Source organism: Rhododendron vialii, chromosome 6a (assembly GCF_030253575.1).
Source record: "Rhododendron vialii isolate Sample 1 chromosome 6a, ASM3025357v1".
NCBI lineage: Eukaryota > Viridiplantae > Streptophyta > Magnoliopsida > Ericales > Ericaceae > Rhododendron > Rhododendron vialii.
In genome coordinates this window covers 32,132,959-32,277,137 of record NC_080562.1, presented here as the reverse complement: position 1 = coordinate 32,277,137, position 144,179 = coordinate 32,132,959, and the positions used below count along the sequence as shown (strand labels likewise).

Here is a 144,179-nt window from a genome sequence, read left to right as displayed (position 1 = left end):
GGGGAATCTGGTCAACTTACACTTATCCTAAGAAGCACGGACACAGATATGAATACAGACACAGAAACAGAAATTTTAAATAATAGGGATATAGACGCGGCAGAAGACATGACCAAAAATATGTACAGTAGATATTTAATTATTATTGATATGAACATTCAGGCCATCGGATACAAACAAAAACCAATTAAAGGTAGCTAGGGTTATAATTTTATTGTTTCCTTTTCAAATATTACAAGTCAAAAAACGATTTTATTTGGTCAAAACTAGTTTGTCCATACTCCTACTACTTTTTCCTTACATTTTTGGAATATCGTAACCTCAAAAGAAAGCTTGCAATATTATGGATCTGTGCTTACCGTGTTTCCATCCGTGTAAATTTGAGAAACAAGTTCTTAAACTGACCCCAGCTTAAAAATACTCCAATTTAATTTATTGGACATGTCACATGGTGTGCTCCATACTTGCCCCATGCGTCCCCTCATTGCGTGTCTTCGGAGTGTCCGACACGGATACGGCAAGAAGGTAGGAATGTCGGTGCTTTTCTAGGCCGGTTGATATTGCAGTGGCCAGGACAAGGAATGGCCAACTATGCATGTACTCATCATTTTTTTCCCTATTCGTCAATGTCATTCAGTCGTTTTGGCATAGTCTCTAACACTACTAAACAACTGACATTATTATAATGTCTTTGTCCTAGTTATCATTAATTCGATTGGGTCATTGAAGGGGACCAATGGAGTTGACACAACTGAAGTGTTCTTGGGGTGCTACTATCGATATTCGATAAACACATTTCATTGTGGGGCAAGGACATGGATGAATGGGCACCGTCAAGGTGAAACTATCCTTCGAGCTTTCTTGTGGAAAGGAACTGTCTAAATACATCAAGGGCAAAAGAATGCTGGATTTCTGTTTCAACCATAGAAAAAGAACGGGGGGTTGGATTTAAGGAAGTTGCAGAATGAGGCTTCAATGTTGAGACATCTTTGGACTATATGTAAGAAATCTGATTCTTCGTGAGTAAAAATGGATCCGAAACTGTGTGGTTAAACATAAGTGTCTTTGGTCTAAGAAGCTGCCACCTGATTCTTCTTGGAATTTAATTTGAGAAGCACTGGCCCGGAGTTTTTTAAGTACATTGTTTGAATGGGCAGGGGACTCAATTATTTACCTGAAAGTAAGGAGATTCCTCCCATTCCAGAATCGCAACTATACTATAATGCAACCATTCAATGTTTCTGTATCAGGATTTCTGGGCTCCACACTATGAATTTTCTTCTTTCTCCCACGGGATCTTCATTGAGATTCAATGTTTTCCTTCATTGTTTGAGTGTTTCACAGAGTTTATAGACCATCCACAATTCATGGAAGCATATGGAAAACCATTTCATCATCGAGATTCGTTCAAAGAAAGGCTTAAACGTTTACATACAATTTTGGTCATGTCTTTTGAATTATAAACAATTTTCGACCAAATATCATTTGATTAGAAAGTAAATTTAACAAGCTTTTTAACAATTCTAACCACGCCCAAATCAAATTTCATGAGTATCCGTAGCATGCGCGTGAAGTTTGGCTTGTTCAGCAATTTTGAGGACTGCGCCCGGGGCAAACAAAATTGCTCCTGAGGCACATCAAAGGTGTAGAACAAGTCATTCTTTTTGGGCTTGCCCGAGATACTCCTGAACTCCGTTTCACAGATGGTTTGAACTGTTACAAAGCTTGTTTAATTTACTTTCTAACCCAAGTGATAATTACTCTTGGCCACAAAAAATTTCTCATGACCGCATATAATTACTCATGGCTGCAAAGAATTACTCATGGCCGCATAGAATTACTCTTAGCCACGAAAATGCTCATGGCCGCAAAGAATTACTCTAGACCACATAGAATTACTCTTGGCCGCGAAAATGTTTCGCAGCCAAAAATAATTATTTGTGACCAAGAGTAATTCTTCGCGGCTAGGAGCAATTTTTCGCGGCCATGAGTAGTTTTTCGCGGCCATGAGTAATTTTTTGCAATTAGGAATTTTTTTTTTTTTGGCCAAGAGTAATTATTGAAGGGTTTGATCATCCGAATTGATTCCAGCATTTGAAATATTTATAAGTGATTCAAATGTAATTTTCCACACAATGATTGTCTACATGTGATAAGCACCCGTTAATGCAATGCAGGGTGCGCTAGTATCTAGTTTTAGTTAATTTCATCGCTTAATTAGTTGCTTCTTAATTGCATTTACTCATAAGGTATGTTTTTAGTGCTTTCAGGTAAATCGTGTGAATAAGGCATATTTTGACATCATCCATGGCCCGAGTGCGTCCAAGTACCCGAGGAACCAATGAAGACCCTGTCGGCCCCTGAAAATCTGTCTAAGTATGGAAAAATCTCTTTTCGAAAAAATATCGATTTTCAAGATAAAAAATGGCGGTAATTGATCATTGAATTTTTCTAAGAGCAACTTCAAAATTGCAAGGTTTTATTCAAAGATTAAGGTCATGTTTTGAGCCATTTATTCGATAGAAAAGTGTGTTGTTTTCTGTTTTACACTAAAAGCTGGGGGTCAACATTTTGATTGGATTGAAATCTCAAAATTCTGGTAATGCCATTGTTTCCAAATGGGGGGTACTTCCTTATTTTCATTAAATAAATTAAAGTAAAGAAAAGGTAAAAGAAAGGTTTAAAATGCAATCTTTACTTAAGTTTAGAGAATGAAAATAAGATGCTGTAGAGATTTGCCCGAGCAGAAGCAGAATTGCCCGAGCAGAAGAAGATTTGCCCGAGCAGAACCTGTCATTGCCCGAGCAAGAGGAAGGCAGCCAAGGCAAAATTCTAAGCTATTGAGCTCGGCATCGATGGGATGCAATTTGTTACATCGATGCCGAGCCCCTTAGTGGTCCAATCTCTTATCCATATCGGCATCGATGGAAGGAAATGCCTTACATCGATGTCGAACCCCTTAGCAGAGCACTCTAAGGCCGTTGCCATCGATGCCGAGGGGCTTAGCACGGGATTTTCGGAGCATCTAGGGAATATTCCAGGCGCGGAGCTTAGAAGTATAAAAGCTTATTTCATTGTTTTGTACAAACAGGTAGATAGAAAAGTAGACTTAGATTTGCTTACCTAATTTTAGATCTAGATCTAGATTCAAATTGTTCTTGTTGTTCTTGAGTGTTCTTCATTTTTCAGTTTTGAATATTTCAATTTCTGCCCTTAATTGCTACTTTTTGTTATTGTTGCCTTTATTAAAGTTGTTTATCTTCTCCCGATTTATCTTAATCTCTAATTTTCTTCTAGTGTTGCTTTTCAATTATGTTGAGTAGGTCATGGGATGATTAGCATCTCATGACTCGGGCGAAAATTGCATTTTGCACCCAATAAAGCTTTAAACTTTGATTTGAAAATTGATGTGGGGTTCGGGTTTGTTTGTCAAATCACCGAGGTGTTAACCTCTTTGATCATGTGTAGGTGGGAGCTTCGCCTACCCACCACACATGATGCTTAGAGCTCTTTCGCACGAAGTATTTGCCAAATGAACTCTAGAGCTAGCTTGGTTCTCAAATCATTTTATCTTCCGATTTGAGAACTTTAACCAAGTATCTTAAATTGTGTAGTTGGGTGAAAAGTGTAATTTAGCTTGAGTCTTGGATGTTAATAATTCCTAGACCTAGCCTATCTTTTCTCTAGTTAATTCCTCTTTAATTTAGCCCTTTTATTTCCACCTTTTAAAGTAAAACAAAGTTGGCTGTCTAAAAGCCGAAAGCCCCTACTTGCATCTACAAATCCGAGCAAGCCATATAATTATTCCCTTGGGTACGATCCCGGATTTCCGGTTTATTATGCTTCAATCAACAAGTTAAACCCTACGCTTGGGGTATTATTCCACATTATTATTATCATCGGAGCAAACGAAGCATTTTTGGCGCCGTTGTCGGGGATTTCTTATTATGGCTTTCTTGGAGGTTCGACAAACCACTATAAGTATCCCACTTTCGTCTAGTAGTAATAGTAGCAGTTTAGTAGTTTAGTAGTTTATGGTTTGGTAGTTCGTATTTAGTTTGGTGGATACCTCTAACCTAGTTCATCTAAACTTGAGGTGTAACGAAGCCAGGCTAAATATCGAATTTGTTTCTTAGTTAGTTTAGCGTAATTAATTGAGTTAGTTAGCTTAAATTTGATTGCATTGCTTAGCCGAGGTGGTGGCATAACCCCTCGCATATTCTGTTTGCTGAGTTGAGGTGGCGGGACGGCCCCTTCTGTCTGATAGTTGTTGGTAGTTAGTTAGTATTTTTGCCTGTGTATGCGTGTTTACCGAAGCCCAATTTCAAATCGGCTTCATCGTTCTTCTTCACCGCCAAGAATCCGTAGCATTGCCAGGGCGTATCCTGCCTATTCTCCGCCTCACAAATTAAATCGCAATTGCAAAGGCCCAATGGCCGAAGAAGTTCCAGTTCGTACTCTGCGTGATTATCTAAATCCAGAACGGGCTCCTCAAGTATCTCCTATCGTTATTTCGACTCCGACCGCTGGGAATACATTTGAATTCAAGGCTGAGTATCTTCGAATAATTCCAGAGTTTCGGGGGCGAGAATTGGAGGATCCGTATTTACATATTCGGGAGTTCGAGAATATTCTACACTCTTTTGTTATAGTTCCGGGGCAACTTGATCAAGCTCGTTTGAAGTTATTCCCGTTCACTCTCAAAGACAAGGCGAAACAATGGTTCAATTCTTTGAAGGCACAATCTTTGCGCAATTGGGGAGAAGTTCAGGATTCTTTCACTACCAAGTTCTTTCCAGCAAGCAGGATGAAGTTACTTATCGATCAGATTCAATGTTTCAAGCAAAGAGATGGAGAGACTTACCACAAGTATTGGGAGCGCTATAAAGACTTGCTTATGTCGGTTCCTCATCACAACCTTCCGTTGTATCTCAGAGTCAACTATTTCTACACAGGGTGTTCTCAAGAGAGTAAACAGCTTCTGGATACTATGGGTGGAGGTGATTTTATGGGAAAGACACCGGAGGATGCATGGGATTACTATGAGTCACTAGCTGAGAAGACTCAGTCTTGGCAGTTTGCAGATCCGGGAGATAGAGCAATGTTCAATCAAGGTCCTACAGGTTCAGGGAAGTTCTCTATTACGGAGCATACAGCTGTTGAAACCCAATTGGAAGAGATAGCCCGAAAACTTGACAAGTTAGAGCTTAAAAGTGCTCAGTCTCAAGAAGCGAAAGCAGGAGGAAGTTTGTGTCATTTGCGAGATGGTGGGCCATTCTACCGATGCTTGTCCAAACATTCCTGCTTTGAAGAATGTGATGAATGGGATTGCTCCGGTGGAAGTTCATGCAGTTCAATGTTTTGATCCTTATTCTCAATCTTATAATCCGGGGATAAGGCAACATCCAGCTTTCCGTTGGAATCAATCTAATGAAGGGAGTTCTTCTCAAGCTCCACCGCAAGCTCCTCAAATGCCTTGGAAGCAACCTCAAAATGCTTTTCGTTTCCCTCAAGCTCAAGGTCCGCCTGGTTTTGCTCCTTCTGCTCCGTTCCCACATGCAAACCAATTTCAACAACAACCTGCTCAGTTCCACCAACAACCACCAAAGCGTTCTTGGGAAGATCAATTCAGTGCTCTCTTGCAAGGCCAAACTGCTATCAATGAGCAACAAACTCAGATGATGAATGACATCAGAAATCAGTTGGGAAAGTTGACAACTACGGTGGGTTTGTTACAACAAGAGAAGGGGAAGTTTTCTACTCAACCTCAACCTAATCCGCAACCGAATTCTAATCCGACTTCTCAAGGTCTTCACATTGCTAGCTCTTCGGTGACTTTCCCCGAGCAAGCAAAGGCTATTATTTCTCTTCGGAGTGGGAAGATAGTTGATAACCAAGTGGTGATGCCTCCGGAACCATCTTATTCGCCTCCGCCTATCGAACGTTCAATTCCAATCCTTGGGGAATCTCCCAAGGAAGCAAGCAAGGAGACTCTTATAGAAGAAGAAGGAAAGGATAAAGGCAAGAGCAAGCAAAGTGTACCGGAACCTCAAGTGATTCCAACACCGGCACCATTTCCCAACCGTTTGAGGGCTTTGGCGAAACCAAATTTGAATGTGGAGTTGCATGAGTTGTTCAATCAAGTGAAGATCAACATTCCTCTTATGGATGCAATCAAGCAAATTCCCTCATATGCCAAGTTTCTTAAGGATTTGTGTACTCGGAAGCGCAAGCTTAATGTTCAAAAGAAGATATTCCTTACTGAGCAAGTAAGTTCTATCATTCAAACGAATATCGCGCCTAAGTACAAAGATCCGGGGAGCCCTACTATTGCTGTCACAATTGGAGGAAAGCGTATCGAACAAGCTTTACTCGATCTTGGTGCTAGCGTTAATCTACTTCCGTACTCTGTTTATCAAGAGCTTGGTTTGGGAGAGATGAAGCCTACTCGTGTCACTCTACAGTTGGCCGATCGGAGTGTTCGTACACCGAGGGGAGTAATAGAAGATGTTTTAGTGCAAGTTGGCCAATTCGTTTATCTAGTGGATTTTGTCATTCTTGACACCAATCCGACTGACTCTTTAGCTACTTCTACTCCGGTTATTCTTGGGAGACCTTTTCTAGCCACGGCTGATGCAGTTATCAACTGTCGAAACGGACTCCTCAATATGACCTTCGGTAACATGAAGATGGAGGTCAATGTTTTTAATGTGGGTAGTCAAATGGGGGATGACGAGAACGTGAATGAAGTGAGTTTTATCAATACTCTTGTAGAAGAACACGTGGACGAGTTGCTCTATAGTGATCCTTTGGAAGTTGCTCTTACAGTCGAAGAGGCTGAATTTCTCGAATCTTCTGATGTCAGTTATTTGTATTCCTTGCTCAAAGACGGGGATGAAGCTTATGCCATGGCCTCTTGGACCCCAAAATTTGAAGAGTTTGAAGAACTATCCCCAATAAAGAAGAAGGATCTTCCCTCTCTTGTGGATGCCCCTTTATATGATGATCCGGGGGGAAAATGCCTCAACGCTAAAGTTGTCTCTTCTGATCTCCCGTATCTTGATTCTTCCCCGGAGGACTTACTCCTTACTCACGAGATGAACATGCTTGAAACGTCGGGCGGCTACTATGAAGATCCGTTGAAAAAACCTCTCACCGCTAAGGAAATGGATGCCGAAGTGGATTACTTGTATTCGTTGTTGGCTAAATAGGATGTTTATGGACCAATCTTTGAAGAGTTAGAGCCCATGGAAGCTACAATTGTCCCTTCAAATTCTCCATGCCTTGATTCTCTCACCACTAAAGAAATGAATAGCGAGGTAGATTTCTCACACTCTTTGTTAGAAAAGCAAGATGCATGTGAGCCTATTCTTGAGAAGTTACCAATCATAGAATCAATTGATTTTATTGGTGTTGACAATTTTCTTGTAGTTTATCATCCTTATATTGTAGATTTTGTCAACAAATTGAAAATTGATTTGATTTGGGCTATGCACTTGGTGAAACTTAAGTTTTTAAAACGAATTCGGCAATTGCTTTACTCAAAATACCTTATCTTGTGGCATGGTCGAGTTCAATTTTTGGCAAAGTGTGTAGCTTAGAGTGCTCTGTTTCTTCTAATAGTTATTAATGGCATGCTAAATGTTCATAGTTCTCGTGTGGCTGAACACTCTTTTTCTCTCTCTCATTTCTTTTTCATGTTCAACGGTCTAGTATAGCCACCCATTTCTTACCCCACCGGTAGGGAATGGGAAGAAAAGTATGACTCATGTGATCGCGTGATGATCGGGTGGTGCATTTCATTCTGTTTTGCATATTTTCATTTGTTCTTTGCATTGTCTTTATGTTCTGTCTTTTTAGTTTTTGTTTGGTTTGAAGCCGGATAACATGGGCCGGTGGTTCTAATGTCATTTGTTTTGTGGAAAGTCGTCCTCTTAAGTCTTCTGCAGGGTTTATATGCTACCACACCAGCCTTGGTGGTTTGGGTCTACAGCCGGAGTGAGTGAGGCGTTCAGGGGCCCTAAGCATGGGTGTGGCTACGAGCCGCGGTTGTTAGTCCGATAAAGCTTTGGATATGGCCCAGTGTGACTAGCTATGGTTCCGAGTTGGTAGAACCGAAGGAGTGAACCCTGGAAGCATCTAATCTGGCTGGAGCAAAACAATGACATAAAATCCTCCAACTTGGTCGAGGTATTTAGGGGTTGACATTCCCCTTGGACGGTACATTCGCGCACTCTTCCTTTCTTCGCTCTTGTTCCTAATGCTATGAGGGCATAGCATCGCTTTAAGTTGGGGGGAGGGGTTAGCTTATGTACTATTGCTATTTATTTCATTTTGTAGAAAATTTGAAAATTGAAAAACCAAAAAAATTGAGAAAATTGAAAATTTTTAAAAATAAATAAAGCTTTTTACTTGCAATTTCTTCCTTTTGTCATAGTTTTTAGTTTTGTTCATGACTTGTTGCATGCTCAATAATTGTTAGTTGGCAAGAGTTCGTAATAATCCTAAGAATTTTGTGCTTCTCACTTTACATGCTTAGTTGAAGATTGAATGGTTTAAGTTTTGAGTTAAGTTTTTGAGCAAGCTTTGGCCCATATCCCCATCTTTCAATAAATATTCTTGTAGTTAGGAGAATAATCACATGTCCATCTCTAATTGTGTTTAAATGTCGATTTTCAATCATTTTGGAATCCAAAGCGCACTTAGGAAAGGATACAAGGCATTCTTTGCATGATCATACCACATATGTGTCACCTAGTCCTATTTTGCATCTTGGTCCTTTTTCCCATTCTTTGTTTTAACCTAGGCAACCGGATGTTTGGAGGGTTGTGTGAAAGTGGTTTTCAATGATTCAAGGAGATTTGGGGGTGGTGTGAATGTGATAAAAGTGATTGGAATGCAAAAATGCAAAGAATTGATACATGATTCTCTATCTTTCCTCTCTCACTACAAAAGCAAAAGCCCAAATTTTCATCTCCCTCTCCAAAAAGCCCCAAAATTGGCTCCAATATCTCTCTTGCTACAAATTTCACCTCAAATGACATTATTCCTCAAAGAAATGTTATGAAAGAGCAAAAGTTAATTCGAAAGAGGGTTGAATACTTTGATAAGAGAATTGGTTGACTTATGGGCTAGCATACATTCTAGATGAGAAAGAAACCGATGGAAATGGGGAGCTCGAGGCACAATATCATGAGAAGCCGGATGAGGATGGCGACTATGTGTGATGGAGTCGGTGGTAGTAGTTTTAGTAGGCCTTTTCTCATAGTAGTTTTCTTTATTTTTTCTTCGTAACTTTGTTTGGTGTTTGGCCGGCGTGTGGTCATTTCTTGGGTAGTTTAGGGTTGGTAGTGGCCAAGGGTAGATGAACCATGCTAGCATATGGCCACTACACTTTTTGTAGTTCCTTTTCTTTTATATCCAAGGTCATTACAAGCTAATGAAGTCCTTAGTTGATCCTTAGAGCGCATGAATTCCTTTGTGATTGACTGTCTGATAGTTGCATAATTAGTTGCATGGCATGCTTTCCTTTCGTTATCCAAATATCATCTGCTAGTTTTCAATTCTGTTGAATAAGTGCTTTCGTTGTTTGAGGCATAGTATTTCTTGTTCACTGTTGCCTGTTTGTCAAGCACTTCTTTGGTGGATATGGTTTAGTCTGAATTCACAAGTTTTGTGTCCCGTATCCTCCTATTGTTCGAGGACACAAATCATTTTTAGCTTGCTCTTAACTTGCTTGATACTTAGCCTATTTAGTTGGATGCTGAAAATGTGAGTTGTAGAAATGAAATAAAAAGCCGGATTGTTGAACTCTTGTTAGTTTACAATGTTGAGCATGTTCTAAGTTATGATAGCGGAATGAATTGCAAGGTTGCTAGTTTTCAAATTTTTTCGTATTTTATTTGCTAGGGACTAGCAAACCTCAAGTTGGGGGGTGTGATAAGCACCCGTTAATGCAATGCAGGGTGCGCTAGTATCTAGTTTTAGTTAATTTCATCGCTTAATTAGTTGCTTCTTAATTGCATTTACTCATAAGGTATGTTTTTAGTGCTTTCAGGTAAATCGTGTGAATAAGGCATATTTTGACATCATCCATGGCCCGAGTGCGTCCAAGTACCCGAGGAACCAATGAAGACCCTGTCGGCCCCTGAAAATCTGTCTAAGTATGGAAAAATCTCTTTTCGAAAAAATATCGATTTTCAAGATAAAAAATGGCGGTAATTGATCATTGAATTTTTCTAAGAGCAACTTCAAAATTGCAAGGTTTTATTCAAAGATTAAGGTCATGTTTTGAGCCATTTATTCGATAGAAAAGTGTGTTGTTTTCTGTTTTACACTAAAAGCTGGGGGTCAACATTTTGATTGGATTGAAATCTCAAAATTCTGGTAATGCCATTGTTTCCAAATGGGGGGTACTTAAACATTAGTGTTTGCCTGTGCTTATGGCACTACACACCCCGGTTGAAATTGGCCTACGACACTTGCTAGCTAGTGGCTCAAACACTAAATCGATTCATTAGTATGTAGTATGTGATCCTCTTCTTAGTGGCACGAAAGAGAATTACCAGAAAGCGGGGTGTCATAATCTACCCTCCCTTAAGAATGCAACGTCCTCGTTGCACAGGACCAGCAACCTCCCCTGGGGTCCACGGGAGTAGAGCGCATCCTTCCCACCACTTTGCCCAGGGCGGGACTCTGATACCATTTGTAACGACCCGCTCCATCTTTGTACAATATTGTTCGCTTTGGACGCCTAAAGCCCATAGACTTTCTAGTAGGTCACCCATCTTGGACTACCCCAGGATGAACATGCTTAACTGTGAAGTTCCTATGCGTTTTGGCCCGCCCTCACGGCTTTAAAAGGCCTTGTACAAGTAGGAGGGGTGATTTGGATGACTGGGTTGTGATGTATAGAGTCAATTTACTCGAAGGGTCGTCGAAGACGATGACTGGGTTACTTCGTTGAAGGTCATCGAAGACTGGGTTGCTATAGAGAGAGCATATGGGGGGAGAGAGATAATCTGAAGAGAGAAACGTGTGGGTTGTGGTGTGTAGAGTCAATTTACTAGGAGGGTCGTCCAAGACGATGACTAGGTTGCTTCGTTGAAGGTCGTCGGAGACTAGGTTGCTAGAAAGAGAGCAGATGGGGGGAGATCGAGAGATAATTTGGAGGGAGAAAGAGGAGAGAAACGTGTGGGGTGTGGGGATGAGAGCTCAAAATTAATTCTCTATTTCAAATTTTGAACCCAAATCAATGCTGACCTTGGATTTGTTTCAATCTCAACCCTCAAATCCCATTTATTTACTAAAGTGCCATTGGTTTGTATACAAAAGGTGAAGAAATCTGGACCATTGAATTTATTTGTATGGGTAGATAAAATTTGTGTCAGGAAGAAATTTGAACCATTGAAAAGGAATATTCCTAAACACCCTTGTGTTTTATTAGATAGATAGCGGTTTTTGTCTACACATACAAACATGAGCACCTCTACAACCGTTGATTGCCTTCAAGCTAAGATCATAGCCATCCAATTAGGAGAATGTTTTCTTAAGTTATACTTTGACCTGCTTTGTTAATATATACACTTTCCTTTCCAATTTATGACCTTTTGATTTTTTTCATTTTAAGTTGATATTATTTCAAGTGGGTTGGTAACTAACCTATAAATTATTGCATTTTTTTTTATTCTCTCTACTTTGGCATGAGCTTTTTAAAGTGAGGCAGAAAGTGAGTAGGTTATATTAGACTGATAGAGCAAACAAGTTGGGATTGTATTTTGTTTGGATGTGCCTTTAAGCATGGACATCCGCTAGTGATTATATATGCTTGAAGGCATTTCAATGAGACATTTCGGTTTGGGATTTGTAAAGTATTTTCTCATCTAGCTTTGTTTTCGATGTAAGTGGACCAACGTCTAGCTCCAGTAATCATTTTAGCAAGTGATAGTTACACGGAACAGCAAAAGTATTTGATTACATAAGGTCATTGACAGTGCAAGCAAGGTAAATTTTTATGGAGGGCAATGAATATCTTGATCATGTTACACTTATTTTAGAACTGTAATAATTTTGATTCTTTGTGTTGCTTCCCTCACATGTACTCCAATTGAAATAGTCCGACAGTCGTGAGAGTTGGTTATTGTGTCCAAGGAAGCTGGGCTTGTTACAATAATGGCTGCACACAACTGCCAGTTGATATCTGAGTTTGATCTGAATGCCCCTTGGCACTTGTACTTTGTGTGGTTCGATAAAACTAACCAAACAAAAAAGAAAACATTTTGTTAATTCTGACGAACTACAATGTACATCAGGCATACAGTTTTTAGCCGTACTCTTAAAACCATCTCAATACCAGCTTCCAAGTTGGAAAGTGTTTTCTACTTCACCGAGCTCTGTTGGAAGAGAATCAACCACAGCCAAAGATTCACCATATAAGGTTTTTTGATAACTTAGGTGTCGGGCTAGCTAACGCGCACCTCAATTAATCATGGGACCTAATTCCATCGCTCACTCGTGAGGAGCCTTATGAAAGCCCTTAGGACTAGCAGAGAAGAAATGACTTCGTCACTACTTGGACTTCATTCGTTGGTTGGAGAAAATCTCCGTATGGATTGGCCCCAAAAAAAATGATAGCACCTGAGAAGTTTCGAATCTGAGACCTTAGGTGGGACCAAACCCTAAGCCCCAAGTCCCAGGTCTTGACCAGCAAGCTAACCCCTCGAGGTATCCACCATATAAATTAGGTAACATGAAACAAAGAAATCGAAAGCTTGATTTGAATCATATATAATTCGTATAAAAATTGAGCTTTTGTCGGAATCAGTTACCAGATAAATGTGGACAAAGACCGATGATCTTCCTCACTTTGGGGGCGTCGGGCTGGCACACATTACAAACTTGCATTTAACAGAGGCGAGGTTCAGCAAAATGACGTCGAGCGGGTTTCCTCAATATTTTGCATTTTGAGCATGTAAGGTTTTTTCTATAATCGAAATTGTTCAAGTTGTAGAACTTGTATAGATAATAAACCGTCTTCTTCCTCTTTCTCGAAGAAGTATATTACACCTTCCTCATCAACGGTTAGAAGCCCGTTGACACACGGAATAGGGACACCCCATTTCCTTTTGAAACAACCTAAAATTCATGCCATAGAATTTGAAGTTCACTTGTACAATGTTGAGAGCTCAATGCCTAACACATCATTTCGATAATTGCCCATCCTTCTCTTTCAAATCCTCTGTGTTTTTTCCCTACTGAACAATTCCGGACAATCCACTACTCAATGAACCCTCATTTAATTAAAAGAAGAAGATTATTAACTTGTTATAATCAAGCATAGTAATCATGCTCTTACCCAGGTCCCTGAAGCTGGACCGGAAGTGGTGCAAAATATTCTTAGTTAAAATCCCACAAAATCATTTTCATCCACAGAGTAAAATGAGGGAAATAGTTGAAGGAAATCGAATGATGAAGAAGTTGAAATGTGGAAAATGCTTTGGATCATGAGGAATTATTGTGTTCTTCTACTGCCCTGATTAGATGATTGAGAATTTCTACGCAAGTTTCATTGGAAGCCCCACGTATTCGTGTGAGAAGAAGATGCGTGGATCATGAACACGTTCACTAGTATTATAGAGTGTGGCTTGTGGCGACATTATTCGGAAAGCATGAAATGGAACCACGCTTCTATTTTAAACAATGGCCGCGCGCTTTTACTCTTGGCCGCGGAATTTGACACCTGGCCGCGGAATTTGACTCCTGGCCCCTTAATTTTACAACGGTGCCATTTGGATTAATGAGAACTCGCATTTTGGGAATACGAGTTCTATGCCCGCATGGGCGCCAGTTATTTCACTTCCTAGAGGGTAGCAATGACGCCGTGTTCGACGCACGACCTCGAACTACTTCAGCAGATCAGGAACAAATTATAAGGAACGTACATATCCATGAAGCTTTAGGAAGTCTTTTGATCTACAAACAATTTTGGACCGAAACCACTTCGATTAGAAAGTAGATTTAACAATCTTTTTAACGGTTCTTACCACATGCAAATCGGATTTCGGGAGTATCCATAGCATGCGCGCGAAGTTTGGCTTGTTCGGCAATTTTGAGGACTGCTCCCGGGGCGCACAGACATGCGCCTTGGGCGCATGAAATTGAGCCTGAGGCGCATCAAAGATGTAGAACAAGTCAATCTATGCGGACTTGCCCCGGACACTCCCGAACTCCGTTTTACAGGTGATTTGAACTGTTACAAAGCTTGATGAATTTACTTTCTAACCGAAGTGGCTTCGATTCAAAATTATTTATACATCAAAAGAAGTGACCATTTTACCCTTAGTGGATCAAAAAATAGTTCATTTCGGTTAAACATTCGCATCTCTCTCATTTTAAATCGGATCAAGACCTAATTTATATCGATAAATAGGGTTTTAAAAGAATTAAAAGATTGTGGAATCCAAATATAAAAATATTTAGGTTTCATTCCTGAAAAATGGGTAGAAAGCATACCACTATAGAAATCGTCAGAACCACAAAGCCAAAAACACATTTTAAGTTTCATTCAATGCTCCTTATTCTTAAGTTTTTCTTCATTGCTTAAGTGTTTCGCAGAGTTTATAGACCATCCACATTTCATGGAAGCGTACGGGAAGCTATTTCATTATCCAGATTCGTTCAAAGCAAGGCTTAAACGTTTACAAACAATTTTGGTCATGTGTTTTGAATTACAAACAATTTTGGACCAAAACCACTTCGATTATAAAGTAGATTTAACAAGCTTTTTGATTGTTCTAACCACATGCAAATCAGATTGCGGGAGTGTCCGTAGCATACGTGCGAAGTTTGGCTAGTTCGGCAATTTTGAGGATTGCGCCCGGGGCGTACAGACATGCGCCTGGAGCGCATGAAATTGCGCCTGAGGCGCATCAAAGTTGTAGAACAAGTCAATCTTTGCGGGCTTGTCCCAGACACTCCATGGTCATTGACAGTGCAAGCAAGTTAAATTTTTATGGGGGTCGGGGCAATTAATATCTTAATCCTATTCACTGATTTCAAAACTGTAATAGTAATTTTGATTCTTTGTGTTGCTTCCCTCACATGTACTCCAATTGAAATAGTCCGACAATCACGAGAGTTTGCCCATACTCCTACTACTTTTAACTTCCATTTTTGGAATATCGTAACCCCAAAAGAAGTTTGCAATACTATGGATCTATCCTTACTGTATTTTCATCCGTGTACAAATTTGAGAAATGAGTTCTTAAAGTGTCCCCCGCTTAAAAATTATTAAATTTATAGGACATGTCACATGGCGTGTTCCATACATGCCCGTGTGTCCCCTGAGTGTCATTGCGTGTCTTCGAAGTGTCCGACACGGATACGGCAGGAAGGTAGGAATGTCGGTGCTTATCTAAAACTGAGGCCGGTTGATCTTGCAGTTGCCAGGACAAGGAATGGCCAATTATGCATGTACTCGTCATTTTTTTTTTCCTATTCGTCAATCTCATTCAATCGTTTTGGCATAGTCTCTAAGACTACTAGACAGCTGACATTGTTATAATGTCTTTGTCATAGTGTTTACCAATTTTTTCCTCAATCGAAATCGACAGAAATTTCGGAAAACAAAGCCAACAACAAAAATAAGGGCGAATGCGGCCATGTCTCCACAAGACGGATCCGTGGTTCCACGCCGTATTTCAGGACTTCACCGGAAGAGAAATGGCAGTCGAGTCAAATGTGAGATTAAGAACGAAATTGAAGACAAATGGAAGAGACTTCCATTAATCTTCAACGATTGATTTATCGCCGTGAGCGACACATCGAAGATCCTAAGTTAAGCTTAGAATATGAAATTCTACTCCTACTCCTAATTATAACCCGAATGGGTTAGTAGTAGTGCCAAAAATTAAGACAAATAAAGATAGACTTTGATTTGTTGGAGAGGAATTACAATGAAGTCTTAAAAGACTATTTATAGAAAACAACAAACGTAGGAAATAACTTCCTAACTTCTCCACTAGTCTTCATTCAACCTTTTGCTTCCACTTGTCAAAATAACTTCCCACTTCCCTTCAAATGTGTAGGAGCATGACAAGTGTCATTTTAACTTCCACATGTGTAGGAGCAAGCCAAGTGTCCTGCATGCAAATAATAATAAAAGGAATACTAATATTAGTTCTAATATTAATACGAATACTTACTAATAATAAAATAGGAAGCATTCTCATAATTGCCACCTTTCGGTCGATCATCGACAGGCGGTGAAATATGGTGTAAACACATAGTTATCATTAATTCGATTGGAGTTGACACAACTGAAGTGTTCTTGGGGTGCTACGATCGATATTCCATAAACACATTTCATTGTGGGGCAAGGACATGGATGAATGGGCACCGTCAAGGTGAAACTATCCTTCGAGCTTTCTTGTGGAAAGGAACTATCTAAATATTCAAGGGCAAAAGAATGCTGGATCAATGTTTCAACCCAAGAACCGAGCAGTTCATGAACTGTTCGAGGCTCGATTCGGTGAAGGCCCGTTCGAGTTTGACTTAAACCTAGGAAAGCTCAGCTCAAGCTTAGCGCGTCAAATAGCTCGAGTTTGCTTAAAAATTAACTTAACGAACGAAGCTGAACATCCTAAAGCTCAACTCGGTTCATCTCGTTTGCAGCCCTAAGCCACACTTTAACTCTCTTTTTCTGACCTTTCACATGTTACTGCCCAAGACTCTCACTAGACGGTCACATTCCACATTAATTGATTCATTGTTCAAGGGAGTTAAGAACCTGATGGATTCATATGCCTAGCTAATAAAATTTGGTGTTTGTGTTCTTTCAAAAGATATAACTCTACTACAAATGCACATTAATAAACACAGCCTAGCAATTAAGCTACTAAAGTTGATGAGCCATGCATAAAGGTACATGGTGCACGAATAGACCAAAATGGGAACTGACCAAATAATAGACCAGCCCTATAAGCTTGACCTCCACAAATATTACTACTTACTGCTCACCCTAGTATGAGTATATAGTTTATCATCTTTAGAGGGGGAAAGCAAATTGTGTTTGGGTATTAGTGTACTATGGTGTAATTATTCAGCAGTCCGGAGGCACCGCCACATGATACTCTGTATCGCTTTAGAACCATCATGCATTCTTGTGGGACCCAAGACTAAGTGTATGGCTCCCACGTAAATGTTCGGTGAGTTCTAGTGTCACGCCCTGAATTTTCAACATAAATAAATATTCCGCTTTTAATGAAAGGGTCCTCGCACATCATTAATAATATCCCAAAAGAGTCCCCACCTGTTTAATTTTACAAACAAATCCCAAATTTAAGGAAAATACAACATTGGCACTCCGGCCCAAATAAACTTAAAACAAGTACGAACAAGTTGTTAAGTTACAAACTGTTTAGTCGAAAGGAAATACTTGAATGAATAGTTACAAACCCCTCTTTATCAAAAGAAATTCAATTACAAAGATGATTAAGTAACTCAATACGAATAGCTTCCAAAAGGTCCTTTACTTCCAAGAAAACAATGCATGCGAGCTATTAACCAGTATTTGAACCTGAAAAGAAAGATTAGGTTGAGCTACAAGCCCAGTAGGAAAATCTTTTCCAATTCTATGTGCAAACGTGAAGACAAGTGCAGAAAGATGAAAACATACAGGTATAACTCAATCGATAGATAGGAATCATTTCAAAGGGATGCCAATCATTCATAACAACCATTTTAAGACTTGCCACTATCACCAATCAACCACACTGTTCATAAGACTCGAGCAACTCCACGGTTCGACACGACTCTTTATCACTAATCTCCACCATCGGTATTTCCACCCCTCGCGTTACCGTATAGCACTACAAGAGTCACCGTATTACCACCCCTAGCGTTACGATATGCACCAACATCTAGGATCTCCGTATTATCACCCCTAGCATTACGAGACCATCTTAGTCTTCGTATTACCACCCCTTGTGTTACGAGACTTTCTAAATCGACCACTGACTCAAACAACCATTTCCTCACTCAACATACAAGTTAATATTTTCTCAGAACCTCATTCATTCATGAAACATGTCACGATCGACATGCCAACAATATCACAAATATGCCACAAACGTGCACAAGCAATCATTCATTCGCAAGTTGCATCTTATTGGCATTTCAACCAAGTAATCTATTATTCATTCCTTACTAACGGAAGGCCAACAAGTCAAAAATAACATCTACTAATCATAGAAAGTCATAATGACAAAACAAGGATCATAGGAGTAGCCAATGGACGTTGGGAGACAGACACACCCTCGCTCTAACAGTCATAACTTTTTGTGTACTTAGAATATTTAGATGATTTTGGTGATGATAAAAAGCTAACTTCAAGACCTTCGAATCGATATAAAATTTGCATGAATCCGACATCGGGCGAGAAAGTTATGGCCGTTTGAAATTGGGCTGAAACCTGAAAGACGAGCAAAAAATTCCAGAGAGTGGAGGGATCGATCCCCCCATCACCAGGGATCGATCCCTGGGCTTGCTGGACCAGAAATGAAATGGGGGATCGATCCCCCAAGTTTAGGGATCGATCCCTACACGATTTTGGGCGATTTCTGCAGATTTCAACAGCTTTCGAAACGAACGAAGGGAGATGATCAAGGCTCGATTCTCACATCATATCAACATATAAACACATAAAAGAGGTAAAAAAGTCCCTACCTCGCGGCGATAGCCAAGATCTACAAGATTTGAACGAGCCCTAGCCTTTTTGAACTTCAAAACTTCGATCCAAGCTTGACCCAAGTATTTCCGAGCTTAAGAACGCGAATGGAAGGCTGGAGGGTTGTTGATTCTTGAAGTTCTTGAGAGATTGAGTGGAGTTTGGAGTGAGAGGAGGAGAGAGAGAGAATCCGGTAGAGAGAGAGAGAGAACGGATGAGAGAGGGAGATTGGAGATATTTTTTTATCTCCTACACACACACCCCATATATATACTCCCACATCTTTTTATCACACACACACTCCCTCATGTTTCCATTCTATTACTTCAATCCCCAATCTAATTAGCCACCAAATAAATCACATTTTTCCCAATTAGACATTTAATAAACATTCCAATAATTAATAATTTTTTTTCGGGTCTCTACATCTAGAGTGATCTAGAGCATCACGCGACAGTGCTTCTGGACTAGTACTATACTATGCGGTTCGACTTAAGTTAGAAACAAGTTGACATCCGAGCATATATTTTATTTTTTTCTTCCTTGTGAATGTGAGGTGTGACAAACTCCAGAAAAATATAATAGAAAACCTAATTCCAAACTTCATGTACATCTTTCGTGGTTGGAAAACTCTTTAGAAAGTTTCTTTAAATCGAACTGCTTTCATAGTGGCTCTGATCATTTTTAAAACGGTCTGCTTCCGCGCGACTAACTTTTCATAAATGAAACTTTATTATTTTCATTATTCATTTTCATCATGCTTTAGGACTTTGAAAATCATATTCATCAACATAGAATTGGTCTTGATCCGATCAATTAAGAATGAGGGGAATACAAGCCTTTTATCCCAATGACGTGTTTTTCGACTCATTAAGGGTAAAATGGTCATGTCTTTTGAATTACAAATAATGTTAGACCGAAACCACTTCAATTAGAAGGTAGATTAAACAAGCTTTTCAACGGTTCTAACCACGCGCAAATCGGATTTTGGGAGTGTCCGTAGCATGCGCGCAAAGTTTGGCTTGTTCGGAAATTTTGAGGACTGCGCCAGGGGCGCACAGACATGCGCCTGGGGCGCATGAAGCTGCGCCTGAGGCGCATCAAAGCTGTCGAACAAGTCAACCTTTGCGGGCTTGTCCCGGACACTCCCGAACTCCGTTTTAAGAGTGGTTTGTACCGTTACAAAGCTTGTTAAATTTATTTTCTAACCCAAGTGGTTTCGATTGAAAATTATTTATACATCAGAAGAAGTGACCATTTTACCCTTAGTGGATCAAAAAATAGTTCATTTCGGTAAAACACTCTCATTTTAAATCGGATCAAGACCTATTTTATATAGATAAATAGGGTTTTAAAAGTATTAAAATATGGTGGGATCCGAATATAAAAATATTTTGGTTTCATTCATGGAAAAAGGGTTGAAAGCATACCACTGTAGAAATCGTCAGAGCCACTAAGTCAATAACACAGTTTTAAGTTTCATCCAATGCTTAAATCCCTTATTCTTAAGTTTTTTTTTCATTGGTTAAGTGTTCCACAGAGTTTATAGACCATCCACCTTTCATGGAAGCGTACGGAAAGTCATTTCATCATCGAGATTCGTTCAAAGCAAGGCTTAAAAGTTTACGAACAATTTTGTTCATGTCTTTTGAATTACAAACAATTTTGGACCAAAACCACTTCGATTAGAAAATAGATTTAACAAGCTTTTTAACGGTTCTAATCACGCACAAATCAAATTTCGGGAGTGTCCGTAGCATGCGCGCGAAATTTGGTTTGTTTGGCAATTTTGAGGACTCCGCCCGGGGCACAAAGGCATGGGCTTGGGGCGCATGAAATTGCGCCTAAGGCGCATCAAAGCTGTAGAACATCTTGATCCTGTTCACTGATTTTAGAACTGCAATAATTTTGATTCTTTGTGTTGCTTTCCACACATGTACTCCAGTTGAAACACTCCGACAGTCGCAAGAGTTGGTTATTATGTCCAAGGAAGCTAGCTAGGCTTGTTACAATATGCATCAAGGACCACAAATGCTTATGGCTGCACGCAACCGGCAGTTGATATCTTAGTTTGATTTGAAATCTTTGCTGCAATAACAGCTGCAAAGCTATAAGCGTTCAACTGGCGATCCGGGTTGTTTCTGCTTCCACAGAGAAGCTTATGTCTCCATTGTTTCACTCTCTGCCCTTGATTAAAGTTAAATAAATACTGGGTTGTACTCAAGGTACAAGACTACTCAAAACTTCACTATTGAATTCCAATTACTGGGAAATTCGCGATGATATTTGGAATTTCAATTCACTGTTTCATTCTTCATACTTTTGCTGCTATTGCCCATCCAGTCACTCTTGCCAATGAAAGTTTTCAGATTAGGATTGCAAATGTTGCAGGGTAGTCACTGGGGTTGCAAAGTTGAGCACAATCTATGCATCTACTTCCTAACCCGAGAATCTAACCTTGTGTATCCGTGTCCCACACACGACTTGTTTTGGATATTTAGCTCAGAATCTTGGCATATAGGGTTAAGTGTTCATCAAGACCGGCTATTGTAAATTACTCTTGTTGGATACCTTAGGATTGACAAGCACCATTATCTTACTATGGCAAAGAAGCATACAAACATCAGAAATCATTGAAGGTTACCAGTTGAGAATTTCATAAATCAAACACCTACCTAACAGCAAGATTTCATAAAATTAAAAAAAAAATAAACTAGCAGAATACCCACTATAAGATTGTTTTCCCTACTGAACAATTCCAGTGGAAGAACAATTCACTACTCAATGAACCCTCATTCAATTAAAAGAAGAAGACAATTAACTTGTATGAGTTAGTAAATAATCAAGCATAGTAATCAGGCTCTTACCCAGATAACGTCCCTGAAGCTGGACTAGAAGTGGTGCAAGAAATTCTTAGTTAAAATCCCACAAAATCATCTTCATCCACCGAGCAAAATGAGGGAAATAGTTGAAGGAATTATGCTGCAAAAGAGGGAAATAGAATGATGAAGAAGCTGAAATGAGGGAAATTCTTTGGATCACGAGGAATTATGGTGTTCTGCTGCTGCCCTGATCAGATGATCGAGAATTTCTACGCAAGTTTTGTTGGAAGCCCTGCGTATTCGTGTGAGAAGAAGATGCGTGGATCACGAACACGTTTACAAGTATTACAGAGTGTAGCTTGTGGCGACATTATTCGGAAAGCGTGAAACGGAACCACGCTTCTATTGTAAACAATGGCCGCGCGCTTTTACTTTTGGCCGCACTATTTTACTCTTGGCTGCTCTTACTCTTGGCCACGTTATTCGGAAAGCGTGAAACGGAACCACGCTTCTATTTTAAACAGTGGTCACACGCTTTTACTATTGGCCGCACTCTGATACTCTTGGCCGCGGAATTGGACTCCTGGTTGCTTACTTTTGCAATAGCACCATTTGGATTAATGAGAACTCGCATTTCGGGAATACGAGTTATGTGCGCACATGGGCACCGCGCAAATCCAGGAAGCAAACTCGCATCGTTGGAATGCGATTTACGTGCGAGCTCGAATTACTTCATCAGTGCCCTCCCCTCTCCAACTCACCATCTGTCAAGTTTTCCATGCTTTTGTTTTTTTTGGAATTTTAACTATTGGGGGCTGATCTGAAGTAGGCTATGTTTGGAATATGTTTGTTATCTTGACTGAATATTAGGATTTGACTATAGTAACGAATGATATAGATATACCTCCTGTATGAATTAGTTTCAAAAATCAAGATCAGGAACATATTCATGAAGTTTTGGGAAGTCTTTAAAGTTCAACATTCCTTCTTGAGCGGGCTTATTTTCGTGCTACCAAATTTGTAAGGTAAGAAGCCGTTAGATGTTACTGACAAATAGAACTCGACCGATGGATGGTGTCAACAAGGGGAATCTGGTCAACTTAAACTTATCCTAAGAAGCACGGACACAGATATGAATACAGACACGGATACAGAAATTTTAAATAATAGGGATATAGACACGGCGGAAGACATGACCAAAAATATGTACTGTATGTATATTAGGATAGATATTTAATTATTATTGATATGAACATTCAGGCCATCGGATACAAACAAAACCAATTAAAGGTAGCTAGGGTTATAATTGTATTGTTTCCTTTTCAAATATTACAAGTCAAACGACGATTTTATTTGGTCAAAACTAGTTTGTCCATACTCCTACTACTTTTTCCTTATATTTTTGGAATATCGTAACCTCAAAAGAAAGCTTGCAATATTATGGATCTGTGCTTACCGTGTTTCTATCCGTGTAAATTTGAGAAACGAGTTTGTAGGGGGTTAATCCCGTACAAGCTTGAACACGTGGTACGTAGGACCATGGTATAAGTACAATAGAGACAGTCGCCGTGCAAGACGGTGGTCGGCAATATGGACCAATGACATGAGAAGCCATTGGTCCAGAAAGACTGTACAGAGTCAAGATCCAGTAAAACATGAGAAGTTATTGGACCAGGAGATTGTTAAAGGAGCAGTAACACACGGAGTTACTGGTCCAAGTATTCTGTTCGGCAATATGGACCAGTGATATGTGAAGTCATTGGTCCAAGTGATTGAGAGAGACCAGTGACATGTGAAGTCCCTGGTCCAGGTAGTCTGTTCGGCAATGATGCCTAACAGGTGTGTTGGAAGGCGGCACCATGTGAAGGTGCTAAGTGATAATGCCTAACAGGTGCGCTGGTAGGCGGCCCCATGTGAAGGTGCTTGGTAATAATGCCTAACACGTGCGCTAGTAGGCAGAGGGTGTTCGCCAATGATGCCTAACAGGTGCGCTGGTAGGCAGAGGGTGTTCGGCAATGATGCCTAACAGGTGTGCTGGTAGGCGGCACCATGTGAAAGTGCTAGGTGATAATGCCTAATAGGTGCGCTGGTAGGCAGCCCCATGTGAAGGTGCTTAGTAATAATGCCCAACAGGTGCGCTGGTAGGCAGAGGGTGTTCGGCAATGATGCCTAACAGGTGTGCTAGTAGGCAGAGGGTGCTAGGACATGATGCCGAACAGGTGCGCAACACCTGAGGTTGCTAGGCAGTGACGCTGAATAGTGTCGGCTGCACCACATAAAGGTGCTCGTTGGTATGGCCGAACACATGATATTGTTCAATGAGCTAGCCTAACACGTGGTACAGGTGCACCGTAGTAATTGTACACCGCCGATGTACATTGGACCAACTCTATCTGGATCGCTGTTCCAGAAGGTTCTAGAAAGGAAATCCAACGTGATAGGCAAGTGTCCCATGAATAAAGGAATTATAATTGAGTTACCATATGGGAGGGAATTCCATATGGGCCAGGGTTCCTAATGATGTTGGAATCTTAGGCAGAAAAGGAGACTTGGAGGACAAGTAAGTCTACATCTATAAATAAGAAGTAACACCCACGAAACGAGGTACGCAATACGTTGCATTATTCGATATTTCCTACTAATAATTAGGGTTTCTCTGCTAGTACGTGATACTAACTTAAGTATCGGAGGGCCTTTGCCACGAGAGGCATAGGTGCACTCACCCCTTGTCTGTTTTGTAGATTAGGGTTCCGACGACGAACTAGGGTTCCAGCAAGAAGGCATGCACGTTGATCTCAGGAGATGTTGAAAGAATAATAAGCGGATTTTTTCCTCTTACAGAGTTCTTAAACTGACCACAGCTTAAAAATACTCCAATTTAATTTATTGGTCATGCCACATGGTGTGCTCCATACTTGCCCCATGCTTGTAAGACTTACTAACTAGGGTATAATTACCTAGGATTTTCTTTTAAGCATTAGGATCCTTCATAATCACATAGTCTTACACCTAAAAATAAAAATGACAAGTGAGGGAAGGCTATGGCATAATTAAAGCCAAGATTTGACAACACAATGGAGCAAAAAAATGAGAGAGAGAGAGAGAGAGAGAGAGAGAGAGAGAGAGAGCGAGCCCGGCCAAGAGAGGAGAGAGGGAGCCCAAATTTTTGCTATAAATAGCACCTCGCTCTTGCCTTGAACTCACACCTTCAAACCCTCCAACTTCTCTCTAGAAAATCTTAGTGTTTGGGTAGTGTTCTTGAAGGAGTTCTTGAAGTTCTTCCTTTGTTCTTGAGTTCTTCAAGAAACTCAAACCAAAGCCGCCACCAAACCACCACTCGACCACCCTCTTGATCCAAAAAGTTTAGTAGTTTAGTCAAGATTTAGTTTCAAGAGAAAAAAAAGAAAGCATTTACTTTTCTCTTTCAAAGCTACCGTAAGCTTACCGTAAGAAGTTACTAAGTTCGATAGCCAAGTCCACCTTCCATAAGCCGACACACTTACTTTTTCCGTAGCCGTACGAACCGCCAAGAAGAACGGTAGAATACTCTACTCACTATCTCTAAGTATAAAAGTAAAATTATTTATTACTTGTATGTTTGGAAATGCATGAAAGAAAAATAGCTAGTAAACTTGTTTTACTAAAATCTCGAAAAGAAATATGGTCATGTTGAATATATCGACTTTTATCCCGAAAAGCATATGTTATTTTGAACTTCTTGAAAAGGAAGAAGGAACGGATTTTGAAATATAAGGAATAATAGTTTGATTGGTAGTATAATTACTTGATTTTTGGGATGGTTATGAGCATGTATACAAGATTATTAGGATTACTTACCTTGATGCGTGCTAAAGCACAAGTGGTTTCCACTCCAAAGGTGTCCGTCCATGTGACACTATGCTTTATGTTGTGTGACAAATGTTTTGAATATGATCTCATGAACTTAAGGATAATATAAGCATGACAAAGTAATATAGAGTTGATGATATTGCTATTTTAAATCATTCTTGTTTAATTTCAAGATTCCAATGAATGATGCATGATTACGAGATACCGTTTATAGTGTACTTATGTGAAAAGTCCAGCCGCGGAGTCTTTGCATGAAAATGAGACACAGAAATCGAGAAAATTAGAAACCTAACACGTAGGGTGTTGATAATGAAAAGGCGTGTTTTGAAAAGGAAATGTTTTTGAAACCGCAATGTGGCCGGACTTAGTAGCCCATTGTGTGTGTGTGTGTGCGCGCGCGAGCCAATGGGAACCCGGGACGGCGGAATCATTGTGAGGATACTCGGGAACCCGGAACAGCGGAACTGAGGTTGAGTGTGTGGCTTGGTGATCCGCGGAAAGGAGCCAATACAAATTTGTGTGCCAATGGGAACCTGGGACGGCAGAACCATTGTGAGGATACTCGAGAGACCGGAACGGCAGAACCGAGGTTGGGTGTGTAAAAACGATTTTCAAAATATTAGTGGAAAATGAAATCGATATTGAAATGGTGACACGGTCTATGAAATGTCGCGTAGGAGAAACTCAGATTTCACTGACACAGACGCTAGTTGAATAGTGAATGTGGATGTGTCATTGCTAACTGCTTATCTGAAAGCTGTAGAACATGCATGCACTATTTGGAAATTTCTAAATTTACATGAGCTAGTATACCACTTCTATGCCCTGTTGTTTGTAATTTATGGGTTAGCGGGTATGGGATTATTCTCCTGAGCTTTTGTAGCTCATGGTGTTACTGTTGTAACCTTGACATATTATACTGGGGGCGACGCCGGTATAATGTGTCAGACCTTGTAGATGAACAGGGTGAACTCTACACCTTGGAGGCTTTTGGAGCCAAGAAGCTGGCTAGGATAGAGGAGCAGGCGGAGCAGTAGATAGGAACTCTAGTTTCCCCTCCTTTGTTAAATAAATGTACTCTTGTGAGAATTATGTTGTGATAATAAGCCAGACTCTATTAGGTTTTCAATAAAAATGTTTATTTAACGTTCTCAAAATTTGGGGCGTTACAAGTTTTCTTCAAGATCTCAACATTATACCGGCGTCGCCCCCAGTATAATATGTCAGGGTTACAACAGTAACACCATGAGCTACAAAAGCTCAGGAGAATGTGTCAGACCTTGTAGATGAACAAGGTGAACTCTACACCTTGGAGGCTTTTGGAGCCAAGGAGCTGGTTAGGATGGAGGAGCAGGCGGAGCAGTAGATAGGAACCCTAGTTTCCCCTCCTTTGTTAAATAAATGTACTCTTGTGAGAATTATGTTGTGATAATAAGCCAGACTCTATTAGGTTTTCAATAAAAATGTTTATTTAACGTTCCCAAAATTCGGGGCGTTACAAGTTTTCTTCAAGATCTCAACAAATCGACGGACATTTGGAGTTCCCTCCTCTCCATCTCCTCGATCTCCGGTTCAGTGCCTCCTACTACAACTCCTAAGGCACCTTCGTCCTCCTCTGTAGTCTGCCACTACCCGGGTTACCCATTGCAATGGGGGTTTGATTGAGTCCATGAGGGAGTGGATCGGTGGTGATGATGGCAATGAAATATGGTTTGAAATTTTGAGGGACATTAGGGTAAGGCTTGAGGCAGTAGCAGTCATTGTAGGCGATGATGGGCCTTCAGTTGAGGGATTCAATTAGGAGAGTTTTCGGGTGGGGTTTGTAGTGGTGGTGGTGGGCCGCCATAGTGGCGAGATTGGACCACTGGGAGTAGAGCTCCGGTCTAGGAGATGTGAAATGGAATCACCAATTGAGAGAGAGAGAGAGAGAGAGATAGATAAGTTGCCAACTGAAGCAGCAACTCTATTGTTAAGAGAAGTGAAAGAATAGTGATGTGTGAGAAGGAAGAGGGTGATCGTGTACCACTCCAGGGGTATTCTTGTCTCAAAATACAATTTTGTTGGTCATGTGCTGATCAGCTGACCATTTTTCATCCAAGGCCCTAACGAATTCTGGATGGAAGGTGCTAATTGCTATAACTCACATACTTTGAGGGGGTTAAGTGTCTGAGTTTATACTTTAAGGGGGCAACTTAGAAATGGGTGCTAGTTGAAGGGGGTTTAATGTAATTTACCCAAATATTTATTATGTTTAAGTGGAAACCTAATAAATAATTGTACTTGGTTGGTTAAAATGATATAGTTTAATTTAATCAGGAAACCTAAGGTTGATCTCGTATGTCCATTTTAAGATAAAATGCGGCATGGAATGAAGATATTCATTTCTCGAATGCAAAACCAACTTCAAAGTACATGTCGTACTCATAGGTGCAACACTCCATTTAACAAGAATTTTGCCTTGATGTTTGCCGTTTGGGCAAAACTTTATTGCCCTTTGAGTCCCAGACAGGGCAAATTTTCTTATTTTAATCCCAAAATTGCACTAGTGATAGAAAAGTTCAAGCGCGGTAAATTGCATTTTGTGAGTTTGAAGATCGTTCTGCTTTTGATTTTTTTGGACGGCAGTGTTTGTGCAAAGTATATTGTGACCTCTTTTTTTTTATTGGAAAAGGTTTTCGCAAAATGGAGTGTCTTAACACCAGAGATACTCAATTCATTCGAACTTGCAGGTTGGCCTTCAAAACATTCTTCTTTACTGGGAACCACCCAAGGCAGGACCCAAACATTTACAGAAGCCAGAACGAGATCTACAGTCAGTTGATCCGCGTTGACAGAGCTCATTTAACAGCACGTTAGTTGAGCACACAATAAAGCCATAGCCCTCACTATCTTGACATAGCCAAAACTTTTCAAGCTAACTACATACCCTTTAAGGCAAGGGATCAAACCAAAGGTAATTTGGCACATCAATCAGTTCAGACTTTCAAGAGCCTTGGTTGCAAATAAATTAACTCTGGGCTTTTAAGGCACATGCAGCCATGGTATTAAAACCTTGTGCTTACCAAGCCCTCAGTGTACCAATAGTTAACTATGGGATTACCAAGCTATGTACACCCTTAATCTGCCTCCGCACATGTATAGGAGTAAATGTACTCCTGCATCATTCTATGGAAAACCACTTTTGGTACTTGTGGAAATCCCCAAATACTACATTTCAACAGAACAAAAAAAGTTCACAACGGTGCACATTCAATAAGAAAATTTGGACACACACACAGAGAAGTTTCTTGACTATATGTCCTCTTCTTCCTGAGGATTCTCAGCAAGCTACTAGCAAAAGAGACTGCCGCTGAACATCATCTCATCTATCATGCTACCAACCCATAACATTAGGTTTCCTCATCTTAGTCAATAATTTCTCCCTCTTCCTCCTCAAGCTCCTCAGGTTCACCTCCTTTTGAGCTAACAAAAAGGGCTGCTTCTTTAGCGAGCGCATCATGTTCACGTTCATAGTCCGCACCCCCCTCATCATCGGGATAATCGCCGTACTCAGTTTCTCCACTAGCAGTCTTGTCACAGGCTTCAGAAACACCATTTCCTGGACTCGGAAGTTTTCCTTCAACCACCTCTCCCTCTGATGTATTGTTGGTAACTCTTACCAAAGGAAACCTTAGCGGCTTCTCAGGCAAATCTTTGAAGAAAGAATTCATCACCATGAACCTAAAAACCTGTAACAAACGATGTTTATCTCTTCTAATATCTGCACTCAGTAGCCTTTGCAAAAGGGTTGGCTGCTTTTTGTTCAAATAAGGCATGGTGCGTGAATCATTGTCTCTCAACTTCTGCTTCTTGGAGAACTGTTCATCTGGATTGGTCAAGTGTGATGAATCATGGTCTGCTAGTAGTTGCTTCTTTGAAAACCTTTCCTTTCGATGGAATCTTCCCCATTTATTATACTTGTTCTGGAAGTTCTTCTTCGTCAATGCTTTGTTACCTACTTCCTTTCTGCACCCTTGTTTCTCCGAATCTGAAAGATAACATGGTGGGATTTCGGCTACTTCACAACCTAACTCAGCCTGTTTTGCTAAAATTTCTTTGAGTCGCTGTAAACAAGATTGTTGGTTGTTATCACCCCAAAACAGATTCTAGAAAACAATAGTAACAAATCAAATGGCGACATCAAACCAGTCTGCTACCCAAGAAATTAATATTGACAGCAGCAAATCCCAACACAAGTGAAGGTTGGTTAATATTTTCAGGTGAAAAGTTAAAATAGGTATGAAATGCTGACTTCATTTTTCTTTCTTTAACTAAAATGAAGTCTATCAGAAAAATGATGTGGTAGAAATATCGAACATAACTTTTAAAACAAAAGGACAAAAGATAATTGATGTTACACTGATCCATTTTATTGGAAAGAGCTTTTTGTGGACCAATAAAAGTTACACAAAATTTCTCTCTTCCTCAATGTCAGTTTTTTCCTTCTGCACGGTAAAAATGATGGGATAAGCATATATTTAGCAGGCCCTCGGAAACCGGAAAAAAATATATATATATTTAGGGTTGAATTGGGGAAGATGAAGCAACCATGGGAAAACTTTGAAGGAACAGAGGAGAAATCCACAACTTTTATCACAACCCATTCAGTGATGATGCTTTTCTCAACCCAGAACATGAAAAACAAAAGAATGTCAAAATAGACAATGGAATCATGGACACTAGCTTTTTATCTTCTTTTTTTCTTTACTAACTGAGAACTTGCTCGCAGAAAAAGTCGACTGGTCAATGAAGCCGTATAGTATGAATGATACAATATTCTTTTGTTTTGCTTTTAGTTTTTGTTTTGATCAAATGTTCTGTCTGCAATTGGTTTCGCCATTTCGGTTCTCATAGCATTCTATTTACGTCGTTATACTTATAGGTGTAAATCAGCATACCTGGCGCCTTAACATGGCATCTTGGACTATAACGTCAGTTTCTGCCAGCTTCTGCAACAAAACAAAGTCCACTATCAGATAGATGCTTTCCCTGAGTGAAAACATGGACAAGGTGTTGCAGATGAAAAAACCTTATTTGCGTTGCATTTTGATGGGTAGTTGTTCCTGCGTTCTTCACGCCACTGTTTTATTTCTTGTTCCGTGTAATTCACAGATAGAGATCTTCATTTAAAGGAGATGAAAAAAAGAGAGATACGTAAACAGGACAGACTGTAAACAGATACCATGTAATCAAAAAAGTAAAAGAAATAGACCACAAGCACTCACATATTTGAGACTGCAAAAATAAAAGTCATCTTCTAGCATTAAATGGGAAAAAGGGTGCACTTAGGCCCATAATCCAAATTCTAGACTTGTAAAAAATTTCCAAGTTCTTTGATTTTGTGGTCATGAGGACATCAAAATATGCCAAAAAAATTAAACTCATAAGGACATCGAGTCATCGACTGTGATAAAACTCAGCCTCCTCTACTTTCAACGGCACCACCACAACCACCACCTCCTCTTTCTCAGATACTGCTGCTAACATGCTAAATATAGGCCGCCACAGCCGCAGTCCAATACCCATTCCTGACAATATTCGTTTCCTAGGGCCTAACAGGCATGTGCACAATCTGAGCACTTCAAACTGGGCAGTCAAGCTCGCAAATATACTGTTCCTTGTGGTGCTCAATTGAACGTACAACTTCACATTCTTTGACTGCAGAATTTTTCTAAGATGCCCCATAGTGGTATTGGGGCATGATGCTCCCATAAATATGAACCTTTAGATTAAAAATTGGATAAATCTAAGCCATTAGATCAAAACCACTCACAAAAATAAGGTGGTTTTATGATTTTTCCCCAGGCCACACTTACCACAATGTCTAGCTATACTTACCATAATGTACAATCACACTTGCCACAATTTATAACCATACTTACCACAATGTATGGCCCAATCTATACTCACACTTACCACAATGTATGGTAAACATTGAGAATGGGAGACAGGTTATCTGCTTCACAGTGGGAAGAAAATATTTTCTTGTGGAGGTTAGTTATTTTAGGGAATCTTTGTTAGGATATCTTAAATCAGGTGTGGATTTGTTGGATTCAATAAGTTTGGAAAGTGTTTGGGCCTAATTCAGTCGCTCGGAAGATCAAAATTTATACATATTGAAGAATCGGGCAACGTGTAAAATATATCAGCTCTGAGTATCAGAAGGGGCATTCCTGCAAAATTGGTTTCACCAAGGATATAAAAGTCCTGCGTGTGGGGAGGGTCCTGAAATTATTTTCACCAATCCTGTGATAGAAGTAATCAACTAACCCACATTCGAAAAAGGCACGTTCAAATTAGTAGCAGATGCTGAGATTTTCTTTATTACTGTTATCTCCACTTCTAATGATTTTTACCCCCTTGATTTGTCATTCTGAGCATGCATGCTGTGTTAATTAAAACACATCCCTGGTATGCATCAGATATTCCTTATACGCTGAGCTTGTCAGCTTATGCTATTCCTATGCATATATTTTTGGAGATGGAAGCTTAAGAATTTGTCTATATGATGAGAAGGATGACCTGAGTCTTGAGCATATAACCATATGAAGATGTCATGCATTGTGTACTAAAGCCATCATGTGTAGTCCCATGAGATTTCAAGGTGTAATAAAATAGGGCCTTAAGGTTGGCATGTGTAAATAATGACTTGTCATGTCAAGTATGTGTATCACTGAATGAAGCAAAGGAGTTGGACACTTTCCTCTGACAAAAAACAAAATGTAAGCGAAACACATATATTCCTATCATGCGAATAAAAAGTACTTTTGAAATTTTGTCAGACGTTGTCTTTTTAATTCTTTGGAGAAAATTGTCCCCCATGATGAACTCAACAATTTTGATTAAGTAATATAATGGAATAAATTTATTTCTTATATACATACATTATAGCAAGACCATTGCATACAGTACCATAAACGCTATTATATATACATAATAGATGTATTTTCCCATTTAGTCACTGTAACCTCATACTCAAGAGATATACAAATGTACCCGATGCCCGCACTCAAGTCTATTTACATAGGTCTCGCATCAGGACCAAGCTGTATGTTGTCCTATCCTATGTGTCCATTCTTCTTAGCCTGCAGTTCTTTAGAATAAGATACACTTCTGCCTTATGCCTAAACTACGTGCTTTCTACCTGAAACTAAAAGAGAATGGTTCCTTTTCAGCTATATAAATGCCCAAACAAAAAAGTGGAAGGTAGTTTAAGTAGTACGAATTATTAGCTTTCTAACAAATCAAAATTCCCCATCAGTTTACAGCTCAGTTAGGAAGAAAAGGCAAATGTAGTCAAAGCTGGCACAAATTACCTCCTTTGTACGACCTGAGCTTGGTTGGAAGAATTTGCAAGCTTGCCTATTTAAGGAAGAGAGAAAAGTTAACGAATATGTCTAGATTCGTAAAAAATGAAAGAAGAAAAGTTAACGAATTATGTCTCAATTCGTAAAAAATGAAAGATTGGAAACACAAAAGAAGAATCATTACTCTAATAGGCCAAAAGTTATATAAAAGAATTGCTTTACATATGCAGGATGTAGTGATACAACACCATCAGATATAATGCAAGTTTATTTGGCTGTTAACCGAGTTAAGTGAAATAATAGACAAGAATTGTTTAGGGTAACGTTGCAAACGGTTTGGGAATAGGAAAACGGGATTTTGGTGGCAAAACCAAGGCTTGTGAACATACCCAAGGTATTGAAGATACTTTAGAGTTTCAGGACTGGATTTGAAGTCTTCTAGAAACAGACGGATTGGTTTTGCGGAATGAGGTTTATTGAAGCGAAAGAAAGCTTAAGAATGTGTGCTTTGTTGAATAGTTGCAGAAATTTGGATACTCACACAAAAAAAAAGGAGGAAGAAACCATCCATAAGCATCACACCTAGAGTTAAGTTACATCACAAAAGCCCAAAAAGATAATTCAATCCCTCTTAAAGTTCCTACAAAACTGATCTCCATATAAATAAAGGCATTACACTTTTATAGACATTACTGGAGGACTACGTCTTGATTTTAAAAAAAACTAGGACCACGTCTTCCTGAACAAGAAACAAGACTTTTTTTTCTTGTAAAACCTGAACAAATAAGAGGCCAAAACTAATGCCCCTGAACAAATATGAGGCCTTAATAAAAGCCCAAGTAAATAACTTGACTACACTACTACAGCTACACCCTGTGTTCAGAAACCCACAGAATTACCAAAGCACCCCACTGACACGGAAAATGGACCGGACTAGCTAACCTGGATTTAAAAAAAGCATTGTCAATGGTTGTGGGGGAAAACATAGAGAAAAATCAAACTCAATTCTTTAAGCGGTCAACAGAAGCAGTGGCATACACATAACCTCGTCCTCATGAGGAATGCATCCAGGATAAAGTAAATAACAATTTTTGTTTCCAATAACACAAACAACAGTCCCTTTACCTAATTTGCAACAACCCCATATAGCTCGTGGAGGTATGTGCTCATAAATTGTTGTTAATTAGTTAGTCAACGAGTTTGTTTTTTTTAGTGGATTCATGTTTGACACTCACAACCTCGCTGTTTTGTAGTTTTCTATTCCTAGGTACTTCACAATTAGGTAAACTTTTGGCCACATTATACATAAGGCTGTATTCCTTCTTTTGAGTTGATTATGAATTGAAATTTTCTGTTGGTGTGTTTTATTCTGGACTGCTTGTGCAGCCTTTTATTCCTTGGTTTTGAGCCCCATAGCTCGTGGATTCCGAGCCTTGCTTGCTCGTTAGAAGTAGGAAGTAGCCCTAGAAATCTGTTTTCACATTGATCGGCCACGATTCAAGTATTATTTAGGTCATAGACTCATAATTCAATTGCACTTGTTCAAACTGGTGATGAGAGAAGCTATCCAAAAAGAAAAGAAACAAGAGAATTCTCCTGGGGTGGGCAACAAGAGAATTCTCTCCGGGTGGATGGTCGGCGACAGGAGGGGACTGATAGTTATGCAGATTTCAGTTGGTTCTTGTGGGGCATAGACCATAGATTTCAAGCAATAAGGGAGAGAGGATAAGCTCAGTAGCATAGTCTATGGTCCTCACCTGATATGGTGCTGTCAGAACCAATGGTGCAAGTTGCTTCATGACTGTAGTGGAAGGCTTTGCTGATTTGCTATGACTTTCTAATTAATGAGGCGTAAATATTGCATACATAGTTATATCTGAGGCTTTTATCAGGATTTTGGGAATTCACCGCAATCATATTTACAGCTCGCTTTAAGAAAACCTTTACAAGAAAACTAGTTTGGATAATTTAGTTGACGCTGTCAATGTTGAAATATGGGCAATTGACATGGCATGATGCTATGATCATTTTATCATTTTACTATGTAGATTGATCTGCTGTAAAGTGGATCATTCGAACATGCGTAGAGATTCAATAAAATATGTCACCAGATGCACAATAGTTCCGTTGTGTGTACCAATTAACCTTAGGATTCTTTGGGCACGTTTGTACCAAGCACTGGGTTTCAGCAGCCATGGTTGTTTTTCTCATGCATAGTTTACACAGTGTACCCGGCCAAGGTGTGTGCTTGGTTAGATACATTTCGGCATGTGTTTGTTAAATTTCTTGGAGGGTCCAACCTAAAACCAATTGGCAATAGGTGAAGTAACCTCTAGAATACACTAACCAAGCTTGGGAATGAGCAATGTGGGACAAGTCTAACACTCCCCCTCATGTGCAGCCCGGATGCACGTGGAGGTGACAAACTAGGAGACCAGGAGTTGAGCAATTGACTCAGGCGACAGAGATGACAGAGACTTTCCCACGAGAGATGAGGCCACCCAAGACCTAGCTCTGATACCATGTTAAATTTCTTGGAGTGTTCCAACCTAAAAACAATTGGCAATAGGTGGAGTAACCTCTAGAATATATTAACCAAGCTTGGGTCGCTTAAATGAGCGATGTGGGACAAGTCTAACAGTGTTTTAGCTCCATTATAATTGGCCAAGGTCTGTGTTTGGTTTGGTACATTTCAGCATTTGTTTTCAGCTCCATTATAATGAACTCTTTGCTAGAAAATAAAAATTTAGCAATGAAAAAACAAAACAAGTGTCATACCCAGTGCGGGGTCTGGGAAATGATTGATCTACGAAGCAAGCAAATAACTAACTTCTTTGACATTGTTTAATCAATAGAACTAATTGCTCTCAAGAATATGGATCCCCCCTCTGCCTTGCTAGACTTATAATCAATGAATATTATCTTAGCTGTGATAAACTTAGAATCCCACCAGATTTATTTCACTTACAATCAAAACATTTTGAGGGCACTTACCAAAGACTAATCAGATGACCACATAATAATACCTACCACATAGGCATTACTCCTCTCTTTATGTACTTGTGTGTGTATACATACCAGAGTATGAAGTAGTCAAAGTTTATATGCAAAGCATATTCGGTTCAAACCCCAGTGTATTCTGGGTGTGTCTAGTATTGTCAGTATTAAACAGCAAATTAGCCTTGAGTAGATATTCGGTACCATCTATCATCCATCAGGGACCACGAAGTTGAGAAGTCAAGCACACACATGCTCTAGAATGGACAAACAGACAATTTAACAATAGCTTGAAACATGGTAGCAAGGCATAAAACACTCACCTTTTCCCCCGTGTTTATTATGAAAACTGAACTTCCCCTTTGCATTTTGCACATTATGAAACTGGGGCTTCGAAAATCTGGACAAATTTGAATCCACGTGAATCACAACAAATGGAGTCACATTTTCTTCAAAATGTATAAAACTTAAATCCTAAGGCTAAGGCCAATAAAGTTACCCCCTATGCGATTCATCCCTTGTAAGATCCCTAGTGAACTTCCTGTTTTGAGAATTCTTCCAATTGTTATTCCAATTATTAATCCCACTATCTTTTCGAAGATTTCCCTGCAGTAGTTAACAATATTAAAATTAACCGCAGTTTCAATTAGTACATAATAAGGACAATGGGAAAGGTATACAGCACCTCATACCTTTAAGAGAAACAATTAAAAACCCATTTATAGTAAGACCAAACAATTAAAAAGCCTTTTTGAGTAAGAAGAAACAATTTAATGACAATAGTGCCATACTGTTGTTGTCGTAGTTACTGTTACTTTTTCCATTGCTGTCTTCTGGAGTGTGAGTGTGTGGAGGTAAAGAGAAAAATATGCATAGAACTCTCACTAAATCTGTGACGTAATAACACCAGGACATTGCCCATGCTTTTCCAACGTAATTAGACCACAATTTGACAGTATACTATTATTAACCACTCCAAACAGCCTACCCAACCAAAGCCAACCTGACCCAGCCCAACATTCCGCTAACATAAGCTTAATAGAGCCAATCCTATTTCCAATAAGTGAAAAACCACTATGCATGTTAGCGGAAAACAACAATGTAACACGTCCAATAGGACAATCCACTATTACAATTTCGAAGTCAGAAAATAAAGGAAATGAATTTAATTGCCGAGAAATCTGAGGGAAGGAAATTCTAAACTGAGTTTGACTATCTAAAACAAAATGCACATATCAAATTTTACAAATGAATGAAACAAAAACAAAAACAAAAAAAAAAAACAATATGAAGGTTGCCAACAAATGTCCAATATTGATACTAACAAAGTTTCTGTCCATCTCAATTTTCATAAATTTGAATCAACAACTTACTTAACCGAGGCACTTGGCCAAACTTTGTGTAGCTGCTCATAGGTACGGTGAGCTTGTAGGTTCAATTCCTTGGAGAGGAAGTTGATACCCTTATTGATGGGTTGGGTAAGGGTTTGGGGTAGTTTAAATTCTTCTAACGTAGGACAAAAAAAACTTGACAACTTACTAGAGTGTTTCAGCTGGCTCGATGGTTATGGGAGCAGAATCAGTATAGCTACGACATTCATTGAAGAATTTTCCATTCCTTTTGAAACACAAAAATTAACTATTGTACAAGTCTAGGGTCTCCAATTTCAAGTAATAGTTCCCAACATAACCAAACAAATTAGTTAAGTATTCTCATGGATCTTCAAAAGAAAACTCCAATCTGTAACAGCCCACAATCATTTACTCCAAAAAATTAACACATCTTATCAGTGAAGAGTAAAGCTAAGTTCTGAGCGTTTTGGAAAACCAGTGTTCAAACGGTATTTCTAACCAGTGTTCAGACCAGTTTTGGAAAACTCTAAACGGTATTTCTAACCACGTGCTTTCAAAGAAAGTGAAAAAAAAAACCTAGAGGCTCCATTTTGCTTTTTCCACCAACAGTCAACCAAAGAGTAGGGAAGTTACCTACCTAAATTCAAGGCCACAACACGTCTGACGCGGAGTTTTTAGGCCCAAATGCCTGTAGTCGATCTCTGTGACAAATCTGTCCCAGATAAACCCAAGACACAAGATGGAGAGAACTACTGGTAAACACTTCAAACCAAAGATCACCTAGACATGGAACTAAAAAAATGAAATGGTCAAAGTTCAAACACATGGTCAAAACAGCCTCGCTGAGTCTCCATAACCTCCGGCAACCTCTTCAACAGTCTCCACCAGCGACATATGCCTCTTCAACAGCCTCTGACAGAGCTTCTTTGGTCTGATTATTCGGTAATAGCTCCTGTTTTGACTCTTTGGACATTTATTTTCATGGAGGACGATAAAATACACGTTTCAGTATTCGTTTGAGTGGTGATAACTACTCTAGGAAGAATTTCATAGTAGGCAAGGGTATGTGAGGATATGTAGATGTTCGATTGTACGACCTCGGATCCCAAAGTCGAAGGTCATGACTGCGGGATTATTATTATTATGGGAAAAGGAAAACGCTCAAATTCTTGCGTGATTTCACAATTCTGGTCAACTCTCAAATCTGTATCATTTTTCCGACATACAAACTGGAAGGGAGGTGTGGAACCATTTGAAGGGTATGTATCTTGAGTCCAACTTTGCCAAGCAGTATGAGCCAAAGATGTCTATTCGCCATCACACCATGCTACCCAGTGAGAATTTTTTTTTGATAAGTAACACCCAGCAAGATAAATCCATTACCACCCAGCAAGATAAATCCATTCAGGAGTTTTACAATGAGATGACTACTTAGTGGGATCAGTTGGCCTTCATCGAACACGACACATTGCAGCTTCTTGATTATTATGTGCCGTACCTTGAACAACACCATCTCATCCAATTTCTTATGGCTCTTCAGGATCAATTTAAACCTCTTCATGGGGATATTTTACATTGGTCTCCCCTAGCCTCAGTGGATGGTGCAGTTGAAGAACTTATTGGCGAGGAAACTAGATTCAAGGTGGCTTTTTTTGCCTTCCCTCTCAATCTCCATTTGCCATCCCATCTGCTTTGCCTAGTTGATATTCAGCACAGCAGCACCTTTCTTGCCTACCCCAGTGGCGCATTTGATTCAGGATACTAGTAAGCGAAAACCTCAGGTTGCTATGGATAAGTGTAGTTTTTGCCATTATAAGGGACATTGGAAGTATGCAAGGGGGGCGATTCTTCACATTCAACTACTTCATCATCTTCTTGGCCATCGCAACAGCCTTCTCGTCCCCCTGTAGCTTTTGGCCTTTTGCAGCTCCTACATTTAGTAGTGTTCCACTTCTTCCCTCGTTTGAGCAGTTTTAAGTTTTAACAGTAGCAGTATCAAGTGTTTGTGGCAACTACCTGGGCAATCATCCACAAGACCACTGCTCATGTTTGCATGGTTCTTATGCCACAAGTATCTTACCACATGGTTTTATATCCTGGCCCATCCCATCATATGACTCCCGATTAATTTATTTCGGGAAAGCGCATCCCTTGTCCCGATCTGTAGCTAGATCAGGTCTCAATCTGTAGCTATCCTTTCCCTCCCCATTAGTATTGCACAACAAATGGATCCCCTATGCATGTTGGGTCTATTCTCCCTAGTTCATCCCCGTTGTTGTCAATCCCAAACGTCTTCTATGTTCTTGAATTATCCCTAAGCCTTCTTTCAATTAGTATAGGATCCATACGTCCAAGAAGCAGATTGGGATTGTGCATAGGCCATAGAGTTGGATATCTTTATATTATAGAGAACTTGGACATTCCTACGGTCGTAGAGGACATCGTGGTTTCACAAAATACCCATGCTCCACGGATCTGAATCTTTTTGTCAGACCTTGCGCATATGCACTTTCACCTTCACACACCTATTTTTGTCTTCCACAAACTTACAAGAAGCTCATGGTGAGCTCTCCTTGTCTTATATGATAAATTGTGATTGGTGGCAGTTGGCTTTGCGTTAAGGACAAAGACCCTATCTCTTTTTTTATTGAGATTATAAAGGTCATGGGTGAACCTGATGAAAACCGCTTCCAAGATTGTTAGGGTTTAGGGTGAAAACCATAATTGAGTCTGGATTCACAATTGAACTCTACAGGCGATATTGGGAATGCATGTGGGCACAAAAAGTGTCCAACCACTATGAGTCTATCATTCATTTCTGTTCATCTCAGCAATCTCGCCATTTCACTCAAGCACCTTATTGTTCATGATAATTAGATTAAATCTTGAGATAAATCTAGGACATCGTTTAGTGAACTTTACTAACCTGTATATATGATTCACTAAAATTAACAGGGACTTCAGTGCTAACTTGCACTCCTTGGAGCCCGATGGCCCTGATGAAAGCAAAAAATAGCTGAACTTTTCCCATCAAACACTAGGCTCAATTAATCAATTTTAGTGATATTGACAGAAGCAAACCACAACAGAAGCTCTTCTCAAACGTCTTGGCATGCCAATTTATGACCATGAAGAATATACCGTTGTAAGTTAATAAAACAGTTCAGGTAAAATATACATTTTAACAAAAAGGTATCTGAACCCTACCTGTGACTCTGCAGAACCAGAAGAGTGGAAATCTTTCTGAGTATGTTGCGGTAGAGCTGAAGCAAAAGAAGGCGGTAGAGGTGAGTTCCCCTGTGACCCTTGAGTGTTATTATGAGACTGAGCTGTGGCATTAGCGCCCATTGTCGAGAGAGCTAACTTATGCTGATCTTGGTTGAGTTGCAAACCTGCATTAGTATGCAAAATACCAAACTGCGGATTTGGGAAAAATGCGGGATTTTGAGGTGCCAAACCCTGAGAAACTTGATTTGAGTAAAGGTGCATACTACGGGGATCAGGTTGGCCACAATTCGACTGAGGCATTTGAACAAACTGATTAATTGCTTGCATTGGATTCTGCAAACAGAACTGACCATTCCGAAAAATGGGATTCGGGCTTGGGTACTGAGGCAGGTTTCCAAAATTATGAGCAAAAAACTGATTAGGTGATTGAATCAGATTCATTGGAGCTAGGGACATGGGATTCAAATTTTGGGGACAGAACCCACCGCCGGGGTACTGACCAAGGTGCGGCATAGCAATGGTCGAACCCAAAACGGGCGCACCGGTTTGCATAGGAAGAGAATGATTGGGAGCACCCATTGGCCTATTTGACAAGACCATAGGCCGATTGTTTCCCACATGATAAGTAGTTGAATTATCAAAGGGGGTTGCAGTTTGGGGATTGATTAGACCCATTTGAGACTGAGTTTGTGCGAATAAGTTACTGGGATTCCCTTGGCAATGATCTGATGAAATAGCCTGCTATGTTAAAAGATACCAAAAATTAACACAATGAAGTAGTATGCATGGGCGGCTGCACTAGGCTTTCAGAGGGCTCAAGCGAACCTTCCGGGGTCAAAAAATGCACTAAAAATGTATACTTTTGTACTAATAATTTGATATTACTTTCATATTGGCGATCATTCGAAAAAACCAGGTTAAATGAAAATTTAATAAAATGTGTAAGTAAGTAAATCATATAGCTCAACAAAACATAATAAGCTATGCCCGATGAGTTCTACCCAAAATAAATATCTTTACAGTATATAGTGCTTCGTATGCAAAATAATTTGCTATACATTTTTGTCACCGCTAACCTAAAATCATATTGGCTATCATTCGAAACAACCGGATTAAATGAAAATTTAATTAAGAAAATGTGTAAGTAAGTAGATCATATATCTCAACAAAACATAATAAGCTATGCCCGATGAGTTTTACCCAAAATAAATATCTTTACTGTATATAGTGATTTGTATGCAAAATATTTTGCTATACATTTGCGTCACCGCTAACCTAAACTCCTGCAGCCGCCTGGTATGATAATAATTAATATAAACTAGATATGGACAGGAACCATCAACTAGTAGTAGTTTCGATTATGGAGAGAGAGAGAGAGAGAGAGAGAGACCTGGTGAGAAGTTGAAGCAGCAATGGGTCCAACGGTGGGTACCTGGTTGGGACGGTGATAAGGGAGCGAGTTGAAGTTAGGAAGCATGGAGAAAAGAGTTGTGGAGCAGCAAGAGGGGTGCTCTCTTCAACTAGGGTTTAACTTAACAAGTTCAAGAAGAGAGAGGGTAGGGTTTTACGAAGTCTGTCCAGCAGTAGTCACATAGGTAGGCAGACATTTTTCTGATAGGCCGAAGAAACTATTTCCATAACGATCCAAACACAACAACTTGCACAATCTTTCACATATATGTGGGACCCATACATAGTATTGTGTGTGTCGAGCCCACATACATGTGAAAAGTTGTGTAAGTTATTATGTTTGGATTGTTGTGTGAGTATCATTTTTTAGATTTTTTCCTTAAAAATTAACAAGCATCGGCACAGATTTTTTGGCTCCTGATTTTACCGTTCCGCTATTTATTAATGTCATTTTTCTTTTTGTTTTTATTAAGGCGAATTAACTAAAACACCTTTGCATTTGAAAAATGAGAAAAAGCCAGCATAATAGAGTATAAAGGTATTTTAATAAATTTACCCTAATAAAAATAAAAAGGAAGTGGTGTTAACAAATAGGGAAGTGGCAAAATCATTAGCCATTTTTTTATACATGTTAGGCTCGTATATTTTGTGGTGCCATCTTGGATATGATTCAAGCCGCTACTCTTTTTAAAATAATCTTTTGAAGATTTCTGTAAAAAAATCGATTCCAACCGATATCAATGAGAGCTTTTTCAGAAATTGTAAAACAAAATATGTTTTACGCTACATTGAAAAATCTCTTATCGATATTAGTTCGAATTGATTTTTTACAAAGACCCTCAAAAAAGTAATTCAAGAAAGATAAGCAGTTTGAATTATCTTTTTGAACCCATAATGGCCCCAGATTTTTTATGTGTATGTGAAATGTGTGAAAAAAAATTGTGCAAACAAAGCTCTAGTTTTACACCCTTTTTTTTTATTCGCGTTTCACACCCCTTCGGATGATGTGAAATGAGAGAAAAGAGAGGAGAGCTTTTCTGACAAATCGCATTAATTTATATGTGTAAAGAAAAATTGTGCAAACACAGCTCTTGTTTTACACCCTTTTGGATGATGTGAAATGAGAGGAGAGGTGATACAGTTACAGACGGGAGGGATTCTGATCGGATTTTCGACGGCGTGTTGGGCCTACACTGACTATTGAAAAGCTGATTCGAGATATATACACACAAAAATGGAGTATTTGAATCGGCCACCTATATACTTCGGATGCCGTTGATTCTCGCGTGAGCTCACTCTGGTTTTTTTTTTAGATTTTTTGGACAGCTCAGATCAGTCTTCCGGTGGCCGGAGTGGGCCCAGTACGCCGTCGGAAATCCGGTCGAGAGCCCTCCGCCGGGAACCTTAGATTTTCTGAAATGAGAGAAAAGAGAGGGGAGCTTTTCTTACAAATCTCATTAATTTGTGTGAGATTGGGTGTGAGAAAGAGGGAGGGTCAATGAAAACCTCTCTTTTTTGTATTTTTTTCTTATCTTTCACCAAAATGTTCAATCTAAATAAGTAATTTAAGAAGCCACAACAATTTTCTTTTTTATTCTCATGCAATCACTCCATTCAAATATATTGTTAAATAGCAGTCCAGTGATACCCCATTTTTTACCAGACACAACACAACACAATTTAATTTGTGTCTATTGAATAAAAAAATATATGGTGACAAAATGCGGTGGCATTGACATTGCTCAATTTTAAATTGTGGAAAATGGGAATTTCAAATGTAAGGAGGAGATGGCTTCTCCCAGCCCCCTTCACCGTATTGGCGGCATTTTGTGGGCGCAGGGCATAGTTCGATTAATATTGGGTAATCCCATAATTTTTTTGATAAATAGTAATAACGTTGTTATCCTAAAACGTAAAACGGCTAACCCTCGATAGAGATTGGTTTTAAATTACTCTTAATGACTGATCCTCAATGGAGATCGGTTTTAAATTACTCTTAACGACTGACCCTCGATGAAGATTGGTTTACCTCTTTATATATAATAAGTTAACAACGTACAAGAGTGATGTAACCTTAGGGAGGATGGGGGAGTGAGATAAAAAAAAAAAAATAGTAAAATACTACCATTTGTGTGATGGCTTCGGGTTTGTGAGAGGGGGGGTGCTAGTTAAATTCATTTGGAATAGGTATCAAGGAGCATTTCAATTTTGGAGTAATTTTTTTACAAGGAGATTACTCTTCTTCATAATCTGTACAAAATAAACTGTTCCAATTAGTTAAGGGCAAGAGTGTCGACTTCATGGTGCAATCCCCAAAAAGCAAAACTATGAAAAATTATTCGGCGGTCTTGGCGGTGCCTCAATACGCTTATCCACGATATAATTTTTGTATATTTCTTTGGGATACATTTATGTGGACCAAGCCACAAAAAATGTATAGTGGATAAGGGTAGAGGTGTTGAGCGGGTTGTGCCGTGCTACCCCAGCTCATTTATTCCCGTGCCTAGCATGCTTTGTGCCGTGCCATATTGACCCAATCAATAATCTCGTTGTATCGTGTTATTTTAAAATATCATCAACCTAGCCTGGCCCACGGCCTATCACAATCTGTACCATGTCGCGCCCTGTCTTGTGTCCGTGCACATTTGGGCCTTGTGAAGCTAAAAAATACTTTTACAAAAAATTCCATCACTTTTTTTATATTGAAAAAACAAAATGCCAAATTGTTACAATTAAAATCAACTCATTTATTTTAAAATTACATAACATTTTATTGATAAAAACTTAATAATACAATGAATGAAATTATAAATAAGAAATGCACCACTTAGTTTGAGTACATCGTAACTAAATTGGCACCTACTCTACTATTAATCATTTGCATTTCTTAAAATACAAAATGAAGACAATATTTTTCTAAATTAATTTATATGGCGTAAAATTCACCAATTGGCATAATATTTTTTTTGGAGGTTTCTCACTAGTATTTTTTTAAATTAAGATAAGAAAAATCACTTACATGTCAGCTTCGTGTCTTGCCTTGCTCGTGCCCCGTGTCATGAGCTCCGAAATGATGGCCCATCTCGTCCCACCTCAATGTTTGTGCCAACGCTAAACGCGCCGTGCTCATGGTGTCCCAGCCCATTCCACACCTTGAATAAGAAACTTTTAGATATATCAGGGATACCAAGCCTCATGGTATCCTTTCCGGTTCGTTTCTCATTTTCTGGCTACTTTCCGATCACATTTGGATTATCGGCTCCGTTCATTTTGTAGAGTTTGGTGAGGACGTTAATCTTTCACAAAATTGTGTTCATCGGACTTTATTTGATACATGATCGACACACGTGGAAAAAGCAACAAAACCAAAATTGGGTTTTGATTCAATGTGTTTTTGGACTCAGTTTTAGTTTTTTTTAATTTTTACGTGTACTGATCATGTATCAAATAAAATCCGTTGAGCACAATTTTTGATATAATTATGATCGTTGCTGAATTTTACAAAATGAACGGAACTGATCATTAAAATGTGATCAGAAAATGACAAAAAAATGAAAAACAAAACGGAAGATATACCATGGATCCGGTATACTTTATACCGGGGATACCAAGGTATCCCTTCCGGTTTATTTCTCATTTTCTGGTTATTTTCCAATCGCATTTGGCCCCAAGACCCTTGAATAGGACTAAGTAGGAGTACTACTCCAAAACCACCTCCTTCGAGGAATCCGCTACTTCCCGGTTCCGAATAAAGCACAAGAGTTTATTTATCCAGAAACTGGAAATCAGGAATTCAAATCGAAATGGCGTTGGGAAGCTACAACTACACCATCTGGCCTTTCTCTTCTCAATTAGGGCTAAGGCCACAGCGACAAGGCTCTTATCCCACGGCTACCCCTTGCTGCTGCTGCTGTTCGCCTCAAGCCTCGCTTTCTCCCGTTGTTAACTCAACCCTCTCTGAGATTAGAAGTTCAGGTGTAATCGCTTGCCTTCGTGCCCAAAGGTAAACAACAACCTCCTCACTCATACCCTTGCATTAGAACTAACAGTACCGTATCTAATAGAGTTTTTGGCCGATTTGTCCAATTTCTGTAAACGAATTGGATGAATACCCACTTTCTGAAACGTTTCGTAAAAATAGGCATTTTGGAAATGCGCGATGTAGTGGATTTTGTTGCACGCAAGCTCTGTAAAACAACATAGAGCGCATTTTCAAATGGGCTATTTTTACAAAACGTTTCAGAAAGTGAGTATTCGTCCAATTCGTTTACAGAAATTGGACAAATCGACCAAAAACTCCTAGTGGATAATTTCTGTGAGATTATGGGTCCCTTTGGACTGGGGCGGCTTCAAGATTTTAATTCAGCGGTGAGATAGATTTGTTAAAAAAAACTATAATCTAGATGACATTAGCTGGGTTGAAATTTTATTGTGCTTGGTTTAGTTTGTTTTGCTGAGTTATAACGTCTACTTACTCACAAATGTAAGTGAATTTTCATTTAGTTTGTCTTCATGAATGATCCAATACCTACAATATTAAAAAAATACAAATTTTATGTACGAAATGCAAAATTTTAGTGCATATTTTGAGCCCCCGGGGTTCGCTTGAATCCCCTCAACATAAGGTAGAGCCTCCCCTGCCTTTGGGCTAGTTTTTAGTGTTTTTTTTTTTTTGGTACCTTCCTTTTTGGTGGTTCATATAAGACGATGCTTAGTGTCTTTAAGCATTGTCTTATCTTTTTTTAATTTTGTGCTATATTTGTATACTTTTTGGATTCCTCCCGTTGAGACGAACATGTGACATAAAAAATTTAGCCCAAAGAGCCTTGTGTATCTGATAAATATTTTATTTGGCCTAAAAAAATTAACCAAATGTGGGATACAATACAGGTATGTGATCCTTTTTGATAGGTAGTTTAATTTAATTTTCATATCTGGTCAAATAAACCAGTTTTTCTACATTTTGATGTATTATCTGGTTCAGAGCAGATATCGTTTTGAATTAGAAGATAATTATTCTGAGCTTACTGCAGCTACTTGTCATACACAGTTGCTATAATTTTCTGTAACAAATCTCCAAACATAGATTTATGTGTGGCCCACTATGGCTATGTTTATTATAAATTAACAAATTCGCTTGATAACTATTGGTGATAAATAAGCATGCGTTTCTAGGATGCTTGTGAATGGGTGTCTCCATTAGTATTCGGTGTGTCCAATGCGGAGATACATTACATGTTCAGACAAACGCATAGTACCATCTTCTTCGTGATGGAAGCATTAGAGACAGTTTACGACAATTCAGAGAGTCCCTAACTGAAAACATCCTGTGTTCCATCAATGGGGTTCTTATCAATACAAGGCCATAGGTTAGAATAATCACTGTTGTTCCTTCAACCACTTGAGCAATCATGGCTAAAGATATATGTGGGGTTTCCACTGCATATAGTGTCACGAATGATTTTCTTATTGCTATTAGTGGGACAGTTGCATAATATCAACGGAAATTACTTTTACAATCGGAAAATGTTTTTTCAGATGGTAATGTATATCATTGCAAAGTACATAATAATCTGCAGTTAGTTTTCTAACTCTTGTTGATCCTTTTCATTTGTTTTGATGGAAACAGGTTTCCACAAAAAAAGGTTATCTTTCCCTTCTTCTAAATCATCAGGCACTAATATATTTTCAGGTAAGTTAGGGATAGGTAACATAGTTTATAGTAAGTACACATGATGGTCAATACTGCATTTTGTCGGGGCATAATCAGAGATTGAGAGACTGCAATGGTGCATTGAAACGCTTATGAGTTGCATGCTTTTTGTTGAGAATTCTCCAAGATATGAAGACCCTACAAACAACGGACCAATGGCAGGTAGCCCGACAGGACATCCACCGCTGTTCGGCACTGCCCGCCCCAGGAGTCCCGGAGTAGTAAATGCTTGTGGAAGTTTCTCCCTCCTTTCCCCATAAATCTGTAACAAGAGAGGCAGAGTTGTGTATCTGAGTGTGGTGAGAAACAGAGAGCAAGTGAGGCAGACCATAGAGAGAGTTCCTTCAGTTTTTTCAGTATTTTTGGCGAACAAGAAATAATGTGTTTCTCTCTGTGGAGTGGAGTTGGCAATTGGACGAACCACACGTACATCTTGTGCCTCTGTATGTGTGTGTTATCACTGATCCTGAAGGACCTGAGCACTTTTCTCCATTAGGGTGCACATTGGTAGCATTACAATGGAATTTTTTTTTATAGCATTATAATGGATGACTTGACAAGAGTTATATGATGGTACTTTCTGAGTTCTCTGATATGCTAATTGTTTTCAGTTTCAGTCAGCGTCTGGAATGAAGGTCTCCATTTCGTTTACCTGCTCAAGTTGTATGACTAGATATGCATCATCACTTGTTTTAATACACTTATTTCCAATATGAAATTACCATGGGATTTGCTAGCTAATTATTTTGTTCCCCTTGTTCTATCTAATAGTGCAGAGCTAGCAATGGAAGCAGCGTGTGCTGCACTTAGGGGTGGCATCTCAGTTGTGAGCTTTCTTAATTCTTAACTCCTTCCTCTGAGTACAGTAAAAACTTCAAAATAATTCTTGATAAAGACATTTGGTCCATAGGTTGAGCGAGGAAGTAATAAATGGTGAGTAACCAGTAGGATGGATTTTCTTGTATTAGATGACTTCCCTTGGTTTGCTTGAAAAGCTTTTAGCGCTTGGAAGTATGTGTTAGGCTATTTCTTTGATTCTCGTCTCAAAGGGAAGAAGAGTTTTGGACTTCATGAATTGTTTAAACCGTGGTCATGAATATCAAGTATTCTCGAGTGACACATAGCATGTTCGGGTGATGAAGTGCCGCTGTTTGCACTGCGGACACTTGGCACTGCCGCGAGGTAGAGGATTCGTGCCTGGTAGAGCCCTGCGGCTCCCAAGATGAACACTAAGGGGAAGAGGCACGAAGAGAATACTTAGGGAAGAGGCATGGAATCCCGACCGACGGAAGGGACTAGTGGTGACATTGGTTAGCCTATAGTTCACTATATCCCACTGAGACGCCTTTACCCAGACAGGTCTACCCTAGTCGGATGGCATGGTACGAGGGCCCCAAGGGTTGGTCGCATTACAGGCTAGACCGAGTATGGTCTACACCTTATCGTATGCAAGAATGAAGGGAGATCTAGTGCCTTAGTGGCTTAAAAGTTGAAGGGGTTGCCACGGTAGTTGTGAAGTAGCACTCGCGAGACAATTGTGGGTGTTGCGACATACGCGGCCTGATAGTACGAGAAGGATGAGGGATATTCCCTCGTCACACGTTAATATGTTATTGGCTAGCTTGGACGAGTGTTTACCCAAGTTGCCTTTAAATAGAGCCATCCGTTTTGAGTTTACATAGTTCCCAAGAGGCACAATCTTAAAGGAGAGCATTCCTTTTCAGAGAGAAGTGCCTTGGGATTTGTGAGAGATAGTATTCCCATGCAGAGGCAATCTGCCTAGCAAGGTTCTGAATACCATTTCGAACAGGGTACCGGTTTTCCTACCGGAATGGTATGTACTGGTACCGGTCAAATAGCGGGTACCGTTTGGATTTACCACAACTACAATATATATATATAATAATTATATATAATTATAACTCAAAAAAATTTCTCTTACCATACAATTCATCATAAAATACATATATTAAGACAACAAAATTCACATAATTGACTTAAAATTAACAAGAAAAAGAGCATAACATGATAACGAAACAGAGACAAACGTAGCACAATTTTCTCACACACATTCACAGATACAGACAGAGAAACGTAGCTATGAGAAACAGAGAGAGTAGCTATGAGAAACAGAGAGAGAGAGAGACGTACCTGTCGTCGCCGTGGAAGAACTCAACGTCGACAAGCTGGGGAAGAACTCGACGTCTCGAAGTCGATTGGGATTTGGGATTGATTTGACTGTTTGGGAGGCGTGAGTTTGCGATTAGAGCTTTTAGGTTGAGGGAATTGAGGTGAAAATACCATTTTAGGACTTAATTTGGATGTTATTTCAGATTTGCCCACATCTACAAAATTTCGGCTGGAATTTTCGAGAAGGTCATCTCGTCCGGCATTTTCCGAGATGGCCGGTACCGACCGGTATTGGGTGGCCAGCCGGCCAGGGTACCGTTTACTTGTCAATCCGGTACTTGTCAATCCGGTACGTACCGGCTGGTACAGAACGGTATTCACAACCTTGCTGCCTAGAAGGTGAGAACCTGTCAAAGGTCTCTTCCCAATTGTTTGCCTTATCCTTCACCCAGCGGCCGATTTAGCATGGGCCGTAAACTCTAATGGGTGTTGATGAACATGTAACTTTTTTGGTAATGCATTCAATGAAGACAGTCATATTACCGTATCATTTGTTACGGGTTTTTTTCTTCTTGAGTTTGTGTTTTCATTGTGCCCCCCACTACTCGTTTTTCATGGCTACGCCAGTGCCTTCACCCCTCTAAGATGACTTCACCTTCCTTTACCTGATCAGTGATCATTCTCACCTCTTCAGCAATATTCTCGGGCATATAATCCACAGATTTTTAACCTCTTACATACTGCCTCCATCCAAAATGAATAACAATTCCACAAATTCGAAATCTCACAGAAAATTGTCTACACATATATATATTTTTAATCTTTAATGCCTTTCATATGCATTTTTTTTTTTGAATGGCAATGCCTTTTATATGCATGATGGACCTTGTTTGATAGATCTCAAAATTAGTTCTATTAGTCAAAGTTTTCAAAGTAAAGAAAAGGACATTATAAATAGCACAATATAAATGAATTTCAGTAGGCATGTACGTCGGAATTGTAATCCATGTTTGGAGGGAGGGAATATATTTTAAAAGGTACCTTTAAACCTGTTCATGTCCAGTAAACTAACAATGGTAGAGTGTTTCTGATTCGTTTTATATTCTTTGTTGTAGCTGGAGATTGTGATGTCCACCCCAGGTGTGTTTGAGGTTGTTTTACTGACTTTCAGTTTGCTTTAGTTTTTGTGATGCACTTCGCTTATTATCGTGAGAGCTAATATGTGCTTCCCTTTCTCCCTCCACAGGTTTTACAGCAGCTGGTGAAAGACCATCCTACCAAAACTTTAGGAGTAATTATTTCCTAGGCTCTTAGTCTTCCTTTCATTGTTGTTTTGGCAAAGTTTGTAGACAAGAACCAGCACTCAACAATATGCCATAGTTGTAACAAAGCTGTCTCCTATGAAGCACCGACACCTTTAGAGGTCGACGAATTGCAGTGTTAGGACACGGGCACACGACGGGACACCTCGGAGATACGTACGGGACACGCCACATGGCGTGTGGCGTGTCCCATATTTTAATATTAAATTTTGAGGGGGACACGGCGAGACACCGATGGTGACACGGCAGGGGCCGAATTGCAATTTTTTTAAAAAAATTTGGGGGCCAAACAGCAATTTTTGAAAAAAATTGGGGGTCCAACTGTAATTTTTTAAAAAAATTTGGGGCCAAACTATAATTTTTTTTAAAATTTCTGGGTGTTAAACTATAATTATTTATATAAATAAATAAATATACACGTGGCATGTCCCCCCGCTGTGTCCGTGTCCCCATTATTTTAGAATTCCAGTGTCCCGGTGTCGGTTTCGGTGTCCGTGTCCGTATCGGTGCATCATAGGCTGTCTCTGTACTCTCTCGAATACTAATGGGGATTTATGTCTGGGTTCTTATGTTTGATCATAAGGAAGACAGAAGACTATTGGCAATTGCTTTCAGTTTCTAGGGATATAATTCTGCCTTTGAACAGCAGTGCTCGAGAAATTGCCATAATATGAGGAAATGAAATGACTTTATGACAGGTTCCAAGAGAGAAATGCCTTCTTTAGTATGATTATCCTTTTATTTCTCCATTTTTGTGCAAAATTTGAAAGTAAAATATCTGGGCCGGATTTGGACGTTCCGGCAAATATGCTATCTTGAAAACGCTCGATGCTACAAATCTCTATGTTCTAGTTCTTTTATTTTCTTGAAAAATCTTCTTCCTCTTTTGTGTCATGTAAAATGGTAATTGGGATTGCTTTGAAGCTTCTAAGTATCTTTCAGGTTGGGACTGTTTTAAATGCTAAGGATGCCAAAAGCGCCGTAAATGCTGGAGCCAAATTCCTTATGAGTCCTGCAATGGTAAAGGTATACGTCCGGAGTTCAAATAGAATTCGTGTATGACCTTAAATTTAAATGTATCAGTCCAAGAATCTTGTCATTTTGTTTTTAATTTCGTTCATTCTGTTTTTGTTTCCTACTTTCTTTTCTTTTATTTATTTGTTACCGTGTCTTCATTGTGAAGCCAGAGTCTGGTGAATTAATTTATTCTTTGTTGTAAATTTAGGTTGCTTCTTTCTCTTAAAACATGTTCAATGGTCTTCAGGATATTCTGGACGATGCTCAAGGCAGCGAAGCTCTGTACATACCCGGTGTTATGACCCCGACAGAAGTACGAATGTTGAACTATCTTAACTCTTAGATCTTCTTATGTTGTAAGGCTGCTTAACCCGGAGATCTCATTGAATTGCTATAATGCAGCTTCTGCTAGTCATGTGGTGAATCTTGCATTCTTATGAGGATTCTAGATGATTTCTTTTTAAACACACAACCCCCCCCCCCCCCCCCCCCCCCCCCCCAAAAATAATAATAATAATAATAATAAAAAAGCTAAAAACGCACACACACATTCATTCTTTCAAGTTTGACTTACATCATCTCTGAATCATGGAACTTGTGTTGCAACTCCAATCTTTTGTTTTTCGTTTCCAAAGAAAATCAGACTTACACTTTGACTATTTTTCAGATATTATCTGCACATGGTGCTGGTGCAAAAATTGTAAAGGTGATTGTTCAATGAATTATAATATTGTATTAGCAATTTTCCGGAAAGTAAAGATGTTGATTAGTTGTTTCCTGCGTTGTAGACATTACAAGTAGAAGTAGTAAATGAAATCTGCTGATGATTAACTTCATCTTTGGAATACCAATCCCAAGTGAACTGTTTATTCATTAGTTGCACAGTCACATTATGATGGGTTGTTATTTTCGTCCTAAATTAAGATTTCTTTTTCTTTTTCTGGTATCTTACACTGTGATTATAATTTGATGAAGTCTAATGTATTTAGAATTCAAAAAAACAACCCTAAAAGATACACTTAAGTGGATATAGTTATATAAATGCGTGAGAAATATGGTTGGCACCTGCATCGTAACTAGTTGGACTATACTGCAACCTGCCATTAACTTACACGGCTCCTAAACAATTGAAGTAAACATACCTCACCCTACCCTATGTAGCACAGACACAGACACAACAGATATGGGACAAGACAATTATAAAAAAATGGGGACACTGGCACGGGATTTTTTATTAAATATAATTTGTTTAGTTGCAACATATATTATAGCGACTAAATATTTAGGTTAGGACTCCTATTGAATGTAATATCGACCGATGGTGTATGCCTATACACATGTATACATTTTGTTTATTACACTTTTGCCTATATCTTGTGATGTTATAAATATTTTACCCTGAAAAATCTTTTTAAAATTATAAAAATAACATCCTGCCATGTCCCCGGCTTGCCCCGTGTGCAATGGTGCTACCCATTATGAAGTCGAATCTACTAGAGTTGAACTTCATTTCAATTCTGCAAGCGTAGCTCAACACATAGTTGTCAAAAGCGCGCCTAGGCGCCAGGCGAGGCGAGGCGCACGTATTGCGCCTTGGGGTAGCCCAGGCGCAGTGGCTTCAATAAGGCGCAAGAGGCGATAAAAGGCGACAAGGCGAGAGGCGCACGAAAAGCGCGCTTCTTTTAAAATTTAATCTCAGCCCTAGGATTTTGAAGATCTAACCCCCACCGTTAGATTTGAAACAAAAAAAAAAAAAAACACAAAAGGGTTGCAGCTGAGATCCTCTCTCAGTCGATCTCTCGCCTCTCTCACTCGATCTCTCATCTCTCATTGCTCTCGATCTCTCGATCTCGACAACCTCTCACAGCCGACGAACTGCCGACGGTCTCTCACTGCTGCTGTCGTCGATCTCTCACTGCTGCTGTCTTCGATCTCTCTGTCTCTGCTACCTGCTTTGTCCATCTCTCTGTCTCTTGTCTCTCTCTTGACCAGAACCAGAGGTATTCTCTCCTCTCTTCTCTCTCTGTCTCTCTCTTCTCATACGTATATCTATTCTAATATATATATATATATATATATATATATATATATGAATAGAGATCCGGCTCTTTCATATACTAATAACATACATACATATATATATATATATGCTATTAGTATACGGGGCGGTTCCGGGGACACCCAAAAAAACACCTCATAGTTCCAGATCAAATTTTGATGATCCGAGCCGCTCAATGTGATCAGAACGTGATTTTAAGGGTACTCATGAGAAATCAGCAAAAAAAATGACCGGGAAGGGCATGATCCGAACAGTTTCGAACAGTTTTTTATTGAACGGTTCAAATAAAAACTGCACAAATGAAGCCTTTCCCGGTCATTTTTTTTGCTAATTTTTCGCGGACACCCTTAAAATCACATTCTGCACACATTGAACAGTTCGGATCATAAAAATTTGATTGGGAACTATGAGTTTGAGATTTGGGGTGTTTTTTTAGGTGTTTTTTTGGGTGTCCCTTAAACCGTCCCGATTAGTAGATGACAGAGAAGGAAAAAATAAAAATAGGAGAATAGAAAACAAATGGCTGTTTTTTCCCGATAAAAATAGAAATATGTATGTATTTGTGGCTGATTTTTACCAATGTCAGGGGTTTACCTAATGTAAATTGAACTTGTTTTTTTTTATTTTTTTGCTTTTAGATGTCAAGCGAAGAAACTACGAATAGAACTGATCCTGCATGGAAGTATCATAGTTTGGTAGATCCCGCAAACACTAATAAATTTAAGTGTAATTTTTGTGGCAAAATAACAAATGGCGGGGTTTTTCGGGCAAAAAAACACCTTGCGGGAGGTTATAGGGATGTGTCAGGTTGTCCAAGATGCCCATCCGAGGTAAAACTGGAGATTCAAGAGTATATGGGAAAAAAGAAAACATTGAAAGAGCCAATGCAAATGATACCGGATATTGATGATTATGGTTATGGTATGGAAGATGATGATGAAGATGATGTTATGGAGATTCCGGTTAGGGCCATTGGGCGAGGTAAATCTGTTGGAGGTAAATCCGTTGGAAGCAGTCAAGGCTCCGTTTCTAAACCTATGCCAAAAAAGCCGAAGACTAAAGGGCCTATAGATGTATTCTTAACACCTAATCCAGATGTTGTGGTGAAAAATAGGAAAAGGAAACAACCAACAATTGATGCAAATGACCCATACAAGAAAGAATTAAGAGATTGTGCGGTAACGAGATTCGCAAGGTGGATGTATGATGCCGGTATTGCTTTTAATGCAATTAAATATCCGAGTTTTGGGCCCATGATTGAATCTATTGGGCAATATGGCCCGGGCATGAAACCACCAAGTTACCATGAGACACGGGTCACCTATTTGAAGAAAGAGGTGATTAATGTAAATACTTTGATGAAGGATCACAAAGAGGATTGGGTGAAATATGGATGCTCTATAATGGCGGATGGATGGAATGATAGGAATCAGAGGAGCTTAATCAATATTTTGGTGAATTGTCCAAAGGGCACAATGTTTATCGAGTCCATCGATACCTCAAGCTATTCTAAGGATGGAAAAAGGTTGTTTGAACTTTTTGACAAGTATGTGGAACTCGTCGGTGAACCCAATGTAGTCCAAATTGTCACAGATAGTGCCTCGGCTAATATATCGGCTGGTAAGAATTTTATCTATTATATTTCATACTAAGTGTTAAACATTTGTAGATTGTACTTTATAGTAATACTTTCTTTTTTGTTTCAACATTTTTGCAAAGAAAGCGAACAAGTCTTTATTGGACACCATGTGCGGCCCATTGCATTGACTTGATGTTGGAAGATATTTTCAAGATACCACATCTTAAGGCGGTTTTTGAAAAGGCAATTAGGTTTAATGGTTATATTTATGCCCGTCCAGGCGTAATTAATATGATGAGGCGATTTACCGGAGAAAAGGAAATGGTGAGGCATGCAAAAACAAGATTCGCAACTGCTTTCCTCACTTTATCTAGGATTCATCAACAAAAGAACAATTTGAGGAAGATGTTCATTTCAGAAGAATGGACATCTAGCAAATGGGCAAAGGAGCAGTTAGGCAAAGAAGTGGCAAGATATGTTATGATGGCTTCTTTTTGGAATAATATTGTCTATGCTCTTAAGGTCTCTGGTCCTCTTGTGAAGGTGTTGAGATTGTTTGATACCGAGAGAAAGCCTCTCATGGGATACATCTATGAGGCTATGGATAGGGCAAAAGAAGCCATAGCCAAATCATTTGGTGAAAAGGTTGAAAAATATCAAGACATCTATGCTATTATTGACAATAGGTGGGCAATCCAATTGCATCGTCCTTTGCATGCTGCGGGACATTTTTTGAATCCGGAGTTCTTTTACTCAAACCCACAAGTTGAGCAAGATGTTGAGGTTATGACAGGGATTTACGATTGCATAACAAAGTTGATTGCAGATGAAGAGATACAAAATAAAATCACTTCTGAGATGACTGTTTACATGAAAGCTGAGGGACTTTTTGGACTGCCACTAGCAATTAGGCAAAGAAATACAAGGGCACCAGGTAATTTACAATTCCACGGTATATTCTATTCATAATTTATTTTACCATAACTTGATGGCTAATTAGTTCAAAATTTCAAATGCATAGCTGATTGGTGGGTTGCATATGGTTCTACGACGCCTAATTTGCAAAAGTTTGAGATAAGAGTTCTTAGCCTTACATGTAGTTCTTCCGGTTGTGAACGGAATTGGAGTGTATTTGAACATGTAAGTATCTACGTCAAATAACATATACAACTATTAATTGTTTTCACCTCCTTGTATAAAATAGAAGTTCTTTTGATTCTTGCAGTTCCATAGCAAAAAAAGAAATAGGCTCCAGCAAAAACGCCTCAATGACTTGGTGTTTGTCAAGTATAACAGGGCACTAAAACGTCGATATGATATGCGAGATACAATTGATCCCATTTCTTTGACAAATGTTGATGAAAGCAATGAGTGGTTGCGTGGGAGGACGGATGGAGAATCTGATGAAGATAATGAGCAGGTGTTTGGTGATGATAGTTTAACGTGGGGTGATGTTGCTAGAGCTTCTGGAGCGTTAGAGAGTTCCAATGTAACTAGACCTACAACATCAAGAGCACGAGCAAGGAGTGCCACATCCAATCCAATTGATTTGGTAGATGAAGAAGAGGCAGGTTCCGAAGAGACGGAAGAAGAGGAAGATGACGAGGGATACAAATCCGTTGGTGAAGAAGAAGAAGATGATGACGATTTTCTTGGTGTTGATATGGACGATGATTAGTAAACTATATCCTCCTTAGGATGATTGAAGTGCAACTAGGAAAAGTACTTGGATGCTTGTCTTTTATTGATTTTGACGTTTTAGTTTGTCTCTATACGAGATCGGTGGCTATTTGACATTTCATGAATATTTTTATGTATCTTTTGGATGGTAAACTCATTGGCTTAGTGCTTATTGCTTGAAATATTAGTGTGTGCTATTTTTTTCTATTTTTTTCCGCATATGTGCGCCTCGCTTCAAAAAGGCGCGCGCCTCGCCTCTCTCCTCTCGCTTCAGGCCCAACAGGACTTTGCGCCTCGGTGCGCTTTTCGCCCGTGATAACTATGGCTCAACATTAGTTTCCTTGTTACAACTATGGCTCAACATTAGTTTCCTTGTTAGAATCGAGCCTAACTTGAAAACTGCAAGGATGAGCACAATAAAACTCGACCATGTTGGGATCCTTTACAGCTCTCCTTATCCCAATATTATGTTGTTTACTAGTACAGTGGTTAAAACTTTATCGATCAACCCGCCAATCAAAAAAAAAAAAACTTTATCGATCAACCCTATAAACATGAGGTTGTACGTTCGAGCTCAAGGGCATGCACTTTCTGGAAAATAATTTCAAAGTTGAAGTAGCACCAATGGATCCCTCTCATATCCCCGTTAATGGGGGCTACAGGGCTTCTAATGATTTGGACATTTTACCACCAATACACATGTAAATATTGTATTCATTTCAGGAAATCGTTGGGTAATTGACAGGTATCTTAGGCATTGAGATGCCATATTATAAATTAGGAACTAGTGTGGAGTTAGAAGAGGAAGCATACGAAATAACATAAATACTTGGACCATTTCCTATACCAATGAGAGATGAGTATGGAGTTTGTTTTATTGCTCTGCATTCACGTCCGCATTACATGGGACTTGCTTTTCTTGGGTAAGTTTTTATGTTTTGAGTCATAACGTGGATCCACGGATTTAGTCAAATGCATTGTAAAAAGAGATGCATATATTCTTCTACAACACAATGGCAAAAATTGTGTTAGAAATTTGTTGTATAAGCGTATCTATAGTATTAGTTCTGTATCCTTTACCCTTATCCATAATTCGTAGGAGTAAGGAGCAACAACCTTTCTTATAAGAAACCCGTCGCCTTTGAGTATTTTGGTTATGTGTTTCTATATATATAATGCATCAAGACATGAACATTTGAGACCACTATCTGTCTATTTTCATCATATCTATGTATACGGATCTATAAGATATCATTATACCTTTCCTATCAACTTAGTCCTGTAAGAAAAAAGAAAGGAGGGGAGGGTACATTGTGAGCTCCCATAGAAGAGAGCTCACATGTAGCTCCATGGTATGCAATAGTTCGGAGGCTTGTAAATGACATCTATATAATATCATTGATGGCCATTTACCATTAGATTCCTTTACCTAATAGCGCACTCCTTTCCACAATTTGCTATGCTTGTATTTTAGTTGGCTGTTGGCCAAACATCAGAATCATATCTTGTCTGCAACAAAGCTCTTAAATCAATGGCATTCCAGTGGCCACTTCTTGGTTCTTAAGAAAAATTATTCCATGGTTCTTGAAAATTACAAGTCACTGAATCTTTTATCCTTCTTTAGGCCTCTAAATATGTATTGTTGGTCATTGTTATTCCTTATATGTTGATTTTTTGTTGATCTCATTATAGGCATGCTGCATTCAAATTCTTAGTAATATGCACCTGCATTATGATAGTCCACGCACATATCAATTTTCAAAAAAACCTCTTTCTAAGACTTGAATCTATAGCAACAAAATATGAGCCAGTATCTACAACTTTAAGATGCTTCATCCCTGTGAGTTCATACGGACTTGTCTCTATTGGCATGGATTAAATTTTAATTTGGAAGGGCATAGGCCCTGTGCATATCTCTTATTTCCTCTATTTTATGTCGTGCTATAGGTTTATCCTGTGTCCATATTAGGTGGTGTTCGGTACATATCAGCTCTTAGAAAGCCCTTTTCTCATATTTCAATGATTGCTTCTCAGGGCATAACAATAGGTTGGTAATGAACTTCATCCTGTGTCTATTGTTTTGTTTAACTGCTTTACCCTTCTGTATAAGTCCGAAGAAAAAATTTCTGCAAATTTCTGAAGATTTATCCTTTTTTATCACTTGTGGTGGGTCTTGAATCCGTTTTAGTTAAGAGAAGCCTCAAACGTTTCAACAATGGGTTGAAACTAGCTGCATGCCTACCAAACATTAGTTTGTCTGGAAAAATTATTTTCCCTGGTGGTAGGTGCTTGGCAAATACAAAGAACCCTGCTACTTATCTGGTGTTGGTTTTATCCGAGAAGAAACAATGTAATCATCTTGAGTGCTGCCTTTGTCAACCTGCATCCTAAATGGTCCTGTGGAAGAAAAGAAATCTTTGGAAGTGCCTGAAAAGATCTTAGTTTTTTCTCATCAATCATGCTCGGTATTTGTCATTCTACAAGGTCAAACGTATTTTTAAAAAGTTAGACAAGGCCCAAAGTTGCTATGGATTGTTAGTTCATGAATACTTATTTAGTGAGTTTGGTGTTATACCTTCATCATGTTACTATAACGTGTTTTTTTATCCTAATTTGATTGAAATAATGTTGTTTTATGTCCATATGAATTATAACACTTGTACAGAGATGTATAAGTTAACGTGCCCATGTCTTAATTTTGTGGAAAATAATGTGCTTGTGTTGTGTCTGTGTGCCATATACGTGTTGTGCTTCTTAAATTTCTTTCATCAGCTGAATGGAGATATGCTTGGAATCTGATGCAGATTTAATTGGCGATTACATTGCCCAGGGAGCATCATCAGTTGTCTTGTCAGATGCTATATTTGAGAAAGAGGCTATGGATCATAGACGTTTCAATCTAATACATCAACTTTCCCAGCTTGCAGTTTTGCGGGTAAATGAAGCTGTACAAAGGTTGGAATTTAATTGCCTGTTGCATATGATTTTTCAGTAGCTAATAGATTACTTTTCAATGACACAGGTGCTATTAGTTATGAGTATCATCCTATTCCCCTACATGTACAAAAATATAAAAATTCGTAAAGCCCAAATGAACCCTTTTCGTTTTAAATGCTGACCACAGAAATGTTCCCTTTATATCAGAACAGTCTACTTTTCAATTATGTTGGGAAAGCCTCAAAAGTATTCGACTTATTTTTTGTGGCCTTTTCCCAACTTAATGCAAGCAAGGGTCGTCTGACTCGCGAGCTATGGTTCAACAAGTTCAACCTGTGTACAAAGGGAATGTGCAGAGAATCTATTCTCCAAAGTGTTTTCTAAACTTGTAGTTGAAACATATCAACTTTTTTGCTTTAGGTGCCACAAATTAGATTACTATTTCCCAAGGGTATCTCCAATGGCATAACTGAAATTGGATAATCAAAACTTGTCACATCGTCTTTTGGTTATCCATTTATGGGGTTGCTAACAATCAAAAATCCATTCTTAGTAGAGAGAGTTGGGAATAAATGTAAGTGAGTGTGTCTATTGATAGTGATGGGAGGAGAGAGAAAGAGAGAGGAAGGAAAGAGAGTGTGTGTGGTCCCTATTAAATTGGTTATCCAAAGAGAAAATGTAGCTAGTTTTGGTTATCCAAATGCTAAAATTTGGTTATTGGTTAAGGGGTTTCTAAGTTTGGTTATACCATTGTGAGACCAACATTGCTAACTTTATAAGTCTTTTAGTTTTGGTTATGGCAGGGTAAATTTCACTTACCTTCCCGTAGGTTTTTGACTAAGGTATGGACCTCCCTTGAGGGTTTTGAAATTCCATTGCCCTCCCCTTGCTTTTGAATTTATTACCAAGATTTCCCCTTTTTCGTCAAAGTGGCCTAAACAGTGTCACTCCTAAAGAGCAAAAGACTTAAATGCCCTTAACAACTATGATATTCTTATTTACCCAAACTATAGTCTTCATTTTTAAATCACTCTCTTTTCCCTTGCTTGCTTCAGGTCTCCTCTCGCATTTTCCTCCTTAAACACCGTTAAAGCACAAGTAGAGAAAACAACCATACAAGCATCTCCAACACGTCCTCTCCTCTACCGTGAAACCAAACACACCTACATACGCATTTTGTTGCGCCGCATATCAGCGCTGAGTTATGAGGTAGCTCAACTTGGCATAAACAAAGTCACTGGTAACGTGTCCATAAGTTTTGGAGGGAGAAGTATAATTATTCAAGTTACATTAACAGGCTCAAAAGTATTGGACACAATGCATTGGAAAATTGATGAAAGAGAAAAAGGTGAACTTACTGTACGTAGATCTTAATCCAAAATTGGGCACGACTGTCTATTCTCTACCTATAAGAATATCTATATGCCACGGCTCCAACATTACAAGCAATTCATCAAACACATGGCTGAACAAGGTAATATGCATGCAATATCCAGCAATAGAACACGAAGTATGTACATGACAATATTAATACACAATCAAAATCTATAACTACAAGTGGGGAACATAACCTGTACCAAGGTTCCCACGATCAAATTTGCAGCAAGAAAAATAAAATTCCTCCATAATTGAACTGTAAACTGTCCTCGGTTGTAAAGATATTACTAACACCTTCCGGTTCACTTAAAGAAGGATCGTAAACCATCGATTCTATGAGCTATCAAGCTATCCAAAAAAATCGAATTATGATCATTCCGACTTCTATTAGATGAAAGGTGTAACCACAGAATCATTTTTGTTGTTCAGATAATTGTTATGCAATAATCAACTTTTTGTGGATTTCTTAGGCAAATCTTGTTCAAATTTTCACCCCTTTTTTTTTTGCACCGATGTTCATTTTTGTGGGTTCTGACTAACTCATGTACCTTCCAGGAAGAGCTCGTGCAACCTAAACTAGTTGTACTAAACACAAGCAGTTGGCTTTTACCTGTTAAGATCTCACAACAGCATCAAACAGTTGAAAGGCATTGGGCTGGAAATGTATGGGTTTTGCAGGTCCCTTCAGTAATTTAAAGCTCCTAAGTTTCAATTTCATGCATTTTTCATCTTCATCTCGAATAACAATGAAGCGGATGGAACAGGTGGCCCTGGCCAGATTCTGTTGATTGGGGCAACTATGTAAATAGGTCATGCAGAATGTCCTGAGACCATGTCTTGCTAGTTCTGTTTACTCTATCTGGATGAGAGAAATGCTTGAACCATATGCAATTATCATAGTTTTGTTTCGAAGCTGAAGGACAATTAGGACATTATACATGTCGAGTCTTCAGCTGATGTTTGAGACTAGTAATTTTAGTTTTACTGTTATAGATTTATATAGTGATGGGTATCCATTTTACGGTGTTTTATGCATTTTTTTTATTTTGATTTATGCAATAAACATGAGCATTTGGAGTACATGCAGGCTTTAGTTAAAGGTGTCAACCGTGTCATTGACAGTTCTTCGGGTGCAAACGATTCGGTTGGGTCCAATTCAGGCATTTTTTAAAACCATACTGGACATTTTACAAACCAAACCAAATATTGATGGTTCGGTGTGTCCAGTTCATTTCGGTTTTCCGGTTTGTTACTCATGGTGTATTTTAAAAATAACTCATGTATTTCATAAACTAGCAGAAAAAAATAGTAGCATATATAGCAACAAATATCGGTTACACTCTCTAAGAGAAAATTATACCAGCAATAGTAGCAAATCTTTCTTGCCAACCAACAATAGCAAAACACAAACAAATGAATGGTGTGGTACAACTAGCCACGAAACAGGGAGTGTCCCTTGTTTTGTTCCCAGGGAGATGTCCCTGGGATTTTACATACCTCCTATTTTTGAACTGGTGATGGTCATCTGGTCTGTTTGGTATCTCGTCCTAGCTATTTTCAATTATGTTACTTTTGTCCGTTTTTTACCCCGCCCTCTTGTTAGATGGGTTGGAAACATATGGCAGTACTCTAGATTTGTAGCCACTTGGCTTAGGATTTTACATTTTCTTTTCTTCTTTTTTTCTGGGGTATGCCCCTTGCAGACTGTATATTCGGTTAGTCTCTTATTCATTTCAAGCTGATTTACCAAAAAAAAAAAAGTTTCTGGTGCAATGATCAAAGTCGAACACTAACCATTCCAATTTTAATCATCATGCACGATTGAACCTTTCATAAACTCTATAATCAAAAAAACAGTTTTACTTTATTTATTTTAGAAACTGATTTTCGGGTTTCATTTTTTACTGATGGTGTTCCATTTTTAACGTGAAGTTACTAGTAACTTCATAAACAAAGTGGAGTGCCATCAATAAAAAGAAGAGCGCGAATATCAAAATCTTTTATTTTTAATGTTTTAAAAAACATTAAAAATAGAAACAGACTTCGGGTACTCCTTGTTTGGCATAAACACTGTGAATATGTATTACTCCATATATTAATAATAAATTATAATGTTGTGGTTTCCGAAATAAAACCACAGCAGAAAGGAAGCAGTAAAATATAGGGTAATTGCCAAAATCACCTCCTAGGTTTTTAAAAATTTCAAGTTTCTTCTGGCATTTGGAAAATTACAAAATATCCCGTCTCTCGTAACAAATTACTCCCTTGTGACATCATCAAATTCTAATTATAGTGGACCAACTTGTCTTTTTATTTTTTCCTTTTCCCCCAGCCAGTGAAAGCCTGTTTTTACACATCTACTACCTATTATAAGCTACATAAAAGATAGTATAGCCCATTGTAATTAGGATTTAACGATGTCAAACAGATTCCATCGAATTTTCTAGCAGCTACATCACGACACGAGAGTAAATTGTTACTCCCTCCGTCCCTTTTTAAGTGTTCTGTATTCCATTTTGGGTTGTCTCTAAATAAGTGTCTTTTTGTAAAGTTAGTAGAAAAAAGTTGGTACATTTTCTATTTTGCTCCTAAAAGTAAATTCCCTTTTGAAAAGTTGATGAATAAAAGTGTAATGATAATGTTTTCATAGAGGGTAATTATGGAAAGTAATATTTTGGAGGTATAATTATGTTGACTCCTAAAACTGTGTGAAAGTCAAACTGGGATACTTAAAAAGAGACGAAGGGCGTGTGAGACAGAAGATATTTGTAATTTTTCTAACACGAGGGGCAATCTGTATTTCAAAAATCTCAGGGGTGGTTTTGGTAACTTTCCCCAAAATATAAAAAGAAGTAGGGAAGATTCATTTTGTTTTGTGCATTTGACTTTGGCATTCCACAGGTGTGCTTTGCAGTTTTTGTTTTTTCAAATTAGTTAAGTTATGATTCTGATTTCATATATTTTAAACTAGAAATTGTCCATGCCTGAAGGCACGATGGGACATAATAGCAAGTTTGCAATTATTTAGAATTATAAATGGACTAGAAACAAAGACAAACAACAACCAAATAAAATAAACGGTCCCGCTGCCTAAGAAGGAGATCGAAATAGACACCTCAAAACCGACAATACCAAGCTAATACTGTTATGGCTTTGCTACGTTCACCCGATATGAATCTGATCACTGCCCGAGAAACTCATTTCAGGATGAATTTTACAATTGTAGAGCTTTATTCCGGAATAACTTGATGTATATATAAATCAAAAAAAGATTGATGAAGGTGACATGTCCTCGAAAGTTGGAACCAAAGCTAATCAATGATCACGAAGCTGCATGGTTAATTGGTTATGTCATTTTCTTTCTAAAAGTCCTCTTCCCATCATCATGGGCAAAGTATAAAACCATCCCATTATTCAATCCCGAGGAACAAATAAAAGTGAATAGCGAAAGTGACAGTAAATTACTACAATGCAAGTTAAGTATATGGAAATTGATATCCACACTCTCCATTTCTCTATCTACACTCCTTTTTCTTTTTTTTTTGGTCTCTATTAGGGTGAAATTACTAAAATCCCCTTGTAAGATGTCATTGCTTGAATATTGTAGTCTTTAGATTATACAGTACATAGGCATTTTAGTAACTTTACTCTAATTGAGACAAAAAAAAGAAAGAAAGAAAAGGACTGTAGGTGGAGAAAAGAGGAGTGTAGATATCAATTTCCTAAGTATATACCTAGCTAGTTGCCACTAAAAAATGAAGGATGAAAGAAAGGAAGGAATCACAGGAACTAAAACAGGTCGATTGAGCGATTTAAATAGCCAATCTCATCGACCGATCCAAACCCACCTGGGTCGTAACAGGAAGACCGATCGAATACTAGCTAGCTACTTACATACTATACCCAAATGGCTTCCTCAAGCTCAACCAACAATACTAGTACTAGTACTACCACTACTACAAGTTCCCCAATGGATCAGAATTACCCATATCCCACGGAGTTTAACGTTCGAGACTTCGTACCCATTGAGTTGTCTAGAAGAAACTACTCCCTCCGTCCCTAAATAAGTGTTCGGCGTGCAAAATTAAGCCTTATAAAATATGTATGTTTTTCATTAAATTTTTTTTTTCACAATCTAATAGAACTCATTGCTATCTATTGATTTGTGAAAAAAAAAATTGATTTTTTTAACGAAACAAATGCATCTTTTTGAAAGCCTAAATTTGCTCATTGAACACTTATTTAGGGACAGAGGGAGTACAATAATTGGAGCACATTGATGTCGGACTTCATTCAGAGCCGAGGATTGATCAGTTCGTGGCACAGTTAAGGCACCAGCACTTGATGCTATCGATGGTGGTGGTGTACGTGGTGGTAACCAAGACTATTATTATAACAATAGTAATTACATGATGTGGAAAAGATCGGACAATCTTGTGCGCGGGTGGATACTGGCGACCCTCGCTCGAGATACATGTCTGTCTGTGTTAAGGTTCGAAACTGCAGAAGCCGTGTGGAATGAATTGAGGAAAATGTTCGATCTCACTATGAATTTATACAGATATGGTAAATAATTAAATATGCATTATTCCTCTGATTACCTCTACTCGACCTTTAGTTATTATTATTATTTTTTTTTTTGGCAAATGTGAGAAGTTGTATTTAACTATGAAGCGAAAGCTTACACAACATAGAAGAACTCATGGGGGCAAATGGGCGTCCACAGACCGGACAAATTAGAGAGGACAATCAGAACACAGTATGTGCAGCCCTCTTTCAAACTCGCCTAGCGAGATCAGGTTTGCAAAAAATAAACCTAATACTAATTAAGCATATAACTAACAAACTATCGGACTAAATCCAGACAAAAATGAAATAAAGCAAAAAAATATACTCCCCTCGGTCCTTGAGGGGCTCTTCTCTTGCATAGCCCCCTACCGATCAAGCTCCCAAGCCGGCGACCCAAGAAGCCACCGGCGATCACGTGGCTGCAAACCCAGAAGCGGTGTAGCGGCGAGCAGAGCAACAGTGAACGACAAACGATTTTGGTGGAGAAGGGGAAAGGGAAACTAGATTTGAAGGCAGGGATTGATCCCTCCCCTCCCGCCGCCCACATTAGGGTATAAGTCCAAGGGGGAAGGACGAAAAGGAGAAGAGGAAGTATGATGGCTGTTTTAGGATTAGAAGAGGAAAGTTGTTTGATAAGCATATATACAGAGGGAGAGGATTGAGAGGATCTCTAGTTAATTGACACAAATGTTTTTACTCAAAGTTGAGTAACCCAAACAATTTGTTGAGTGGAAAATAAATTACAACACCTACATTTTGAGAATGTTCATTAATTAATGACATTATTACCACTTTGGAGGAACACATTCATAAGTTTAATATTTTAAAAAGACTTGCATAAAACTTTTGAATCTCCCTCAATTTAATTCACCCATGCAACCCTTCCTTACATTTCCCATTGCTTTGGTTAAGCACGACCACCCAGAAGAAATCAAAACAAAAAAAAGATAAGGTACTGGAAGATGATGGAACCAACAAAATGAAGCAAATATAGAGAAACTAGTCAAATGAAAACTAAATCTTAAATTGATTAGTTCATCTTTCTTTCTTTTTTGTCAATCGGTAGGATTAGTTCATCTTAGTTGAGCCAATTTATGGTCTTCAAAATTCGAAAGGAAATCCAATAACCGTTAGATGATTCACTCCTTAAACAGTCTGCTATCCTTTAACTGACAAATTCATAGACGAAATAATCTGAGATCTATCTTTAATGAAGATAGCCCATTATCTGCACGTAATATAGGTTCGATTGAGATTATCTAATCTGTTTTGTGCGTTTGTGTGCATGAATGAATGATAGATGAAGCAACTCAAAAGAAGATAGCCCATTATCTGCCCCTATACATAGCTTCGATTAGCAGGGATTGGGATAAGGCCAGTGGATTCATAGAAAACGAACCGGAGTCTGTGAGGACTCACATCACGTTGTCCTCGAAAACAATGCTCCACATCGCGATCAGATCATCGCAGAGAAACGGTTTCGTGAGGAAGCTTCTGGTGAAGATGTCGCCGAAGGAAGTTATAGACCTAGTTGACTGTTCTGGCTTGACAACCCTTCAAGTGGCCGCAGACCATGGCAACATTGATGGAGCCAAAATTTTAGTCAGAAAAAACACGGATCTACCTAATGTTAAGGACAACAAAGGATTTATACCTCTCAATCTTGCTGCTGCCCGCGGGAGTAAGGAGACGGTTCTGTTCTTTATGGAGAAAACCAAACAAGACGTTATACTGATGGATGGGGAAGAACTTCTGCGTGACCTTATAATAAGTGAAATTTATGGTAAACACTACTTATATATCATTCTGTACTTTTTTTGAAACCCACAACGTAACTTATATTAAGTCAAGTCATTTTGTACTTATGGCGCGCATAAGTGGTTTTACAGTTCCACAGGGACACGGCAAAATACATATTAATTGATTTTAGGGGGACGCGGGAGGGACACTACTGGGACATGCAATGGACACCGATGGGGACACGGCAATTATTAAAAATGCATATTTTTAAAATTTCGCCTATAATGTTTAGTGTTTTAAGGTTTTGTGTCACAGTACAATAAGTTAGAATTCGAGGTTTTCTTCAGTACTACATATAATTTCCGTGAATGCTCTTCTACAATTCTTGGCATGAAACAATTCCGTGAGACTGCGAGACGTTAACGATATTTGTCTATGCGACTATGACAGTGATTCTAGCATTATTTTCATGATCCTAATTGTTATCTTCGGTCGGTCGATTCTACAGACATGGCTTTAACTCTGTTTCTGCACAAACCTGAGCTGGGATGCTCGAAATCGGCTCCTCTTGATATACTTGTGGAAAAATATTCTTCATTCCCAAGTGGAACTCCCTTAAACTTCTGGCAGAAGTTAATATATGAGGGTTAGTCTTCTCTTTCATCTCTTTCTCTCTCCTCTTGATCTGGGTTAATTTCTCTACGAACAAAAATGACCATAGAGGCAGTACTAATTTTCACAAGGCATATATGACACCAAACCAGTGATGGCAACGGGGCGGATATTGACATATCCGAATCCAAACCCTCCTATTAACTTTAAACTCAATGAAGCACCTTATTTTTTACTCATCTCTCCCTAGTAAGCACAATATCTTTAGGGTTTTTTTTCTAAACTTTGATAAGTGAAGTTAGGGAATTTAATTTTTGGAATATCATTGTTGTTGATTGTGAAAAAAACATTTTCGAAAAACATGATTCATAAGTACCCCGTCAAAGTTTAATTTTCCTAGATCCTCCGTTGTTGCCAGCTCACTGGGTTAAAGGATTCGGCAATTTATGCAATTGATGCAACGCATCCTGAATAGCTACACTTTTTCATGGCGCATAAAGTAAGAAAGAGAAGAAGATATGGATTTTTTTGCTTCCCAACCGGTTTTTAAGAAAAAGTAGTCCGTACTTTGTCAACCATGGGAGATGAAAAGACGAGTCCTAAGTGAAAACTAAATCACGGAAGAGTTCTTATCTCATGACACTCTTCCCCAACATCATCTGCAAATAAACACATGCTGCTAAACCATGGACTATTAAGATATTTGAGGATTTCCTTGAAGGTTGTATCTTCTTTAAGGGTTTCCTCACCTTCTCAGACTGCTACCTAACACCTTCTCTGACGGTTTCCATCTCCTTTTCAAGCGTGTTCCTCCATCGTCTTCCGCATCAGAATTATACATCCCTGCATAAGGGTCTAAGCAGGTTAAACATGAAAACTGACAGGAAAAATCTATGCAATCGTTTATCACAACCCTAGTGGATCAAAACAGTGAAGGGAACATTTAGATGTCCACTCAGAGTAGACTTATAGCTCCAGTCTATGATTTCATAAGCATACTAGATGTGTCTATGTGAAGGGGACATATGGATGCCCACTTAGAGTAGAGTTGGAACCCCACCTTGACATTCTAAGCGCATTCCATGATGCTGGATACAACTTTCATTATTAGGATTTGCTGATTGTACAACAGCCAACATAAGGACGAAAATTCTACATTTTGCACGCAGATTACTTGTCTACAAAACAATGCCATACTTCTCTCATAGCATTTCGATTTATCAAAAAGCCCACAAAAAGACTCCACTGGCTAATATAAGGACAAAACATCTAGTAAACCTCTTGGCCAAAAAAAAATATCACCTAAGAATCAGGAAAGGAACACCACCTAATAGGTACCAGACAACCATCTCCTAAGTTCCAATCGATTATCACAAGAATCAAGTTGTAGTATGCGTTATCTGTCCTACGTATTCAATTGCGTTACACAAAAATGGCGCCCCATTCCCGGGTTTCTTCTCCTCAGGGGTGCAGGAAACCCAATCCTAGTTCTAGTGTTAAGGTTCCTGAATGTTCTGGGATCAATTTCTGAATGAGTTTAAAATTTAGCAGATACATATATCAGAAAACTAGAGAGATGATCAGTATATAGTGCTACCACTTTTGAGGACTAGGCAAAAATTAAATTTCAGTCGCACAAAATCAATTCAGTGCAGAAGTAGAGTCTTGGTCTTAAAACGCACTCACAAACATGACCACTGATGTACTACTCCACAAAATAGCTTCTAGCACAGCATATTAGGAGTCTACAAGACAAAAAGCATAATCATTAGCATTTAAAAATAAGAAAATCACCGTCAATTGGACTTGCTGCATGCTCCATTGCTTGCCCATTCTGTCCTGCCTCATCTGAAAGAGGGGATCCAGGGTGGCAGCCATTCACCAGCTTCGAAGAGCTTTCTACACACTTGTCTTGCTGTTCAGGAACTTCAGGACAAGGAATAGCAGGCAAAAAAGCATATTTCTTCCTGGGACATATCTGAATCACTGAAAGCCAAGTCCACATCCACTGTCACAATATCAACTTCATCATCTTCATCAACCTCTGATTCTTTCACCTGCAAGAATGAAGACATTACAGACACAAATGCACAAGCAAGGCAAATGCTAGCCAAATAGGCCCTCCCCTCTAACCTTTTCCGTTTCCAGCATCAAATCAAATTCATCTTCTCGTTCTACATACTCCTCATTCTCCTCAAGTTCCTTGAAATCCGGAGCAAACGCACTCCAGTTCTCAGTATAGTCTTTTGCCCAAATATAAACCAAGCCGGTGTGGGAAACAGATACAACAATCAGGTGGACTGGATGCCATGCTAAATCAACCAACGCTTCCCTTGGACCTTCAAGGATTTTTACAAGATGCCCAGCCCTATCCCAGATGTGGATCTTGTGTTCCCCTTTGCTAGCAGAACCACTGACAACCCACTCACCATCACCACTAAAACATGGAGCTTTCCAATGTATCTTGGTAATGGCATCTTGAAACTCCCTGAATAATGCTAAGCACTTGCCTCCAACAGCTTTCAACCTCTCAACCCCCTCCACATCATATGGAATATTGCTTGAATCATCAAGGGCTTTAAGTCCATCTTTCAGGGGCAGAAGGTTCTCATAGATCCTGATTGTCCGGTCATTTGAATTTGTTAGAAGATACTGTCCATTCCTGCTAAATACAATATTCTTTATCACAGCACCCCCAGTAATGGGAACAACACCATGCACTTTAACGTTCTTGTGATCGATTATAAGTATTTCACCTTTAGAGTTTCCTACATAGACCAGATCACCATGCTTGTTAAAGCATGCAGCAACTGGAGTATAAGGGGCAGAGCCATCTGAAAATTTGTTTCGTGATGGAGGGGCAGATCCATTGCCCGTATCAGGAGATGATGACACAGGAAGAAGAATCGTGCTTCCAGTATTCAAGTCAACAATCATGGGAGCAGATGAGAGTGGGCATGCCAGGAAAATAGATGGAGTGGAGGAACCAGGATGTAGACGAGCTTGTAAGGGAGTTTTCTGGAGACTTGTGCGTGTTATCTTCTCTCCTTTGACGACATCCCGAAGGGTTAACGACTTGTCAGCAGCAGACACAAGTATGCGATGGCCGTACTTTGACCAACTGACACTGGTTATCCCAGAAACACAATCCTTATCCCGGAGTTCCTGAGCACTCTGGTCTCAAAATCCCATATTATGCAGCTTCCATCAGAGCACCCAGCTGTCAGAGAACAACAGAAAATTTTCAAACAGTAGGCAACTAAGTATAGAATACAAAGACACCTTGCTTTGAACAACACAGATATTCCCTGAAATTACTGGACAAGAATCAACCATTGAAAATAAGGATTACAAGGTGAGGCAATACACTTGAATAAAACCATTCAAAGTAAAAGGGCTCAAACCATGAGCCCGAGCTGAACTAAACGAAATCCTATGGTTGTGCCACAAACATCTTGAGACAAGGCCCAATTATGGATGTCAGAAAGCAAAGGCAGATCATGTTTTTTAGCACACAGATAGTTCATGATCAAGCATTGAAGAGTACAGTAGAAGATACTAGGGTGCTGTGGACCATCTGATTTCTAGCCTCTACTACAGGTCGTGATTTATCGAGATCAAACTAAAGAGAGACATAACATTTTGTGGTATCAATAATTCTTTGGAATTCGCTCCAGTAGAAACCACCAAACATGTACTATTTTGCTATCATAATTGTAATAAGGACTTTATCCAGTAAAAAACTTTACTTTGCAATCTTTGCCATTATTGTTCAAGATTACAAATTAACCCACAACATAGGGCACACGCCTCCCCAGGTGTGTGTGTGTGTGTGTATATGTATATATAGGCCCCTGCTGTGTCCCCACCCCTTTCAAACTTAACACACGCCTCCCCAGCGTGTCCCTAATGTGTGATGCCCTGATTGAAAAACTAAAGAACTTAACTGGACATGCCACTGGCTTGTCCTCTACGGGTCTTGTGGCCTCCCAAATGTGGCGCGTGTCCTCTGCGTACACAATGCAAATATGCTGAGTAGTTAGGCTTGTCGGTTCTCCTAAATATGCAGATAGTTGTGACACAAGTATCAGAATATGTGGATAATTGATATGCTAGGGTTCAACAACTTAGGGGAAAAGCATCAATAGATACCCAAGGTCTCCAAAGGACCTAACTCACAGCACACTCTTACCTACATTCTCGCTTTGTGGGGTTTTCTACCAATCCATGATCTCCATTCATCGTTCTGGTTTTTTTTTATTTTAAACTTAGCGTATGGGCACATATATGGTATCATTTATACAATTATATACCGAATTTCGTTAAAATCTGAAGTTGTTTAGATCCAAAAATTAAAAATTAACAAACTATACCACAGTGCCATGTGGCGCCCATGTTAAACTAAAACAACGGTGTCACCTGCACAGTTGATACGTGATACACGGTTGGTCAATAAGGTAGGACATCATTGGCACCTGAAATCTACGAGATGGTTAGCCCCACAGCCCACTCTATGACGTTCATGTTTCTCTCCACTTGATTGAAGCCCAAATTCCTATTTGACTAGTTTAGCTACGACATGGGATAGGCCTTGCTCTAATTAGGAGTTAAATTGCATCAGAGTTAATTGGGGTTATGTAGCAAGCTCAGGGAAAAGAAGTTTATTTGTCAGTTTGTGCATTTACGTGACACGTAGCAGTAAGTTAGTAACCTGCAAAATATGGGTTGGTGCATGGTGGAGCACCCAAAGGCCAAGGCAGTAGCTTTAGATGATGGACGTGCTGGCTGAGATTATCCATGGAGGACCCTATGAATACTAGAAACAAAGACTTCGCGAAGGTTCCACACCTCCCAACCCAAATTTACATGCAGATGTTATGTGTTGTAAATTAGTATTTCAAACTCATTATCCTCTTAGTCCAGTACTTGTTTCAATTTTCAGTTGACTTTAATTCAATTCCAACACAATTTTAAGTTCTTTTAGGTCGTATCTTGTTCTAGTTTAATGGTAGTACAAGCTCATTAAATTTTTGCAATACTTTAACTCCAAAACCCTGCGCTTTTGATCCTCCTAGTAAAGGTAAATAAAGGAGCAGTAGGCTTGCCCTTATGGTCACAGTTGCTTGTTAGAAATTAGATTTGCTAGTGGCACCCACCTGCTAACACATTGGACTAGGCAAGTCTTAGCAATGCCCGCTCACACCACACTCCTAGGTTTTTTCCTCCTAAAGAGAAACAGGAGTACAAATAGGTAAACCAAGTTGATCGCTTGAAACTAGAATAGAAGTATTATTCACTGAAACCAAGCAACATTGCCATAACATCATGTTTAAACCCCGAACAGCAAAGGGAAAGTGACAAAAAACCCAAAAGGGGCACAAGGGGTTGTTAGCAAATACCGGCAAGAAGGGTTCCGCGGCGATTGAAGGCAATGCATTTCATGATCCCATGTTCCAAATACTCCTCTATCACCTCCGGAAAATCACCCTGCAACGGACCTTCACAAACAGGAAACTAAAAAAGTTAACGAAACAACAACAATCGTTATAAAATAAAATGTAGCGGCAGCCAAGTGGTAGACGTGCTACGCCCCTTGCACCAGCTTAGGGTTTCAAACCCCCACCGGACCACTTACCCAACTAACAGCAGTCTTTGACAAACCCCAAGGGGTTAGCCTAGTGGTCAAGGCCCGAGACTTGCGAGTTTGCTCCCTTCTAAAGTCTCGGGTTTGAAACCTTGCTATCAATTCCTTTAGGGCCAGTCCATATAGAGCTTTGCTCTGGCTGTAATTGGGCTCTCCGCAAGTGGGCAGTGGGATTGGACCCCAAGATTAGTTGAGGTGCGCGTAAGGTGGGCAGACACCTAGTTATTAAAAAAAATATTCTTTGACACACTGACCTACTGAATATAGAGCCATTTTGACAACAAGAATCAAAATAACATATAGGGAAAACATATATATTAGCAGTACCGATGATTGAAGCGTTCATGATGTCCGGCTGAAAGCAAGTCAAAGTTACAGTCTTTGAACCGCATTCACAGCGCTATGATGTCTATCGATCCTCAAGCAGCATCAGAGAGAGAGAGAGAGAGGGGCGGGTTTGCAAAACCCTAATCACTTCGTGGCAGAGCTTCCCGGCAGTTGAGTCAGTCAGAGACGCAAAAGAATCAACACTTACGAGAAGTGAAGGAGCGACGGGTCTGATATGAAATAAAGTTTGGAATCAAGTTATGTACTAGAGCTGATCCACTAAGGTAGTGAGCAAAGAGTGTAGGAATGTAGGATCATATCCCAAAGATAGTAAGTCTTTACTTTCTTATTAAGGTAAGTCCTTTTCAAAGATCAAACTAAGAATCCATATAAAACCAAGATAGTAACCTTCCAAAAAATTCTAAAGATTTAAGAGAAAATGTCTATGCTCTATTATTCTATTAAAGATGGAAGAAAAGATAACACTATAACTGACTATTCATCCGAATTCAAGTTTATAACTCACAGAATTAACCTAATTTGGATAGCCCGAAAAATTGGATAGATCTAGGAAGAATCTCATTTGGTTATATATGGTAGACCCAACTGAGATACCAACAAAATTGATGGCTACTTTGAACTTGTCCAACAATCAACCACACATCTATGACGAAAAAGTTCCAAAAAAAAAAGAAGCGTGAATAATTTGCCAAATCTGAGAATTAAAGGTAGCATCTACTTTGCAGAATTAGAGTATCATTGACTCATTGTGTACGTTCACAACAAAGTTTCAGACAGATGTACAAACCACCCCTTCAAAAAAATTGAAGATTTTTCTAGGAGAAAGGGCATAAGTGCAACTTAGGCGTTCCATTGGGCCATGTGATGTGAAGTAACACAAAAGCAATGACATACTAGTAGTAAACAGTGTATGTAGAACTTGGAAACCTAAATCCTCGCAGCAATTCTCATCCTCCATATAATCTACTCGATCTTGTACATGATATATGTGATAAACAAGCGTTTTAATTCAAATCAAAAGATCCATTATGAAGCAACTAATCCACTTACAAACAAATGACCTAAAAACACGGCATTGTGCCACTGTAGCTTTAAATGTCCACCACTGGAGTGGAGTATTCAGAAACTATAATAGATAAAGAACCCTACCTCCATTATCCAAACAAAAAAATTTTTGCGAGTACCGCCACTAGAAGAGTCGTTATCTACACTCCGTAGCTCTCTCAATGCAAATTTTTTTCAAACAAACAAAATGTTGCGAGTACCAGCACTAGAAGAGTCGTTTGTCTACACTCCGTAGCTCTCTCAATGCAAAAAAAATTTCTACTGATTCCATATGTTTTATCTTCCTGATATAGTATGAAATTTATTCGGCCGATCAGAAGGAAAAGGCAACAATGCGAGATCAAAATGCAGCCAAACAAGGCCTCACGTTACTCCAATTGTTAGAGAAGCCCAGACAACGACAAAGGAATACCGAAACAGTAAACCCTATTGGCTCCGCTATCATCCTGTTGTAAAGTTAAAACGTAATGATATCAGAGAAGTATAATGTACCGGCTGTAGCTCTGTTGATTGTACACAAATCTCTCTCTCTCTCTCTCAAAACCCAGACCAAAATCGTTGCTGATTTCTTCTTCATCGTCGTTCGGACACCTACTAGAACGAATTTCTTTATTGATTCTGCAGTATTACATTCTTGGCTTATCTGCATCCCTACAAAACATTTAGTATCAATTTCGTCCCTACCCTTTTAATTATAACCGATTTCATCCTTGCCGTTATTTCCCAGATGGAAATTGTTTATGGCGTAACACTTGTTACCAAGGTTCTAAATACTATAGTGACTTGGGGTACCGCTTCGGATTTGTCGCTTTTAGTAATTATGTTTATAAAAAAACTTTGGATTCATTAGGTTGCGTTCTTTTACACTTAACTTATTTTTTCTCTCATTTTAGAACTTAAATAAAAATAAGTTAAGTTCATCAATTCTTCTAAACTTAAACTTAATTGACTAACACACACACAATTACAAATATAAGTTAAGTTTAAGGATAGAAAATAAGTTAAGTTAGAAGAATGGACTAAATTAAAAAAGAAGAAGTTAAGTTTAATTAAGTGTAAAAGAACACAACCTCAGAGAAATCGTCGTCTTGGCTAGAAACAACTTCATCCTGGTTGTGCGATGGAATTGCAGTAGACATCAGTTGAGACTATATCGTAAAATGAATCAAATAGGATAATATATGAAAGATATATGTGGGCCTCAATGTGGGATTTGAAAAAAAGGTTAGACTAGTTGTTCTCCCGTTTGATAACAATTATAGATAGGTAGAATTTGTAAGGAGATAGGATTAGAATTGAAATTAGTAATGAAAAGGGATTAGTAATGAGTTTGTTTGCTTGAGACGGAATTAGATAATGAGATTATTAATATCATGTTTGTTTAAGATGAGATTAAATGATGGGATTAGATTGATAGAAAAAATTGGTAATGAGAAGAGATTGGTACTGGAATATCAATACCGGCCATCTCCCCCAGGATATTCCTAATACCCCCATTTTGGGGTTTCGTAATCCCACCGGCTTAGTAATCCACCCCAATTTTGTAAAACCAAACAAAGTATTAGATAACCCACCACCTTCATGATCCAATTGCATCCCCAAAACTTTTATCAAACGGGCCCAAGAGTAGAAAACATGAATTATATATGCATTTACGTGGATTATGCAAATGGCTTTATGCGGAAAGCTCACTCTAGCAAATAGATGGATTTGTACTCCATTTGTCATTTTGTCTCAGTTTCATGATTACTCATATCTAGCTCAGGGGAAGAGCGATACTGGGAATCGCAAACGCAAACGCAAGCGTTGAAGTCCTTCCTGCATCACCTAAAGGTAATAAAGATTCACGGGTTTTCAGAGTGCGAGAATGATGTAAGTCTGGCAAAGTTTTTGCTCATGCACGGGAAGGGATTGCAAGAAATGACTCTCTCCTCGGGACACAACAGTTTTAGGGATCCCTTCGGAGAGAAAGGATCAGGTCACAGATGACGGGATTATCTAGAGCTTCTTCCGATGCGAAATTCGCTTTCCAATAAGTTTGGCTGGAAGATATATCTTAAAGAAATGATCCTTAATTTTGGTTAGTATTGTGACGATTTGGGGTTTGATTTCCATCGTATTTTGTAGGGATTTTGTATGTTGGACACCTGAAGTACGATTCTACGGTCAACATGAGCTAATACAGAGAATGCAAAGGCAACAAAGTGGCAACATTATTTTTGGTTGGATTCAATATGCAAGAAACTATCATCAGTACAAATGGTTCCTGTTATAGAAGGTTTCCTCTTTACAGAGCTGAGACTCGAAATTGGAAACTTCTTTAGAGTGGTTATATAATTTGCTATTGATGGACTGTTTGTAGATGGATAACAAAGGACTAGGGGAGGTAATAGCATTGTAAATTAAGCCGATAAGCAAAATTTGCATCATAAATTATGAAATGATTATGGTAACAACCATCATTTTCACCTCTTGAAGTCTACAACAAACAGGTATGAGAGGCCTAGATTAGTACCCAGCTACAAAACCTTTACATCCATTTTTACATCTCTCTCACAAGTGATGGTAGGACCCATAATACTATTTAGAGGGTCCCACGATTACTTGTGAGAAAAAAATGTATAGTTTGATGTGTTCCTAGCATTTTTGCGAGTTTAAATCCGGGAGTTTGATATCCACAGTTTTGTTGCAATGGAATTATGATGAAATAGGTTCTTCTTTATATGACAAGAACAAAATAGAGAATCCATTGTAATAAGGCAAAGTGAGTACAAAAGTACTAATATCCACTTCTAGACACTCTTGTTTTGAGGCCATGAAGTCATGAACTCCGTGAATCAAAGTCTTGCAAAGAAATCAAAATCTCTCATGTGAAAGCCGCCAACAAAGGTTGAAAAGGGTAATTGATATGTGCACATCTTTGTCTCTCACAAAGAGAAGAGGGTGGGAATACAAGGCTGACCAGTGGCCATTTTGTCAAAAGGAGGTCGAGGATGTGGATTTTTCTCAGTTCCGGACAACTAGAATTAGAGATCTTCTTAGAAGGCTGTGTATACTTGTACTATTAACAATTTGTTGGGAAAATTCCACAGAACATCTTGATCCCTTTATTACAATCTAGAAGTGAGATAATCATAAAAGGAACTCATTTGATACATAAACTTTTGGATAGAATTGTTGAAAGATCCAATGCAGGTTGTGAGTAACGAAATCCATGCTCGAAATCTTCGTTTTGAGCGCCATATCTACCCGGTGGAACTCACATGCATCGGTCAATTTCAGAGACATCTGTGTTTAGATCTGTGCACTTCTGCATGTTTCTATAGCATTCCTCTCATAGAAATCAACTTTCTCATACAAATTTTTTTTTCCATTTTTGTCAGGTTAAATCTCCCTTCTATAAAAACAACTTTTTCATTCAAGTATATAGGAATTCGGTGAAATCTTGAGCTTGGACCACAATATATGGGAGGAATTTTGAACTAAATGACATGCAAAATTGTACTCCTCTGTCCCAAATTTTTTGTCTACTTTTACTATTTGGACACTTCAAAAAATTGTTTGCATATATTTAAGCGTAAATGATTTTTACATGCAGTATGAATTTTATTTGATAGATCTTAATTATTTTTATTAGACAAAATTATAAAAGGCATTATAGATTGAAGAATATAAGTAATTTACAAACGGGCACGCATGCCAAAAAATGGATAAAAAGTGCTGCACGTGTTAGATTTCTTGGAGGATTCCAACCTAAAATCAATTGGCTATATGTGGAGTAACCTCTTGATTATATTAACCAAGTTTGGGTGACTTAGATGAGCAATGTGAGACAAAGTCTAATAGGATGGAGGGAGAACAATGGAAGTTGCCTCCTTAACTAGGGATGATAAACGAGCCACGCAGGAAGTAGCTTGGTTTGATAACTTAATGAGCTTCAGAAATATGTTCAAGCTTAGCTGGTTTATGAGACAAGTCGATCGATCTCCAACGAGCTTTAATCAAGTCAAACATGAGCCGATCTCATGTAGCTTAAATTTTTTTATACATAATAAGTAAAACAAGCCGAATAGTAGCTTGTTCAAGCTTGGCTTGAAATCTTAATGAGCTTCCGAAAAAATGTTCATGCTTGATTTGATTATGTAACAAGTCAATCTTAAACAAGTTTTTAACGAACGAACATGAGCTCAGACTCGATTTGCTTGATTCGTTTAGCAACTCTACTCCCAACTCACCTCGTGCCATTGACTAAGGCCCTGTTCCAGCTTCTTATTAAACCTTCTTTTTCAAAAATAAGGTAATTTCAAGTTTAAAAATCATGTGTTTACGCAAATAATTTTCCTATTAATATAGATCTTGTTCTATAGATCTCATTAAGATCTTTTAAACGGTGCAAAAAAAATGAAAAAATTATTTTTTATTTTTATTATATTTAAATTTGAAATTACCTTCTTTTTAAAAAATAAGATTTAAAAAGAAACTTGAACACCACCTAAGACGTTGATTAAGAGAAGGGACTCATCTAAAAATGAGGAAGAAGAAGAAGGGAAAAAAGAAAAAAGAAAAAGAAAAGAGGAAAGTGTGCCCGTAGTGGCTTTAATGCTAATTGCACTAGACAGCATCAACAATTGACTTGACTTCACCATTGGCGGATCTCTGACCCACTGTTTATTTTTATTTTTTTTTATTTTGGGATAATGATCTATCAGCCACTAGACATTATTAAAAAACAAAAAGTCTGTTGACATAGACTTGTTATACACAAATCCCGCACAGATTTTTGTGTGGGGCCCATTAAGGGTCTTACATAAACAATTCGAGTCATTCATTAAATATAAAACATTTTTTTAAGTATTCCCGCAAAAAATTAGCTCAATCCGATACTTATAAGTACTTGATCCAATCATTTAACATTTCATTATTCTGAAAATCAAATGAAAAGTTTGATGATTCGATCGAGCAGTTATAGGTATCGGATTAAACTAATTTTTCACAAGGACCCTTGGAAAGATATTTTACATTTAATGAATGGGTTGGATTGTTTGTGTGAGATCCGTAGTGGGCCCTATACAAAAATCTGTGCAAGATATATTAACTATTTATCTGTGTGCATAGCACAGTTCCATTAAAAAATCAATGCTCCAGTCTCCGTGGGTACGGGTGTGCAAAAAAACCGAGACCCGACGAACCCGACCCGACCCGAAGGGTTTCGGGCGGGGCCGAACATGTGGTTCGGTCGGGTACGGGTACAATTTTCCAAAAAAATCAGTTTTCGGTTCGGGGCTCGGGGTGATGTTTTTTCTTACCCGACCCGACCAAAACCCAACCCGACCAAAAAAGATCGGTTACACGGACGGGTATCCCCCCTCCTTCGGTTCGGGTTCGGGTTCGGGTCCCAAAAAAGTGATGACCGACTAGTCGGGTCGGGTTCGTGGCCGAACCCGGCCCGTCCGACCCGTGCACACCCCTACCCGTGGGCATGAGCCGGGGGTTCTTTGGATCAAGGAGATAGGGAGAGAGAGATCCGACAAAAGAGGACAAAAGATAGAAAACAGAGCTACTACATATAGGAGCGCCTACGATATGATTCTGATCAAAAATTCTAAAAAATGTAATCTAGCTAGTGCCAAATATTTTTGTAATTAGAGGAAACAAATTGTAACATTTCGATGTATATTGCACACAATCATTTTGTAACTCGTCAGCAAAAGACGTAATATTGCTGGGTACACAGTTACACCATTAAAAATAAGAACATCTGGTACATGCCTATTCCTAATGACTGTTTTGGACAATTAGAAAGCTGCTGAAGTTAAGAGATTTGGGACACCTCTTTGTTAAACACATCATAGGTAATTTGTTAAACACATCATAGGTAATGGACAGTCAACCTTTTCTTTGGCTAGGATAATTGGCATCCAAGAGGCCCGCTTTACAAAATACTCGATGACTAGACTTTGTCTAGAATTGGTTTTTCACTCTTTGATAAAGTCAGTTATGTAATTGTGAATGGTGGTTGGCATTGGCCCAGACCACGTAATAGGATCATCCAACAGATTCAATCATCCACTCATCTTATTCCCCAAGGGGACAGAGAGGATGTGATAACTTGGTCAATTTCACCATCAGGAAGTTATTCAACTAAACATACTTAGGAAGCCATGAGGAATAGAAAGGCCAAAGGTGAATTGGTCTTCTTTTGTTTGGTTCTCGGAAACTGTCCCTATGTGGGCTTTTATCTTATGGATTACCTGTCTCAGAAAGATGCCCACAAAAGATAGGCTTCTGAAGTGGGGTATGCTCCTGATAATAATAAAAAATGAGGTATGCTCCGATCAGAAAGAAAAAAAAAAAGTGGGGTATGTCCATTGATCCTCTCTGTACTTTATGCTCACTGCATTTTGAAAGTGCCAGCCATCTCTTCTTTGAATGTAACTTTTCCAGTCAGGTTTGGCAATCAGTTTGGACCAGATTTCGAATTCATAGAAGCTCTGGGAACTGGGATGATGAGTTGAATTGGGCTCTGGGGTACTAGTATTTCTTTTAGAGCTCTTCTTTTCGAACTGTCTTTTTCTGCGGGGGTTTATTACATTTGGCTTGGGAGAAATTCCTGGGGGTTGGGTGGAAGGCCGAGGAGTCCTGATGAGGTTTTTGCTTGTGTAAATGACAACCTGCGGCTTCGTGTTTTTACTTAGAAAACATATCCCAAATTCAGCAGCAGAGATGGCACATCTCTACTAGATTTCTGGGAACTCATATCCAGTAGAAAACGATTTGATTATTTTGGTAGTTTGTATTAGGTCTTTCCTTGTATAACTTTCTGTGTATTTGGGTTTTTCCCTCCGCTTATTTGGTTGGTTGGTTTATAAAAGGAAATGATATAGGTACCGACCATGGAGGAGAGAAAACGTACCGACGGCCGCCGGCGGGCCGTCTCCGGCCACCGGACGGCCGATCCGAGCCGTCCAAAAATTCTAAAAAAAAAAACCGATGGGGCCTACGCGAGAATTAATGGCATCCGAGGTGTGTAAAGTACTTGATCCGAGCACCCTTTTTTCTTGTATATATGTATATACGTGTATATACACACAAAAAAAGTGCTCGGATCAAGTACCCTACACACCTCGGATGCCGTTGATCCTCGCGTAGGCCCCATCGGTTTTTTTTTTTAGAATTTTTGGACGGCTCGGATCGGCCGTCCGGTGGCCGGAGACGGCCCGCCGGCGGCCGTCGGTACGTTTTCTCTCCTCCATGGTCGGTACCTATATCATTTCTCAAAACTTATACTCATAAAAGCATCAAGTACTCCAAAAAAAAAAAAAAAATTTATTGCTGTTGCACAGATCATCTACTTTACAACTTTACTCCTACATCCAGAAGTACTATCTACGTAAATGTAGTCTAAAGTTTTAATTTGAGGTGAACGGAGTAAAATACGCTAAATCGGTAATATCTTAAATCTATCACGTAATGCTTTGTTCTCTTTGCAACTTAAAAAGAATTTTTAAAAAAATTCTCTCTAGATTTTTCCTACTTTCAACATTTCTCTCTCTATCTCTCTCCACTTATTATCCCTACTATTTTTCAAAAAGCTTTTCAAATTCCAATTCAAACAAAGCTTGAGCTTTCGAATACTATAATGTATCGTGGACGCCTAAAAATTCTGTGCAACGAAGAGCCGAAGTACCAATTAAAAACCTAGGTATCAGACTTAAAGCTGGTTTATTGGATCTCGTAAACCGCAAAATGTCATATAAATCAAGCAGAAAGCTGTAATAGGAATTGGATACAGTATCTACCATGTGCAAAAAAAACTCTTACGTATCAGTATATGTATAATGTACTGAACTCCATATTCTCTTCAATCAATTGCTTCTATATCATCGTGAAGAAACCCAGTCAAACAATGTTATTATTCCAATTCCGATTGAACAGGAGAAAAGGAAGGGAAAAAAAAACCAATTTACAGGATCAAAAATTAGTAATAATTCATTTCCCAAGCTCTTGTTCCAAAGCTCTCTGAAGCCAAGCCTCGGACTCCTCCATGAGATCAGGACTCAATCTGAACATCAGAACGCAAAACTCCATCTGGTTGAGGGCCCCGTCGCCGTCCAAATCGCCCTCCCTCACCATGCTCTGCAACTCGTCGTCTCTCAAGCCCTGCAACCCGAGAACCGCCGAGTTCCTCTTCAAGCTCTCGAATGTAATTACCTTTTTCTCCCTGTCCATCAACAGGCAAAACCCATTGCACAGCTCTTTTATCAGGCCCTCCCCTCCCAGTTTATTGGCCATGATCGGCAACAGGTCTTCGAACTCTGCCCCTGTGGCTGCAGAATTGTTAGGTTTTCTTCCTGCCATTTTTTTTTTGGGAAAATACTTTATGGAGAGAGAAAGTGGAGAGAGATGGAGAGGGGTTGGATTGATAGGAGGGAACAGGAAGGGGGGATGAATATTTATAGGAGAAGAATAAAGGGGTTCGAGGAAGGTGAGTGGGATCCACAATGGATGACAACCGAGATACAGAGAGGGCAATAGCTGGTCGGCTTCGGTTGCTGCAAAGACTGCAATTGCCCGTCTGTTTCGTTAGCAGTATTTTTCTTAGAAAATGGATCTTTCTGAACACTTGCTCAAGGTTTTTTTTTTTGCAAGTGTGGCTTCTTTATTTTTATACTATACGAAAGGAATTGGATCCTCCCGAGTCTCCCATAAAGATTGGACATTCTTGTCCTTTTGTTAATGAGCTCTTTCCGAGCCTGGTTCAGTAATGGAGATCATTCATTTTTTTAGACGTTCTCGAGAAAAGTAATCATATTTAAAGTTATACTAATTAGATGTCGTTTGATATGAATTTGGAACATATTTGTTTATAAAATGAAATTATTAAAATACTAGATCGGAAATTGATTTCTCAGTATAAATTCGCTTCAAAGCATACTGAACTATATTCGATCAACATAATAGTTGGCATATCTAATGTTCTCAAGATGCTGACAGGAAAAAAAATAGTAAATTATTCTCAAGATCTATAAAATGAATAATTTCAATTACTTGCCTCGTTCACTTCCCTTTTCAAAAAGCATTTTTAAAAAAGTTCCCTCTAGATTCCCCTTACTTCTAACATTTCTCTCTCTATCTCTCTCCACTTATTACCCCTACTATTTTTCAAAAAACTTTTCAAATACCAAACCACCAGACATGACGATTTAGCCCCTGAAGAGAATCCAATCCGTGTTTTTTTTTGTGTTCTCTGTCCCCTTGAACTTCCTCATCTCAGGGGGCCACGAGGGTGGTTCCATTTTTTTTCAAATTGTTGGAAACCATTTTCACATGACACTGGTGAATAATGTCGGCCTGGTTGGGGGACCTTGGGGGGTTGGCAGGTTACATGGATGTGGTGTCTTGTTTGGTTGGTTTTTAATTAAATTTTTATATACTTGTTGTTGGGCGTGATTTTGACTTTGATTCTCTACTGTTTATATTTGATTCTCATGTACATGTGTGATGAATCAAGTATACATATGTAGTAAATGTTAGATTCGAACGCATTTTACTTTTAGTTTAGTTAATTTATGGGTCCTGACTAGCCGAGACAACCTAATTGAACATGATCTCTTAAAAATTGAAATATTCTTTTAACAGCTAAAATGGTTTGTGAATAATTGAAGTTTGTGATGAGAAAGGGAAAATTAAACCATACGCTACTAGTGCTTTTTACTCCTATTTATGCTAAATGATTGCGTGATCCTCCTCGACCCTTCAATATATATATAGAATTGAGTTAGAATAGAAAGTCTAATGCAGTAGACACTTGTGTGCTTACGTGAAAAAATACTAAACTTTTTCTTTCTAATTTGGTTCAAAATTAAGAGAAACTGATGTGGATGCTCTAAAAGGCAAGCGATTAGTGATGTAGCTGGAACTTCTCTTCCAAATGAAGTACCACAACCTCACTCACTATTAGTGATGTAGAGTTTGGATCTGGCACAAGTACATGGTGACACAAAAACTCTTACTTGGAAGCAGATCTCGTGATATAATTATATTGATCAAGTACTCTTATTTGAAAAACCACCTTAAGAGACTAAAAGAATTACATTAACACTTTCACTGATGTTAATTTTCATTTTTCTCATTTTCGAGGCTGTAGTAGTACAATACGGACTTCTTTCTCAAACGTAGCTCGCAAATTAATGTGGCGATTGAGTGGTTATTATCATCATATTCGAATAGGCCCTATTTTCAAATTTCAATTAGTGCAATATAATATTCTGTCCAAACTAAATAACTTACTCTTAAGTGTGTGGGAAATGATGTACATTAGTAAAGTGTGTTAACAAAAAGTAATTAACTGATTGCTTCACTACCAATCTGTTTTTTTGAGGGCTCCATCCAATGTGGAAAATAAAGATGGGTATTGGTCCATGACTCTGCTAAGAAATTCCATAAAGCAATTCCATCTCCAACAAGGAATAGGTTAATTTGTCAATGCCTTCTTTAGTGCTTGTTAGTTAGTTCAACATTCGGCAATGTAAGAGAAGATGCAAAGTATGACCTTTTCCCCCAATGACTTTTAGGGGTTGCGACTTGAGACTTTCTTGGAAGGAGTGAATATTGAACTAAATGAACTCCAAACTCCTAGCTAGAAAGGGCCCTTGGCATTTAGCTTTTCTCCATCAAGAAATCTATGACTGTATCCATATATCTACCTCTATATCTATATCTATATTTCAATTTAGATTATTTATACATTGATCAAGTCAAGTCCACGTGGTGCCTTCTCTTTATATCTCCGAAGCTCTCTTTCGCTTCCAAGAATTGATGTCAACTAAACACACCTTTAAAAATAAAAACATTAATAAGCCTAATAGCGAAGTGTGTTCCCATTCAAAGACTGCTTGAGAAGGAATTCCCTAAGAAAGCTCCTATTTACATCCGTTTTTGGCACCAAACCTCGAGTTAGCGCTAGAGGGCCATTTAATTAATTCTTAATTAAATTGGGCCAATTTTTATGGGTTGCTCGGGCTAAAAAGTTAATGGGCCACATTAATTTTGTGATTTGGAGCAAGGCCCAATTAATTTGTCCAAGTGAAGCGAGATGCGCCGAATAATTTGCTATGCGGTGGCTGATGAAGATATACACGCATACATATATATATATGCAATGTTCCATATGGGAGAAAATGGTGATTTTTGATTTGTTAGTGGGCACACAAATGAAGGACACGTGGCATTCTATGAAAAAGCAATTACCCCATGTTTTCTTTTCTGCCACATAAGAGGAGGTGGACAAGCAGTTATTTATTTTTTAAAGGCTATTTGACTTGTCAAAAAGGCCTACTACCTTTGGAAACCACCCATGACTAGAGAAGAACGTGTGCACTATTCGGCCAACAAAGGTTCATGGGACACTTGGCACTACAAGAGCAAGGCTGGAAAATACACATGCAAAACTGTTGAAGTTTTTGGCCAATAAATAGAAGAACTCAAGAAGAAAAAATGATTCACACACCAATCAAGCTCAACGCTTAAAATCAAAGCCTTCCCAGTGAAGCTATTATCTCACTTCTCACATTCGCTCAATTACTTCTTCGAGTAATTCGGGTTTCTATCTCTCTTGTACCCCAAACTTTATTATTACGACATAATAAAGTTATTCCATCTCTCTTGTATATCCAACTCTATTATTACGACATAATAAAGTTATGCTACGTTGTTACTTCTTTTCCTACACGGTTGGGAAATTCTAAGTCCACGCTCATTGTGGCAAAGCCACGAACCTCTTTGTAGTCTCACCCTTTGGGTCACACGCAAATGCACTACATACGAAGTCAAATTGAGGCGCTCACGCCTTTCATATGTTGGACGACGATAAATCCTGGCACGTCCACGCTCACACCGCACACGCCATTTGATTTTCCATTCACTCCTACCCGGTGGAAAAGTGGGAAACAGCTCCTCATATTCCGAAGAGTCTACTCAAGACTGGCCATGCGGCTGCCCCAGTCCAGCCCAATGTGTTGGAAACCATGGCCCATGGGCCTAACTCTTCCATTCTGCCCATATCTCTTTTCTCTCTTAGAGCATCTCCAGCCTTGACCTAATTTAAGACTCAAATTTAAAAATGGAGCAAAAATTACAAAAATTTCTTTCCAATCTTTGACCCAAACCCTTTCCCATTTTGGGTTTTACTCATTTTTTTGCCCAAATCTGAGACAATTTTTGCCTTGACCCATTTCTCCAACGGCTAGTTAGAGAGAGAGAAAGAGAGAGATGTGTAAAATTTGGGTTTAATGATTGGAGATGTGTCTATCCAAAATGAATTTTTATCCAAAATTTGACTCAAATTTGAGAAAAAAATATGGGTGAAGGTTGGAGATGCTCTTACCCATTGTCTTTTTCCTTTCCACAACTTCTCCAACATTATAGACATTGATAGGCAAATTATTTTTCCCACGGGCTATTTTGTTTATTGACGCTCGCCTAAAGTAGGAATGACAACGGGTCTATTCGGTCCAAGTTTTGCAATTACCGTACTCAAACCCAAAGTCCTTATCTCTACCAAACCTGCTGTATTACGGATTCCATTAATGAACATATATATGCAAAACTTAATCCAAACTGAAGATGTACCAGTGACTTGGTGGTGTTGAGGAGAATAGAACAAATCAAACCGCCCATGGGTAGGAAAAATTAAAGAAAACTTGCCTCGATAGGCAGTACTTTATTGGCAACTATGCCTCATTTGATAACAGGTGATAGATGGATGGGATTCGTAAGGAGATGGTATTAGGATTGAGATTGGTAATGAGAAGGGATTGATAATGAATATGTTTGTTTGAGATGAGATTCGATGATAGAATTATTAATATTATGTTTGTTTGAGACGGAATTGAATTGATAAAAGATATTAGTAATGAGAAGGGATTGATAATGAGGAGAGGATGGATTGGGATTACCAATACCATCTCCTAGAGGGTATTCCTAATACCCCCTAATGGCCGGCTTAGACATCTCAATGGACTAATAGTCCGGACCTTTTTTTTGTTACCAAACAAAGTATTAATACTCTCATGGGATTAGTAGTCCCATCCCAACCTTCAAACCCATTATCAAACGGGCCTGAAGTACTTACTTACCAATGACGCTGTCACATAGACATGTCGTGCAAAATATTCTGATTGTGTTCATAGCACTCCGATTTTTCCCTCCTCCAATGTGTGTATGTGCGTGTTTCTGGGCTTAACTTGGAATTGGTTACCCTATGAACAACGGCCCAAAGCCTAGCAAGTAGTCCACTCGTTGGTGGGTTGAACTTCTAATTGCTCCCACAGTCATAGTAGTTAGTTGTCACACAAATCTAATGAATTGTAGCCCAATTAACTTTGTTTGGTTCCTATCTCAGAAATATTTTTTTCAAAAGTTTTGACTGTTTCGTTGTCCGTATTTTTTTGTTTTTAGTGAATTTTTTTTATCAAATTTTTTACGTTTCTAATGTATATAATGTACTTTATTAGAAAGTCAAAAAAAATTGTTACAATAAAAAAATTTGACTAAAGACGAATCCCTATGAATGGTAGGGAAATTTTCTTCCATATAGAAACCGCAAAACTTTTGAATGCGCCTACATATAAAATATGATTAAAAAAAAAACCTTCAATCTGTACATGCACAGCAATAAGTCTAAGTTTAAACAAAAATGCTACTGGTACAGCAGCTGCTGTATAGCAACTGCGTACAGATCCCTTTTGCGTCCGCCTCAGGTCCCGCAAAGATGATCAGAGCCGCTCATTTTGTTCAAAATATATCGTTTAAGGTCCCTGAAAAAAATCACCTCAATTCGATATCGGGAAAGGTGTTTACGAATCATCCAACTTTGCTTCAAAATTTAGGCTAAGTTTTGAAGCAAAGTTGGATGATTCGTAAACACCCTTCCCGATATCGGATTGAGGTGATTTTTTTCGGGGACCTTAAACAACGTATTTTGAACAAAATGAGCGGCTCCGATCATCTTTGCGGGACCCGAGGCGGGCGCAAAGGGGATCTGTACGCAGCTGCTGTACCAGTAGCACTACTCAAGTTTAAATAACAACAAAAGATTTACAGCACTGCTAACCACACAGATAATTTTTGCACAATTACTGTTATGGGGTTCACCACGGGTCCCACACAAATGATTCGAGTCATTCATTAATTGTAAAACATTTTTTCAAGGGTCTCAACGAAAAATCAACTTAATTCGATACCTATAGGTGCTCGATCCAATAATCTAAACTTTCATTCAAATTTTAAGATAATGAAAAGTTAGATGATTGGATCGAGTAACTATATATATCGGATTGAGTTGATTTTACGTGAGGACCTTTGAAAAAATGTTTTACATTTAATGAATAGCTTAAATTGTTTGTGTGAGATCTATGACAAATCTAACAGCAAAATCTGTTCACACAGAATGTGTGTGTGGGCAGACTTGTTGAAAGATATCGAGTTCTAAAATTTATTTGATCTTGAACTGTGTTATCATTTTTTTTGCAATTGACATATCTTTATTGCCACTTGCCCGTAAATTATTCTTAACGCGGATTAAAATTTTGACTTCTTCAATTTTGTATAGACGAAAGCAATTAAAAAGAAATAATCAAATAACTATTGACTGAACTTGAAAACAATTTTAAAAAAGATAGGAATATCTATATAGTAACTATTTTATTTCCTTTTTGAATTGTTTAAAATTCATGATAATTTATACTTACAATCTTTTTTCCTTGTGTAGGGAAATTCAAAAAACATAAAACAAATTTTTTTTTTTTTTGGAGGGAGGGTGCTACACTAACTCAAAGTACTTATTTGAATTATTTTTTGAGTTAAAGATAATAGTATATTGTAAGAGAATGACCTATCTCTTAAATCAAAAAATTAGTACATAATACCTTAGTGTAACGGGTCCTGAATCAAAGCTAATAGATTTGTCAAAAAATTATTTTTAGTGGATTGATCGATCGATTTTTCACAGCCATGCCATTCTCTTTTTCTTTTCTTTTCTTTTCTTTTTTTTTTCCAATTGTCACAATACGTGGGCGACAATCACGTGAAACAGCCACCTAATCACCCACGTCAACCCAGACGCAAGCGTATATATCCGCAATCCGATCAAATCAAAATCAAAAAAAGCAAAAAAAGGAGGCGATTATCCGCAAAGCCGCAGAGCACCGTCGCGGCGTGCTGCTCACGCGACAAACGTGTGGCCCGAACTGTTTCTCCATTCACCGGCGAGCATATAAACGGGATTCTTCACTCGCATCTCGGGCCCGTGTTTCCACGCGACTGTGTACTACTGGGAAACTCCCTCTGACGAGCGCGTGGGCTCAACAAACTATTCGATGCCAAAACGTATGACCGAGAATAGCGGAATTTACGGGGGGGCCCACCGATTCAAGTGCGCGTCACGTGGTCCCGTCCCACGAGAGTAGGATAAAGCCACGCGAGCGAATCAAAAATCTGCGAGCAATCCTCCGGCCACGTGGACGCCACGTTTCCAAACTTCGGAAAAAAAATAAAAATATCTTGCTCCCGAAACAAGGCAGGCGAGATCTCCTCCACAGAACCTCTTGCACCTCCACGAGCCTTACACCTGGCACTCAATAGAACCGTTTACCAGATATACCACCCGGCAAAACTATTCATCGCTCAACATTTCACCATTCGTATCGAAAATTAATTAACTGAATTTATAAAAAGATAAATCTTTATGTAGAATTTTTATTTTTTTTAATTCGAACCATCCAAAATATTTTTAGATGATGAGATTGAGAGGAGGAAGCGGTAAATAATGAGCGATAGACATATAGTACTTTCTAGCTACCAATACTATTGGTTATCATATACTCCCTCTTCCGTCCCCATTTTTAGTCAATTTTGAATTCCAACTAATTAAGGGAACACAATTATTGTACTTTTAAAAATTTGTATTTTTTATTTTACCCTTCTATTACTGTCTTTTCTTATATTTTTAAATAGGAGTAATTTGTAAATAGAAGGGTAGAAAAGGAAATTCATTGTCTATTGTCCATTTAATTATGAAATTCAACAATTTTTTTGGAACGGCAAAAAATGTTAACTAGGGAAAACAAAAATGTAACGGAGGGAGTAATTAAATGGAAAATCAAGATGGTTTCTTGAGGGACTGCAAGTTGCCCCATCCCTATATCTATACCTTTCCTCCTCCGTTCTTTCCCCTTCCTGGACTTGCAGAATACACACACACACACACACACACACAGAGAGAGCGGAGAGAGAAAATGAAGGGCTGCGATTTGTGCAAGTCGGCGCCGGCGAGGATGTACTGCGACTCGGACCAGGCGAGCCTATGCTGGGGCTGCGACGCGAAGGTTCACTCGGCGAACTTCCTGGTTGCGAGGCACTCGAGGACTCTGCTGTGCCACGCGTGCCAGTCGCCGACGCCGTGGAGTGCTTCTGGCGAGAAGCTGGGGCGGACGGTGTCGGTGTGCGAAGGCTGCGTCGACGGGTGCGGGGGAGTGAAGGGGGCGGAGGAGAACGGAGTCCGGAACGACGAGGAGAGCGATGGAGGTTACGACGGCGAAGAAGAAGAAGAAGACGATGAGGATGATGATGAGGAGGAGGAAGGGGAGAATCAGGTGGTGCCGGGGTCGTCGACGCCGCCGCCGCCGCCTCCTCCTCCGGACGCGAGTTCTTCCAGTAGCGAGGAGTCGTCGAGTAGGTTTTGCAACGGCGGAAGAGCAGCATCGCTGAAGCAGTTTCGCCGGAATTCTGCAGATCTTTGCTCTGATGTATGTATTTTCTTTTAATTCGATTGTTTTTTGAGTTTTTCCTTGCAGATCCTCAATCCATTGGCCTTTTTTTTTTCACAATATCGTCGTGTTTTGTTTGGAACTTGTGAAAAAATAAGAGAAATGAAGTAAAAAAAATTCTCTCCCATCATTTGATCCGGAGAGATAGAGAAAACAAAAAAATCTCAAATTGTGCACAGTACAATTTCTCTTTCATTTTCCTCTCAATTTTCTCCCATTTTCGTTCCCTCTTTTAAATTAGTTGTGAAACTTCAGCTTACACGAATTACTTTCTATTTTCTGCATTGAGCCAGATCTGTTTAAAACAACCGCTTTTCTTCAACTGACTCCGTGATATACTCTTAAATTAAGCATTTCCTTTTCAATTGCGTGATCACTGACACCAAGAACTGAGATCTTTGATAAAATGGTGCTATTACAAGGCTTAACAGTCACGATTTGTTGATTTCTCCTATCGCAGGATGATGATCTCGGCTGTTCATCTGCTCGCCGGGAAAACAGGTCAACGGCGGCGCCAAGATACAGCGGAACCGTTTTTGTTGAACCGTCGAGGCCTTTGAAACGCCAGAGAACGGACCTGACTGGCACGAGTACTAACGCTGAAAATTATGGAGACTATCGTTGAGGTCTGTAGTCTGAGTGAGAATCCGGCAGCCGTCCGTTCGGAAGCGTCGCGGATGCCGTAGCCGTCGTCCGATTTAAGGAGGTTTGATTGCCGTGACTAACAACGAGCCTCTGGCAGGGTGATCAATCCTGTTTTAACCTTAGTAGTTTGCTTGATATGATATCTTTAGTTGTATTAGGGAGGTGATTTCTACTTTAGCTAATTGTAATCCCCATTCGATTTTTCTCGTTTCAAAAAATCCAGACCTCCAAAGAATATACATGCCCCGGCACTAAACTGTGGGGAGATTCATGTTGGCGTTGATTTCTGCTCGTTTAGAAATGTATGTTGTAGCATTCAGTTTGGGTAGAAAAATCTCTACTCCTTTTTTAAAGTTTTATTATTTTCTGTTGAGAATGTCTGCTTTTTACACTGTAAAATACTACTGGATAGTTCAATCTCTTTAATCATTCTTCTTGGCTTGGCTCTTAAAAGTCTTTCTTGTTCTTGATGAAGTTCACTACCTAATTCATTGGGCGCATCAGACTTTGAAGAAATCTGTGTGAACAGAAATTCGACATGGAATAGTCCTGGATTGTCCGATACACATGGATCTAGTAAAATAATGAAAATTATCGACCACATCCGATATGTGCACCTATTATTGATTGGTCTTGGCAATGTCGGTTTCAATGTCTTTGATTTCCTCACACCCGTATCATGGATTTGGTATATTTATTTAGCACCTACAAAATATTGCCACAACTTTCGGTTTTTTTTATTTCCCTAGATTTGGCTATTATGCTCAGTTGCGCTCGAAGTACCCTTAGTAAGAAATTTCTATTCTGTTCAGTGTTCATGACTAACCTCGGACTTGAAATTTAAAGTTCTGGCAGTTATTATTGTAGTATTTTCATTCGCAATTTTGCAGCTGAAAAATTTGGTTTTTTGCTGCTTGTAGTCGTAAATGGGTCATTCGAGAGCCTGAATTTTGATCCTTTCACTAAGGTGTGGGTAAAATATGTGTTAAGTAGTGTTTTCCCCAGCTTGAGTAGCACTTCCATCATCGCTCTGCGTTAATACTTTCAATTCTCTTTGTTGCGAAATTTTGATAATTTTATATATATATATTTTTTAAAAACGGTTTCACGCTTGCTTTCCGTTCTTCCACCCAAATTATGTGACTTTGATAGAGCACTGTAGTATAGAATTCGGGCCAAGTGTTTATTGGGTACAGTGTTTCTACAATACCCAAGAAAAGTTTGAGGTGCTTAACCATACTAGTACTCCATTTGTGTATTGACCATTCATTCAAATGCCGGTGTCAGATGATGAGAATGACTAGTTTTGGGGCACGTTAGCATCCAACGGCTAAGGCATGGGTGCTCTCTTTGGGCTTTAATTGGAAATTTGGAATGCATGAACTTTCCCAATTTTCTCAATGCATCCCTCGGTTGTTGAGAGTACTTCCAATAGGCTCACCTATTGTCATGAGAGGCCAATTTTTTAGTACTCTCGGAGTACCATGTGATATTTTTCGCAAATAAAGATTATTGTCACATAATGCAAGTCACTTTTTATCTCCTAGTCATCCAGTAAAAGTGATTGATCACAATGTCTCTATTACATAATTTATTTCATTACGTAAATGATTGAGAGTACCGTAAAAGTACGCCGAATAATTTACACGTCATTGGATCGGAAGATATTTCCATTTTTTTAAATTATACTTTGTTGTCCCATTCTCTAGTGTTTGATTTGATCACCCTGATATAATTCAAGGTCAAGAATGGTTCCTTTTTGTTTACGTGGAATCTATAGTTTAGATTTAAGGCCACAATTTATGGCCGGCAGTCACATCAAAGTGGGGAAAGCTTTCTCAGTAGGATAATCGACTTTGTGGAAGCAAGAATCATAGGACATCACATTAGTCTCAAATGGATGATCATAAATAAAAAGTTACATAGATGGCTTGGGAACAATTTTAAAAAGATTGTGGTTGAGGGAGTTTATGATGGACACCCCCACATGCCTTGTCCATTTCACCAATTATCTTAATTAACTATTTTTATTAGTACCATATTATACTGTTATTAAGGACCACATTAATTTGGTGGTGAAATAATTAACGAAAAGGTTGCTTTGGTAAATTACTGTAGAAAAGAAAGGGAATAAGTGGAGGTGGATCTAGTCTGATCTTGTGGTGAAGAATTGTTCAGTTGTTGTGAGGAAGGAACGGAGGTGGTTGTGCGTGTGTGGCTCCTCTTGTATTCTATATTCCAGGGGGTCCTGAATGTGACCTCATGATGTGTGACAGGGACAGACAAATTCACTGAATCTGGGTATTTTAGGTTGTTTTTGGTTCAAACTTTTCCTCTTGGTTGATACACTATCCGTCTTATTTTTATTATTCAGTATTTTGTTTCTCTTTTATATTTTTTATCTATATTTTTTAGTATAAATTTTGAAAAATATGTAATATGAATCTTGTTTGGCAGATTTCAATTAGTTTTATAATACAAAATTTTCAAAATGATAAAAAAAATCATAAATTGAAAGATATAAGTAATTCAAAAATAACACACAATTCAAAAATGGATAGTGAAAATGGGACGGAGGGAGTACATATTTTTTCGGCCACTAGTTTATTGATGTTTCTTGTAGGGCTACGTTAGGTTTCTACTAGCATTTTACCCGTGCGATACACAGCTAAACGTGTCTATCTATCTATGAAGTGTAATTTTGTTCACTCTTCTTTTTATTGGTTAAAATGGTGTGGATCCCACCACAAAATAATGTTATGTTTATCATACCATACACTTTTTAGTAGAAAAATGCTAGAGACACATCAATGTGTTACACCTCAATCACACCTCTCTCCAATGCATGTGTGGAAATTCCACAATAAATGTTAGGAACCTGCTAGGGACCCACATGTATATGAGAAAGGTGTAGTTGAGGTGTGACAAATTGATGTGCCCCTAGCATCTCTCCTTTTAGTAAGCATGACATCATGTGATGGGATCCACACTATTTCAACTAATAGGAAAGAGAGTAATGTTCACATTTTAAGCAGAAGGTGAACAAAATTCAACTCCTATCTATGTTATCATATAATTAAAAAATTTGCAATTTATACAATATTAGAGAAATACATTGGTAGTATTTTGTGTACCAGTCGAGATTCTGGTACGAGCCCGGTATGGCCTGTAGCGACTGGTATAGGCCGGTATTTTGGCCAGCACGAAACACCAAGGTAAGTTTACCCTTTTAATACCGACACGGTAAATACCGATCGCTACAATACGCGATTGACAACATTGTTTCTAATACTGTTCTTGCTTGATAAGTCATGCCATCTACTCTCTTTTTGACGAAATTGAGAGGATTGTATTAATAATTGCCCAACGGCACTTACATAACGGAGTTCATTACAAAAAAATTGACAAAACCAAACTAATCATCTAACTATTGTAAAACGAGAAAACACAAGGCAGTCGATGCCTTTTGCCCCGACACAGACGTAACCTGACTCAAACAGTGGCACTCATAATCTGTTGTAAATTCATACATAGAATCAATAGTCTCAAAAGAGATAAAGTGCTAGCCAAAGATATAAAAAATAATAAATACTTAGACAATCAAATGGACTTCAACCAAATATGAACGTACTAATGAACTTTCAAAAGTTACAAATCTGTCATGCCAATACAACCTTATTATGAGGGGTCAAAACTAAAAGGTAAACACAATTAAGGGACATAATTTAATAAGGACGTAGATCTTGGACTCCGATGCTTAAGGCCACAACAAACCACTAACCTTAGAGCATGTACACCAGTAAAATGTATTTTACCTATTCAATAATTCATTTTTTTTCATTTTACCTACTCAAATCTTTCTCAACCCACACCAATCATCTCTATTATACCTCTTCATCCTTATAGTATTATCACACCCCAAAATGAGAAGTGACCTGCCATGAATCACAAGACCAAAACTCGTAGAACATGCAACCTAAAAGAAATTTAATTATATTCCTAAGCAATGCACTACTAAATAACCAACTCCTTTTTTTTTATTAGAAACAACTCCAACCAATTAAATTTAACAAAAAACACAGGGTACAAACATCCCATGAATCAACCAATATCCAGTGATCAAACACAAATAAAAAGAAGTTATTATCTGACAATTGTTTCGAATGTGGAAGCGATTATTAAAATAAAACTAAAATGAGACATCCTAAGGAGGTCAACAAAAGAGATTCCCGAGACGTCGCCAAAGTCCTTGTCTAACTCCTCAACTTACTTGAAAAAGAAGTTAGATAAAAATCTGTCAGTAACAAGTATGTATAATAAATAAAGTTAAAAGCGGGGATGAAAATAATTTACCATTAAACATAATTAGCATACGAGGTGTCCAATAGAATAATAAATTAATCAATGATGCATTTAACCAAATAAATATTATTGGTAGTAATCACAACACTAACTCCATCAATAATGGGAAATCGCAATTAAATAGTGCCATGGCCAAAATAAATCTCATCGAAATTGGATCCAATATCGAACTTAGAGTCACCAGGGTTGGCAGCCCGTGATACTTTTTCCCAAGACATCCGGCAAAAGAAAGTCTTTGAGCATTAGGGTCACCGGCTTAACATGGTCTTTTCCCCAATGGCCAGAGTCACCAATACACGAAGATGAATAATTTCCTTGGACTTCCAAAGTATATAATTGTTCCCATTAATATTCACCAAGAAACAATAACAATTGATTTCACTAAAAGTTTATCGTATGCCAATTTATAGAGGGTGCTGCTAAATACAACTGCGAATTTATTACATGTAGCTAATTCATAAAAGGAAATTTTGGGATTCCCTTTTACGAATTGGCTACATGTAGTAAATTCGCAGTTGTATTTAGCCAGGCCCTTTATAGAACATCTTATAAACAGTTTTGAGTCTCCGAATAACATTATAAATTTCTGAAGGAAATACTTTTAAGGGACACAGAGAACTATTGAAAATACGTAACATACTTAACTACTCACCTAGGTCCAAAAGTAATGCAACTCGAACACGCAAAAAGAGGCTAACCTGAACAAGATAACAAATCACGAAAATTACCATCTATTCAAATATGCACTACGTAATACAGAAAACTGCCTACTAGTATCATAAAAAAAATTTTTAAAAAAATAGAAAACTAGCCTAATCCTAATTACTCCCCTTCAGTTAACACCAAAACTACAAAACCCAACTCATGCCTCCCATTCCACATGCAAATCAAATCACCCGAACCGCCACCCATGCACCCGACACATCTCCATCACCCTAAGCACAATCTTGACACCTGCTCACACCCACATCTCCCACAACATCCACCACTACTCCAATATGTCAAATAGGATCAGAAGGAAAACCATTGATGCCAAACCTATGGACGACAAAGAATAAACGAGGAACGGCACACAACCCAATTAACCTCACAATAATACCATTGTCTTATACCTTCCAAAAGTCAAGCCTTACCCCAATCTATGGATGACAAAGAATAAAAAAGGGGACAGGAATAAAGGGATAAAAAATCTTAAAAAATCTCTTACCCGATCACAAACAGCCGAACTCAAACGTCCTTGTGGCTTCTGTTTTTCTCACACAAAGTTCTCTCAAACTTCTTATCTCAGAAGATCTCTTCAAATAAAAATCCTACTCCGTTAAAATATCTCTTAACGATTAATATTATAAAACTACCCACTAACATAATATCCCTAATTTGTAGCCGACAAGTTAATTAACGTAACCAACTAAAATAGACTCACTACTGTAATTAATAATTATACTTTTACCCTCAAACTAATAATAACGCACATAGTAACTATATTGCGCAGGAAAAAAAAATCGCTAATTAGGACCCACACCGTAAAACTCCCAATTAATAAATGGTCAAAATAATTAATAAAATAAATAAAATTTCTAGACTGCAACATAATATATACTAAAAAAGAGAGAGAGACAGAGAGAGAATGAGGGAGTAGTAGGGAGGAGAGAAAGGAAGAATAATATTTTTATGTTTTGCTTGTGAATAGTAGCTCTCTAGTTTTATAGAGCATTTTTCGAAATGGTAAAATACCTGAGTGTTTCCAGAAGCTGGTGCAAACTGCTTTGGTGGCTTTGATTAGGTAAAATGACTATAAAAGTGGGTTTGCCAACTCTTGTGTACATGCTCTTAGCATAACCTCTCTAAAATGTCCCAAGCTACAGGGACTCACTAGTTTTACCTAGGTGTTGTACACTTTGAATCCCATTTTTCATTCTTTTTCTTCTCTCTTTGTGAACATTTACTCTTAAAATTGGCTTCTTCTTCCTTTTCCCAGACGATGCCTTTTCACTTCATCTATGTCTCCACATATTTTTCGTTGAATGACATGTAAGTGTCATCATTTGGCCCGCAAGCCCGCACATTGCTCGCCTGGTCGAGCCTATCAAGCGGGCGGATTAGCTCAGCTCAAATAATGTATGGGGTTGGCTTGGTGATTGAAGCATGATCGGTGGCTTGCTTGCTGCCCTCTATCTCTCTCGAATTCAAAACGCTCTAGAACCAAACGAAGATCTCCGCCGGGGGTGGCGGCGCTGCCTTTCTCCTTCTTTCCTCGAGCCACCTCTCCTCCCTTATCCTCCTACTTTTTCCCTCTAAACTCTCATCTGTTTCTTTTTTTGCTTTACAAGTGCTTGGCGACGGCGATGGTTTCCTCACAACAGCGTTGAGGGGCAGTGTAGGTGGGGACATTTGGCGATCTTATCGCTTCTAGCTTGTTTTGCTTTTCACCAGGTCATTTTTGGGATTTGCAAAATGCGTGGGTTCATGGTGACTGGTTCGGCTTTGGGTCTCACGACGGTAGGCCGCCGACAGCCTCCTCCATTCTGCATGCTACTCCCCCTAATTCTTGTCGACGCTGTCTGCTCATGGCTCCTCCAACGTTTTATCTCTTCCGTCTCCTCATTAGCCATCGGTTTATACTGTTGGCGTAGCCGGTTTGCTTAACGGCAATATCCGATCTCGGTGGGGGTGGTGGTGGCATTTGTCTGCGTTTCTCCCACTGGTATTTCTGTTGGGTTTGACTGGTTCTTTGCTTAATGACATGTGGAGTCTCGCGAAGTGGAGGCCATCACGGATGGGCTTGTGCTTGGCGTCAGTGTGGTGGTTGGTGGCAGGCTGCGGCGCCGACGGTTTTAGGGTTTGTAGTTGTTAGGTGTTATTTGGGCTTGTCCCACTATCTGGCTTTTTGGCCCTTTGTTATTTGAGCTTATTATTTTATCTGGATTTTTAGACCAACATGTGCTGGCTTTGTTGGAATGGGCGTTTCTCATGTTTTACTTTTTGCTAAACTTAGGGTATTAGGTTTCGGATGGATATAAAATTATTCTTAGCATTATATAATCGGTTGAATCTCGAGTTAGGAATATGAAATCATCACTCATTATTTCTATTAATTGTTGTAACAATTTCAAAAATTAATGAATTTTTTTTTGCCTTTCTGAAAAAAATAGTCCCGCAAGCCCATCTGGTTATCTGGCTTGCAAACCCGCTATCTAGCCCGCGAAATACTAGTAAGTAGTTATATCGAGTTTCCAATATTATCCTCCATTCCCCCTCTCCTCCTTTCTAGAGTGCGTCACGAGAAATGGTAGAGCAGAGAACCTCAGAGAGATGAGAGAGAGAGAGAGAGAGAGAGAGAGAGAGAGAGAAGAACGATTGGAAGAGATAGAGCATAGATCGATTATTGCACTGACTACGCCATTACCGCAGAGTCGCAGACGCTCACCACTTGATTACTCTTTGACAAATTTAAGGTCCCAATCTCCCATCCTAGGTTTAATCTTACCTTCATTCCGAGGAGACATTTTGCGCTTTATGTACTCTGTTCAAATCTCACCCATCGTTTAATTTTGCCCTACAGATTTGTCTGAATGCAAAGACCGAATAATAATACGGCTATACTAGTACTAGTCAAATACTAAAACAACAAGTACCACGCCCAGATCCCCCTCGCACCCCCTCAGTTTTGGATCGTCTTCTCCTACCTCATCGATAATGGCAACAACCAAAGCAGCAGCTGCAGCAACTGGCGCTGGCTCCACAAGTCATCCCAAGACGGGAGCCATTTCAAAAGGATACAACTTTGCTTCGACTTGGGAACAGGTTTCGTACTCTTCTTATTTCTTCATTCAGTTTTGTCCTTCTCTTATTCCAATTTTCTCATTTTTTTGTCCAAAATACAGCGGAAAAGGGTAAATTTTGGATCTTTCTTTTTTTTGTTGTCTCACAGTTGTATTTTTACACAACGATGGCGGTGAATGCATGCAAGTAAAGGTTGCTCTTGGCATTTAAAAAAATAAACTCGAACTGCTTTTTCTTCTTCTTTATTTGTGAGTTCTTGGCCCTCCAATCGCAGTGCTGTCATCTTAATCTAGCATATTTGGTTCTTATTATCAAAATTGATAGTTTATTTTTAATAACCGTCACTCCTTGTTCCAGCATACACAATCCTAACCGTTTGTTTTGTCTTTTCTTTTGGATTTGTAAACATGTTTGAATGTGATTAGGTTTTGTCAATAGTCCACCAACGTTTTCTGTTTGGTAGAGGTTATAGTTGGGTCCTCAGACTCCTCACCTCAAGCTATTGTTTGTGCAGAACGCTCCGCTCACAGAGCAGCAACAAGCAGCAATAGTAGCACTTTCTCACGCATTTGCTGAGCGACCTTTTCCTGGCAAATTGGTGAGACTTTACCTTGTGCATCGAGCATTTTACTGCTGTTGTGGATGCTTTGCTTCAGTGCAATAATTACATTGCAATTATCTGGCTTTGCTTTTGTAGTCCCAGGAGCACATAGGTGGACAAGATAACGGTTTGTCCATTTCCACTAAGCACAGCACCATGGAAGAAACAGGGGCAATTGAAGCAGTTTTGGTCAATACAAATCAGGTAATTCACTCGACTTCTTGTCGTATTCAATTCATGTACGTGGGACATATTTAGGAGCAGCAATACTTGGCTCTTTATCTGAAAACTGATGCCAGCAGGAAACTCCACAGAAGAATTTATAGCAGAAATGGAAACAAAGGAACTTTATTCTTGAGTGTAGTTTAGGGGAGGAAACAAAGATAAATTAAAGAGCAAAAACTTTTAGTATTGGTTGTATATTCTATTGCGCCTATCTTATTGGAAATGAGCTCATAAAGAAAATTTGTTATGATGTTCTCCTCGAGTTTTCTTTTTATTCTCTTCCAAGATGGAGATTCCAACAAGAAAAATCAACTTTCTTCACTTTTCTCTTCCTTCCCATCTAACAAACACAACATGTGAACGTCAATATTTAGCTGGCACACCCGCTAACAATGATGTTTGGGTGGCCATTCACTTTGCACTTTCTATGCCCCTTGTGATTGTTTTTTTTGGAACGGCAAAATATGATTAAGAAACTTGATAAGGGTACATCAAGTGGGAGGAGAGGGGAGGGGGATCCAACCAAAGAATGGACAAACACCTGGAAGGACAAAGCCCTAAACACCTAGGGCAGGCCTGTAACAAACAGACCAAACCCGAAACACCAATGGAGCTAAAATGCCGAGATCATTAAACTCGGTACAAAACCTAAGGGCCAATATACCCAAATTTGAAAATTCAGCACAAATACAAATGGCTAGGCCTAGCCCAATTCCAATCCCAATCCCAAAACCCCGTTCCCTGCCCATCGCAGATCACCACCACTACCGCCGCTCACCACACCGCCAACCACCTCCCCCAGCAGGCAAACCAGCACCACCAAGAAACCACCAGACCTGGCCAAGAAACTAAACCACTAGACATTGAGAAACACGATGACCCACGCTGTTCGATCCCCTCACACTCCCGAAACCCATGGATAGCAGCCGAGAAATCGGCACTTCGATCCTCATAAACGGCAAGAGAAACCGAGAGCCAGGGATATCCATAAATGACGACGATAACTGCCTCCTCTTCGTCGCCCGTTAAAGCTCCGAGCAGATCTACGCTCTGTTCCACCGGCCAATCCAAACCGGCAACACTCAAGAGTGTTGCATGGTGGGAGAAAACACGAGAACCAGTCCCTCAAGTCGCCACAAGATCACGCCGTTAGGCCTACCGGCAAGGCGGCAACCCCCAAGAGTAGTAGCCAGCGATCGAGACGACGACCAAGAGGAACCAAAACCCGGGAGACGCGGCTGCAGTAGAGAAACGATGCCCCCCCCCCCCCGGCGGCAGCAAGATAAAGATTAGAGTTTAGAGAGAGAGAGAGAGGGGTTTCAAAAGTTTTTTACTACTTTTCCTTGCCCCTTGCGATTGTTCACTCATTTTTTCTTGACGCATCTTGTTTACTCCCTTCGTCCCATTTTATTAGTCCCTTTTGGGATTCCAAACTTTGAAAGGAACATGCAATTAATGCATGTCTCCTAAAATTTTTGGGTTCAATTTCCATTATTGTCCTTTAATTTTCACTTTTATTACTTTTTAAGCATTTATGAGGGTTAGTTTTGAAAATCTAAACACTTTTGTCAAATAGACTAACTTTTTGGGACATCTCAAACTGGAATAAGTGACAAACAAAATGGGACTTAGAGAGTATTTGTTATTCCCACCTCGTAGGTGCATTATTGAACAGCCATTAAGCTTGAGTATGAGAAGGTTTTGTTAGCAATATATAGTTCCTCCGGGAGTATGCTAACTTCTGAATGCTCTATTATAGTCCAGATTTAGGTATTTAACCATAGAACAAAATTTTATCTCTTGGTTCTATTGTGTGCATTCTTGCGGTGCAGTTTTACAAATGGTTTACAGATCTTGAAGCAGCTATGAAATCAGAGGTTAGCAGTTGTTTCTTATTGTTAGGTATTGTCACTTAGCAATTGCAATGTTGAGTACCACAGCTACAGCACCTGGTGTTCTTCTTTACACAGACCGAAGAGAAGTATCAGCACTACTTAACCAGTCTAACAGAACGCATACAGACATGTGATGTTATACTTCATCAGGTAGAGTATCTATGTAAATACTTTAACATACATGTTTAGTAAGATACTATAATTTTAACGTATCTTACTTTGGCTATGGCTTTAATTCCTGCATACTATAATTTTAATGTATCTTACTTTGGCTATGGCTCTAATTCCTGCCTATTAGGCCAAGCATACTTGTCCCAAGGGAATAGAAGTAGCGATACGATTTAATTAATTGAACTTACTTTTCTGCAGGTGGATGAGACCCTGGATTTGTTTAATGAGTTACAGCTTCAGCATCAAGAAGTGGCAACAAAGACCAAGACTCTTCATGATGCATGTGATCGAGTGGTGTGTAGCTCTTTCTGCCCAATTCTATATATATATTAATCAGTAAAGAAAGTAACATTTCATTGATGACAATAAAATATTACTGTACAAGAGAAAGGAGAGAAGGAAACACCTAACAAGTTGGGAAGAAACCAATGGGACTAAAAAACAAACACCAATAGCCTCAAAAACCAAAACACCTAAAACTCATTGCACTCCCCAATGTTCACCCCAATAGCTGATCGTAAAACACCTTAAACCTGACTCTATGCAAGCAACTCGATGGCCTTATGGCTCAGTTTTGGTGGGGAAAGAACTGTGAGAATAGAACTATTCGACCTTTTTTCTTGGAAAAATCTTTGCAAGCCTTACTCTTGGTCCTCGGACATTGATGCTTCATCTTTCTAGAGTTCCAGCATTGTAAATTTCATGCCAAAAGTTACAGCTTGAGGTTTTACAACTGTTGGAATACTCATTTGAACATTACTGTAGGGCACAAACTTAGACCTCTGCTCACTAGGGCATTCGATCTTGCTCTTTTTTGTGGCCAAAAGGTTCAAAACATGGCATTCAATGTTGCTCTTTTTTGTGGCCAAAAGGTTCAAAACATGTTTAAATGGTTGAGAAATGCAATAGGCTCCGCTTTTGTCTTGGATTGGATGTAGGCATGTACCAACTTTTCAGGACAAATACTGTTTGTGTTGCATTTTCCTATTAATTTGGTTAGCTGTTTTGGGTTTTTGACTTAAGAAATTCAATTATGGTTTTTGTTTTTTTTTTTGAAAACGGATATGGTCTTGTTGGATGTCCTGGTTTGACCATTTTTAGTTGCTTGTTTCTGTTGCAGCTGATAGAGAAGCAAAAGCTGATTGAGTTTGCAGAAGCACTTCGTACTAAGCTCAACTACTTTGATGAATTGGAGAATGTGCGTTTCAATTCTTACAGTACCTATGAGATTCATTTTCATGTCAATCCGACTTTTGTGGAAGCAACAAGTTTAAATTTGAAATTTCTAGCTTTCAGTCCAAAACAAGGATGGCATGACAAGTGTCCGTTAGACATTTTGGGTTTTCACTTTTCAAAAGAGTACAAGGTTATGAAAGTGAGTCTACATGGTTTGTGAGCTTCGTGAGTAGTGCCTTGGCGGCTTGGCTGTGCTCATGCAATAACTTTTAGGAGCTCAAGCAAAAGTTTGAACAAAGGCTCATAAGCTTGGTGAGTAGTGGCTAGGCAAGCTCACGCTAATTCTTTAGGAGCTCAAGCAAAGCATGTCACATACCCTCTAGTCTCAAAGCCAATCTTGAACAAGTACTAGATATTTGGCCTTGTCAAGTGTCAGCAACTCGGCAGTATAATCGATCTCTTTGAACAACTATTAGATATATGCCTTGCTCTATCTACATTCTACGGTATAAGGCATGTGCATGAACATCAATCTAGGAGGTCAAGCAAAGCTTGAAGTCACTCTCCAATATTACAACTCCAGCTTGAACAAGTACTAGACATTGGCCTGGCTAAGTATTAACATTGCTGTAGATTTTTTTGGACAACTACTAGTTACATTGCCTGGCTCCATCTGAATTTTTTAGTATTAGCCATCTGCAGTTGCATATGTAAATCTTAAGGGTATTTTATTGTGCATATGTTTGCAGGTTGCTACCAATTTCTATTCGGCGAATGTTGCAAGTGGAAACTTTCTCGCACTGCTCAAAAGACTAGACGAGTGCATATCGTAAGTCTATATTTTAGAGTCCATTCTTTTCTTGCAACTCTATGGGTCTGACTTAATCATTTTAGACCATGTTTATATGTTACTGAAACTGTGGATTAGAAGGGTTCGAATTGGTGGGCCATCAACGAGTCATCTTGTGTTACCTAATATTAAAAATTTACTTGTTTTTTGTGAGCATGTGCTTAGAGAACGATTATATTGCTACTCTTATACTTTGTGATATTTATGAGAGCTACTGTTATATTGAGTATAGGTATGTTGAAAGCAATCCTCAGTATGCAGAATCTAGTGTTTACTTGGTCAAATTTCGACAACTACAGGTACCTGCAATTATATTATTCATTGTCTAGAAAATGGTTAGTGGAAGTGGAAGATAGCATTGTTTTTCCTTTTACTATGTTGGATGGTGCTTCTGTTGCCTTCAACATTTGATTTGGATGTTAAAGTTCTAAAAACCATTTGCTCGCATGCTTTTTGGCAGTCTCGAGCGCTGGGTATGATTCGTTCTCATGTTCTGTCTGTTCTCAAAAGTACTTCTTCTCAGGTAAAGTACCCTTGCAGAACTGACAAGGTTGTGATGTTTAAAGATGTAAAGCTCTGTCATGCGTTTGTTTCTTTCATCAGGTCCAGGCAGCAATTCGGAGCAGTAGTGACAGCAACAAGGCTGTTTCAGAGGGTGTAGAGGCATCTGTCATATATGTCCGCTTTAAAGCAGCAGCAAGTGAGGTAATGGTGTTCTCTTCTCATCTCTTTGGTTTGGTTGTATCCCAAGCTTCTATTTGGATTATGGAAGGATTATGCCTAGAACAATGTTAGTTACTATATTGTTGGCAGGTTTTTGCACGATTTATTTATATATAGTTCTTAAAAGGATGAATGTTTCTACCTATTTGCAGCTTAAGCCAGTGTTGGAGGAAATTGAAAGAAGATCACCCAGGAAAGAATATGTGCAAATTCTTGCGGAATGCCACAAACTGTACTGCGAACAGCGGCTCTCCCTCGTAGGCTGGCAAAAAATTTCCCTTCTTGTATAAACATACTCTCCCTTGAACTGTTATCAACTGATCTTTTTGTTTTACGTTATATAGGTCAAAGGCATAGTGCATCGGCGGATATCTGAATTTGCCAAGAAGGATAAGTTGCCATCATTGACCAGATCTGGATGTGCATACTTAATGCAGGTTTTTGAATATACATGTAGAAGTTTACCAGACCAAGATTGTTCTCAATTTTGAGTAGGAAGCTTGAAGTATGCTGTTTAAAGTTTGATGCATGAACTTCCTAGATTGCTGTGTCTGGTTGTGTTTTTTTCCTTAAAAGTTTTTAATTATTGTGCAAACTTCCTGGAATAGAGTTCCAATTTTTTTACTCAGTTAAAATAAGAAAAGAGTTCCAGTTTTATTGACAGAAGATTGTCGAAGAAGGTAATTTATTCTGCTCAATTTGATGTACTTTGTGATTTGACCTGCATAATTTCATATTGGAAATTAGTGTTCTTATCTTTAAGCTTCTGTTACTATGCTTAAGCTCCAGTAACATTCTATTTTAATTTCACTTATTTTTTTGATGTAATTCTAGCATGGGGAAGGATCCGTAAGTTTATGGTAGTGCAGGTATTCTTTCAGAAAGTCTGCAAGACCCTTCTGAGGCTCTGGAAAGACTAAGATATAGTAAAGTTTGGGTTAACAAGATCAGCCATGTGTGAGATAAGAATTATGCAGCGAGTAGCTAAATGTTGTCACTACATACTCAACCTTTCCAAACAATATTCCAGTATGACAAGGAGCAAATTTTAAGGTTGCTTCTATCCCCATGATGGGCAATCTCTCGACCATAATGATAGCAAGTTCGGAAACAATATAGTTGCATAGTTGTCTCGCAAAATTCCTACTTTCATATTTTTCCTTGTAGTTGGGTAGAGTACTAGAGTGGGATGAAAGGTAACCCAAAGTATGTGTATCAACTAAGGGGAAAACCTGGTTAGGTTTAACTATGATCCTGACCCTCCCAAAAAAAGTGTCAATATTTACGATAAGCTGCAATTTATACTGCTCTCTTTTTAATTCCATTTCTGTAGGCAACATTTAATGTACCTATAATCTATTTATGTCCTCTAAACATATGACATTGGATGTACATCAAAAAGCACACATATTACTTGAAGTAACACAGAGACGAGGGCAATAGTTTTAGATTCATTTTTATTCCAATTGCAGGTATGTCAGCTTGAGCATCAACTCTTTGATCATTTTTTCCCATCTTCTGCAGAAGATATTTCAAGTTTGGCGCCTTTGATAGATCCTTTGTGAGTTCTTGATTATATTATGAAGTCTTTGATTTCTTTCTCTTTCTCTTTGTTTTTTCTTTTTGTTTTTGTTCTCCTTTTTCCTACTCGATTGAACTCTTGCTACAACTTGATGATGACTATCAAGCCATCAATGACCCATTAGGGCTTTAGTTCTACTCCGGCGTATAAGTTTTATCCCATTGTAGGACCCTTAATGATTCAGAGGTGATACAAGGTGATCCTTAATCCTTGATTGGTTTCACAGTCAGACTACTCTTTGTTAGAGCCTAAATGGCCTCCTTTAGCCAGCTGTCTTGACTAAACTACCAAAAAATCAATGGACATCATTGTTCATGGAAGGTACCTAGCTAAGCTGATACTCTCCTGATGTTTGTCATCTTCATAAAGGTGGCATAGTGATGTACTCAGGATACAAACAGGACACTATACAAACACACTAGCGAGCATCAACTCTTTGATCAATTACCATCTCATCTTTGCTGGACCGGAATACTTTCTTGTAGTATGGGCTTGACAAAAAGGTGTACCCAGTGCACGAAGCTCCCGCATATGCGGGGTCTGGGGAAAGGTTGATGTATGCAGCCTTTCCCCCTTTAAGCCACAATGGGGCAACTTTACTGCAGTGATAGGTCTGCCCTTTGTAGTGTGGACTTGACAGTCAGCTAATTTAGTTCCCTGATGTTTCTTGGTTCTTTGGAATTATAAAACTTTCTTATCTCCAGACCATTGCTTTCTGTCCAGAAATTTCTAGTTTCTGAACTCCACTTCACTACATGTGCTTTCTCACCCACCAAATATGTTGTTTTCCTAAAGCAATCTCTGCATTGAACCCTGTTATGATGACAGATTATTTGTGACACAAGAAAATTCGTATTTCGGTTTTCTCTCTTTGTGTTTGCCTCTCATTGAGTTTTTGGAATGCTTGATTGCTTCATCTTTACCTCTTATGTATGCTTCTCTGCTGTTAAACTAATTGCAGGTGTATGTACTTGTATGATACTTTACGCCCGAAGCTTATCCATGAAGTAAATCTTGATATTCTGTGTGAACTTGTGAATATCCTTAAAGTTGAAGCCCTTGGAGAAAAACTTAATATACGGAGTGAATCACTTGCTGGACTACGTCCAACATTAGACAGAATTTTAGAAGATGTTCAGGAGCGATTGACTTTCCGAGCTCGAAACCATATTCGTGATGAAGTAGGTATCGCAGTTGAGAAGTTTTAGTTTTCTTTGTTCTTCAGTATTTTTGCTTTGTTAATGGTCATGGGTTCTCTGTACTTGTCCTGTTACATTAAGCCAGCCCTAGAATTGGGTATGGCACTCAACTTTGGTTATCTTTTTCTTGCTGCGATCAAACACGTAGAGATTGACGAAAGAATCATTGCAAGGCTTCCTGCTTCTCTGTGTTGAAAACAACTTGTAAACACTGGAATGTCTGTATTCTAAAATGGGAGAAGTATCCATGTAAAATGCATCTAGGAGAAATTTACTTTCTTAGAGCATCTCCAAAAACTTCCTCTCTTCCTCCTTTTCGCCTCTTAGCCGAGCCAAACGCTCAAATCACTCACCCAACTGACTTGCCTCCCACCTTGGCAAAACCCCATTCCTGGAAAGCCACCAGATCTGAGCCCGCAAATCACTGTCGTCGTCGTCTTTGCCCTCGCCATTGTTGGCTCCGGCCAAGGTAAGAGCAGTTGTTCAGTGTATTGAGATTTTTGTTTTTTGAAATTAAGTGGTTTGTGATTCAAATAGGTATTTTGCCTTGGCTGTTGGGGTTTGTGTTTATTTGGTGGCTAGTCAAAGTGAAAAAAGGGCATTTTGCCTAGTTATTTTGTCTAGGACTGCTGGAGATGCTCTTACATAGTTTTATTCGTTCGAATTGTTCTGATAAAATAAATAGTTTATTCGTTATCTTGTATTAGTGTGTGCATCATGGATGCCCATTGGTTACTGTACTTCATTGTGATGGTTAAAGCTACCATTCCTTCGAACAATTGCCAGTATCATTCTGAATCCCTTTCTTGTTTGTTCCTAGATCTCAAAGTATATTCCTTCAGATGAAGATTTGGATTACCCTGCTAAGCTGGAGCAATCGCCTGAGATGAAACCAGAAGCTACTTCGGTAAGTCCAATCCTTCATTTCCTTTTTTTTGATAAGTAAATATAATTATATAAAGAAGGCATTAAGGGAATGTCACCCGAATACAAATTACTAATCACAAAACTTATAATTTTAAACAAAGGCTTTTCGACCCCTTCGAAGCATCTCGAATTCCTCTCACGCCAAATAATCCACATCAAACAAAGAGGAATCATAGCCCATACGCCCTTTCTCATCTTACCCACTATAGCACCCCTCCAAGCGATTAAAAGCTCCTTAACATTTCTCGACATAACCCAAAGTAACCCAAACCAGGCTAACACCGCGGACCAAAGTTCTCATGCCACTGAGCAATCCTTCATTTCCTATTTGACTAATTCTCGTTTAGTTGGCTTTTATATAAAACAAAGTGAGATAATGGAATGGGCCTGGTTTGACATCATGGGTTTGCACATAAGTTGCATGATATCTGAATGTTTACATGATTTGGTTATAGCAAATGATAGCTTTTGTCACCTACAAGGAAATACATTTGCGGTATCTTGTTTGGCTTCAAGGGTCTGCATAAATTCCATTGGACCCCCTATTGATTTTCTTCCTGCATTTAGAGGAACAGATTTCTAATCCAATTCTTGTGGTTTTTGCTCTCTACCATTTTTTTGCTGTATGATTGTTTACTTTCTTTCGTAAAACAACTTATCATTCAACCTTGCTTAGCTCTGTGATGCTCTTGTTAAATGCAGGCTGATGAAAACCCAGATATTTTCAAGACTTGGTACCCACCCCTGGAGAAAACTCTGTCATGTTTGTCAAAGTTGTATCGCTGTTTAGAGCCTGCAGTTTTCACGGGTTTGGCACAGGTTTTGGTATTTTTTTCCACTAAAAATGTCCTATGAGTCTCATAAATGTACTCATCTTATTCAATTCTCTGTATTTGATATCTAACAGGAAGCTCTAGAGGTTTGCTCGATGTCCATCCAAGTAAGTGAGCTTACAGATAATTTCATTAGGCAAACTTTAGTTATGAGAAGTTTATTGGTGCATTGTTTTCTCTTTAAACAGTAGAGAAGGATGCGTCTTCACATAAGCAAACCTATTGTGACTAGGTGGTTGGGTAAATGTTAGGAGGTTGTTAAAAATAGCATGACAGACTCAAATTTGTCGTAATCACTTAAAGACTCACTTAACATAAGTTTACACACACTGCATGCATACATGGATGAAGTATATTCTCTTATGCTTTACCTGGAACTTTATTAGTGTCCTTGGGAGTGACTAAGCTTTGTTATGCGATGCCCTGTGTTTGATTGGGTTGTCATTTTATCTGTGCAGAAAGCAAGCAAACTTATTGCAAAAAGATCATCGGCAATGGATGGACAACTTTTCCTTATTAAGCATCTCCTCATCCTAAGGGAGCAGGTTATGTCTCGGCATCTCGATTTAACCTATGTACTTCCTGCAAAGGATTTCAGTATATAACTCCTAACTCAGAAACTTGTCCTTCCAGATTGGACCATTTGATATAGAATTTTCAGTCACGCATAAGGAACTTGATTTCTCGCATTTGCTGGTCAGTAACACCGAACCTGAAGCTCTAAATATGATGCATCATTATGTTCCACCTTATGTTTATTGGGTTTAATACCATGCTCTAAAGGTGAATCCTGGATTCATGTGGGATGTTTCCCTTTTACCATTGCTGCACCACAAGTTAAAAACTTCGCCGCATGCATCTTTTCTTGACATGTAATCTAGGAATTAGAATTGCAAGCATCTTATGCATAACATTGGCTTTTTAATTTGTTGGATTATGTTGAGAACTTGCCTTTCTAACTTTAAATCCCATCTTCTTGCTAGGTCTGTAAAGTTTATATCAAAAAGTTGTGGCCAGCATTACCATAGTTCTGCTGACTTTTGGGGGATGGCATTGTTCTTGCTGTTTAACATGAAAGAGAGAAAATTGGGAAACACTGTGTTCTGAGATAAATCATTAGGTGTTGAAAAAGTAATTGAACCTGTATGTGTTATCATTAGGCTGCCATAGTTGATTCGTTGAAGGACTTAATAAATGAACTGGTTGGAACTTCGGTCGGTTACCAAAATGTATGTTGTCTGTATATTGACAAATTAGGAAACGCTTCCAAAGAAGAAAACCAAATTTTGAAAATAGCTGTTTGATGAGTTTTGATGTTATGGGGGCTGAAAGTAAATGGACCTGTGTACTAGTGCTGGATCAGCAAATATGTAAGAGATGTATTGGACACTAAAAGCTTTTGATTGTGATATTCTTTGCATGAAAAACTTTCTTGAAGATGGTGCAAGGTCTACAAATTGCAATGCTTGTCAAGATAAGTAAATTAGTTTGATTTACACGAGAATAATGGAAATTTCTTCATATTGATATTCCATTACCAGGACCATCTGAGACGAATTCTTAGAGGCCAGGCCTCGCTGTTTGATTGGTCAAGATCAACTTCCTTGGCGAGGACACTATCTCCTCGAGTTTTAGAAAGTCAAATAGATGCCAAGAAGGTACAAGTCTGCCTTTCAATCACTAATATTGTACTCGTTGAATTGACTTGAATCTCCACTGGCTTAATACATCATTTGTATCGTATGCATTTGTTCTGAAAAGTACAAGGACATTACCAGCATCTTTGGATTCATTCCCTGGGTCACATTAATAATGTGTATCTAAATCACCTTCTATTGTTTAGTGGATCACTAATGATAACAGTCCATCTGAAGCCTAACAACAACGGCTTTATGTGTTCAGCCGCGAACCAAACAACACGTGCATGCGCACTCACACAGGCTCGAAGAAGATCAAGTTGTCACAAGAAGAAAAGCATGAGATGGGAGTTACCAGGATGAAGTAGAGTTACGCCAGATATTACGACTCACCCAAGATTTCGTTATCCTCAGGGATGACAAAGTAGAGTTACAGAACGGCATTTTCCAAGGTTTATTATCGTCTAGGTTCAGCCACAATTTATACCACTAGGGTTTTATATACAACAGAGTTGCCGTATTACCTTTACTACTCCTAGAAGAATGCTTATTCGCCTGCTCACATTTCTTACATGGTTTGAGTCATCTTTCAGAAACTTGTCTCTTGAGTGTGTTTATTGTGACGCATGATGATTACCCACACTGCAGAAGGTAAAAAAGACCATAGAAGCAGTGTTTTAAAAAGCACGTGCCTCGCAGGCTTAGGCACTGAGGCGCGGCCATAGTATAAGGGCAAACTCAGTGCATGAGGCTCCCTCCATTGCATGTCTGGGGAGGCGCGGCCATAGTGCCTCCTCAAATACCTTGAGGTGAGGCACAGTACACACGCTTGAGGCGGGAGGCTCATGATGGCTGATCGTTTTTTGCTATTTGTATGATAGTCAAACGCATACAATTAAGCTTCACATCTGATGATAGCAATCTTGTCAGTAGCCTATGATATTGTTTTCCTCTTCTCAGCGATAGTGCTGACTAAATTAAAAAGTTACATGAGTGGAACCTCTTATTTTTCAATGCTATTATTCATTCCTTCTTGTTAATGTTGCCTCATGTGGTGACTATATGTTTACTTGCAGGAGCTGGAGAAAAGTCTCAAAGCCACATGTGAAGAGTTCATTATGTCAGTCACGAAACTTGTTGTGGACCCCATGCTTTCGTTTGTTACGAAGGTTTGTTGTTTTAACTACTGCCATATTGTTGCAGACAGAACACTGTAGCTTTCCTGTTTAGCAACATGTGTACGATTATTTACTACTTAGGAAAAGCAACTTTTACTTGAGGAGATCCATTTGTTTCTTTTCCTCTGTCATGGTGGTCGGGAATCACACAACCATTTGTTTTTTGATTGTCAATATGCTACCTTGATGTGGAATGGGATTACGACCGAGTGCCGTAGGCATGGGGATAGCATGAGCTTGTTGACTGAGATCCAGTGGGGATCCCAGAATTGTTCCAAGTCGGTGTCATCTGTTATTTTCCAGTGGAGTTTGGCAGCCTCTGTATATTTCCTTTGGAGGGAAAGAAACTCAAGAATTTTCAGAGAAAAAGGGCAAGATTCCTCTGCCCTTGTTAAGAGAATTGAGGACGAGATCAAAGCCTGTTTGGCTTCTCTGAAGTCTTCCTTCCATTCTGCTTCTGATGTTGCAGTGTGCCAAGCTTGGGGGATTTCAGTTAGAGCAGTTAGTTAGCCTTGAATTGTTCGCTTGTATGTTGGTGCTTTTTCCGGTTAGATTTTCCTTTTGTTAGGACGGTAGCCTTTGTTTTGGCTGTAGCGTTGTAATCTCTTTCCAAGGCTATCTCCTTGGTCTTTTGGGCTTGGTCCCTTTATAAAATCGCCTTTTTCCATTTAAAAAAAAAAACCTTGAGTGGACCAAGCCTGCTGGATATAGGCTTATATACAGAAAGTCAAAAAATCAGACAAATGGGGCAAGCATACGATTATTACACCGCTTGGCACTTTACCAATGTCAGAAATATTATAGTATGATTCAGAGGTATCTTGCATTGTTCATCACAACCATATTTATTTTTTAAGTGTGCCACCTCTGGTTAATAGTGATAAACAAAGTGCCAAAGATTAGTCATAGATTCATGGTACACATGTTTGATACGATTAGTCCTTCTCAACTTACAAAGGAGACATCATTAATCTTCCTATGTGGACAATCTATTTCGCATTTGGAATCACAACATTGTCTTTAACTAGGAATTTTCACAATTTTTGTTTTTAGGTTACAGCAGTGAAGGTTGCATTGTCCTCAGGCAGTCCAAATCAAAAGATAGAGTCCCCTATGGCAAAACCCCTCAAGGATCAAGCTTTTGCTACGCCAGATAAGGTTGCTCAACTTGTTCAGAAGGTATGTTATGAAACTGAATGGCTCTCTACCATGTTTGTTGTGGCCTAAAGGAAGTACCATAGTTTGGACAACATGGACGAGTGATGTCCCTGTTGTGGTTTACATTCCGATGGCATGACAGAGACAAGGCAGCAGAGCAATCAAGCTAATATTCCAAAGTTAAAAAAGCTTTATAGGTCTTTCTTGTTTTTTTTTTTTTTTTTTTTTGCTTTTGAATAGGCAGCTTTACAACTACAAGACTGTCTTATGTAGTGCTGCTTATGAACTGCAGTTGTGTGCTTAAAGAGTTCTATGTACATATGTATAGTTAAGACCAATTGGTTGGATCAACATATTTGTATTCCCCAAAAACAAAGGGGTAGACCTTAAATTCAGTTTATCTAATGGTATGCATCTCTGAAACAGGTCAGTGATACAATTCAGCAAGAGTTGCCGAGAGTGATGGCCAAAATGAAGCTATATTTGCAGAATCAATCAACACGTACAATACTTTTCAAACCTATAAAGTAAGCATCTGATTGCACTTTGTATGTTAAGTTAATATTCACTGCATTCTGCCTTAATGCTTTCATTGTGAAATTTACTAGGACATCTCTCTTATAAAAAAAATGATCAGCATATTAACACCGGAACACCCTTGCAAATAACATGTGGGGGTGACTGAGGGAAGGGGTAGAGAACCAAGGCAGTCTTACTGGGAAAGAGTGGCAGTAGTGAGCTTGCAGGTGATTGGTATAGAGTCTATAGACTGGTGATGATTGGAGATGGTTTGGAAGTTTCATGAATCTTTTCTTTGTAGAAGAGGTCTGCCTAAGGACTAGTCCTGGTGTCGGGCATCAGTGGCCAACAATATGGAAGGAACCTAGCTGTTAAGTCTGCCCTCGGTGTCAGCACTACTTGAGAACTCTAAAATAGGATATCCTGAGGCCGTATCAATATGTCTGAGTAGGTATTTTCAGCATTTAGGCATGACTTGCTCTCCAATATGCTGTCCTTCGGTCAAGGTCTCCCAGTCTCTGAGAAGGTTCTAAGGTCCTTCCCTTGAGAGAGGGTATGTGAAGATCCGTATATGAACCCTTGAACTCAAACCTCCTGTTGGTGATGAAGTTTTGAAGGATTGGATTGTATGCCACTGAGCGGCGAGCAGCACATGGGACGAGGGCACGCGTTGATGCTTCTTTTAGATTCATCACTTGAGATCAATTGATGCATGGCTGAGGTCCATATTTTTTGCATGGTCTTGGCTGACAAATGCCAAAGCTCCCTAGGAGCCAGGAGGGGAGAATGTGCATCGGGCTGATGGGCCAACTGTCACCTCCCAGGGCTGGCAAGTGGAGCCTTTCCATGGTGACCAAGCAGCCATGGATGTGCCACATGGTGGGGTCCAGTTGGTGGAGGGGTGACCTAGCAGCCATGTGACATGGTACGAGGTGTGGTCTCATGGGCAAGAAGGCAGCTGTGCAGCCCTTGTAATTTTGCCTCGTGGCAGGGCTAGACCCATGTGCCTAGTGCGTGCAGGCACAAATGCATATTTTTGAGTTTTTTTTTCCCCAAATGGTTGAACCCATTTATTGAGCCTTTCATAGGCAGAGCTTTGAATGTGTTGTTTCAGTCCTGTTGGATGGATATTTACCACCATTGTCAAGTTAGACAGGATTTCTGTTTTTTAGGGGTGGATGTGTCTGTGTACACGTTTGAATCTCTGTGTTGAGATGTATTTTGCTTAATTCATGCTTTTGGGCCATTTGATTCTGTCATGTTTAATAATGCAATTTCTGTTTAAAAAAATATTCTCAAGGATACTTTTTGAAGATTTTGTGTTATTTAAGGGGCATGCAGTATACTTGGATTTCGTAGGAGGTCAATTGGAAATGTGTATTCTTATGATTTATTGCATGCTGTTCTTATGTAGGAGCAACATTGTTGAAGCCCATACTCAAGTACTATCCCTCCTAAAATCAGAGTATTCCCATGAAGAGATTCAAGGCATTATCAATATGACTTCTATACAGGATCTGGAACAGCAACTTGACAGCCTCCTATAGGATGCCTCTCGAGCCGTTGGTTGTTAAAAAGATCCATATACTTAAAATCACATTCATCATAGTGAATATTGAGTTTAAGTCTGCCACAAATAATTACCATCCTGAAGGCTAGTTGACAATTGCCAGATATTTTTTGAGGACATTGGGATAAAAGGTGTAAAATGGTGCTCTTCGTTTAAAGAAGAAAGAATGGATGGTCTCAGAAAATTTTGCACAAAAAGCAGATCAAGTGCCCAGAGAGAGGAAAAACAAAGAAGTACAAAGCTGATTTAATTATTCATTGTAGAGAATTGAGTGACTGTTTAATTTGAGAACACCATGTCGACAAATTCATGGAAGCAGTGTATGCATTCTTCTTGTCTGTTTGCAGCATGCGTTTTCAATGATGTTTGTTTTTATCAGAGGAATACTTGGCCCAATCCAGAACAAAAGCAATTCATAGCCAAATGAAAAAAGGAAACAAGAGAGATTCATAGCAGCATTTGCAGGATAATTCTGAAGGAAAATTATGATGAATGGACCCACAAATATACACGAATTAGCTACACACTTGTTGCAGAGGTGGAGTAATTGATACTACTTTAAACTTACCAATGAACAATTCAGTAAAACACTCAGATTAGTGCTAGCTGTTGCTCTACTGTTTGGAGTGATGTGTGCAATAAGTGTGAAGTGAAATAAATATAAAGTAAAGTAAAGTAACAAGAATAATTGTTATTTTATTTTCAGTCATTTTTTTTTCCTGTAAGGAGTGGTAAAGTTGTTTGTCCATTGTAATAATGTAATGGTAATAATGTAATGGTCTGTAAGAAACTTTCCCAGAGAGTGTTTGCATTTGTATTTGTCCGTTGCTTGTAACTTTTCAGGGCGTAGTAATGTGTCATAATGTCCATATGTTTAATAGTGACTTTCTAGGAACTTTCTTAGATTCTAGGCGAGGCGTCTTCTTCTTCCATAAAGAGAGGAGGCTATCAACTAGAAATGCTTTCAGACTAGGCGAGGCGTCTTCTTCTTCACCCAAGGAGTTTGACCCACGAATATGCCTCTCCTAATGCTTTCAGACTTCAAGCATTAATCCTGTTTCACAAGTAATGGACCGAATACACAGCATACGATTCATAACAAGTACAAAGGAAGAGAGCTTGTAGCAGTTATGTGATATTAAGCTGTTAAGTGTTAAGCATGAGGACATGAGCTCAAAATGAGAGCAATCACTTCCGTACATGTTGTACCAAAGCTATGTGTTTAGTCTATGACCAGCACTCTCGGGAATAGCCTTTTAAACTAGAGTGGAGAAAAAGATTATACAGGATTTGTGCATGCAATATAGCCTGTGAGGGGAGACATACTAAATTCATTTTGTACGTGTGATAAGAAGACTTGGGCCTTTTCTTAGGTCGTTTAATAAGAAATTATTAGTGTTTACTATTGAGTACTGCTAATGTAATAATGCTAGTATGATTAGGTGTGCTAAAAAGTCTAAAGTGTAATAGTAGTCTGCTAAAAGTCTAAAGTGTAACAGTATTGTCTGTAATTATGTCTGTATCCCTGAGGTCATGCATGACGCATCTGGTTGCCTCCTTACGCCTATAAAAGGAGAGCATCCCCTCTGTAAGTAACCAAGTCAGTTGAAGTTAGGAAAGCCAGTCAGTGTTTGTAATAATATTCCAGTCTCTTGTGTTCTTATAATTCCTTGTTGTGTTCTCTTTACGATCCTAACCTACTTAGTGTTTGTACCCACTTCGTGTCTGTAAATTTAGTCTTATTCTTCTAGTGTCTCCGAGAGGGCGGTTGGTGCCAGGGCTGCTCTAGCTGCTGTGCAATCCTAGCTGGTAGCATCCCCTCAGAGGAGAAGAAGGAGAAGCCATGAAGGAGAAGCCATTTCGACGTTGAAGAAGGAGAAGCCATTTCTATTGCTGCTTCAAGTTCTTCGACCCATGCATTGGCTTTCTTCATATATAGGTATTTAGGTAAATTCTTCATGGTTCAAAGAGCCAACCAAAGCCTACAAACCCGAGACCCATATTAGCCAATATGGACCATGTTTTGGCCCCAAATAGTAAAGTGAAGTCCAATTTTTAGGAAGGAACAGGGTCTTAGTATTTCTCTCTACACTTATCACCTACAAATCCAAATCCAAAATCCCAAAGCGAACGGAGTCTTAGGTTTTGGGTGGCCCATGCCTGCTGGCCGAATGGATGGGCCATATTTGGCATTTGGTTTGTACTTCAATTTTCTACTGCGAAATCTACCAATAAAACTGGGATTTGATTGTTCAGAAATAAAATTAAAGGAAAAGGATGTCTTGTATTAAAGCAAGCAAAAATTGAATTCCAGCATTGAGAATTCGGTGACATGCTACAGAAGTTGAATTGAGTTATCGGCAATCTCATTTTTTGGAAGTAGTTAATTTCTTTTGAGGATTTATGAATAGTCTTATCTATGGGAATAATATTTCTTTGTGATAACACTCTATCTGGCCTAATAAACCATTAAATCTAGGGGACCGATCCCACAGTTCTACTGTTCTAGAGGGGGTCCATTTGAAGTCGGGCAAAGTCCCGTATAGATTGACCCAACACAAAGATTGATAGCGTCCGGCCAAGTAACTACCAATGCGCCAACTTCTTAGGGTTTCCATGGTAGGAATTGTTCTTTTTGTTTACATAGCATTAGACGAATTATAAAAGACTTTTAGCATGCAGAGAAATTTTTGCAATGCGATCATACTTAACGTACCCAAAATCCACGAATAGACCTTATAGAAGTGTAGGAACACTGGGTTTCACAATCAATCTGATTCAAAGGTTTTACGTCAAGCCACCCACCGCTTACGACCAGTTTATACCATCTTAAAGTAAAAGAGAGACTAGGTTGGCGATCGATAGCGGTTCGACAAATTTAACGAAAAAAATTTCTGAATGAGGTTCGCTGCTTTGTTTATTTCAACAGCTACCTCCTCACACTATCTTTCAATGACGGGCTATGACTAGAACTCAAATTACTCGTATCAATTACCCCAAAACATACTTCCGATGGTAGCAACTCTTGTTGATCGGACCCAAAAGCAATATCTTCGTTGAAAGTACAATCATTGTGTGAATATAACATTATAGTAGACCAAAAAAAAAAAAAAAAACCGTGAATCCACAAGAAAATTTTGGAGTAGAAGATTTGACTTAACCTGAGTCTGAAAACCATGGATTAATAGAAACATGCTAAAACAAGTGATATTGAAACTAAAATTTCTAAATTAAGTTAGTACTAAAACTTAAGTTTTCGCAAAGAAAATTTGCTACGAAATCTTGTCCTACATCATCTTGATATTTTACAAATTTGATCTGATCAGCAAACTCTAAATTTGTACCGTTCAAACCACATCATGAAACTCCAATGACTGAATGAGCTCGTTTGAGGGCACAATAGCTCGTTGTTTTCCCCCCTAGATAAGGACGCCAAATATGTCGCCCCCGCCCTGCCTTTCAACATAACGAAGCCAACTTTAAGATAAAACCAAAACTACTTCGTCTAAAACAAAATTTTGCAAATTGTGTGCAGCCTTACTAGATACGTACAGTAACGTACTTTCGCCTTTTCTCTCTAACTTCTCAAGACAGTTTGTAACAAAGCTCCACATAAAGATACCTAATTATTTGAGCTTTAATTTTTTTTAGGCTTTTTATCCCAAAAGGATCATAAAGTAGCACCAAGCAGGGAAATATGCATGTTACATATAAATCCAAGTGGCATTTCCTTGATTCATTAACCATGCAGCTGTTTTGTATTTCTTTTTTTTTTTGGTAATGCAAGGTGTCCCGGGCCAGCTTACGCGCACATCAGACTAATTCTTGCAGCTGTTTTCTTTGGCTGCCTTTATCTACAAAAATGATTCTTTTTGCCATCCACATAAATAAAACATGAACTGGATCAGATAGGGGATTCATAAAACATCCACCAGGCAGTACTAGCCACTTGCTTTCCTTCCTTTCCCTCTTATTTTAGTCTTAGAAGTTTCTTTCGTAAAGATGGAGTAGCAAATACCTTTTTTTATCTAAAAAAAAAAATACAAGGGTACACCAAAGGATGTACACCAAATCGAACACCAGATTGTGGGGCCGGACTTACTTTGAGATTCTGCATAGATGATCAAACCAGATCAATTTCTTTAAAACATGTTTTTAAGAATTCTTGTTAAAAAATCAGCTAATCGATATCTGAATGACATGATTTTATACAAAAACTCTCAAAATACTATTTTAAACAAATTAAATCACCCCGATCATACTCCTAACCACTACTCCACGAGCTAGAGGGAAAGTGGGAAACCCATAATTAATACTCCTACCTACTACTCCATTTCCACATGACAAATACTCATTTACTTATTTTTTTTTATAAGCAATAAACTTTTATTAAAAACTTGACAAACGGCACATCAATGGGAGACCAAATTTACTCATCTTTCTAGTTTTTCTATATATATATATAGCTTCTAATAAGGGCGCCCTTACCGTATTACGGAAAGGGCTTCCCATTTTATTCTCTTTCCCGACCAAATTTTGATGATCCGAGCCGCTCAATGTGTTCAGAACTTGATTTTAAGGGTACTCGTGAGAAATCAACAAAAAAAAATACCAGAAATGGCTTGATTTGAGCAGTTTTTATTTTAACCGTTTGATAAAATACAAACAAAAACTGCTCGGATCAAGCCCTTTCGGTCTTTTTTTTTGCTAATTTCTCGCGATTACCCTTAAAATCACTTTCTGAACACATTGAGCGGCTTGGATCATCGCAAATTGGTCGGGAAAGGGACGTCCTTACCGTAATACGGTAAGGGCGCCCTTATTAGAAGTTTTGTGCGTGCGTGTGTGTGCGTGTGTGTGTGTCTATATATATATATATATATATATATATATATATATATATTTGATCGGCTTCTAGTTTTCCTGTATTGCTTTTCTTTCATGTGTTATATCATTATAAACCTTTTCATTAATGCAATTCGGTATCACGTTGGTCTAAAGTTTTCTATCATTTGCACGAGTGGGATCGAGGGTTCAAATTTGTTCGCATTTGGGAGGATCTCGCGCGTTAGTGATAGTATTTCTTTCTGATCACTATAGAGCTATTGCACGAGTGGATTTAGTTGTCGCGGGCTCTTAATAATTGACATAATGTCGTTTCGATGTAATTCTCATGGTATAGGTAAATGTTATATATTTCCTTCCGATTGACAAATTAAAGAATAATTAAATCGGGAGATAGAGGATCAAAACTTTGCCAAATGTAAGAATTGATTAAGACGTAGTTATCCAATGGCATTAGGGACTGTCACGTGGTGCTCTCAACATCTTCTGGCCGACACTGCATGTTTCTGTCGATTCATGCATGAATTCCTCAAGAATATGTGGTGCGTTTGGAGGGACTCTGCGGTACCGCGTGACAATGTTCCAAGAGTATCCGATAATTGTCAGGATTAAGAGTGTTTGGTAGGAATATAAAAGGAGTGAGGACAAGAGATTAAACCTGGTGCGGGAAAAGTATTGCTAAAGATTAGGATTAGTTTGATAATCACTCTTCACAAAATAATAAATATATTTCTTTTCCTTACTGCGATTCTTCTATATATGAAGAAAACAAGATTCATCTTCTAGGTTTATTATAGCTTTGAAACATCACTGTCTCGACCCTTTTTTTCAATAAGTAACAAAAAAAGTCATCCTATATACATATTTATATATGTTAGTGGAGTATATGAGTGATGGATGAGTTTTAAGTGCACAAAGATTATCAAAAAATACTACGTGTACAGATTGTGTGTGCACAGATTGTGCACAAACGTGTGTATCCAAGCGCTAATTAACTTTAAAATACAAGCAATCTGTGCGCGGTTGCTGTACTTGTAGCAGCGTTCGCTAAAATAATTTTTTGAGTTGTCTTGAAAAAATTAAGCTTAATCAGATAACTGTAACTATTTGATCCAATTGTTTAATTTTTTTTCAACCCGAATTCTTAATATAAAATCAGTAGATTGGATTGTTCACTTACAGTTATTCGATTGAGCAATTTTTTTTAAGGAGAATTTGATTTTTTTAAAAATAAAAATAAAATAATGAATGACTCATATAATTTATTGTGGGACGCCCATCTATACATAGAACTCGTATTTGCCTATTTGCATAATTATTCATAATTTTAGACATTTATGACATCACGGTTCGATTTCGGTTGAACCGGCGATCCGTCCGCCCAGCCCCTTTTCCGGTTCGCTCAACGGTCTAGGTTTCAAAACATTGACTACATCTACAACTTGTACGAAGTAAATATCTATGCACTACGCAATACTCTACTCCCTTGATGATATTCGCGTGACAAAAATAAATATGCTAGCTATGCGCTTATATATACTATAATTCAAGCAAAAGACTTATAACCATAATATAGCATTGACATAATGATAAGGAACATATGTTCACCTCAAGCCCGACAAAAATTGATTAAAAGAAGCTGGTACTCTCGTATTCAGAATGATCTATATGTTACGTTGAATCCGAACTACGTAATTGCTTACTACATAGGAGTAGTGTTTATTTTCTAGTACTCCACTAGATAGGTACTAAAACACAAAACGAGAAGACAAATTTATAAGAGACTTCAAGACGTGGCATCTCAATCGACGTTGCCCAATTCAACATAAATCGGAATAGAAAAACGCAGGTGTTACGTAGGTCAGTTAGACCAACATTGTTTAAGTATTGTTTGTGTATAATGAAATGGACTACTCCACATTTGAAAATGAAAAAATTAGAATAGACAATTATGAAAGGAAAAAGATAATGGCGCCAAAAAAAAAAAAAAATTTGGAAAAGAGATAATGGGATGAACACTTACCTTTGTGTATCTTCTTTCTAGATATAGATTAGACATTTTTCACATTTTGGCCCGCATAATCTGGTGTAGATTTGGTGCACCCATAGAATTTTTTGTAGATAAAATTAGTATTTGCTACTCCATCTTTACGAAAGAAACTTCTAGACTAACCAACATGCCGGCTTGTAGCTAACCCATTGGTAACACCTGGGGAAGACCATGGTTCGAGCCTCGTCGTAGGCATTTGTGAGTCCATATCTATCTTTATGAAAGAAATTTCTAGACTAACCAACATGCCGGCTTGTAGCTAACCCATTGGTAACACCTGGGGAAGACCATGGTTCGAGCCTCGTCGTAGGCATTTGTGAGTCCATATCTATCTTTACGAAAGAAATTTCTAGACTAACCAACATGCCGGCTTGTAGCTAGCCCATTGGTAACACCTGGGGAAGATCATGGCTCGAGCCTCGTCGTAAGCATTAGTGAGTTCAGAGCTATGGACAATCTCTGAACTCTGTGGACTAATTAACTCACTAATTTCCCCCTAACCTCCACTGAGTCCACTCTAATATACACACTAGCTCAATAGGCCCCTATGTAAAAGTAATGGGAAAAAAATGGACTGCTTGTTTTGATATTTTCCTCATTAATCATGCAGACCAATGAATGATGCAGGCAAAAACGAAATGACAAGAGAAGTATACATTCGATTATTCTCCTCCCAAAAAATGTTAGTACAAAGATTGTGACAGACCAGAGCTTTAAATTGGCCCATTGAATTTAGAGGTATAGCAGTTACAACACGCTAAAGCAAAAAATTCACGGTTGACGCCAACAAATTTAATGCCCTCTCCGCTGGTGGTGGTGGTGGTTGTTCCTCTGCAGCAGTCCTTCCATTATGACTCTCTTCCGGTAATCTCTCTCCACCGTCTCCGCCGCCACTGCCACTTTTTCCGCCGGCTCTACCAGCCGTTTACTGTTCCTCAGCCGGCAAATTGAGTACAGGAACAGACACGAAAACAGCACGGCGCACAGACGGCCGTAAAACACGGTGATGACGAGGTTGACGAGGATCAACAGCATCCCTTCGTAAGAGTTACGGAGGCCGTTGATCACTGTCGTTTCGCTCTTTCTGTGACCTTGGTGGATGATGTGTTTTTTCTGAGTCAATGGAGTACTGGGCTCTGTGGGAAAATCCTTGTTTCCTTCGGACGGGGTTTTCGGGGTGGGCAATGAATTCGTCGAAGAAGAGGATAAAGTGGGTGGTGATGATTTGGGTGCCGCGTGTGAAAAAAGGGCATCCCTTTTGCTTGAATCACTGATTCTTGAATCCTCAACGATTTTAATACTAGCTTTCTTTTCACCAGCTTTCTTCTTCTGTTAACAGACATCAAAACTGCATCAGGGTAGGGTATGAAACAGTGAAATTAAACAAGCGCGGTATCCGTACTATGCACTGCATGTAGAAAATTTTGTCCCGTTTAATCATATTTGTCTCTTATCGATTCGCGATAAGAGAAAGTCTGAACGTATGGAAAACGTGAGGGAGAGCACGGCGCTTTGTGCACAGCACCATCCCCGGTTCAAGAAAATGAGGAGTTTGTCTGCGTCGTAGATGTGTTTTAAAAAAACTAGTGATATTAGAAGTTATTTCCAAAATCTGCAATAAACACTGCACTGCAGGTTTTAGTGCAGATTTTTCGAAGTCAAAATCTAAAAAATTACGATTAAAAAAAAAAAGAATCTCAAAATATGCTCTCAGAATTTTTTGCAAACAGGCACATATCTATAAAGATGCATAAACCATAGCAGATGAAGTTTGGACTTCGACTAACCAAGGAAATTTCTAACAGGGCAAACCCGGAGAAGGACTTGCTTCTTACCCTTTTCTTCTCCGAAATTTCCTTCTCCGAAAATCTCGACCTTTCGACGGCGGAAACGGGGGATTTCTTAAGGAAACAAGTCTTGGGACTTCTACTTTTAGCGGGTGTGGCAGGAGTGGAGGAAATACGGTCATCGAAGGAATCAGGGCCGACGGATTTCGTCTCTATTTTGACCGCGATCGGTCGGAAACAGAGGAAGAGCTTCTTCTTCATTGCTGATAGCTAATAACACTCTTGAGGCTTCAAACTTGAAAGTCACTCATCTTTCTAGAGAGAGAAAATGGAGTATAGAAGGGAGATAGAAAAAAAGAACAGAGGGTGCTCTGTTTTAATCTGGGCCGGCAATGTTCTCGCACTATATAATAATAAAATAATAATAATAATACTCTCCCCGTCGCCAATTGTTTGTCTATTTTTAAATTTCCACTATTTTATTTATGTATTCATATATTGGAGTATAACTTTTGCGTGAGGAACAAACCATTTGGATCTGAAGAGTACTTGTTTAAAATAGTTTCATTTTAAAAAGGGGAAATTGTATATAAGTGGAAAAAGGGGTAAATAATGCTTAAATCATGGAGAGGTTTTTTCAAAATTGCATAAATATGGAACGGAAGAAAAAAAATTCCCCATACATGAAACGGAGGAAAAAATATGCCCCATACATGGAGTCTGAATCTGGGTTTCCTAAGTTGCCCATTTTATAAATTTAAATTGCCCGTTCTATGGATCTATGTTGCCTCTTCTATGAACTGTTGCCTCTTCCATAAACTTTCTGGATATTCAATTTCTTGAGCATTTCTTCAATCTCCTTACCATTTTTATTATTTTCTGAGAAATTTGGGATTTGGGTTACTTGCAGATTTGCATGAAACGAACCAACTGAAATTCTCTATGCATGAAACGGAGGAAAAAAATTCCCAAAACATGAAGTTAGTTTGTAGTCAAATATAAGTTTGAACCTAAGTTATCCCTTCTATGAATTTAAGTTGCCCCTTCTATGAACTTAAATTGTCCCTTTTATAAATTTAAGTTGCCTCTTAATTAGCTAGTAGCATAACTTCTTCACATTTTCAAGTAAAACCAAACAAAAAATTTCAAGTAGCAATTCCTGGAATCTAAAAGCAAAAGTATAAAGTAGATGCTAGAAAACATACATCTTATTTTCTCTATCATTTCTCTTTCTAAAAAATTACCCAAAATACACTAATTTCAAAATACTTTAAAAATTCAAATCTACAAGTAACCTAGATTTCAAATTTCTCAGAAAATAAAAAAAATAGTAAGAAGATTGAAGAAATGCTCAAAAAATTGAATACTCAGGAAATTCATAGAATGGGCAATTTAAGTTCATAAAAGGGGCAACTTAAATTCATAGAAGGGGCAATTTAGGTTCAAACTCAGATTTGACTACAAACCGACTTCATATTTTGGAAAAAAAATTTCCTCCATTTCATGCATGGAGAATTTCAGTTGGTCCGTTTCATACAAATCTACAAGTAACCCAGATACCAAATTTCTCAGAAAATAATAGAAGTGGTAAGGAGATTGAAGAAATACTCAAGAAATTGAATACTCAGGAAGTTCATAGAAGGAGTAACTTAAATTCATAGAAAGGACAACTTAGGAGACCCAAATTCAGACTCCATGTATGGGGAATATTTTTTCCTCTGTTTCATGTATGAGGAATTTTTTTTCCTCCATTCCATATTTATGCAATTTCGAAAAAACCTCTCCATCACTTGAGCATTATTTACCCCTTTCTTCACTTATATGCAATTTCCCCTTTTAAAAAGTGGCGCAACTGAACAGTATTCAAATACTACTAAATCTTTTTTGCTTCTTTTTGTTTTGTTAATTAAAGTTACATAGATAAAAAAACTGAAGGCAGTCTTTTTTTTTTTTTTTGTCATCTTAATGCATTAGCGGGATCGGGGGAGTTAGTAGTTAGTATGCCAGCACACAAAGGATCGAGAGGCTATCCATAACCCTAGACACCAGTTGCGCCTCCCGTGGGACTCGAACTCACGCCTCCACTGGGGAGGGAGGTGAGACAACCATCTTGACAAAACACGGTTTCTCGAAAAGTTAAAACTTTATAAAAGATAATGATCGGGTCTTTTCTATAAGTTATTTTTTAAAAATAATTAAGTATATTAAGATGGGAGGAGTGTAACATATATAGTACGATCTATACATCTATTTTTATATATGGGTGTAAAATTACTTTTAGATTGGACCCGATCAAAGCAGGTTACGGGAAATTTGAATCAATATTTATTTGCAGGAGAAAATACACAACCACGTCAAAGTGTAGGGTCAACACGTTGGATTAAGATTTGTGATAACGAGTGCATAAACGTTTGCAATTTTAAGAAAATTGATCTTTACATCATATCTCAACAATATAATGGCGATGAAATGAAATGATTTGCAATTTAATGAAAAGGGTGTAACGTGGAGATTCAAATCCTCTGCACAAAAATTCTTACAATAGTAGAATACTTCACGAATTCAAAAGCAAATTATTTGGATTAGGCATATAATAATAAAAATGAAAGAAGAAGAAGAAGAAGAGGAGAGTCGCTAATCTCTATGCAAGGAGTTCATTTTTTAAAAAATATATCCCGTTTTCTCTTGAAATGAGAATAATATTAGCGCATATTTGTAGTTTTTATATATATTCTTTTTAATTTTTATGCGTATTCGCATTTCTAATTCAACTTGTAATATTTGTAGTTGAAGTGTAAACAATAGTTATTTTTATTTTACACATGCATAACATATCATTTGTGCTCTAAACTTAGTGAGGTACATATATCATTTAATTTCTAATTGTAGACTTCTTTGTGTTTTAAAAAAAAAAATTTCAGGTTGAAATTCAAAATGACATCGTGTGAATTAAATAACACCAAAGCGAAGTCATTTCATTAAGATTTTGTGTGTGTATAGTATCTAGATCTGTAATGTGGATGATCTTTTAGAATTTAATGAGTTGGTATAATAAGTATTTAATGATTTTCTAGGATTTTGTCATAATATTTATGATAATCATTTAGCTCAAAGGGAGAAACAAAAGAACTACTCCTAAACATAGGAAAAGAAAGTTAAAATGTTCAATCATACTAGCTACTCTCTTCGTTCGGATTTAATTGTCCCTAATTCTATTCTAACCAGTTAAAAAAGGGGTTATATCTTTGAATCCGTAATAAATTTCATATCGAATATGGATCTTATTTGATAGATCTCGATTAGTTCTATAATATACTAACTCTATTCCAATTTAATTGTCACTTTTGAGAGTTCGTGCCACTTTTCAATTGATTATATCTTGTAATTTATAATATTTTAGGTGATTTTGAAAATCTTGTATTATAAAACAAATCGAGATCTATATTGAATATAAATTTTTTTACCAATTTAAAGATATACTACCTCCGTCCCAATTTAGTTGTCACTTTTTGGAGTTTGTGCCACTTTTCAATTGATTATATCTTGTAATTTTATAATGTTTTAGGTGATTTTGAAAACATTATATTATAGAACAAATCGAGATCTATCAAATAAGATCCATATTGGATATAAAATTCATTACCAATTTAAAGATGTAACTAGTTTTTTTATCCGGTTAGAATAAAACTGAGACAAATAAATTGGGACGGGGAGAGTAACTAGTTTTTTTTATTCAGTTAGAATAGAACTGGGACAAATAAATTGGTAAGGAGGGAGTAATATTTTTAAAATCATGTAAAATATTATAAATTGAAAGATATAATCGATTGAAAAATAACACGAACACCAAAAAATAACTATTAAATCCGGACAGAGAAGCGCTAGTCAAAAAGGCACTCAAACTATCATTTTTTAACCCCTTTTTTTTTTCTCTCTCTCTCTCTTACAATATAATTTAATTTTTTTTGTCTTTGGCCGTAAGTACCTTACTTTTTAGAATCTGTTCGTCAAGACAACGAGCAAGACAAATTAGAGATCAAGAAATCATGGCGAATCTAATAACGATCTAAAAATAACGACAAGTTGGTGGGGGCAGGGGGGATATTGTGCTGTCCGGCCGTGACGGACAGGTAGGGGGAGGATAACTCATAACTCCGTTTTGCTTTTCCTCTGCAAAAGCGGCAATAAAGGATTGGTGGGTGTTCCGGTTTCTTGGAAAAAGACTTTTTAAAAAAGAAAGTAATTTTAAGTTTAAAAATTATGTATTTACGTAAATAATTTTTCTATCAATATGAATTTTATTTGATAGATCTCATTAAGATCTTTTAAACGGTGCAAAAAAAATTGAAAAAATATTTTTCATTTTCATTATATTTGAGTTTGAAATAAACTTCATTTGAAAAAAAAAAAATACTTCTTTTAAAAGTGGAACACATAGGGACTCCAATTGAGAAAATTTTATATGAAAGGGGGATAGGAGGGGTGGTTGCATCCCTCTACAGTTCATTTTTAATTTTTTCGCCATTTTCGAGCTTACTTTGATGATCTGTTCCGTTCATTTTTAGAGCTCGGCGAGAACATTAATTTTGCCAAAAATCATGTTTATCGGACTTTAGTAGATACATGATTGGCACACGTGAATATTGCAGAAAAATAAAAATTGAGTTCCGATTCAGTGTGTTTTTGGATTCAGGTTTTGTTTTTCTTCAATTTTCACGTGTGCTGATTATGTATCTACTAAAATACCTTATCTTTCAATTCGAAAATTACACGTAATTACATAGAAGCCTAATTTTATGGACGAAGGGCACGTGCGGGCTCCTCACACTACACGCGCTCCAGTGTGCGTAAACTGTGGACCTTGCATGGGATGCGGTGAATTTGTATAAGTGTATGTGAATTTGTGTCATTGTATGTGGTTACAGAATGGTCAACTACAAAAATGACCATGTCATGTACTCCCAAGGAAGAATTCCACCACTAACCATTATTTTGATATACTTAGTTTTAATTGAAAAATTCATTCTCACTAATGCAGGCGAGCCAACGAATTTTTTGTGCTAGTAGATGAAGTTATGGGGCTTTTCTAAAATGGTAAGAGAATTGATGACTCGCATTATTTTCTTTTGGAAGTCTTTATATAAAATCTGAATATAGAATCATTACATAGGATCAATATTGATTGAAGGAGAGGGTGTTGATCTTTAATTGGGATACCTGATCTAATGATTTGATCAAAAAAATTCTTTTTGATCCGCATTTGATCAAATTTTGTTGCGAAAAATTGATTATTGGATCATTGTACATTGAGGATTATCTTTCTTTCTTTTTTTATCGGCAAAAAGAAGATTTTATAAAGTTTTGAAGATGAAAATAAAGATTAAAAGTGTAAGACCCACTCCCACCCAGTACCAATATATTCCGTTTTGAATGCCAAATTTCATCAGACTTCCCAGTGAGGTCTTGTACAAGGTACACTACAACAACAAAAACACCAATGGTGACATATTTTGGCGACAAAATAGTACGCTTGTCACTAAATGTAACCAACAGTGACAAGAAATTCCAACTGTGTCACCGAAAGTGTTGGATTTTTTTTTTTTTTTTTGAACAGAAAAAAGGGTGGGAGGGGACAACCAGCGTAGCAACCCCCCTTGGGCGTGACCATAGGGGCTCCCTACCCGCTGTGAAATGTTCGGTTTAAGCCATAGCTACTGTCTGGAAAGACAGGCCGTCACCACAGCACCACCTAGGTGCAAGTGGGCATAATGCTTTATCCCCCACCCCCTTGCCACTTGACAAGGCTCGAAACCGAGACCTTGCCTGGGGATGAGGGGCACCTGCCCACCAGGCTACCACCCTCGGTGGTTCGAAAGTGTTGGATTATGTACGCTAAATGGAGGGAACTAACGGTGACACAGATTTTGCTTTGGGTGACAAGTTTTGTGTCACCAAATGTTCTAAATTTGGGTGCCTGATAACGATCATTTATAGCACATAACTTATACTTCACTAAGCGATGTGGGACTACACCCGGCTAACCACTTTGGTCATCGATCAGACAGCCTCCGCACGGGTTCAAACCGCCCTCAAGCCGGTTGACCACTACCTAGAACTCCCAAGAGTGGAGCGTCACAATTTCCCCCACTTAGGAACACACACATCCTCGTGTGTGGTCGAGATTCTGTTCCACATTTCCGGTTGGTGCAGGCTATGATACCATATGTAACGATTTGCTTCCGCCCTGTACAATATTGTCCACTTTGAATGCCAAATCCCATCAAATTTCTCAGTGAGGTCATCCATCCCAGAATTATTCTAGGGCAAACACGCTTAACTGTGAAGTTCCAATAGGCTTTGACGCTCTCACAACTTTGTGCAAGATAGGATGACGATATGTTATTATAGCACACAACTTGTATTTCACCAAGCAATGTGAGACCACCTTCGGCTGATCTCTCTGATCACCGATCATACAGCCCCGCACGGGCCCCAACCGCCTTTAGGCCGGTCGACCACTACTTGAAACTCCCAGGGCCGGAGCATCACAAAAAGGATCACGGAAACACAGACAAAAGCCAACTGAGAATCACACCCAAAGAAATGCAAGAAGCCAACCAAAAACACCATAATAAACACGAAAGAAACTAATTATCTTTACATCCTAACAACTAGCTTTTGGCTTGATTTCGCATAATTTAATGGGTCTTTCGGAAAAAAAATTGCCAATATTTCATAGCACTATGACAATTTTTCCACTGAAGAATATTTCTTGTAAAGAAACTAAAAGCATATAAGGATTAAAAAAAAACTAAAAGAATATATATATATATATATATATATATATAAAGAGTTAGGTTCCGGTGAGGGATCCCTCATTTTATTAAAATGCGGGACTCCCATTCCCGATTGAATTTCGATGATCCAAGCCGCTCAAAGTGATCAGAACGTGATTTTAAGGGTCTTTGGGAGAAATCAACAAAAAAATGACCGGGAAAGGCTTCATCCGAGCAGTTTTCATTGAACGGTTCAAAAAAAACTGCTCGGATGAAGCCCTTCCCGGTCATCTTTTTTGCTGATTTCTCGCGGGTACCCTTAAAATCACGTTCTGCACACATTGAACGGCTCGAATTTTCAAAATTTGATCAGAAAATAAAAGTCCCTCATTTTAACAAAATGAGGGATCCCTTACTTGAAAATCTCTTTATAAATATACACACACACATACAAATTTTTTTTTAGATTATTCTAATACCTGTTTTATTTATTTATTTTTAATACCTGTTTCTTATGTAAAAAAAAAAAAAGTTATTCTGATACTGAGTAACGTGGTGAATTCTGGTAAAAGTAATCTCTGTCTCTTTACTTTTGAATCTTTTGATTGATTCCCTTAATTATTGCAGACTTTTCACTCACAGTTAGGAAGAAATTACCTACACGCATTGCAGCATTAACGCTACTACTACCTTTTTGTGATATTCTATGACGGATATACCTACTGCACCTAAAATGGCGCACGGTGGTAAACTTTTTTTTAGTGGAAACATTTTTATGTACATTATTTTCGGGATGGAAAGCTTCATAAAGCCAAATGAAAACATCAACTGCCATGCATGGCAAACTTTTTAGTTGCATTTGGGTGTATTCTCTAATTTTTTAAAATTGTTGAAACTTTTAGGGACATGATATTGGCACTCTAAAAATTAATGCAGATACTCCAAAAAATAAAAGAAATTGGCTTTAGAGTTACACTGATTTTGAAGTGTCTGCATCAATTTTTGGAGTGCCAATATCATTTCTCAACTTTTAAATTGAATCACTTAGAATCGTTGAATTGAATCATAGTGAGCTCCATTTTGAGTCATATGAGTAGCCAGATAAGCCTACGAGATGATCTTGGTTCTAATTTATTCACCTTTTTCTGTTTGACATTGTTTGCTGATCTTGCTCTTTCGAAAAAAAGAAAGAAAGTCATAACTCAGGGTTAGGCCACATGGGCCTTTGAGGAGAAATCATTTATGTGTAGCTTATTTTGCTTTTGCCCGCATGCAAAAACAAAATAAGCAACTTAGTATATTTTACTTAATTCCTTTTTTTTTTTTTTTTGTCGATAATTTTTTCAAAGGACAAAAAAGTCATGACACTTTTGGGTTAATTGGCTCATAAATATAGGGCTGGACCAAAATCTTGGGTTAGTATCTGAGCAGGAGAAAGATTTACAGGCCCCCAGCCTCTACTCATTTAGCATTGGGTCAAGTTTAATATTTGTTGATTAGGCCACATGGGCCTTTGAGGAGAAATCATTGGTGACTTCATCTCCTTGTCACTCGAGATGAAATATACTTGGCAGTTTAAATTGAACAATCCGATTAATAAGTCGTTCTGCTATGGGGGAAAAATTATTACTTGCTCCCAAAACTCCGGTATTTGGGTCCTGACACTTTTCAACACCACGTGTATGTGTATTGGGTCCTGACACCTTTCAACACCACGTTTATGTGTGTTTGAAGAGTACTGGAGCACCATGCAGCGGTACTTTTGAAAGACTGAATAGTTTGTACTAGTTAGTGAGTCGAATAGGGGGAAAATAGTTAGAGCATTTTCAATAGCTTTGGTTTCTTCATTCTCGTCTAATCCGACGAGCCAAAGCCCCAAAATCATTCAAAACCCACACGCAACAGCATTGTCTTCGTCCTCGTCAACATACCCTCCGCTACAGTAGCTCGCTGGTCCTGGCGTGCTACTGTAGCACTCGTCCCCCGCGATTCTCTCTCTCTCTCTCTCTCTCTCTCTCTCTCTCTCTCTCTCTCTCTCTCTCTCTCTCTCTCTCTCTCTCTCTCTCCTTCCTTACCTTCACAACCACCAGATCTGACGGTGTTGCGTCGTCGTCGGCGTTTGGCCCCGCAAAGGTAAGAAAGGTTACCCCTCTCTCTCTCTTCCCTTCTTCTTCTACGATCTAGTACAAATTTTCCGACAAGGGTTTTCAATTAGGATTTTCTGATTTGCCGAATTCCGGTGGGTTCTCTCCTTGCTTGGTTTATGGATTTGTGTGTGAGTGAGAGAGATATGTATTTGTGGTTTTGTTGGTGGTCTGTGATTTAATTGTTTGATTCCGGCGAGTTTTCAGTTCAAGATGAGGTGGCGGTGACTGTTTTTTATTTTTAATCAAAAGGAGTTGGGATTTGAGTAGTCAATTGCCTAGGTTGTTGGGTAGTGAAATTTTTTGGTGGCTAAACAAAGTAAAATTGTACACTTTTTCTAGACAAATTGCTTAGGATGCTATTGAGGCTATTGGAGATGTTCTTACATTGTACGCATTGCTTGTGAACCAAAGAAAGTGAAATCCTTTCCGCCTTTTTTTATTTTCCACATGGGGCAGGAAATTATTAGGTTAAAATAAACTATTTTCGCAACTCCGTCGAACTATCCATAATCTCACTAGGTAATACCAACTTTAAGGCGATAGACCAGTTGGGTAAGCTAAATCTACTTTTCTCAATCTTCGACCTAATGATCACAACCTTGTTGAGCTGTTGTATTGGCAATTTGGCATCGAAGAATATGCCCCTCTCTTTTTTTACCAATCTTTTTGGTCCGCTCTTATCTAATACGAAGTCCTTTTTTATACGAGATTACTCACCATTACAAAAATAGGTTTTTTTTTTCTTTCCGGAGAGGACTAGTCAAACCCGGGTGACATAGAAGACTATCTTTTTTCTTTTTTGATTAGCAAAAGAAGCATGTTATTAATCTTGAACTAAATGCATACAAAGACTATAGAGAATATGAATACACGGCATCACAATTGAGGACATACATCTCAATTAAGCTGGCACCAAAACCTTGTACAGTGATATGCCATCCGAAATCCAAAGACTTAATCTAGATCTCCTTGTGATCAATACGAGTGTTACACAAATGCAACTCACTATTCATAGGTCAAGTTTATGTACTGATCCTGTGAGAAAGATGGACGTAAAAGGCAATTCGGAGGCCCACGAGAGAAGTAGTGGTTTGAACGAAGCATTAATCATTCACTTCTTGAGTCATCCGGTTGTTGACCACAATATACCTCACGAGTAATGCTATAAGTACCGATGGGGTGTGTATGGATTTCGTACCGACCGGCCGCGCCGGGCCATCTTCGGCTACCGAACGGCCGATCCGAGCTATCCAAAAATTCTAAATAAAAAACCGAGGGGCCTACGGGAGAATCAACGGCATCCGAAGTGTGTAGAGTGTTTGATCTGAACATCATTTTTCGTGTATATACATATATACACAAAAAAAGAGTGCTCGGATCAAGCACTTTACATACCTAGGATGCCGTTAATTCCCCCGAAGGCCTCCTCAGTTTTTTTTTTAAAATTTTTGGACAACCGTCTAATGATCGGAAACAACTTTGCACGGCCCGGTCTGTACGAATTCCCAACACACGGTCGGTACCTCAATCATTTTCGTATACCTCAGCCAGCCTCACGTTATTCATATTCTTAAAGGCGGCCCCCTAAACGAAAGTCCTGCGGCTGATGGATAGAGACTTCGTAATAGAACGACTCCCAAAAAAAAAGCAATCATAGTATACATTGAAGAAACTTCGTACTAGAGTGAATTCCCAAAAAAAGCAATCATAGTGCATACGAGAAACTCCAGAAATGGAATTCGAAATCCTGCAGCGCAACCCGCATTGCAAGGGCTGTAAGGCGGTCCGACGGTTCGGATTTAATTTGAGCTCTTATTGATCCGAGCTGCATATTGCCAAAATGGACGGCCCGATCAACTACCCTATAGCCTTGCAGTGTGGGCTGCATTGCAAGATTCCCGGCTAGCGGCGATGCAAGTATGTATAACGACTCGCACCAGCTGACCTACTTACCCTTACCCTAACCACGTGGCTCGAAAGGTTAATCTTAGGTTATATAGTAGCTCAACGTGACCCATTATATGCTATATCAACTTCCCACATCTCATCGACAGGACTAAATTTTCTTTCATGGGATCTCATAATTTCCCCCCACTTAGGATCACAACGTCCTCGTTGCGCCCCAAGGCCCATTACTTCCACCCACCAAGCGATGCGAAACAAGTATCCCCTTAAGCACGTTAAGCTCTTCAGGCTCATCTCATGTGGGATCTGCCCAAGCACGACAAACAAACAATAGGAACAATGAGACAACATCATATTCAAAAAATAATCATGTGCTTAGTCCGATACCCAAACCTTCGATTGGCAAAAAATTAAATCAACCGAGGACACCCATAGGGACGAAACCCATACCACAAAGGCCGAAGCCCAGCCTAGGAAAACAACCTCGAATACGCAAAGGCCTAAAAGCCCGAATTTGAAAATACAGCTCAAAAGAAAAACAGGCCGGCCCCCACCCCAAAAGAAGCTGGGCCCAGACCAAACACCCAAAACTCATGCCGAACACCATGGCCACTGCATAAACACACCGGTCCAACTACCTCCCCCGCAGGCAGCCCACCACCACCAGAAAGCGCCCAGCTCGGCTGAGAACCAAAACCATCGGACACCAAGGATGACAGATCTACGTCGACTGAATCCTGTCACACTTCTAAACCCAGGACGCTAAGGAACTGGCGATTCCATCCTCCTAAACACCTGATTCGAGAGCCAAGGATCCAAGAGCGTCGTCATTAACTGCTGCCTCGTTGTCACCCATTGAAGCTCCGAGCAGATCCATGCTCAGTTCCATCGACCATTCTGAAAAACCTGCCGCGAATCACCACTTGCCGTTAGGCCAAAACTGGCAACACTCAAGAGTGTTGCACGATGGGAGATTCGCAAGAAAAGCCCCAACAGCTGTCACATGATCTCGCTGTTAGGCATATCGACATCTCCCAGATTTAGATGTCGACGATCAACCGACGGCGAAGGGGAAACATATCAACGGAGAAGCAGCGGCGGTGTGAAGAGAGGTGACGGTGAGACCCTACAAAGAGAAAGGGAGAAGAGAGAAGAAAGGTCCGGGTGGGGAGGAAGGAAGGACGGTGCCTCCCCCCCAGGTGGTGGTGAGCAAGATGAGTTTAAGAGAGAGAGGGGGAGTCGAAGGGTTTTTTACTTATCGAGCCCACCCAAGCACGTCTCCTCGCAGGACCCGCCTCACACTTTAGGTTGGTGTAAGCTCTGATACCACCTGTAATGATTCGTGCTAGCTGACTTGCTTACCCTTAACCTAACCACGTGACTTAAAAAATTAACCTCAAATTATACGGTAGTTCAACATGACCCATTATATACCATATCAACTTCTCACAACTCACCAATGTGGAACTGAATTTCCTTCATTGGGGTCTCACAGCATGTAACACACCTGAATGTCACATCGAAAAGGTCCTAATTATTGAGTCAGTGTGGGCGAAAGTCCGAACACCAAGAAGTACTACTGAAAGGATTCACTCACCATGACTACTTTTGAGACCCCGATTCATCTACAACTAAATACACAAACACTTAAGACCCTCACTCACAATCTCTTACTGGGAAGAAAAAAAAGATCTGCCAAGAGAGAGACCGACAGCCTAGAGAGAGAAAGAAAATCTGATCCAGATCTGGGGGAGGAGGGCCTCCGCCTCTCTCACCCTCCTCCCCCCCGCTCCCCACCCCTGCCCTCCTCGCCTCTCCTCTCTCTCTTTGCCGTGTTCTCCATGACCACCAGGTTTCGGGCGGCGGCTCGTTAGGGACGGCGAGGGCTCGTCAGGCCGGCTCTACCTGCAGATGGTGGCTCTTTAGGCCTGTTCCTCTACCATCGTCTCCAGATCTGTTGCTCCTGGTCCGGCGACGAGCGTAATAAGGTGTGCGGTTGGTGCATGGGTTTTTTTTTTCGTTTTTCTTCTGCTTTTTTCCGTTTTTTCTTTTCTACTGGCGGGTTTTCCCCGTCCGGTTCTGTACCAGTTTGGATGTTCCAGATCTGATGGGTGTTGGTGGTGGGCAAATAACCCGGCGCCTATTGAGGATTGGTCCGGTAGTGGTGGTTTTTTATGTCTCTGGATGCTGTTTTGGGGCTGGTCAGTTTGGTGGTGGTGTTGGGGTTGGTGGAGGTCCGGTGGTGTTTGTTTGGGCGGTGCAGCAGTTTCGACTAGAAGAAATCTGGTATTCGGTCGCCGTGGTCCGGTGGTGTTCGATTCTCATCCTGTTCAGGCCGGTGAGCATTGTGGTTTTGTCCATGAGACCCGTTAGCTTTTAGTTGTTTTGCTGTTGTTTTGCCCTCAGATTTCAGCGAATCTTAATTGTTTAGAGTTTGAGCTGTGGATCTCTTCAGATCCTCTGTTACCTAGACCGAGATTGGTTTTTACGTACCGTCATTATCGCGGGGCCTGCTTCGGCAGTAGGTGCCTGAGATCGACGTTTAGGTTTCTTTAGTTCTTTCCTGTATCTGTTCTGAAATTTGTTTACCCGATGGGCTTGTGACGAATGAATTGACGATTCAAAAAAAAAAAAAAAAACACAAACACTTGCACATATACGTTTATAAACACGACATGGGAATCTGCACACACTATAGACTCAGTGTGTGTGGAACTAGCCCATAAATTAGTGTGAGTGTGCGTGTAAAGTACTGTTTGTGTGAGCATTTATATATGGTCATAACATTTTTCTTTAAGGCCCAGTAGGGGGAACCGGCAATTTTTTTTCCATACATATGGTTTGTGAGGCCCACTAATGGGTTGCACATAGATAATTCGAGACATACAATAATTTTAAAATATTTATTTTTGTGTGGTTCCATAAAAATCAACTCAATTGGATATCCATGAGTGCATTCAATATTTTGATTTTCTTTTAGAATTCAGAATCCTAGCTTCTAAAGACAAAATGAAAGAATAGATCAAACACTTTTAAGCATCCAATTGAGCTGATATAATCAAAATAAAAATAATGGGAAAAAAATGAAAAATGGACTCTCATTTAGGAGCGAAAAGAGTAGTTTAAAACTATTAAACGGCTCGAATTATTTTCTTCAAACCTTTTAATGTGCCTCACACCACATTTGTACTGTACGCACACCTGTGGTCGGTACTCTTAGGGCATTTTGGATTTTTCACTAGTCCCTTCGCATTCCAGAAGTGCCTTTCATTGTCATTAATTTGAGCTCCCTAATTATTCTCGTCAAACATTCAAAATATATGGTGTGAAAACACGATGGTGTTCTCAACACATTTCTAGTTGTATGTAGGACCAGTCAAAAAGGACTTGGATAAAAAAGGTTCTTATCTTTTTGTTTTCCCGTCTATCTTTTAATCTTTTGGCTGCCATCAAATGGAAAATAATATTGATCGAGCCAATCACAAATTTTACGTGGTGTCGCTATCTCAAATTTTATGAGGTGTCACAAGCAAACAAAAAGTCATATGAGAGACCAAGGGTACGTGTGTTGGCGATAGGCCCTCTATCTTTTAAATTTTTTCTTACTTGCCGTAAAACAGAAAAAACTTATTGACCGCACAAATTACATATTTTACGTGGTGTCACTGTCGAATAAAAAATTGCTCTTGAGATCTAGGGCGTGCTTGCGATACGTGAGGATAACAAACGATAAATGTGGAAGAACTGATAAATGCGTAGATTTTGGTGCAGATTATTAATTTTGAATTTTAGTGAAAACTGATAAATGTGTTTACTATTGGTGGGAAATGATGATCAAATTGCAGTAAAAACTTGCACTTTTTACTGTAAAAAGCCGTAAATAAACTTTTGAGAACATATAGAATTTAAAATCTGATCCAAAAATCACAACATACCAAAGCTTCTCTAAAATCGTACTTCCTCCGTCCCACTTTGTTTCGCCTGTTTCCTTCTTTGGACGTCCCAAAAAATTGTCTATATCTCACAATCTATAATAATTTATATATTTAATAGGGATCTTGTTTGATAGATCTCAATTTATTTTATTAAACAAAGTTTTCAAAATCATAAAAAACATTATAGATTGTGAGATATAGACAATTTTTTGGAATGTTCCAAAAAGGAAACAGGCGGAACAAAGTGGGACGGAGGGAGTATATTTTAGAGCCCTTTTTGGCTTCTCGGGATACTAAAGTTCAAAAATATGTTGTTAAAGAAATTAAGAGGTTATCACAAAAGCTCACAACAGTTTTAAATGCTTAAACTCAAAACCAGCACTCACAACAGTTTTAAATGAGGAGTGATTTTGCAACTCCCTGAGTCCTTTCCAGGGGCAAGGATCTTGATTCAAATGGAATGGCTGTAATATTCTCTAATGTTGTAATAACTCCGGACACAACCGCATGCAGAGTCGTTCGACGCACGCGAGCCCACATACATACATCGGACGACTTCAAACACAGTTGTTATCGGAAGTTGCATTCTATAAATAAATTCCAGTTTTTTGGAAGCAACATTATTATAAATATATGAAGTATGAACCCAAAGTTGTACCGATCTCATATGTCTTATGCATGTGCTTGACTTCAAAGTAAGTGCCTTCACTAAAAGGACGTTTGAACCACCAGATTCATCTGCTAAGAGATAGTAAAAAAAGACCACAATATTCATTTCACGTACACAAGTTATCGCGTAATAAAGCAACCGAGTCATAAGTACTGGCTCAATTTGGCTAACGACGTCACCTCACTAGCAAACTCCGTATATTACACGTTGGCCGGCCGGCTACTTTGGAGGGGAGTCGTCTCAAATTAATTGGCCATTCAAAAGCTATACTGAGGGTCTGTTTGTGTAACGACCCGCTCCATCTTTGTATAATATTGTCCGCTTTGAACACCCAAAATTCATAGACTTTCCAGTGGGGTCACCCATCCTTGGATTGCTCCAAGATGAGCACGCTTAACAGTGAAGTTCCTATGCGCTTTGGCCCGCCCTCACGGCTTTAAAAAGCCTTGTACAAGTAGGAGGGATCTTTTCTTATAAACTATGACCTGCCCCCTTCCGTCCGGACACTTTCTGGAGTACCGCCGGCCACCGAAAAACGGGGTGTCACAGTTTGCTTGAAAAGCTTATATGCCTATTTTCAGTGCTTTTAAAACTCTGTTTGTTGCCTTCTTTTTCGCATGCGTACGAAAAGTATTGTGGCCTTTTTACTACTATTAGTACTACGTACTAAAATAGGTCACAGCCTAGAATAGTGTAAAGAACTTTGCTAAAAGCAATTGCTTTAGGAAAATGCGGTAATCGCTGTTCTTTTACCCAAATTCATTTTCATTTTTGTCTTTACTCATATTTATAAAATTCTTCTTTGTACATTTTTTGCCGCACCCGAGAAAGGGTAATCTCGGAATTTTACACGTATAATTATAAAGAAGGGAGTTGGCCGGGGGTGTTAGTAATCAATTGCCATCCCTTTATCCCCAATAGTTTTATCAAAAAATACTACTAACAAACAAGAAACTCTTTTCTTTTCTTTTTTTCCGGTAAATCAACGAACAAAGGTACAACCAATTAACGAGAAAGTTAAAGAAGTCATGCTGGTTCGATCGCCCCATGTGTGACGTGAAGTTCACACGTCAAACCCATGTCATATATAAATGTCTATTTACATAATTTAGTTAAATTCCCACCAAGAATTCTTAATATCATCATCGTGGAGTGATAATTAAAGACTTAAATAACGGTTGTTATAAAATACAGAGCTACAATCTTTCAAAGAAACGAATATATTGCAAAACCAGAAAATTTCATAAGCATATGGATACTCAGCAGAAAGCATCATTTGTATTATGGGACCCATTTTGTGTGTGGAAAATGAGACAAGCCGTATTTTTATTTTAATGAAAGTTTTGCCCTGTTGACTTTGGAAATAAAGAGTCCTCCATTTGGTTTAATCCCCCCACAAGTAGCTAAGGGCAGGCATTTTTGTATTCGTAGTACTGGGGCAAACTCTGCTTCTTTGAGTGCTTGCTCCTTGAGGTAGCATGTTTTGAATTTCGCATAGTCCAAGCATTTCAAATTTGGAGTCGTTGGAGAATTTGTTATGTCGTTAATTTTAAAGTCCCGGAATTAGTTTGGGTGCACACAAACAAAAAAAAAAAAAAACTCGACTTCCCTGCAACCCTCGTCACTGCTTTGTCTGGCCCTATCCATATTAAAATTAAGCTTGCGGTTCACTCGCAAAGGGTGTTACTGCGAAGTTGGCATGTAAATCTCATCTAATAGATGGTTATTTACACAGTAATTTAGTGCAATTTCCACCGAGGATTCTTAATACTATATCAACTCATCTTGGACTGATAGAAGACTCAAATAACGGTAGTCATAAAATACAGTGATATAATAATCTTTGAACGAAACAAAAAGTATTGCAAAACCAGAAAATTTCATAAGCTTGTGGATACTCAGCTGAAACCATCATTTGAATTATGGGACCCATTTGTATGTGGAAAATGAGATAAAGCATTAAACTAATAGCGAAAAAGTATTGACTAGTTGACTTGGAAATGAGAAGAGTCCTCCAATGGGTCCAATCCCCCAGAAAATAGTAGGTCAGGTATTTCTTTTCACAGTGCCTGGGCTTGAAAATCAGTTCCCTGGGCACTAGTTCTCCACGTGTCTCCATATTCCTCCATAGGAAAGTCACTTAGGGCTTGAGTGGATGTCAGATGAGTTTTGGGGTGTTATATATAGAGGATGATAGCATCTTGTTTGGTTTTCACTTTCGAAAGTTATTTTTGATGTAATAAATAATAATGATCGAAAAGAAATAAAAAAAATATATATTAAAAAGTATGTAAAAAGAAAAATAAAATAAGATGAGATGAGAACCAAATAAGGTGAAGATAACATGAGGTATTATTGAAGGAGTGTCAAGGCATCAGAAGAAAGGCAGTCGTGTTTTTGAAGTGGTCGGCTCCTGGGTGCTTTAGGGGATCTTTTAGTTTAGAGGCAGGGTTTCGCTCCGTTGTGTTCGGGTTGATTTCTTGCCAATATATTGTGCCTAGGGTTCGAGTCAGAGATGGAACGAGGGATGGACATATGGCCTCCTCGCAGTCTGTTTTGTTTTTAATATTAATACTTTGCATGAGTGGCCCTTAAAAATAAAGAATTGGATTAACCATTTCAACTTAGCAAGACCTAATTTTTTTCGACTTTGCTAATCTGAGCCCTATAGGTAGTGGATAATG

The 144,179-nt window shown here is 38.8% G+C and overlaps 7 protein-coding genes and 1 pseudogene across 18 annotated transcripts; 4 read left to right on the top strand and 4 right to left on the bottom strand.

Moving 5' to 3' along the window:
* Positions 1-28,368: 28,368 nt before the first annotated feature.
* LOC131330588 (uncharacterized) lies at positions 28,369-41,930 on the bottom strand. 2 transcript variants are annotated; one of them, XM_058364218.1, is made up of 8 exons: positions 41,709-41,930; positions 40,298-41,059; positions 36,238-36,344; positions 36,062-36,138; positions 32,751-32,796; positions 30,464-30,554; positions 30,333-30,383; positions 28,369-29,498 (listed from the first exon to the last, which is right to left on the bottom strand). In XM_058364218.1, exons 1-8 carry the CDS (start codon positions 41,793-41,795, stop codon positions 28,800-28,802), a joined length of 1,920 nt encoding a protein of 639 aa, XP_058220201.1. In that variant the 5' UTR covers positions 41,796-41,930; the 3' UTR covers positions 28,369-28,799. The 2 variants fall into 2 exon arrangements, with proteins under 2 accessions (XP_058220201.1, XP_058220202.1); XM_058364219.1 differs by having other exon boundaries at positions 40,298-41,056.
* A 3,444-nt stretch (positions 41,931-45,374) lies between these two features.
* On the top strand, positions 45,375-62,620 carry LOC131330586 (uncharacterized). Of its 10 annotated transcripts, none has more exons than XR_009201150.1 (11): positions 45,396-45,731; positions 48,213-48,267; positions 50,687-50,722; positions 50,818-50,862; positions 51,836-51,919; positions 52,158-52,223; positions 52,578-52,616; positions 59,176-59,275; positions 60,033-60,183; positions 62,098-62,211; positions 62,307-62,339. XR_009201150.1 is itself a non-coding variant. In XM_058364214.1 (11 exons), exons 1-11 carry the CDS (start codon positions 45,532-45,534, stop codon positions 62,328-62,330), a joined length of 894 nt encoding a protein of 297 aa, XP_058220197.1. In that variant the 5' UTR covers positions 45,396-45,531; the 3' UTR covers positions 62,331-62,620. The 10 variants fall into 10 exon arrangements, 8 of the variants coding, with proteins under 8 accessions (XP_058220195.1, XP_058220197.1, XP_058220196.1 ...); XR_009201149.1 differs by having other exon boundaries at positions 62,098-62,220; positions 62,307-62,322; XM_058364214.1 differs by having other exon boundaries at positions 60,033-60,163; positions 62,307-62,620.
* On the top strand, positions 55,707-57,435 carry LOC131330585 (uncharacterized). Its single transcript, XM_058364209.1, has 3 exons — positions 55,707-56,482; positions 56,570-56,688; positions 56,774-57,435. The coding sequence occupies exons 1-3, from the start codon at positions 55,741-55,743 to the stop codon at positions 57,224-57,226; spliced, it is 1,314 nt and encodes a 437-aa protein (XP_058220192.1). The 5' UTR covers positions 55,707-55,740; the 3' UTR covers positions 57,227-57,435.
* On the bottom strand, positions 60,209-76,100 carry LOC131330587 (protein RBL-like; annotated as a pseudogene).
* Positions 76,101-83,375: 7,275 nt separating this feature from the next.
* Positions 83,376-83,952, bottom strand: LOC131330584 (calcium-binding protein KRP1-like). The gene has a single exon (XM_058364208.1). It carries the CDS (start codon positions 83,876-83,878, stop codon positions 83,510-83,512), a length of 369 nt encoding a protein of 122 aa, XP_058220191.1. The 5' UTR covers positions 83,879-83,952; the 3' UTR covers positions 83,376-83,509.
* A 7,726-nt stretch (positions 83,953-91,678) lies between these two features.
* Positions 91,679-93,420, top strand: LOC131330583 (putative zinc finger protein At1g68190). The gene is made up of 2 exons (XM_058364207.1): positions 91,679-92,325; positions 92,807-93,420. Exons 1-2 carry the CDS (start codon positions 91,816-91,818, stop codon positions 92,969-92,971), a joined length of 675 nt encoding a protein of 224 aa, XP_058220190.1. The 5' UTR covers positions 91,679-91,815; the 3' UTR covers positions 92,972-93,420.
* A 7,190-nt stretch (positions 93,421-100,610) lies between these two features.
* On the top strand, positions 100,611-117,714 carry LOC131330582 (conserved oligomeric Golgi complex subunit 3-like). 2 transcript variants are annotated; one of them, XM_058364205.1, is made up of 26 exons: positions 100,611-100,808; positions 100,916-101,157; positions 101,651-101,734; positions 101,834-101,941; positions 103,795-103,839; positions 103,933-104,007; positions 104,227-104,322; positions 105,149-105,226; positions 105,954-106,033; positions 106,287-106,353; positions 106,515-106,577; positions 106,658-106,759; positions 106,930-107,034; positions 107,122-107,214; positions 108,250-108,338; positions 109,321-109,540; positions 110,379-110,465; positions 111,188-111,304; positions 111,393-111,425; positions 111,777-111,863; positions 111,952-112,014; positions 112,860-112,976; positions 114,032-114,124; positions 115,187-115,312; positions 115,718-115,818; positions 117,225-117,714. In XM_058364205.1, the coding sequence occupies exons 2-26, from the start codon at positions 101,050-101,052 to the stop codon at positions 117,355-117,357; spliced, it is 2,370 nt and encodes a 789-aa protein (XP_058220188.1). In that variant the 5' UTR covers positions 100,611-100,808; positions 100,916-101,049; the 3' UTR covers positions 117,358-117,714. The 2 variants fall into 2 exon arrangements, with proteins under 2 accessions (XP_058220188.1, XP_058220189.1); XM_058364206.1 differs by having other exon boundaries at positions 100,662-100,828.
* Positions 117,715-124,914: 7,200 nt separating this feature from the next.
* LOC131330581 (uncharacterized) lies at positions 124,915-126,453 on the bottom strand. The gene is made up of 2 exons (XM_058364204.1): positions 126,063-126,453; positions 124,915-125,604 (listed from the first exon to the last, which is right to left on the bottom strand). The coding sequence occupies exons 1-2, from the start codon at positions 126,321-126,323 to the stop codon at positions 125,068-125,070; spliced, it is 798 nt and encodes a 265-aa protein (XP_058220187.1). The 5' UTR covers positions 126,324-126,453; the 3' UTR covers positions 124,915-125,067.
* Between the last annotated feature and the right edge of the window lie 17,726 nt (positions 126,454-144,179).

What these genes read in the sequence shown, in the direction of transcription:
- LOC131330581 (XM_058364204.1), bottom strand. Translation starts at nt 126,323, where the DNA reads ATGAAGAAGAAGCTCTTCCTCTGTTTCCGACCGATCGCGGTCAAAATA. An exon ending in CCCTGTTAGAAATTTCCTTG is followed by an intron (nt 125,605 to 126,062) that starts GTTAGTCGAAGT and finishes GTCTGTTAACAG; the next exon opens with AAGAAGAAAGCTGGTGAAAA.
- LOC131330586 (XM_058364210.1), top strand. Translation starts at nt 45,532, where the DNA reads ATGGCGTTGGGAAGCTACAACTACACCATCTGGCCTTTCTCTTCTCAA. An exon ending in GCTTGCCTTCGTGCCCAAAG is followed by an intron (nt 45,732 to 48,212) that starts GTAAACAACAAC and finishes TCTATCTAATAG; the next exon opens with TGCAGAGCTAGCAATGGAAG. An exon ending in GTAAATGAAGCTGTACAAAG is followed by an intron (nt 60,184 to 61,220) that starts GTTGGAATTTAA and finishes TGCTTGCTTCAG; the next exon opens with GTCTCCTCTCGCATTTTCCT.
- LOC131330582 (XM_058364205.1), top strand. Translation starts at nt 101,050, where the DNA reads ATGGCAACAACCAAAGCAGCAGCTGCAGCAACTGGCGCTGGCTCCACA. An exon ending in TCAAAAGTACTTCTTCTCAG is followed by an intron (nt 106,578 to 106,657) that starts GTAAAGTACCCT and finishes TTCTTTCATCAG; the next exon opens with GTCCAGGCAGCAATTCGGAG. An exon ending in GTCAAATAGATGCCAAGAAG is followed by an intron (nt 112,977 to 114,031) that starts GTACAAGTCTGC and finishes GTTTACTTGCAG; the next exon opens with GAGCTGGAGAAAAGTCTCAA.
- LOC131330585 (XM_058364209.1), top strand. Translation starts at nt 55,741, where the DNA reads ATGTTGGAAGATATTTTCAAGATACCACATCTTAAGGCGGTTTTTGAA. An exon ending in AAGAAATACAAGGGCACCAG is followed by an intron (nt 56,483 to 56,569) that starts GTAATTTACAAT and finishes TCAAATGCATAG; the next exon opens with CTGATTGGTGGGTTGCATAT. An exon ending in ATTGGAGTGTATTTGAACAT is followed by an intron (nt 56,689 to 56,773) that starts GTAAGTATCTAC and finishes TGATTCTTGCAG; the next exon opens with TTCCATAGCAAAAAAAGAAA.
- LOC131330584 (XM_058364208.1), bottom strand. Translation starts at nt 83,878, where the DNA reads ATGGCAGGAAGAAAACCTAACAATTCTGCAGCCACAGGGGCAGAGTTC.
- LOC131330583 (XM_058364207.1), top strand. Translation starts at nt 91,816, where the DNA reads ATGAAGGGCTGCGATTTGTGCAAGTCGGCGCCGGCGAGGATGTACTGC. An exon ending in CTGCAGATCTTTGCTCTGAT is followed by an intron (nt 92,326 to 92,806) that starts GTATGTATTTTC and finishes CTCCTATCGCAG; the next exon opens with GATGATGATCTCGGCTGTTC.
- LOC131330588 (XM_058364218.1), bottom strand. Translation starts at nt 41,795, where the DNA reads ATGCTTCCTAACTTCAACTCGCTCCCTTATCACCGTCCCAACCAGGTA. An exon ending in CTGGTTCTGCAGAGTCACAG is followed by an intron (nt 36,345 to 40,297) that starts GTAGGGTTCAGA and finishes TAACTACTGCAG; the next exon opens with GGAAATCTTCGAAAAGATAG. An exon ending in GCTCAGGTCGTACAAAGGAG is followed by an intron (nt 30,555 to 32,750) that starts GTAATTTGTGCC and finishes CTTTAAATGAAG; the next exon opens with ATCTCTATCTGTGAATTACA.